This window comes from Bos indicus x Bos taurus, chromosome 16 (assembly GCF_003369695.1).
Source record: "Bos indicus x Bos taurus breed Angus x Brahman F1 hybrid chromosome 16, Bos_hybrid_MaternalHap_v2.0, whole genome shotgun sequence".
Classification (NCBI taxonomy): Eukaryota; Metazoa; Chordata; class Mammalia; order Artiodactyla; family Bovidae; genus Bos; species Bos indicus x Bos taurus.
In genome coordinates, this window is record NC_040091.1 from 532595 (window position 1) to 676359 (window position 143765).

The 143765-nt window shown below is 44.7% G+C and overlaps 2 protein-coding genes and 1 non-coding gene across 22 annotated transcripts; 2 read left to right on the plus strand and 1 right to left on the minus strand.

The window, feature by feature from the left end:
* The first annotated feature begins 1743 nt into the window (after window positions 1–1743).
* Window positions 1744–55056, plus strand: PPFIA4 (PTPRF interacting protein alpha 4). 20 transcript variants are annotated; one of them, XM_027564142.1, is made up of 30 exons: window positions 2546–2634; window positions 17222–17835; window positions 21100–21201; window positions 21585–21749; window positions 22097–22171; window positions 22358–22447; window positions 22998–23189; window positions 23484–23630; window positions 23886–24020; window positions 25857–25940; window positions 26363–26521; window positions 26817–26879; window positions 27756–27847; window positions 29441–29546; window positions 31074–31282; window positions 32725–32965; window positions 33415–33450; window positions 33670–33803; window positions 34104–34270; window positions 36051–36147; window positions 36632–36713; window positions 37261–37461; window positions 38128–38190; window positions 38775–38801; window positions 40566–40741; window positions 45263–45360; window positions 46015–46190; window positions 48329–48397; window positions 52096–52273; window positions 53160–55056. In XM_027564142.1, exons 2-30 carry the CDS (start codon window positions 17602–17604, stop codon window positions 53366–53368), a joined length of 3807 nt encoding a protein of 1268 aa, XP_027419943.1. In that variant the 5' UTR covers window positions 2546–2634; window positions 17222–17601; the 3' UTR covers window positions 53369–55056. The 20 variants fall into 20 exon arrangements, 17 of the variants coding, with proteins under 17 accessions (XP_027419947.1, XP_027419937.1, XP_027419939.1 ...); XM_027564144.1 differs by having other exon boundaries at window positions 2548–2634; window positions 17432–17835; XM_027564141.1 differs by having other exon boundaries at window positions 2561–2648.
* Window positions 55057–61332: 6276 nt separating this feature from the next.
* On the minus strand, window positions 61333–64229 carry MYOG (myogenin). The gene is made up of 3 exons (XM_027564159.1): window positions 63685–64229; window positions 62812–62893; window positions 61333–62213 (listed from the first exon to the last, which is right to left on the minus strand). The coding sequence occupies exons 1-3, from the start codon at window positions 64153–64155 to the stop codon at window positions 62092–62094; spliced, it is 675 nt and encodes a 224-aa protein (XP_027419960.1). The 5' UTR covers window positions 64156–64229; the 3' UTR covers window positions 61333–62091.
* A 61321-nt stretch (window positions 64230–125550) lies between these two features.
* Window positions 125551–125660, plus strand: LOC113907132. The gene has a single exon (XR_003515116.1). It is a non-coding gene; the product is annotated as a U6 spliceosomal RNA (small nuclear RNA).
* The last annotated feature ends 18105 nt before the right edge of the window (window positions 125661–143765 follow it).

Below are 143765 nucleotides of genomic sequence, written 5' to 3' on the forward strand. Positions count from 1 at the left end.
AGGAAGAATAGCGATTAAATTGTTAAAAAGGCATTTATTATGCTGAAGGTCCTTTAAAAAATGCATTCCCATATGGGAACCAGACTTCAGCACTCTAAGAATTTAGTGCCTCCTTTGTTGTGCTCTGCCCTGTGCTACCATCAGAGCCTGGTCTTTTCATCCCTGCAGAAAAACTAATGTCCTCTTGGTGAGAGGACTTGCTATAGCCTGTGTACTCTGAGAAGAAGACCATGTTTTTGTTTTGTTTTTTGCTAACAAGATAACTTTGCTGTTTGTCTCCTGCCCCGCCCCCTACCCAAATCAGCTGGGGGAGGGAATGGATGTTAGCTAGATAGATATTGCCACAAGGTGGGCATTAAGACCATATTCCTTAAACATGAAAATCCCACGGGGGCAGTACAGTCCTGCGCTTGACTGCTAAATGAGTGTTGTTTTTTCCTTACCATTCTCCCTACCCCCTGCTATTTACAGAGTGTTCTTAGGAAGGATCTGCTTAATACTGGTGCTAATAGCTAACCTTACCCCACAGTGAAGTGGGTACTAAAGCTGTTCATGCAGAAAGTGAGCTAGGTCAGTGAGAAACAGAATTTGGGCATTTAAATGATAAAAACCCCAAGGACAATAAGCACCTTAGAGATTTCTACAATCAAAAATTGCCTCTGAGGCAGAAGGAGAGAAACACACAGTTCCTAGTGTCCTTATAAAATGCCATGGAGCAGAAGGGAGATGTCTAGTGAATTTTGTGTCCCCTATTTAGGAGTTACTTTTAAAAGGGGAGTGAAGTAAAATTGGCTTAATAATTGTGTCCTGACTGAACTTCCTGGTTTTTGTATCAAACTCCATGGTATGATAGATACAACATTAAACATTGCCTCAGCTTTTCTCTTAGTAAAACATTAACACTTGGTAAAGTATGTTATACTTTACCTCTGCATTGACTGAGTTGCGTTTTAGTGAAAGGATATAAAGTGTCTCAGGGATTTCCTTTTGATGGGAACCGAAACCATCTGGAGAAGAGTTGGAACTTTCTGGACTGCTTTTATAAAAACTGCTATGTACTTTCCACTTCTTTAAATATGTACCTTGAATTTGCTTGGAGGGTCAGACAAACAAAATATTCAGGTTCATTTCTTACCTCTCAAGTAAGTCAGAATTACTCAGATTTTCCTTCCTTCTACCAATGACATAGAATTAATTAAGCCAAATGGTGAATATATTGGAGGAAAGAAAAAAAATGGTTATACATGCCATTGATGTCAACTACAGCATTTGTTGCTGATATAGAACTTATGTGTTTATAAGTCTGTACACGTTCAGTTCAGTTCAGTCGCTCAGTCGTGTCCAACTCTTTGCGACCCCATGAATCGCAGCATGCCAGGCCTCCCTGTCCATCACCAACTCCCGGAGTTCACTCAGACTCAGGTCCATCGAGTCAGTGATGCCATCCAGCCATCTCATCCTCTGTCGTCATCCCCTTCTCCTCCTGCCCCCAATCCTCCCAGCATCAGAGTCTTTTCCAATGAGTCAGCTTTTCCAATGAGGTGGCCAAAGTACTGGAGTTTCAGCTTCAGCATCATTCTCTCCAAAGAAATCCCAGGGCTGATCTCCTTCAGAATGGACTGGTTGGATCTCCTTGCAGTCCAAGGGACTCTCAAGAGTCTTCTCCAACACCACAGTTCAAAAGCATCAATTCTTCGGCGCTCAGCCTTCTTCACAGTCCAACTCTCACATCCATACATGACCACAGGAAAAACCATAGCCTTGACTAGAAGGACCTTTGTTGGCAAAGTAATGTCTCTGCTTTTGAATATGTAAAATCCTTACATTTCTAGCAGTGCTTACTGGGCAATGTAAAAGACTGAATAGATACTGTGATGAAACTTCACAAACCAGATGGGAAAGATGCATTAATTGTCACAGGGTACAGGGTACGGTGCAATTAAAAGAAAATGGTCAGATTTAACCAAAATTTGGCATGAATTTTGGCATTTAAAACTGTCTTACTATTCTGTACATACTATAGACAAACATTTCATTTTATAGTAACAGTGTTAGCACAGCCAAGCGACACAATTCACTTAAGCTTGCAGTATGGAAATTTATCTTGCTTTCAAGTTTCTCCACTTAAAAAATGGGCGCAACCAAAGGACGAATAATAAATGGGCAACAGAGTGTGAAAGGCAACAAATCATTGGCAAACAATTACAAGGCCAGTACTGAGACCAATTTAGGGAGGAGGTGGTTAGAGACAAACGTAGGTTCAAAGGGTACGTGCTGCACCTCACTGGGATGGAGGCAGGGCTCCCTTGGGCCCTAAAACATGACTGGCGTTGGGTAAAAATCTGGCTCCCCGCCACCTCACGAGATACTCTCCCGGCCGAGCCAAGATGGCGCGCAGCCCCAAGCGGCTCCACGTCACGAGGGAGGGAGCGCCGGGGCAGGGGCGTGGCCTCGAGGGGGCCGGCTAGCCCCGCCCTTGAGGTGGGGCTGGGGGCCGTCCGGAGAAGGCGAGGGCGGGGCGCTTCGGCTCGGGAAGGCTGCGGCTGCCTAGGCGCCTGCTCGGCTCGCGAGGACAAGTCCGGCGCCTCCAGGCCGGGGCGGCTTCCTGCGCAGAACCAAGCTGCCCGGCCTTCGGTGAGTGCAGGCAGGTGAGCCTCCAGAGCCCGGGGTGCGGGAGGGATTTCTGTTTTTCCCACCTCCAGCTCCCCTCACAGTTTGGGAAGGAGGTCTCAGTCTAGCGGTTCTTGGGAAACAGCACCTTTTACTCAAACGTGTCTCTCCGGTAGATACTTTTCCTGCCGCCCCTCACCAGCCTTTGCAGCGCCCTGTGCCCTTGAGGATGAGAATGAGAGGACGATGCCCGATTTGTGGGGAGTGCTTGGAGTTCGCCCTCAGCTCCATCAGCTCGGGGCGGGGAGTCTGAGTTGGCAAGTCTCCCAGGGGGAGCTGGGTGGACCGCGCCCCCGTTTCCCATGCAGAAGAGTCAGAGAAGAAGCGCCGGGGCCAGCTCCGCTGCTTTGGCACGGTCTTCGTTCTTCCAGGGGTTCTTATCCCCTCACACATTGCTCATAACAGCCGTTCTTAATATTGCTCACTCTCCATTCCTCGAACTGCCAGTCTCAGGTTGTGCCAGAGATGCCCACATTTCTGCAGTGCCAGGGGCGGTGGAGTGGAAGGAGCAGCCAATTGGAGGTCTATTGAAGGTGGGGTTCAGGATGGGAGCAACCATAAAATAGGCCTGGGTAGAGATTCCTGAGCGGGGAGAGTAGGAGTGGGGAATTGACTTTCCACTACGCAGTTGAGCTGTTTTCCAGTACAGTTTGGTTGTGAGTGGGAAAAGAGAGGTCTGATTGAAGGACTTGGAAACGTGATGTGGCTGGGTTTTTGTTTTGTTTTGAGAAGGGGGTGCCAATGTCACCTTTAAGGAGAGGTATGCTGGTAGAGGGGTAGGGGTATTGAGACTGCTGTCCTCTGGTGAGCAAGTGGTTAATGAGGCTGTCCTTAGCATGGAGATCCTCTCCTGGTGGGATCTTAAGGGACGCCTCCAGTAGCCCCTTTTGGGTTCTTCCCTCAATCTTCCCAGTTGGAACTGGCATCTAGTACTTTGTTCAACATCCAACAAATATTAATTGGGCATCTACTGTAATGCCAGACACCATGCTAGGTGCTAAGTCTTCTGAAGGCAATTTAGGGCCATGGAGCACCTGAAAGGTACACACAGCAGACACCCTGTTAACAGATCCATTCCTCCTCCCCCACCACCAGCACCAATTTTGTTACACTGCTATTGGATTATGAAAATATCTGGGTCCACATCCTTTTAAATAACTGTCCTACCTGGATTCCAACCTGTCCACTCTCTGCCACTAATAATTAGCCAGGCAGTCCCAAGGAAAGCTACCTTAAAAAAGTGTTTGAATGATTTCCTTTGGCTGTTTTCTAGGACTTTGCCCTGAGATGTGAGGAGGCTGCCTGGATTAAGAGGTACCGGGAGATGAGACAATGAATGGCACAATGGTTATTGAAGGCCAAGAATGCACTAGACACCCTCCACAATGAGAGACACCATCTCTGAAAGATAGAAGAATGGGTGTGGGATGAGGGTGGGGATGTGAAAAGGAAATCTCATCCAGTGGTATCAGGGCATGTGCTGCTGAGCTTGTCATGATGCTAGAACTGTGGCATGTATAAGGAAGGTCTTGCAGCTGGATGATAAGGAGGGATTGGATAGGCAGGGAAGGGCAGGCAGCCAGGACACTGGATCTCCTCTCTAGGTTGATTGCTGAAATCTTAGAGCTGGAAATAGTTGTCAGGGATTGCTTATGGGTCCTTTCAGAGCCACTGAGGACAGCAGGGTGAGAGCTAGGGAAGAGGGAGAGTAGTCAGCTTTGGGGGCAGTGAAGCATGGTGAAAACTCAGCAGGGCCAGGGAGGTGGAGGTCAATGGGGCTTTAGGATATGGGGGAGACAACTGAAGTCTTTCTGTGCCAGGGATACTGTACTCTGTGGCTATATGCCCTTGGATGAGTTGATATAGAAACAAGGTGTGGTTTCTAAGTGGTATGAAGTTATGTGTGGTGTGCGTGTGTGTGTGTGTGTGTGTGTGTGCTGGAGAGGAGGAGTTGGTAGGGAGCAGGGAGCTGCCTCAGAGTTTAGGTTCTGGGTAGGGAATTGGGAGAAATAGAGGAAAGGGAGTGGGGTCAGAGGGAGGGACAAATATATATTGCAGCCGCATGAAGTCACCATGTGTCCCCCTCTGGCTGCTAGCTCACTAAGTATAATTAGCTCTGGGGGACATGCGGTGCTGGCTCCCAGAAGCGTTGCACTTGAGATGGCCACCAGAGTAAAGAGTACTCAGAGGGGTGCTGATGCTGGGTGGACTCTGAGAAGGGGTCCTTCTAGAGGAATTTGCTGAACTGGGAGGGGCCTGTGGAAACTGAGAATGTCATGGGGAAATAGCATTGAGGGAAGGAGCTCTAAGCCAGCTTCGTATGAAACTCCAGGGCTGGCAGAGCCTGAGGATCTGGGCTGCTGGTTCACCACTCACACAAGAAGCATGATGGCTGCCCAGCTTGTGGCTCTGCTTTCAGAGAGCGTTGGGAGCTGTGGCCCCACCTCCCTCAAGCACCTTCTGTTCCCCCAGGTGAAGTCAGTTCTAGTCCAGAGAAGCATCTTGCATGTCAGTCAGGGGTCTAGAGGCCTTGGCTGGGGTTGTCTCCTGCCCAAAGAGCTGAGGGAGAAACCATCACTGGTGAACTCGGTCACTGCAGGTGGTGCTCAGTGCTGAAGCCCAGGATGTGCTGGAGACTGAATACTTGATTACATGCTACTCCATATGTTTTCCTTTCTTCCAAGTAGGCTGTGAATTTCTTAAGGGTTTAGATTGTATCTTATTTGCCTTTTGTATCCATAACAAAAAGTAATCTACTGCAGAATAAGAAATCTACTCATAGTAATCATTGGATTGAATTAAAGAGGTCTATCTGCAGATCCCCTGGGTTCAGTGAAGCCTTGCAACTAGATATTTTTAACCAGGAGCAGAAGATTCTCTGGGCACCCAATACAGTGGTGTTACATTAGTGGAGGAATTAGATTCTATAGTCAGTAAAGGGAAAATTCCTAAATCTCCCATAAAGCATGGTAGGTGGTTTAGGTTTATATCTCTGAATAATAATACTAATATACAGATACAGTATACATTATATAGTAATTATAAAAATGTATAATGTATACAGTGATTTAAAAGAATACTTAGTTACAAGTATAATTTTGTTGCTAAGTCTCTGATGAAAATAGCTGGTTTGCAAAGAGACCTCTGTCACTCACTTGGGCTTCCCTGGTGGCTCAGTAGTCTTTTCTGTGAAATCCCATGGACAAAGGAGCCTAGAAGGCTACAGTCCATGGGGTTGCAAAAGTATGACATGACTTAGCAGCTAAACAACAATTGCTCACTTTGCCCAGCCAGTGTAGTTTTATTTATTCTGATAAATTTATTCTCATAAATGCATGTCTGATGTGACTTCATAGCCACTGTCCTTTGATAGATAACTTTCATTTTAAAGGAGAGATAGGTTTCCATTCAGTTTAAGAAAAAACTTCCTTAAGACAATGAGGGCTTCCTCATTTAGTAGTGAGCTCTGTATTCCTGAAGGATAATCAAAGAAAGACTGACCTGTCAGGGATATTTTGGGAGGAACTCACTTCCAGCATGGGAGATTGACCTGCATGGCCTGAGAGAACCTTTCAAATAAGAACCTACAATTCCAAGTGGGGGCAGGAGTGGAGGTAGGCATGGGCACTGGATGATAGAGAGTCTTCAGTTCGGTTCAGTTCAGTCGCTCAGTTGTGTCCGACTCTTTGCGACCCCATGGACCGAAGCACACCAGGCCTCCCTGTCCATCACCAAATCCCGGAGTTACCCAAACTCATATCCACTGAGTCAGTGATGCCATCCAACCATCTCAACTTCTGTCATCCCCTCCTCCTCCTGCCTTCAGTCAGCATCAGGGTCTTTTCCAATGTGTCAGCTCTTTGCATTAGGTGGCCAAAGTATCGGAGTTTCAGCTTCAACATCAGTCCTTCCAATGAACACTCAGGACTGATCTCCTTTAGGATGGACTGGTTGGATCTCCTTGCAGTCCAAGAGACTCTCAAGAGTCTTCTCCAACACCACAGTTCAAAAGCATCAATTCTTCGGTGCTCAGCTTTCTTCACAGTCCAACTCTCACATCCATACATCCGCTGGAAAAACCATAGCCTTGACTAGACGGACCTTTGTTGGCAAAGTAGTGTCTCTGCTTTTTAATATGCTGTCTAAGTTGGTCATAACTTTCCTTCCAAGGAGCAAGTGTCTTAGTTTCATGGCTGAAGTCACTATCTGCAGTGATTTTGGAGCCCAAGAAAATAAAGTCTCTCATTATTTCCACATCTATTTGATATGAAGTGATGGGACCAGATGCCATAATCTTAGTTCTGAATGTTGAGCTTTAAGCCAACTTCTTCACTCTTCTTTCACCTTCATCAAGAGGCCCTTTAGTTCTTCCTCACTTTCTGCCATAGGGTGTTGTCATCTGCATATCTGAGGTTATTGATATTTCTCCCGGCAATCTTGATTCCAGCTTGTGCTTCATCCAGCGCAACGTTTCTCATGATGTACTCTGCATATAAGTTAAATAAGCAGGGTGACAATATACAGCCTTGACATACTCCATTTCCTATTTGGAACCAATCTGTTGTTCCATGTCCAGTTCTAACTGTTGCTTCCTGATCTGCATACAGATTTCTCAAGAGGCAAGTCAGGTGCCTGGTATTCCCATCTCTTTAAGAATTTTCCACAGTTTGTTGTGATCCACACAGTCAAAGGTTTTGACATAGTCAGTAAAGCAGAAATAGATGTTTTTCTGGAACTCTCTTGCTTTTTTGATGATCCAGTGAATGTTGGCAATTTGATCTCTGGTTCCTCTGCCTTTTCTAAAACCAGCTTGAACATCTGGAAGTTCATGGTTCATGTATTGCTGAAGCCTGGCTTGGAGAATTTTGAGCGTTACTTTACTAGCGTGTGAGATGAGTGCAATTGTGCTGTAGTTTGAGCATTCTTTGGCATTGCCTTTGTTTGGGATTGGAATGAAAACTGACCTTTTCCAGTCCTGTGGCCACTGCTGAGTTTTCCAAATTTGCTGACATATTGAGAGCAGCATTTTCACAGAATCATCTTTAAAGATTTGAAATAACTCAACTGGAATTCCATCACCTCCACTAGCTTTGTTCATAGTGATGCTTCCTAAGGCCCACTTGATATCGTATTCCAGGATGTCTGTCTCTAGGTGAGTGATCACACCATCATGATTATCTGGGTCATGAAGATCTTTTTTGTACAGTTCTTCTGTGTATTCTTGCCACCTCTTCTTAATATCTTCTGCTTCCTTTAGGTCCATACCATTTCTATCCTTTAATGAGCCCGTCTTTGCATGAAATATTCCCTTGGTATCTCTAATTTTCATGAAAAGATCTCTAGTCTTTCTCATTCTATTGTTTTTATCTATTTCTTTGCACTGATCACTGAGGAAGGCTTTCTTGTCTCTTCTTGCAATTCTTTGGAACTCTGCATTCAAATGGGTATCTTTCCTTTTCTCCTTTGCTTTTCACTTCTCTTCTTTTCACAGCTATTTGTAAGGCCTCCTCAGACAGCCATTTTGCTTTTTTGCATTTCTTTTCTATGGGGATGGTCTTGATCCCTGTCTCCTGTACAATGTCACGAACCTCTGTCCATAGTTCATCAGGCACTCTATTAGATCTAGTCCCTTAAATCTATTTCTCACTTCCACTGTATAATTGTAAGGGATTTGATTTAGGTCATATTTGGTTTGGATCATCCTGAATGGTCTAGTGGTTTTCCCTACTTTCTTCAATTTAAGTCTGAATTTGGCAATAAGGAGTTCATGATCTGAGCCACAGTCAGCTCCCGGTCTTGTTTTTGCTGACTTCATCTTTGGCTTCAAAGAATATAATCAGTCTGATTTCAGTGTTGGCCATCTGGTGATGTCCATGTGTAGAGTCTTCTCTTGTGTTGTTAGAAGAGGGTGTTTGCTATGACCAGCGCGTTCTCTTGGCAAAACTCTATTAGCCTTTGCCCTGCTTCATTCTATACTCCAAGGCCAAATATGCCTGTTACTCCAGGTGTTTCTTGACTTCCTACTTTTGCATTCCAGTCCCCTGTAATGAAAAGGACATCTTTTCGGGGTGTTAGTTTTAAAAGGTCTTGTAGGTCTTCATAGAACCATTCGACTTCAGCTCTTTCAGCCTTACTGGTTGGGGCATAGACTTGGATTACCATGATATTGAATGGTTTGCCTTGGAAATGAACAGAGATCATTCTGTCGTTTTTGAGATTGCATCCAAGTACTGCTTTTTGGACTCTTCTGTTGACTATGATGGCTACTCCATTTCTTCTAAGGGAGTCTTGCCCACAGTAGTAGATATAATGATCATCTGAGTTAAATTCAGCCATTCCAGTCCATTTTAGTTCTTTGATTCCTAAAATGTCAACATCCACTCTTGCCATCTCCTGTTTGACCACTTCCAATTTGCTTTGATTCGTGGACCTAGCATTCCAGGTTCCTATGCAATGTTGCTCTTTATAGCATTGGACCTTGCTTCTATCACCAGTCACATCCACAACTGGGTATTGTTTTTGCTTTGGCTCTATCCCTTCATTCTTTCTGGAGTTATTTCACCACTGATCTCCAGTAGCATATTGGGCACCTACCGACCTGGGGAGTTCTTCTTTCAGTATTCTATCATTTTGCCTTTTCATACTGTTCATGGGGTTCTTAAGGCAAGAATCCTGAAGTGGTTTGCAATTCCCTTCTCCAGCGGACCGCATTTTGTCAGAACTCTCCACCATGACCTGCCTGTCTTGGGTGGCCCTATATGGCATGGTTTAGTTTCAGTGAGTTAGACAAGGATGTGGTCCATGTGATTAGATTGGCTAGTTGTCTGTGGTTGTGGTTTCAGTCTGTCTGCCCTCTGATGCCCTCTCTCAGTGTCTACCATCTTACTGGGGTTTCTCATACCTCAGACGTGGGGTATCACCTCTCAGCCGTTTCCCACTCCACCACCACGCAGCCTCGCTCACCACTCTGTGGAAGAGGATTTTCCTATGTTTGGCTTCGAGGATAGCTGCTAAGAGGAAGGTCAGACAAGGAGTCTGGCCTGGGCTCTTCCTTCAGGAGTGAGCATTCTGGAAGACTTAGTGGGTGACTGCTGCCATATCTGATGCCCTGGGCTTGGGAGGCTAGGCAGTGAAGCTCTGATGGTTCGTGGTAAGTAGAAAGATGGGCTGAGCCTAGTTCCTTGCCTTGAACTCACACTAGGCCAGTTGTGGAGTACCCTAAAATTTTGGTCCTTGTTTGGGGCAGAGCACACGAACAAGTACAATTTTTATTCCTTCATTATTATTCTCATCCTTCCCTCCTTTCCCTCTCATACATTCTCACTGAAGTTCAAGACCACATATATACTTATACTCTCTCATGATCAGCGATATGCTTTCACGATCATGCACGCATGCAAAACTCTCACGGCAGCTGTATGCTCTTATGAACATACATACTTTCATGACTCCCAGATGCATTCTCATGATTGCACACACATGTATTTTCATGACCAGTCATGAGCCCTGACATATACTCATGATCACACACATCCACACAGTCTCACCATTTTACATGCCCACTCATCTTCTCTCATACACATGAACTCAGGACCCCATTCTCACGACCATACTCATATACACACACATACACACAAGCACATATCTCTTTCAGTATTATACATGGACACCACAAATTCTCATGACTACACTTACACACTCTGTTGTGTGAATACACATGCCTCCCCCCACCATATTCTATTTTGTATCTGCACATACCCCCAACCCCACACACACTTTCGTGACCACCTGCAATGCATACTTTTTATTGTGCCTACATTTCTCTGGGCAGTTCTGTGTGCTCTGGATCTTTCACACCCCAGCATCTGACAGTACTCCCTTCTGATGTTCCTTGTTACCCCTGGACAGTTGTTTTCTGCTATGTGGTAGCTCCCTACTTCTTTACTGACTGAGCCACCAGGGTGGACTGAGGACATATATGCGTTAATCAGTGGCTCTGATTAGCAGAAGATGGTTGGGGTTGCTGTACTTATGATGTAAATTCAGCCGAAGCCAGGTGCTATGTTCAGTGGTGCAGCCTATCTTAACTTTTGTAAATAAATTATCTCTATTAGACATTTGGGGTTTCCCTGGTGACCCAGTCGGTAAAGAATCCAACTGCAGTGCAAAGAATTGAATGCCAGTTCAATCCCTGGGTCAGGAAGATCCGCTGGAGAAGAAAATGGCAACCCACTCTAGTATTCTTGCATGGGAAATCCCATGGACAGAGAAGTGTGGTGGGCTATTGTCCTTGGGGTCGCAAAGAGTCAGACATGATTGAGCAACTAAAGCACCACCGTTAGACGTTTAGGGTGCGGCCCCCAGTGTGTCCTGTGTAGCCTTCCCAGGTCCTGTTCTATTGCACTGATGTGCTGCCTCTTTGAGAGAATGTGTGTTTTAGCAGAGGTCTCTGTAGACAATACTTACCAGAGATCTTCTAACCTCTCGTTAGACTCGGAACCCTTTGATACAAATGAAACCTTAATCCGAAATCCAGTAAAATTCACAGATTTGGAGTTGATGAGATTAAAAAAAGAAAAGAGAGTTCAGAGCCCTTTGCATTTGTCTTACCTCTTTCCTCTTTTTTTTTTTTTTTTTTTTTCATGCCAGGCTGCCCTGAAGATACTCTATGAAAAAGCCCAGTTTGCAAACACCTGGCTTAATTTAAATGGATAGCTGTGGTGGCTGTAACTGTGGTTACTTTAGAAGTTTGGAGATGTACAGAGACCTGCAGGCCTCCTTTCCGCCCCAGCCTCTGCCGTTAGTCCCCCCTGGGTGGTGACAGTGAGAGTGACCAAGTGGTTCGACATGCCTGGGGCAGTGGCATTTTATATCTGACTCCTGGTGCCTGAATTCACTGTCCTGATTTGGACAGCAAGTTCTTTGCTTACCCAAATGATAGGCCATGTCTTAGTAAGAGGTGGCTTATAATTCATTCCTGTGGAGCAGCTGGAGAGATGGGCTTCACAGGTATGGGCCCAGGGGAACCTGTCAGATAGAGCAGCCTCTTCCTGTGTCAGCTGACTATGCCAGCATTCAGAAGTTGAGTGTCTTAAGCTGGCAGTCAGTGCTAACCTGTGCTTGAGTAGCATTTTATACTTCTCAGAACAGTTTCATGTCTCTTAACTCCTTAGACCCTCATGACAACCTGTGAGATCACTAGATCATGTTACATGTTATGACTTTTATTTCCCAGATTTGGGAACCTGAAGCTCAGAGAGAGGAAGTCTCATTGCTGGCCCTTTAGAGACCCAGAGAACTGGATGCTTTTGAAGGGATTTGTGGCCAGCAGTGAGAAAGTATCAATAAAGCTTTTCCAAAAGTTTTTTCCTCTGGGAACGCTTCCTCTAGCTAATACAGATTTTTAGTTTTCTTACTGTATTTGGAGCGGGCTCAGCCTCAAGATGCTTCAGGAGCCTGAAATGCTAGGAATTAATACTTACTGCGTGTTTGATGGACACTGATGTCAGCACTTTGTGTATGTTATTGAACTCTAGTAATTCTCACATCTGCTATCTGAAGTGAATATTATTATCATCCCCATTTCACAGATGGAGAACCAAGGCTCAGAGAGATTAGGTATCTTTCCAGAGTCACATGAGTGGTTAGTGGAGGAGCCAGTCCATCAACTTGCTCCAGAGTCTGCCTTTTAAGGCAGGAATGGCCCCCATCTTGCTGTAAAGAAGTTTTAATTTTTTAGAGGGCAAGATAAGTTTTTTCTATTTTGAACTCCCCTTCTTTAAAGTGGGTCAGGGATGGACTTCCTAGAATGACTCTGTCACATGTATCCACTCAACTCTGTGTATGTCAGGCCCATGGTAAGTGTTGGAGAGTCCAAAGATAATTAGGTCATGGTTCTCACTCAAGAGTCTTCAGTTGAGTTGGTGTGCCACAAATAGAAGAAAAAGCTGTTCTGGGTCAGTAGAAGGGGCAATCTTATGTGTGGAGGGAATCAGAAAGGTTCCGTGGGGGAAGTGGTGCTTAAGAAGAGCTTAAGGGTGATCAGAAGTTCCTTAGACTAATATGGAAAGGAGACTAAGGCAGGCTGGATAAGGTGCTAGAAGCTCGTGAACAATAGGTGGATTCTGGGAGCTTGATGGTGAGCAGAGACAAGGAGTAGCAGGGAAAGGGGGCTTGGTGGGGCTTTGGAGAGGGGGCTGAGTGGGGGCAAGTCTTCTTGGGGTTTTGAGCTGGATCAGAAGAGGAACAAGGGGAGAGGATTGACTTCTGCATGAGAGGGAAAGAGAGGTGGGGAGCTGGACTACGTTCCACTGAGAGGATGGTGTCTGAAAGCCCCAGAGGGAGGAAGCTGAGGGCTCAGAAGAATGTCTGCTTTTGTAGTTCCTGTAGGAATAGGGAATATGGAGTGGTGCGGGAAACTCAGGCAGTCTCCTTACAGCTCAGTATAGAGCCAGCCAGAGGTAGGGGGAGAGGTTTGCTTAGGTGGTGGGTGAGGCTCTGTAGACAGGTCACTTCCAGTGGGGACGTGGCTGCCTCGTGACCATGGTACCCGCTGTGCAGAGGCCTTCGCTCGGGCTAGAGGAGGGTTGGTGGAGGAGGGCTGAGGCAAGCGAACCCTTAGGCTGCCGTCTCCTGGATAAGGGTGAAAGGGGCTGGGGCCCAAGTGCCTTGGCTTCTTGGAAGAAACAGGATGCCTGAAGGAGTCGTGTCCACTCCCCTCTCCTCCATCCTCTACTCCTCTTTGGAGTCAGACAGACTGGAATTGAATCCTAGCTCTTTTTATTACTAGCCACATAGACTTGATTGCATGACTTGTCTCAATTCTCAAATCTGTGAAATGAGAAGAATTGTGTCTTCTTTGCAAGGAACTGGAGAATTAAAGTTACTATGTGTCAACTGATGCCACAATGTCTAGCACATGGTAAATTCTGAATAAATCATAGCTGCTTTCATAATTGTTACTGTTTTCCTAGATGACTCTCCCCCATTTCCTCAGGTCTTCACTCTTCCTCCAATTGGGTGGTATCTGACCTTCCTTTTTTAGCTCTTTACTCTGAGGTAAAGGGGCTCTCACCTTGAAGCTCCCCTTTTGCCTGGCTCTTGGCCCACTTACACTTGGGCACAGCTCCTGGAAGCTTTGCCCTGGCCCTTGGGTCTCTATGGAAGCCAATAGCTTTGTCCTTGCTGAGCTGTCTCACCATGGTGGGGCCTGCCATCTGGTAGGGCGGTGGGAAGCCAGTCTGTGTATGTGTGTGTGGTCACCCAGAGCATCACATCCAAGCGCCCATCCCTCCTGTTTGTTAGGAAAAGATGGGGGTGATTATTAGGGAGCCAGAGAGGTTTCAGAGTCTGCCTCTCCTGTATTCATAAGCTCAGAGGCCTGGTTTTCATCTGACCCTCCCTCTTCACACACACACATCAGCTTGGTTGGGGGCACTCCTCTGTTGTGTCACAGCCTGCCGACACTCCTCACCGCCACAGCTCCTCATATATGTCTGCTTTAGGGGCTGGTAGCTTTTGATCTGTGAGTGTTACTTAGAAATTGTGCAGGAGTTGAGGCTTCTGCTAGGTTGAGATGATAACTGCACTATTTAAAGGTGGCGATGGAACCAGAAAGAGCCAGTTGTCCTGATAGGGCTGTTCTCGAGCCCCCGTCTGCTCACCACACTAGTGAAGTTTGTGGGGGCAGCCGTAGGAAGTCCTGGACAGTCATCTCAGAGGCATCCACCTGCCATGCACCTCTGGGCGCATCTTCAGCCTGCTCTGTGGGATGCCATTTCACTAGGGGGAGTGGAGTGGCTACCTGGCTCTTGGATTGGAAGGAGCCTGGGGAAGCGATGATGGTACCAAAGTCAGCTTCTCAGTTGCCAGGATGACTGGGAGGATTTCGGTAGGCCAAATCAGACCAAATGTCCAGCACGTCACTGTGGGCAGCCTGAGATCCTATGTTCCCTTCCTGAGAACTTCTCAACCCCTTTCCTAGAAGGAACCATTAAAAACTCCACCCACAGGCCCACCTTTGCCCACTACTAACATAATTCAAATTCCCCTACAATCATGGGATGCTTTCTGCTTTCCCAGGCTCTTTATCTATTGTGTCATCCCCCTGAGATGGACTGAATAAGGGTCGTGGTTCTGTCTTACAGCAGAGGTCTCAGTAAGTCAAGACAAACCCAGGATCACTCAGCTAGTCTGTGACAGAACTGCGGCTCAGGGCTCCAGAGTCCTAGCCCTGGGCTCCTTCCTGTGCGTTATGCTGTGGGCTGCCTGAGCTCTGCTGGACTCAGTCCCTGTGCTCCTGAGCACAGTGCTCTTTTCCAAAGCACAGCCTTTGCCACAGGGGCCCCTTCCCCAGACTGACCTTCTCTTTGGCTTCACACTTCTTCTTCGGGTGGGGGCAGGAGAGTGGGAAGAGATGGGGCTTGGCTGTTGATGAGCTTAGAGAGATATGGTGGGGCCACTAACCACTAGACGCTCAGCCGTGTCCGACTCTTTGTGACCCCATGGACTATAGCCTACCAGGCTTCTCAGTCCATGGGATTTTCCAGGCAAGAGTACTGGAGTGCGTTGCCATTTCCTTCTCCAGGGGATCTTCCCAACCCAGGGATCGAACCCAGGTCTCCTGCATTATACACAGACGCTTTACCCTCTGAGCCACCAGGGAAGCCAGTGGCCTTTAAATCTCAGAGTGGAGTGTTTCAGGTGAGGAGGGTGAGTGAGTCCGAGCAATTGCTGTCATTAGCATTAGTGAGACCACTGCTCTGGCAGGACTGGGGCAGTAGCTCCTCCTGTCTGCTCTGCTCCCAGCTACTCTGTGGAGCAGGGATATTGGGGTAACGTAGGGTGCAGACCAGGGTGCTACTTTTCACCTCGTGGGATCCCACCTTTTACAGTGGCTATCCAGTTTGGAGAAGGGCTCCCTGGGTCAGATTTTGTTTCCATTTTCTGTGTCTGGGAACGTGTATGTCCTAAGGCTCCAAATCCTTTGTCTGCCAGTGTACATACATATGTGGGCATCTGTGTGCATATATGGGCACACCCACATGCTGCCTGAACTATTGGGTCCTCTGGGAATGGCCGTGGCTGTGGACTTGGGAGTTCTCTAGTTAGTGCCCTGACTTTTGTCTCATCCGGGCCCATGTTTCTCCCCTGCATCACTTTTTCTGTCCCCCATTCCTGGGGGCTGGGGAGGGTGAGGGTGAATTCAGGTAGAGGCTTGGCCCTTTTTTGGTTCTCCTGCTAGGTTCAGCCCTGCCACAGGGTGTCTGACTTCCTGTGTCTGCCTTTTCACTTCACACTGGGTCCAGATGCTGCCTGTCCTCTCCCTGACTCTCCCAGTCTGCCACCAGAGGGGTAGACAAGAAGCTGTCTCTGAGTTTCCCAGATGTAGAAGGGGTAAGGAAGGAAGGAAAGCACCATTTATGAGGTTTCTCTGAGTCCTTATCACCGCGCTGGCTGTTTCACATCCCATCTGTCCTAGAACAGGAGCTTTGAAGACAGCTTCCTCTGAAAACTGATTAGGTGGTAGCCTTCCAGCAGTGAGCAGGGAGACCAAAAGCTGATGGCAGGTGGAGATCCCCAGCTGTTGGCCGCCTTCCTCAGTTCCCTTTCCTTTGCTCTGACCGCTGGCCATCCCTGTGCAAAACTCAAGGTGTTCCTGCCAGGCTGTGCACGTGTTAACCACCCTAGCTGGTGGCTTCTGACAGTGCTAGCATTGGTCAATGACTTGGAGGGAAAAGATTCCCAGACATGAGCAGAAGCCCCCCTTGGAAGCCCTGCCCTAGGAGGGTAACCCTCCCCACTCCCCGTCACCGATCCTTCACTTCATTCAGTCCCTGCTCCAGCCCATAGGAGGCAGTTCATGAGTTCAGAGTGGAAGCCTGCTGTCTGCCAGGGTTCAGGAGTAGGGGATGACTTGATCCAGAGACTTCCCTGAATGATGGGCATGGAGCAGATCAGGGTTCTCTGCCTGCCCCAGTGTCCAGCCTGGGCCTTGCCAGGTAGCCATGTTGTACCAGGGGTCAGGGTAAAAGCTACTCTGTCCCTGTTTCCTGTGACCCCAGCAGTCTATTCTGTATGGGACTCATATCCACTAAGAACTCTTTAACCCCTTCTGTACTCACCCTGGCCTGAATGTGGAGAAGAAACCTATGGTGGGGTAGGGACCCTGTTTCTCCCCCTCCCACTTGCACCGCCCCACTTGGGAGGACTCTGGCGGCTTTCTGGCTGCTCCCTTGCCACTTACTGAATCATTTCTATATTTGGCCAGCAAGCCATGTGGGTCGGGGAGCCACTCCACTGCGGCTGCCCTTCTGACAGCTGGGGGTGGAGAAAGCTGGCAGCAGAAGCTGCAGCAGCAGGCATGTGCATTTCTAGGGAGAACTAAGGAAGGCACCATCTGAGTGAGAAAACCCGGAGGAGGGGCCTGCCCAGCTCCTCCCCCACGCCCCCACATTCTGCTCCAGGTTCCTGCGTTCTCTGCCCTCACCCATGCCTCCTCCTCTGCCCTTCTCTGCTCAGCTGCTTCTCACAGTAGTCTCTTCTCCAACAGACCACGGCCCTCCAGAAACGATGGTTGTCAGTGGACCCAGCTGGGACTCTGCCAGGCTGCAGTGCTCAGTCTAAGAGAAGGGTCCTCTCTGAGCCCTACTTGCTCCGCCTGTCATGGCCACACTCGGCTGCTTCCTCCTTGTCTGGGGACACAGGGTACCCAGCCCCAGCCCAGAGAGCTTAAACCAGGCCCTCTCACTCCGTTTCACAGGGGCACTCTGGGCACCAGGCCCCTTTCAGACTGAGACCAACTGATGCCATGGAGAAGCCCCTGCCCACCTCTTCACTCACCTGGTACTGCCCACTGTGAGACCTTTTCACTGAGACCCCCGGAGGTGCCAACCCTGTGAGCCACTCCCCTGTCCCCTGCCCACCCCCACCATGTGTGAAGTGATGCCCACAATCAACGAGGGAGACCCCCTGGGGCCTCCCCATGGAGCCGATGCTGACGCCAACTTTGAGCAGCTGATGGTGAACATGCTGGATGAGCGGGAGAAGTTGCTAGAGTCCCTTCGGGAGAGTCAGGAGACTTTGCTGGCGACACAGAGCCGGCTCCAGGATGCCCTGCATGAGCGAGACCAGCTCCAGCGCCACCTTAACTCTGCCCTCCCCCAGGTAAGGCCTGCCCGTCAGCATCTCTCTCCTCCCCTTCCCCTCACCCAGCCCAGCAGAGCCACACCTTCTGAGCCCTCAGCTCTGCATCTGTGAGCATCTCAACAGATGGAACTCACAGAGCATTTCCTCTCCTTTGCCTTGTTTCATAAAACCTTTCCCTGTTTCTCCCAAGCGCCTCAGGCTGAAACTGGCTTCACCTGGAGAAAAGGATGGCCTTTGATGCAGGAAAGCCCCGCCTTAGTGGCCAGCTGCAGTGAGCCCAGGCAGCCAGCAGGTGGCAGCCGGTACTGGGCAGGACGCTTCCCCTTGGCTGCTCTTCACCAGGGTCTGTTCTTGGAAGCGGTGGGTGGGAACCACAGAGTGCGAAGATGGGAGAAGCTTTAGAGACAACCTAGTTCATCTCTCTTTGCATGGATGAGAGAAACAAGAGGCATCCCATGGACAATTATAGACAGAATTGTGACACCTCTCTTATTCTCCTCCGTCAACACAACTAGTAGCGATTATAGTCACCCCTTATGGCATCTTCTGTATGCTGAGCACTTTGCATGGGGTTTCCCTAACAGAATTCTCACAACTGTGAATTTGGTGCTATTATCACCATCACCTCTATTATACAAAGGATGAAATTCAACCTTGAGGAGACTGGTGAATTGCTTCTGACCGCCCTGCCGGTAGAGGAGCTGCCGGGGTGGAGGAGGAGGCAGCCCTGAGGAGCTGGAGTGCTCCTCTGCCCCTTGCATGTGGGGAGAAGGGCCAGAGCGGGCAAGGTTCCTGCCCAGGCTTCAGAAGTGTCCGCAGGGCAGAGTATTATGATGCTTTCTAGATGAGAATATGGAGCCCTGGTGAGGAACTGGGGTGAGAGATGGGCCCATCCTACGCCCACTGTGTTTGGAGCCCTGAGCAAGCCCTGGGATGAAGGAACCACCTGCCTCTAGGGAGCTCATACACTAAAAAGGAAATAGACAAGAACCCAAACGACAGGAAGAGTGTGGAGGAATAGAAGAGGGGCTCCAGAGGACTGTTAAAATCATATCAATGAGTAAAATAGGGGCCAGATCATTGATCCTCATGGCAGCCCTTGAGGGACGACTGTATCTTTCGGATTAGACGTTTAAAGAGGTTCGGCATTTTGCCCAAGATCACAAATGGGCAGAGCTGAGAATTGATCTTAATTCTGCTCTGGGAGCTTCACAAAGGCAGGGATTATGTCTATCTTGTTACTGTGTCTCCAGTGACCAACCAGGAGCTGGTACATGGTCAGCACTCCCAGAATTTTGTTCCAGTTTTCAGTGGAAGGAAAAAGCCTTCCACTAGGAAGACCCCAAGGAAGTGTGTCCTTTGCGACGGACTTTGAAAAATCAGGTGTTGGCAGAGGATTGGGAGGGAGGGAGAGGGAGCCCACTGAGCAAAGGTGTGGACTTTACTAGTGATTGAGAACAGCAGGTTACTCAGGTTAACTGGGTCTTAGGGTGTTTGGAAAGGAACTGTGAGAGAGAAGCTGGAACCAGCATAAGAAGTTGGTATTTAATGGTGAAGACAACATTGCTTTGGGAGATTACCCTGGCAACAGTGTGTCAGATGGTAAGAGCTGGGGAGGGAAGTAGGAGGCACACTGCGGTGGGAAGACTAGGCAGTGACTGAGCCTGGATAAAGTAGGAGAGCTGATAGTGCCAAGTTAGGGGCTGGGGGCATGCCGTTAAGTGTTCAGGTGTGTGTGTGTGTGGGAGAATGTGTGCATGCACACGTGTGTGAGCTGGATAGCGAAGCTGCATGAGGCCAGGCCTGGCCTCCGGGATGGGAGCTGCTTGACTGCTGTTGCCCGTGGCTTTGAGAGAAAGGCAGGAATCATGAGCAGGGTCCGCGTCCGAGGCTTCTTAGGCTCTGGCATCTCTCTGTGTCCCTTGTCTCTTCCCTGTGTCTCTTGTCCCCTTGGCCTGATATGGAATGATGAAAGGTGATTGCTTTGAATTTCTTCCTTCAGTAGTGATTCTGTGCTGTGTGAGAGAGACTGCAGGTTGGGATGGGACTGTAGCCACTATTCAGTCACTCCCAGACCCTGAGCATCCACAGAGTTTGGACCCCTTAACTAAACACCTTTCTGGAATTAGTTGATGTCTAAGTATAAACAGATATGATAGGCCTGGGTCTTTGGGGCCAGCCTCTCACCCTCTGTTCTTGGCCTCATGGAGGAGAGTGGGCTGGAAATGTCTCTCAGAGTGTCTGGGCCTATCATTGTGGGAAAAGACCCCTCAAAGGGATACTTTATACATGGGCATTCGGCAAAGCCAGGACAAATGCCCTGGCATCAGGCCCCAGGATGGCGTGAGCTGGGATCCTAGAAGCCAGAGCTGAAGCCACATGGCTGATTCAGCAGATCTGTACACTCTTGTTTCTATGCAGGGTGGCCCTTCAGTCATCTCATTTTTTTTGCTACCTGAAACTTGCAAAACTCTGGGAAGGGAGTAGAAAAGAGCTCTCCAGAACACTCACTTCAAAGCCCCCTTCTCTTCCTTCTTTAATATCCATCAATCTCTGTTTGGACCTTACTAACAGCAAACCAGAAGTGAAACTCACCTCCACCCGCTTCTACAGGGAAATGTCACTGGATTGTTGGAGAAACAAATGCAAAATGGGAGGGGGGAGCATAATCAGATTATATTAGTGGCTGCAGGAGGAAGGAATCACAGAGCACACTTGGTGACTTTCTCACTGTCATATCCAACTGTGTTCCCTTGCATGTACGTGGAATGCTTCTCCCCTCTGGAGAAACATATGCTAATAGTATGGATGGGTAGGGCTTCCCTGTGGCTCAGCTGGTGAAGAATTCACTGGCAATGCAGGAGACCCCAGTTCGATTCCTGGGTCAGGAAGATGCCCTGGAGAAGGGCTAGGCTACCCACTCTAGTATTCTTGGGCTTCCCTGGTGGCTCAGGCAGGAAAGAATCCACCTGCAATGTGGGAGACCTGGTTTTGATCCCTGGTTTGGGAAGATCCCCTGGAGGAGGGCATGGCAACCCTCTCCAGTTTTCCTGCCTGGAAAATCCCCATAGACAGAGGAGCCTGGCGGGCTACAGTCCATGGGGTCGCAGAGTCAAACACAACTGAGAGACTAAGCACATGTAGATGGGTAGGGATTTTTCTGGGGACAGTTGGTGGAAGTAAGGGACAAGTGACAGGATCCCACCACTCACGGACTTGGGCATGCAGGATACTGTGTAAGTGGTGGATCCTTAAGCACTGAGGGGCCTTGGGGATTTACAGGAATTTACCACCTTAACCCGGGAGCTGAGTATGTGTCGAGAGCAGCTTCTAGAGAGGGAGGAAGAGATATCAGAGCTGAAAGCAGAGCGGAATAACACGAGGGTAAGTGGGGTGACCTGGTGTGTGTTTGTGCTTTGGGGGGTGGGGAGTATGACCGATGGAGCAGGCATGGCCAGCACATCCAGCCCCATCCTCACCTCCTCTTGCCTTGTCTTCTGGGATGATAGTCAGTGTGTTCAACCATCAGTCCTAGGTGTTTCACCTCTAGCTGGGGGATCATGGGGAAGTCAGGGTCTTGAGAGAGAGGCTGGGACAGGTCTGAAGTTGGGGCAGTGCCCATTTACCCACATGGGAGTATCTCCGCATTCCAACAGTGGTACACACGGCAGGACTTGGGCTTGCTGCGTGTTTGTGTGGACCGTACTTATAGCCCCTGAGGCGTAGGCTCACAATCCTTCCTTGCACCCTCGCCTTCTCTCTGCCAGTTGCTTCTGGAACATCTGGAGTGCCTGGTGTCCCGCCATGAGCGGTCACTGAGGATGACTGTGGTGAAGCGTCAGGCTCAGTCACCATCAGGAGTTTCCAGTGAGGTGGAGGTGCTGAAGGCTCTCAAGTCACTGTTTGAGCACCACAAGGCCCTGGATGAGAAGGTACCTAGGCTAGCCGACAGCCTGCATCCACCCCCAGTGCAACCATGGATACAATACAATACAGTCCAGTCCACCCCCAGTCTCTTCCCTGGAGCCTCCATGCATCCCTTCTCTGAGATTTGTGTATCCTCTGTTTAGGGAAAACTGCCTTCTAGCTTCCTAACTGGCTTACTCCTACCGTTAGTCCAATTTCCAGGTCCTTCAATTAGGTGCCCTCTCAGAAATTTGCCTTTTGGTAGGTCTTTCTCTTTGCCTCATGCTCAGTGATGATAGACCAAGCCCAGGCTTCTCCAGCTCAAGTCCAGAGGATCCCTGTTTCTTTCTCCATCTCCCCTTTCCTTGGGCAGGTGCGAGAGCGGCTCCGGGCGGCCCTCGAGAGAGTGACCACTTTGGAGGAACAGCTGGCGTGTGCCCACCAGCAGGTAAGCTACTTTCCCTCTTTTCATCTGGAAGCCATGGCTGGGTTACACCTGTTCCCAACTCTGGTCCTCATCAGACTTTTCCCTCCTGTCTTAGCTGGAGATTGTTAGCTAACATGAGGCATCTCTCTCTGGGAGGTGGGGGATTTGGAAGGTCTAGAAGGTTCTCTTCTCTTTGACTCCCTGAAGGTGTCTTCCCTACAGCAGGGGTCAGGGGTTCGGGATGGAGTGGCCGAAGAGGAGGGGACTGTGGAGCTGGGACCAAAAGGCCTGTGGAAGGTGGGTCACGGGGAGCTGCACAGAGGGGGCACGTCTTACCCCAGATGGGGTGTGGGCCCTGCCCAGCTTTCATGCAGTAGAGCGACTGCTTGAATTAAATTTGGAGCTTTCTCCAAGGTTATCATCTTTCTTTCCTTCTTCCCCTTACCCCATCTGCAAAGAAATCTGCAGGTTTTTCTTTTAGTGCCCAGTATGTACACTGGTAAGCATGTAACTGAATTGTTAGGAGCCATCTATCTAAGAGATCACTTCTCTTTCTGAGCCTCTGTTCCCCTAGTCATGGCCCTCTCTAGGTTACAAGAGACTGAAATAGTAGGTAAAACTAGAAATGATTGCTTTTCAAGAGAGACACAGGAGAGTGAGGGTGTTTGATTGTTGTTTGGCGTGAGGTCCTAGAGCTCAGAGGACGAAGGGTGTTCCTGGGACATGTGCTCTGGAGCTGGGGCAGAGCTGTGGCCTGCTCTGGATGTGCTGTCCTTCTGCCCCTCTCCCCGGGGCAGGGCAGGGAGGGGGTGCCTGACAGCTAACTGAGAGCTCCATGTCTCTGGAGGAGGACGCAGGCCAGGTTGAGGAGCTACAGGAGCTTCTGGAGAAGCAGAACTTTGAGTTGAGCCAGGCCCGGGAGCGACTGGTCACCCTGACAGCAACTGTGGCTGAACTGGAGGAGGACCTGGGCACAGCCCGCCGGGACCTCATCAAGTCTGAGGAACTGAGCAGCAAACACCAGAGGGACCTCCGGGAAGTGAGCAGGGGCCTGGGCCTGACACTGTCTTTCTGGGTCCGGGCCTTTGGCACTTAGGAAGGCAGCTGTTGGATGTCCTGGGTATTGAGGGAGGGCCAAGTGAGGGCTGAGGAGTGTAAGACTGAATGCTCAGGGGGTCCGGTGTGGGGAGGAGTGGTGGAAGGGATGGGTCAGGGTCAGAAACTGGTAGGGGAGTGTGGCGGAGACACAGCCATTCTAGTGCGTAGGCACAGACAGAGTGGGGGCAGGAAGAAGCTGATGCCCTTCTCTGGCACCCTGTCCTCTCCTGCTCAGGCTCTAGCCCAGAAGGAGGACATGGAGGAGCGGATCACCACCCTGGAGAAGCGCTACCTGGCTGCTCAGCGTGAGGCTACATCAATCCATGACCTCAATGACAAACTGGAGAACGAGCTGGCCAATAGGGAATCCTTGCATCGCCAGGTAACTCCTGCATTTGGGGTTTGGGGGCATTGTACTCGAACCTGGAGGTCCTGATGATCATGCTTGACCCTCCCCTTGGTGGCCCAAGAGCCACTGAAGTACAGCAGGCCACCTTGGGAGAGGGAAGTCAGGTGTCTTTGGGTATCCTGGAATGAAGATGATCCCTGGCCTGTCACCTGCTCTCTCTTGAAGCTAGGGGTAGGGGACGCTTCAGTGCTCCTTCTTGACTCTCCTTCCCACCCCTCACTCTGCTAGTGTGAGGAGAAAGCCCGATATCTGCAGGAGCTACTGGAGGTAGCCGAGCAGAAACTTCAGCAGACGATGCGCAAAGCCGAGACGCTGCCAGAGGTGGAGGCTGAGCTGGCCCAAAGAGTTGCGGCCCTCACTAAGGCAAGTGGACACCGGCCTGGGAATCTGCCTCTGACTGCTGCTGCTTGAGCTCTCCTGGAGCCAGGCAGTGGGTGGAGACAGTGGGAGGTATGATCAGCTGGGGCCAGGAAGCTGCTGCTCATTGCATGGCTCCAAGAAGCACACTTTCTTGTCTCTGTCAGATGGAAGAGTAACCCCTGCCCTTATCACTCCACAGGGATGTGAGCCTCATGAGGGTGAATGTAAGAGTACTTTAAGAAGTAGAAGAAACTGTGTCAATGCAAAGTATTTTTATTATTATTTATACCATTGTGATTAATAGTAATACTTCCTTTTGGGGGAATCTGAAGTGGAAAAAAATAGGACTTTGATTTCTGGAAAAGTGAAATTTGAGAGGAGATATGATCAGAGTTTATACATCTCTGAAGGGGCTGGGAGTTTAGGCTAAGCATTTCATTTTTTGTCAGATTGAAGCATTCTAGATCTTGGGACCACCTCTGGCTGTTTGAGGGCTGCAACTTTTGCACAAATGAAAGGGAATATAATTTTACCCAAAGGATAATTAACTTTATGGAGGTGTATGGCTAAAAACATCCTAGGTCTGGAAGAGCTGTGTAAATGCATGGACATGTGGTGGCTTAATCAGGAGAATTTAGGAGTGTTTACAGTGGGAAAGACTTTTCAGGGGTGCCCCATGTGGGATCACCATAGCTACCCCCTCAAGCAGTGAAGAGAAGGAAACCAATATTTAGTAAGCATCAGACCCTAGACCTCTGGAGGTGAGAGGCTGGCCATTGTGCCAGTGTGGCAGCTTGGGAGCTCTGCAGATGGAGCCTCCAGCCTGGCTGTGCCTCATACACGCAGGACCAGATTTACTTCTGCCACTGACTGGCTCTGTGACCTGGGAAAAGTCACTCCCTCCATAATTGGGTGTCTCTGTCATTATCTCTGTGATGAAGTCATCATCTCTATAATGATGGGGTTGAACTTGGTGATCTCTAAGCTTTTCAGGAAATATCCCCTAGGAATGAAGAACAGAGTTTAAAGTCCAGCAGAAGATATTGTGTGTGCGATGCTGAGCAGTCAGGTTTCATCACTCCAAAAACTGACCACAAGGGCTAGACCGAAGTGATTAATGTGTTCAGGAAGTCATTGTAGAAGGACTTTTAGAAGGGATTTCCTGACTAGAAGATGTGTAATAATATTGAATACCTTGTCAAAAGAGACAGTGAGGTCCCCATCTTTGACGATGCATGAACAGAAGGGGAGACCACTCTACCAGGGCTGGTTTAACAGCAAAAGTAATCACCGTGGCTAGTATTTGTTGAGTGCTCATTGAGTCCTAAGTGTTTACCATGGATTATGACCTTTGGTCCTTGCAAAAGGCATAGATACTGTTATCACAGTGGAGGAGACAAAGGCTCATAGAGGTTCAGTAACTTGCCCAACATCACACAGCTGGGACGGGAGGGAGCCAGGATTTGAACTCTGGCTGGAGTGCGTGCTCCTATCTAGAGGCACAGAGATTTATGGTAGCTCATACTTTCAAGTGGCATTCTTTCTGGAGGCATGAGAATTTACAGTCTCTTGAGCTGCCAGCTCTGAGATAGTGCAAGGTTAGCCCTGAGCAGGAAGGAGGAGGTGTGGGTGGGCGAATCCGGCAGGGGTTGGGGTACGTGGGAAGAATGGCAGTGGTGGGGACACAATGCTCCGCTGTGGTAGGTGGAGAGCTTGGCTTCACTTTTCCCTGAGGCCCTAATTCCCAAAGACTCCTGTGGCACCGGGGAGCATGGGATGCAAGGTCTGAGCAGGAGGAAGGATGATCTACAAGCTACACCGACCCATTCCTACCTCCAGGCTGAAGAGCGACATGGCAACACTGAGGAGCACCTCCGGCAGCTGGAGGGACAGCTGGAGGAGAAGAACCAAGAGCTGGCGCGGGTGAGAACACCAGACAGGACTCTTTGGTGCCCCTCTCTGCCCCAGGGTGGTACCGCAGGATGGTCTGTGAACAGGGAAAGGAGGACACTGGGAGCTGGACAAGGACCTAACTAGGACAGAGAGGGACACATGGAGGAGCTGGGGGCGTGGGCAGGAGCACTGCAGAGAGGGGCCCCAGAGGATGCAAGTGGCCAGGTGGGCGCAGAACCACAGTAGGAACTGTGCTTCCCTGCGGTTGTAGAGGGAGGGCCCAGGGGACCAGTGAGGCTGGGGCTGTAGAGGGAGGGCCGTGGGGCTGTGGAGGGAGGGCCACGGGGGCCTGTGATGCCGGGGATGTGGAGGAAGGGCCGTGGGGGCCTGTGAGGCCGGGGCTGTGGAGGGAGGGCCGTGGGGACCTGCTGTGAGGCAGGCTGCATTTGCAGGTGCGCCAGCGGGAGAGGATGAATGAAGCCCACAACAAGCGCCTGTCAGACACGGTGGACCGGCTGCTTATCGAGGCGAAGGAGCGCCTGCAGCTCCACCTCAGGGAGCGCATGGTGGCCCTGGAGGAGAAGGTGCTGCGGACCGCTGTTGGTGGTCAGGTTACTGGGAGGAACAGAGCTGGTGGAAATGGGGGGGTGGGGAGGGCAAAGGTGTGGGGAGAGCCCCGCGAGCAGGTGGGATGGGGCTGCAGCAGTGGGCTGTGGACCGGAGAGAAGGGAAAGAGCAGCTAGGGGATGGGGGGTGGTGGTTCGGAGGTCAGGTGGGCAAGGAGCGGCTGAACTGGAGAGCAGGCCGAGCGCAGATGGTCCTGGGAGGGGACGGCGTGGCCAGAGCTGGAGTTGGAGTCAGGGCAGGGAGAGGGAGGCTTCTTGGCTCACAGCTGATCTCCCCCAGAACACGTTGATCCAAGAGCTGGAGACCTCCCAGCGGCAGATTGAAGAGCAGCACCATCACAAGGTACCCAGTTGCTGGCCAGCCCTGCCAGCCTGGGAGGGCTGAGCTTGCTGTGTGGAAAGAACACACCTGTGTTTCACGTAGCTGCTCTCAAACCCAGCACTGTGCTAGCCAGTTCGTTAGTCCATGTTCACATGTTACCCCACTAATCCTCACTAAAGCCTGTCACAGTGGATGTATCACCACCCACCTATAAAGAAGAAACTGAGCCATAAGCTTAGGGCAGAGAGTGGGTAGCAGAGAGACAGGGCCCAATGAAGGACTTGACAAAATGATTTGGTGGGGCTTCCCAGGTGGCGCTCGTGGTAAAGAACCCACCTGCCAATGCAGGGGACATAAGACACGGGTTCAGTCCCTGGGTGAAGATCCCCTGGAGGAGGGCATCCCACTCCAGGATTCTTCTCTGGAGAACCCTATGGACAGAGGACCCTGCTAGGCTGCAAAGAGTTGGACATGACTGAAGCAACTGGGCATGCAAGCACACGAACCTGGTGAAGCTCTTGCTTTCTGGAGATCTGGGGAGGATTGCCACTGTGTGTGCCCCGGCAATGTCTGTGAGGCCTGGGAGTTCGTGCGGGCCCCTCTGCTACCCGGCCTTATGTGCCATGCCTTTGTCGGCAGGGAGGGCTCAGCAGACCTGTTCTGCTCGAGTCCTTCCAGACAGAGCCCTCTTCTGGCCCTGCCCTGCCAACTCTTCTACTCACTTTCCAGCTGGACCTCTTCTCTTCTGGTGTCATCTGTGGTCTTGGCCTTGGGCCCCTGGGTTTGGACTTTGCAGTGCATTCTTCTGCTTCTCCCCAACTCTGCTGTTCTCTTGTCCTTTTATCCCCTTTCTTCCTACCCTTGCTGCTGTCCCTACTGGGGGTCTGCCTGGCACAGGGCCGCCTGTCTGAAGAGATTGAGAAACTGCGCCAAGAGGTGGACCAACTGAAGGGTCGAGGAGGACCATTTGTGGATGGCATCCACTCCAGGTATGCTCAGGAGGCAGGCACGCTGGGACGGGGTCCTGGATGGCCCTGGATGGACCCTGGGGGAGGAGACTTCCTCCCAACAAAAGACTGCTCAGGACCTCAGGGCCCTCCTCCTATTCAGGGTGGAACACTGAGGTTTAGAAAACTTGGTAAAGTCATCCAGCTTACTCGGGCAGTTTAAAAGGGAGCACCTGTCCTCTGAAGGATGCTGAGAGCCAATAGACCACAGCATGATCCTTCCCCACTGTCATGAAACACAGGGCATGATTCCTGCTTCCTTGACAGAGGGCATGTTGTTGAGAGGGGTCTACTGAATTACATGCCCACCTGTGTCCCACAGGGCCTGCTCATGGGGAGTATCTGGTTCACTCTAGTTCTTTTGAGATAACTTACTTAGGGCTCTGAACATAATGCTAGAATTAGGCCCATGTTTTAGAGAACTTCTGGGTTTTTCTTCATATTTTCTGAAGCATTTGGTATTGAACTCAGACATCAAGCCTGCACTCAATTCTCTGCCCAGAGAGGCAGGGTGATGATTGAGGAGACTGAAGTGGATGATGCTACTCAAGGTTCATGGCTTCTGGATATATTCTGTACAAACCAAAATGTCTTAGATCAGAACTCATTAGGTTCCCTATAGTCATGCTCTTGTTGTATCAGGGGAATAGGGATCAGTTTTTTTGAAGAGAGATAAAAGTAAATGTGTGTATGTATATGTGCAGAGAGGTAGCATAGGACATAAATTAGGAAAAGAGATGTTGAAGAGAAGTCTGTAGGTTTCTAGAGTGGTAGACACTTGGGTACCAATTTCAAGTTTATTAGGAATTATTGTATAGGAGTGTGGAGGGAAGCATCTTCCCAGGTGGCACAGTGGGTAAAGAATCAGCCTGCCAATGCAGGAGATGCAAGTTCAATTCCTGGGTCTAGAAGATCCCCTGGAGAAAGAAATGGCAACCCAATCCAATGTTCTTGCCTGGAAAATTCTATGGACAGTGGAGCCTGGTAGGCTACAGTCCATGGAGTCACAAAGAGTTGGACACGACTGAGCTACAGAGCACATATGGAGAGAAGCAGAGAATAGAGACAGGAAATTGTAGTTGGAATTCCTCCTACTCCTCGGTTCCTGTAGAATGCTAAGAAGAGACCAACCCCCTACCCCAATCAAAAAGACATAGCCCTGAGCACACCGAGCTATGTGGCATTGCTTTCCTTAGTGACTGAGGATTCTTGGCTTTGACTATAGAAGTACCGACCCCATCATAGAGCTGGAACTGAGTTGCGGAGAAAAGTGGCAGTGAGGATAAGCAGGAACTCCCCTCTCCCTCCAGATACCTTGTGTACTGTTTGAAGGTTCTTCTTGTATTAAATGAAAAGCTACCTGCCTAGAACTTACTCACCTGGATCATTCTCATTCCTGAAGCACCAGAGAATAAACCTAATCTCTTGCTTACATGGAAACCTTTAAATCATTTACAAAAGTCATGTCCTTCTCTTCTCCAAGCTGAAGAGCCCTTAACTCTTTGGGGCCAGTGGGTGTGAGCTGGGGCTGTCAGACCTCAGGGCTCACCTTTTCTCCTCCATCCACCACTCCAGGGCGTACACGAGCAGTGCCGCGGATGTGCGGTTCTCCCTGAGCACTGCCCACGCATCTCAAGGTCTGCGCCGCTGTCACTCAGCGCGGCGGGAACCGCCTGCCGAGGTAAGGGGGTGGAGGGGTGGGTGTGGGTGGGTCTCCCCAGGGGAATTTGGGGTCAGTTCAGCCACGTGTCTGGCTCTGGTTTCACAGACAGCTGGTGTGCGGGGCACATCCTCCCCCTACCCTCCCCCATGTCAGTGACAGCTGCAGCCTCGGGGTTAAGGCCGTCATCAGCTACAACAGCTGTGTTTCGCCTTGACCTCCTGATGGGCAAGAGGTAGGGGCTGGTGGGTGGCCAGCCAGTCCCTGAGGCCCCGCTGAAGCCTGTGCACGTGTGCCTGGGTGTTTTAGTGGTGGGGGTGGGGGAAGTAGGGCCAAGATGGAATTGGCAAGCTCTCTGAAACAAAAGCTGTGGTTTATGGGGGAGGTGAGGGCGGGATAACAGGTTAACTGACCCTTGGGATGGCTCCTGCAGTTTCCTGAGAAGCATGTAGTTTCTGTGGGGTCTGCCTAGGAAGCTGAGAGGAAACAGGAAAGATTAGGGGCAGAAAAGGACTGACTTCAGTCTTTTGGGGAAGTCTGATTCCTTCCTAGGCTCATAATTGTTAACCATGCTCTGTCTTGAACGCAGGTTCCCTACATGCTCTAGGGCGCTAGAAGATAGACCTAGAGAAGGAGGGAACTCCTATCTGATGGGGAAGGATTCATCTCCGCCCTTAGGGGAACCCCTAAGGCGGGGAGTTGACGTCTGAAATCATCTCTTTTTCTCTCTCCCCTCTCTCCTTGTCCTCCTTCTGTTTATAACAACACAGCAGCTGCCCAGGAGCTCAATCTAAAGGCTGCAGGAGTGAGAAAAGAGCCCTGGGGGGTTTGGGACACAGAAGATAGGGTTAGAAATGGGCTCTTCCCTTTTTTTCCCCGATCTCACTCTCCCAGCCCAGTTCTGTGCTCTTTGCACTTCTAGGCCTTTGTCTACCAAAGAGGTTTGTAGGACGATTTCTGAGAAGCTGCCTCCTCTGACGGTTGACCAGAGGGTTCTGTAATGTGCTGAAAGTCTGTGAGACACAAGACAGTTAGGCCTGCTTGGTTTTCTCTTGTTCACTTTACCTTTTGTGTGCATAGAAATGGATAGACTTTACATAATACTTACTTGGTGCCAGACACTGTGCTAAGTGCCTTACATGCATTTCCTAATTTAATCCTCAGAGCTAACTATGAGGTAGATACTGTTACTGTTCCCACTTTACAGATGAAGAAACTAAGGCACAGAGAGGTTAAACAGCTCTTTCATAGCTGGGACTTGGTGGAGCCAGCATTCAAAGCAAGGCAGTTTCTGGAATCTTTTCCTAACTATTCTGCTCTCTGCCTCCTTGAGTTTGGGTAGTGTTTCTTAGACTTTAACATACAAGTAAGTTATCCAGGAATTTTGTTAGAAGGCAGATTCTGAATTACTGGTCTGGGGTGGTACCTGAGATTTAGCGTTTCCAACAACCTCCCGGGAAATGTCAGTGCTGCTGCTGTAGGTGGGGAGGGTCCTGCTCCTCAGCCATCACGTGCGTCTCACCCACCTCTCTATCCTTCCCTGCTAAGGACTGGGAGCCATCTCCACTGCCTGCGCTGCTGGTCCCGACAGCCACCCCTGGCTTTGACAGTGACCGTGAGATCTCTGATGTGGATGAGGATGAACCAGGGGGTCTGGTGGGCTCCATGGACGTTGTCTCCCCCAGCAGCCACTCAGATGCCCAGACCCTGGCCATGATGCTGCAGGAGCAGTTGGATGCTATCAACGAGGAGATCAGGTTAGGGCAGGGGTGGAGGGCCTGGGAGGTTCCTTGAAGGACAGAGGCTCTTTGTGTTTGAACACTGCAGGAGAGATTCTATATGTGTTTGCTTGTCTCTTACAGCTGCACCTTGAGTGCCATCGTCTAGGGACCCTGTGTGGGGATCAGGCAAGGTTCTGGCACAATGCTGATGGAGAGGGGCAGGACTTCAGATTGACTTCTCAGGCTTCATTTTTCCTCCCAGGTCTTCGGAGGCTGTGTTCCTGACCTCCTACAGCTAAACACAATCACTTTTGTGTAGTTCCCACATACTGAGGCCAACTCAGGGTGAGAGCTTTTGTCAGTCTTATCACAGTCACTGGAGGAGACAGCATTATTTCCATTTTACAGACAAGGAAACAAATAAGATAGATTAAATGATTTGCCCAAAGCAGTGCAGTAAGTGGCAGAGCCAGGATTCAAAATTTTCTAAACTCCGTGCACTGTGTCATGCCTTCCATCCTTCATGAAGCATCAGACAGAAACCACTGGCAGGGAATGTTATCAAAATCCACACTTTACTCCATTTTTATAGAAAGTTTATTAACGTTTGTGACAAATGGAAAAGGAAAGTCCAAAGCAAAGAACGTTAGTGCTTTACAGGGCTGTAGGGGTCATCTGGTTCAGTGGTTCCCACACTTTTGGATTTCACAGACAAGCTAAAAAGAAAATACTACACAGACACACACACACACACAGAGAAGGGTACTAACATAGTACTGCCAACTTTCATTCTGCAAAATGAAACAGTAAAGAAATTACCGTCTCCTATCATAACCATTCTATCAAAGAAAGAATATTTTAATATCCCTGAAGTTGGAAAGATATGCTCTGAGAATAAAGATAGGTCCTACTTCTAAAGGATAGTTGACGTCGTTACATTTGTGTGTGTGTGTGTGTGAGTGTGCATACACACATTTCTCTCTGAGTGCCTCCCCCATACACATAACATTATCACTACTACTCTAATTTTTCTGTGGAACAGGGAACATTCCATCAGGGATCAGCATCAATTAAAGGTTCTGTGTTTGAGAACTACTGACTTAGACCACTCCTGACATTGGGTATATTGGGAAACTGAGGCCCTGTAGATAGTGGTAGGTCAAGCATTCTAACTTCCGGGAAGGTTTATATTCCACTGACTGACTTGCCTCCTTTCCTAGCAACTGCTTTTGTTAAACTAGGGAGTTTTGTTACATTAGGCCAGTTAACTAGACAGAAAATTGCTAAGTTGTAGTGGGATAGAACCAGCTGTGCCCACAAGGCCTTGTATGTCCCTGCAATGCCCCCGAACACTGGGATACACCTGAGCATCACCTTGTACCCTGGGTCACTGGGTGGTGACTCAGGCAGTGCCCACACGTGCCTCCTGCCAGTCCTCTCTGGGCTAACAGTGAGGCCCGATTTTGCCTACCTCCCAGGATGATCCAGGAAGAGAAGGAGTCCACAGAGCTCCGTGCTGAGGAGCTGGAAACGCGAGTGACTAGTGGCAGCATGGAGGCCCTAGACCTGACCCAGCTGCACAAACGCGGTTCCATCCCCACCTCTCTGACCGCCCTGTCCCTGGCCAGCGCGTCCCCTCCACTCAGCGGCCGTGCCACACCTAAGCTTACCTCCCGCAGTGCTGCCCAGGACCTGGATCGGATGGGGGTCATGACCTTGGTGAGAGACTTGGGGCAGTTGATGAACAACCTTGTCATCACTAGGCTCTGCTTCAGGGTTGACCGAGGGGAATTGACTGCAGGGCTCACTCTCAGTTGGGTCACAGCATTTTCTTCTTATGATGTGTATAAACCTTGGCACGCCAGGTTACCAGCACATCGTTCTGGGTTTGGAAAGAGCTACGTGGTTACTTTCTTGCCCTGTCCCCTTGGATAATGCTTAAGAAACTCACCCAGCCCCCACACGTCTTTCTCTCTTTCAGAGGAAGCCCTGATTTATTTTTTTTCAAGCCAGTTTTTTGTTGGTTTGTTTTGCTGTGATATTCTCTTCAGGTCTGTATAAGGTGCTGAGTCCTATCTTCTCATCCTAAGACCACTGGGTTCCCCTTAGGGTAGACGTTCAAGCATCCAAAAGGTGAGTCCAAGCTCACCCTCCACTCTCTCTTCCAGCCCAGTGACTTAAGAAAGCATAGGAGGAAGCTGCTGGTGAGTGCTGCCTGATGACCCAGGTACTAACAGGTTAATTTTCCCCCGCCTTTCCCTTTCAATTTCTCCCCCGTGGGCCCTTGAGTCTGAGTCTGAACTCTGAGAAGCCCCGGCAGGGCCTCCCCTCTGCCGCTCTCTATGCCCCTCCGCCTATCTGGGCTGGGTCAGCAAGCCCCCGCTCTCTCCCTCTACCCCCTGACGGCTCCACTGTCTGTTCAGTCACCAGTGTCTTGGGAAGAGAACCGAGAGGATAAAGCCACCATAAAATGTGAGACTTCTCCTCCTTCCTCACCCAGGACACTGCAGCTAGAAAAGCTTGGCCTCCCTGCCCTGAGCCAGGAAGAAGGCAAGAGGTAAATGGAGCAGACCCCATCTCAAGCCTCTCCGTCCCCAAGTTTACCTCGTCCCTCTCTCTGCCTCTGAACAGGCTGAACCTTACCTGGCCCAGGTGTCTGAACATCTCACTTCTCTTTGAAACACCATGAGAGAAGGACATTTCCGTGTCTTTTGGTCCCGTGCTCTGATCATACCCCCCTTATCCTTTCAATCCTGACATTTACTGTAAGTCTTCCTGAAGTCTAGCTCCCATCTCTCATGCTGTAATTTAAGTATATTTCTTTTCATCCCACCCCGTCCTGGCTGTCATCCTGTAGTGCTTTGGAGGATCCAGGGAGCAACCCCAGCAGCAGCAACAGCAGCCAGGACTCCTTGCACAAGGGTGCCAAGCGCAAGGGCATCAAATCATCCATCGGCCGCCTGTTTGGGAAGAAGGAGAAAGGCAGGCTGATCCAGCCGAGCCGGGATGGACCCACAGGCCATGGTCTCTGTCTAACCCTAGTAAATGGGTGTGAGTAGGGGAGAAGCAGGAGGGTGTCCTTGGATCCAGCCTTGTCTGCCAGGGACCAGGGGGCAGAAGCCACAGACACCGAGATTCCGCTCCAGAGAAGCACTTTTCTGTCAGAGCTGTTTCACAGCTGGAAGGGCTGCTTCATGAGGTGGTAGTTCCTGCCGTGAGAAGTGTCAGGCATCAGATGAATGGCTGTTTATTTGGTATGCTGTAGAAGGGCTTCCTGTATCAAGTGTGAGGTTGGACCTCTGAGGTTTCTTCCCATTTGGAGGTTTTCTAGTGTACTGTGCTCAGGACCTTCAGGAGAAATTTCTTGGATGTTTTTTTCTCCTAGGAGAGTCACTTGTTAATTCCTAGTATACCTTGCCTCCAAGACTCAAAATACCCTACTGCCTAATCATAACTTGGTAGACACTGTAGTCAAGTAAGTGCTTGGGCAAGGGTAGCATTACTAACAGCTCTATGATAATACAAAGTGCCAGTGTGTGCTTGGCATGTGGTAGGCACACCGTAAATGTGAGCTGTCTTCCTGTCCTTCCCCTGTTCCTTCTTTCCTTTCTTCCTTTCCCTCCCTTCCTCCTTTCGTTGCCCTCATCTATCCAGTTATTGGCTCAACAGACATTTATTAAGTACTGTAGTAAAGCAAGGCTTCGTAATAGGTATCAGAGCAGTAGTCATTCCTTCAAGGAGTTCAGTTTCTAATGAAAAAGAAAAAGAGATGATTCCAAAACAATATTAAAATAGCAATATGCTCTGGGTGCTTCTGGAACTCAGAGGTCAGTTATGGAGCATTGGGAATGACAGGAGTGACTTTCTCTGCTGGGCAACACCAGGGCAGAAGCTTGAAGGCTAAGTGGGAATTAGCCAAGAAGAAGCATTTGTGTGTGAAAGGGGGACGGGGTGGGTATGAGAGTTTGGTGCATAGGGAAGGGTGTGGGAGAAATGGAAGAGGTGGGTTTAGATCCTAGGCTGGGGTGAGCTCACAGAGGCCTTGCAAAATACGTTGTGGAGCCAGCCACAGACGGGAGGGGCCAGGGCTGAGGAGGTCTGGCAGTGCAAGAGGCATCTTGTGTTGGAGCCTTATGATTTCCTATGTTCCCCACACCATGTTGGCACCTAAACCTAAAACAGCATTGCAGATTGATTTCTGGATTACCCTCTGCCCCCTGTATACTTGTGAGGAGTGACTGGGACTTAAATGAATTCTACAATGCTGCCCCTGCCATGAACTCTGGCATCAGTTCAGGAGATCCTTAAGATGACAGAGCCATGCATGTTCCATTTTGTGATTTGTGCAAATGAGTGGCCCTGAGAAAGGGGCCCAGACACACATCTCTGAGCATGCCTGTTTCCCCACCCCAGCCCAGGCCACGCTAATCCTGGCTGAGCCCAAAGCCCAGTCTGGCTTTCCAAGTTTCCTTCACAGCTTGGTCTGGAAGAGGGACAAGTTCTGCTAGGATTCTGCTGCTGTTAGGGTGGAACAACTTCTAGCCATCTGGCTGGAAAACATTTACAGAGCTGGGGCCCCCAGGGGAAGGCTCTTTGGGCTTGGGGGTGACCCACTTGATGCCACTGTGGGACCGCCGGGTTGTAGGGATGTTGTGTGGAGGCTCCAGGAAGAATGGGTGGTCCCCTCAGGCCTGCAGGCTCTCCTGTGCTGAGGCGCGTCCTGCTGGTCTGCTCTCCAGTCCTGACCCAGGCCTTAGGAGGAGAAGCAGAGGACCTAGCTGATACGCTGTCTCTTCCATTCTAGTTGTACTACTAACAGACTCTGAGCTCGGTCTGCAGGAGCCCATGGTGCCTGGCAAGCTGGGAACCCAGGCAGAAAAGGACCGAAGGCTGAAGAAGAAGTAAGAACCACAGGCTAGGCTCTGCCAAGGTGGGGTCCAGCCCTTCACTCACTGTTGTGCCCCAGGACTGCCATGGGGCTGAGCTCAGGCAGTCAGAGCCCAGCAAGGCCCTTTCTGAACTGAGTTGGCCTGGTCTAAGTGGAGGCTGGGAGATTGTTCTTAGGATGACCTGAGCAAGAAGGAGACAAGGGCGCTTTGGGAGAAGGAGACAAGTGTGCTATGACCCAGCACCTGGGATCTCTGACAGAGCAGACGAAAATGTCTGTGCAAACAAACTGAAAGCCCTCACCTCTGGGAATGGAGAGGTGTTGCTCCCCATGGCTTCGTGTTACACTGTTTCAGGCATAGAGCAAAGGTCGCAGTCCTGTGGTGAGGAGCTGGGGTAGTGGGAGCCCACATCTTGGCAGAGCCCATGGTCCCTGAGAGTAAGCATGGTTGACAAAGAAAAAAGGACTGGTAAATCTGTTGTTGTTCTTCCTGAAAGACACCAGCTGCTTGAAGATGCCCGGAGAAAAGGAATGCCCTTTGCCCAGTGGGACGGCCCTACTGTGGTCTCCTGGCTAGAGGTAAACCTGGGCAAAGGGAGTCCAAGTCTACTCGGGTCTGGTGGGAAGGATGAGTGAGAAAGGATAAGGACTCCTTAGGCACAGGGGTGGCATTTCTAAAATTTTCCCCGCATGTTTCTCCCCTGCGAAGTGCACAGTGCCATATCTAGCACTTAGCCAACACCCCCTTTTCCCAAACATACACACCTGTTACTTTGGGACATAATGGATGTTATATTCTGATGTCTCTCAGGTGGCTAAGTCTGGGAATTAATCATCATTGAGCCATAAGACTTTCACAGGTGGTTTCACTTTTCCTATAGCTATCCCCAGGAGCTGATCACCCATGCTGTGTTGGTAAAATCCCTTCACCTTCCCAGGCCTCAGAGTTTCCTGTTAAATGAGAAAAAGCATTTGGTGATGGTCATTTCCACATGTCTAAATTCCTCTGCTCTGCATTTGCTATTCTGGGACCATGGATGAGGCCTGACCATTGCCTCTCAGTATTGAGTGAAGCCCAGATCTTGGGGAAGGGGCTGAATTTACCCTCTGTGCCTCATATCTGCAGCTCTGGGTGGGGATGCCTGCTTGGTACGTGGCAGCCTGCCGGGCTAACGTCAAGAGTGGCGCCATCATGTCAGCCCTATCGGACACAGAGATCCAGCGAGAAATTGGCATCAGCAATGCCCTGCACCGGCTCAAGCTCCGGCTGGCCATCCAGGAGATGGTGTCGCTGACCAGCCCCTCTGCCCCGCCCACCTCCAGGACTGTGAGTGGCCTCTCCCTCACCTAGAATATTTTCAGAAGCCCCAGAATAGTGTCTGCAAAGTTTCCCATGGGTCATTGGGAAGAGGGTAGCATTGAGTCCTGTCCCTTCCTGTCCCCACAGAGGGTTCCACCTGGCCTCCAAGAGGTGGTAGCACTGATTCAGCAGGATCTCAGCAGGTGTAATTCCCTGCCTCCCACATACTGCCCATGAGCTCCATCTCCCCAGTTCTCCCTCTTCCAGGAATTCTAGATCTTTGGGCAGAGTTTGCAAACAGGGCCTTTGTGGGAAGCAGAGGAAATAGGGCATTTGTAAATTCTGGCCCTCGAACCTCTCCAGAAGAATGTAAACCTGTCCATAGAGGCCCAGAGGAAATCTTTCACTGTAGTCCATCTCTGTGATTGGGTTAGTCCGTATACCAGATTCATGCCATTTATTCATATTCATTCAGAAAAATTTGCTGAGTACTTCTGTGTGCCAGACACCGTGCTAAGCAGTGCAGACACGGTAATAAAAGAGAGCTGCTCAGAGCTAGACTGCAGAATTCTGGGCTGGGCCTGTGATGGGACTTGGGGAAGGCAGCTCTGTCCTTGTCCTGGAGGCTCTCAGCCTGATAGGGAGCCTAGGCACCCCAACACAGGACCAGCTAGGTTTCTTCTCTGCCTGCAGTCTTCTGGGAATGTCTGGGTCACCCACGAAGAGATGGAAACTCTGGCAACGTCCACTAAAACAGTGAGTCAGGCCCTGGGTCCTGGGTCTGGGGTTAGGACTGATGACTTGCATGAGGATGAGGGGAAGGTTATAGGAAGGCAAAGGGGGTTGCAGCTGATACAGTATAAGCTTGGGATCCCTGCTGTTTGATGGAGTTCTGCTCTCAGAGTGGTGGGTTGGTGGGAGAGAAGTGAGAATGGAAACAGTTCGTGGGGGTGGGGGTGCATCCCAGGGGGCTCACAGGCTCACGCTAGGCTCCTAATGTACTGCAGAGAAGAGGAGGGCTTGGGAACATCTTGCCCAGCTACAGACATGAAGCCAGTCTTTGCCCTTGTGCTGGATCCTTGGGGAAGGAACAGGGAGGGTGATGAGGACCTGGGAACTTGGCTGCCTGTGATTCTGCCACACACACATTTGATCCCCGTTTACTGCAAACCCAGGCATGTGCACCACCTTCTGTGCTGAAACCATCCCAGCAAGCTTTCCCTAGTCACCCATCCCGCTGCTGGGGTGTCTGCTCTTTCCTCCTGATGGGGCCTTGGGTGGAGGCTGCCAGGTTTCTTGATTTTGCCTCTTTCCCCCTGACATGCTGCACTTGTTCCCAGGACAGTGAGGAGGGCAGCTGGGCTCAGGTAAGACCCTGTCCCCTTGTTCAGAACCAACTCGCAGCAGTTTGGGGTGGTGTTCTCCCAGCAGGTTTGCTCCTGGAGGACTCTGAGCCCTGGTCTTTTAGGTCCCTCTTCACACGAAGAGCCCTGGGCACAGGTTTCTCCTCTGCTGAAGCCCTGCCTCATTCCTTCCTCAGTCCCCTTTCATTACCTCTGGTTTTTACCATGGCAGGTGAGGACCCTTGGATGGCTGTGCTCCCAGCATGCCTGCCTCTTCCCCTCAGTTTGACACTCTTCCCAGGAGTATTGAGATCATTTGTATGAATCCTCTTCCTCTTCCTCTTCCTGACCCTCACGGGGGTACCCCTGGCGAGCTTAGCAAAGGGCTTTCATTCATTCACTTAACAAGGATTTATTGAGCAGCTACTAGGTATTAGACCTTGCTCTACAGAAGTAAGCAATCTTAGCCCTCCTGAGGTTTATATTCTAGTGGAGAGATAGACAGTAAACAAATAAATGGACAGTATGGCAGATAGATATGAGTGCCATGAATTAAAATGAAGCACAGAGCAGCACTGTTTATACTTACTGGGCAACAGCAGCAATAGTAGAATGGACTGATCAGGTACAGTATATTGTCATAGTAAAATACTATTCAGCAGAGGAAATAAATGACTCGCACATACAATGTAACGTGAAAGCTATAAGTCCCAAAAGATTTTCTATTAAAACTCTCAACCAAGCAAATGTAATTATATTATTTAAAGAAGTACGCATCAGTGACCATAAGAACCAATAAAACATTTTCTCAAGAAGGGGAATGACAGAAAACTCAGGAGAGGTTTTTCCTCTCGAGGGAGCAGGGCACAAGCTGGGGAAGACACAGGGATGGAGGCCACAGTGGATGACATCCAGAGATGTTAACTTCATCTTTATGCTTCACAATGAACATACGCTGCATATATTTTATATGTATGAACTATTTTTTAAAAGATAAGATAAAATATTCAGTTCTAAAAAAATCAGATTAGGTAAAGAAAGAGAGTGATGGAGGGTTGCCATTAAAATTCTTTTTAAGGATAGATGGTCAGAGATGTCCCTGCCTGCAAGATAGGAGGCAGTGATTAACTGGAGCAGGCCTCTCAGAACCAGACTGGGTAGGGGGTTGTGCACATGCTGTGTTGGGGGTGGGGAGACAGCATACAAAGGACCTAGAGGATTTCTGGAGAGACCACCAAGCCTTAGAGAAGAGCACTGGCTATTCAGGCACAGGTCACCTTACTTCATTTTTTTTTTACATCTTTAGTCAAACACAATCCCTTGTGGACCATATGAAGACAGTTTCCCAAGAAAGACTGGCTTTCTTAGCCACTCTGCAGGTCCTCTATAAAGCAGCCTGACCCTTGGACTCAGCAGGCTTGTGGCTGACTGGAAATCAGGAAGGCAAGTCTGCCTTACAGCACCACAAATGCCTTTCAAGTTGATGGGAAGGAGTTCCTATTATCTGCTGCCTAGATAGATGCTTCTTTTCATTACTGTAGATAATTGATAAGTGAGTAGAAATACATCATTACAGGATTTAAAACATTCCATTAAAAATCCCCACCTCCCACTTGACAAACCACTATGTTATACTCAGACATTGTTCCCCAGCCTCTCAGTGAAAGTAAGCTGCGATTTTATTGAATTGCCATGGATGTTGGAGTAAGATTTCTCTCTTCAACAATATGCTAGCTGCAACCTGCTGACACTGCCTTTGCCCCCATCCTCCTCCATCTTGTTCCTCAGACCCTGGTCTATGGGGATATGAACCACGAGTGGATTGGGAACCAGTGGCTCCCCAGCCTGGGGCTCCCCCAGTACCGCAGCTACTTCATGGAGTGCCTCGTGGACGCTCGCATGCTGGATCACCTCACCAAGAAGGACCTGCGGGTCCACCTGAAGATGGTGGACAGCTCCCACCGGTGAGCCAGGCTGGAGCCCACGGCCACCTCCCAGCACAGGTCTGCCCCCGTTCTGGGGGTCTGTCTCCAGGAATAGAGGTGCTTTTTCTTTACCAGTTTGGGATAGTGACAGATCTCCATTTAGGGAAAGTCAAATCTTTGTCTCCACTGCAATTTGAGGGTTTAGTCCTGAAAGGTTGTTGCTGAATGAAAAGACGCTGGGATTCTTGGCCTCCAGAGGAGAATTCAATCCAGGGCCAGAGACGAGGCTTGATCGCTCAGAGCTTTTGTGTAATAAAGTTTTATTAAAGTATAACGGAGATAGAGAAAGCTTCTGACATAGGCATCAGAAGGGGGCAAAAAGAGTACCCCCCTGTTAGTCTTCAGCTGGATGTTATATAGTCACTAGCAGTCTGTTAATGAAAGAAAGGAATGTCTTAAAACTCAGAATGGCACCAGGCCCCTCATCCATAAGATGCATTTTGGGATAATCTTGGCACCAGATGATTCATCCCGGGCCATAAAACGATTGACTTGAATCTTATAGAAGGGCAGATTGCCATACAAATAGTTTCATTTACATAGATTAGGGGAACAATGTCTGAGTATAACATACTGGTTTGTCAAGTCCGTTCTGAGCCATTAGGTGGAACCGACTTGAAGACAGAATCTGGGGTAAATGCATAGTACATTAACATAGTTTAAGACAAATATTTCCATAAGAAAAATGCATTGGTTAACTCAAGGTTTGAGAATAGTTAACTTCAGGTGAAACCAGGTGTCATGATGGCAACACAGTATTTTAAGAGAAACCTCCTTTTAAATTTGTATGGAGAAGGCGATGGCACCCCACTCCAGTACTTTTGCCTGGAAAATCCCATGGATGGAGGAGCCTGGTGGGCTGCAGTCTATGGGGTCGTGAAGAGTCGGACATGACTGAGAGACTTCACTTTCACTTCCCACTTTCATGCACTGGAGAAGGAAATGGCAACCCACTCCAGTGTTCTTGCCTGGAGAATCCCAGGAACGGGGGAGCCTGGTGGGCTGCCATCTATGGGGTTGCACAGAGTCGGACAGGACTGAAGCAACTTAGCAGCAGCAGCAGCAGAGAAGGAAAAAAATCGCTAGTTTGTTTCCTCCTGCCGCTTAAGAGACAGAAAAATGTCTGACACTGGCAACCTATTTCCTCCATTTGGAGACCCCTGGCCTTCCTACCTGTTACCCTCTCAATCCTCTCACCTCCAACTCTTAAGACACAGTCATTTCTTTTTAGCTTCACTTGGAAAAATGTCCTCATAGATATGAATTTTATTTCTTGTCACGGGGCTTGCTGAATTCCCTACATGTATCCGGAGAAGACTCATACTGAACCCAGCATCTATTTTAGGTACCTGATTCCTTACAAGATCAGAGGAAAGTTCTATCTGGATTCTTGCTCTGCTAACATCCTAGATCTGAGCCTCTCAGCTTTAAACATACATCCTTTTTGTACAGAAAGTCATCCAGTGTTCTTCTCTTTGTTGACAGATCTTCTGTGCAAAAGTGTCTGCAGTGGAGGTCACCAACTGGTAGCCTGAGGGTAGAATTTGGCTCACTAATGTATTTTGTTTGGCCTACATTGTATTTTTAAAATTATGACTTTAGTTGCCAACATTTAAACACTAGGAAATATTACACAGAATTCTGGATGTCTGGCTTCTCTTGAAAAACAGGATCATGGAAACAACCAGCTGGAGCTAGGGAGGCAGCCCTCCTAAAACATAGGTATTCCCCAGGTCCTCCTACCCGCTCCAGCCTGCTTCACTCATTTGAAATATGTGCTTGACCCCAGCTGGCGTTTGGGTGGGAGAGTAAAGTGGGTGGTAATAGTTCCAGGAGTTTATAGGTTTTAGGAAGTCCTTTTTAACATTCAGCTTCACATCATACCAACTATCTGAGCCAGCTCTTTTGCCTTGAGTGGTTAATGTGTCAAAGGTTACAACTGAGAGTGTGTGGCTTTTCAAGGTTCTATTTGGAATCTGCAGGTGTCCCTTGGTCTCTCCAACTCATAAAGAGCAAATTGTATTTGGAATAGATTAGTTAGCCTCTATATTTTTATGGCTGAGGAAACTGAGGGATAGGAAGGAGCAGCAGCCCAAGGTCACTCAAGGATACTATCAGAATGCAAGTTTCCTGACACAAACCCAGTTCTCTTACCACCATGCCGGAGAACCTCCTGTGCCGGAACCGTTAGCTGTGTCTGCCCTCCCCCCTCACCGCTAGGGCTGAAAGGCACTCTTTTGTCTCTGTCAGTCTGGGAGGCTGCCAGACCTAGCTGCACCTGTCCTTGCTGAGTGATTGATGGGGCTGGAGAGAGAAGGGCCACTGCCCACCAAGCTGAGATGTGCCTCGGCTGCTTCAGGATCTGGCAGCCCAGCCCTGCCCAGCGTTATAGAAGTCTTCCTCTGACCCTTTGCCCAGGTCCCAGGAGAGAGACTCAGACTATACACATCTGCAGCCCCAAATCGTCAGCACTTCAGTGTTAATGAAGCATTTCTGCATTCCTTATTACCTCAGTTATGTCTATAACTGCTTTCATTCCACTCAGTATTTCATAAGCATATTCTCATCTTTAAAAAATGTTTTTTAAGTTATAATTTTTTAACGATGAGGAGGAGATATTTAAAAACATCTTTCACAGATGGAGAAAACAAGTCCAATAGAGACTGAGTGTCACCAGGTCTCAAGTCAAGTGGCTGCAGAATGGGGCCAACATTCGTTCTTGACACCTCACTGAGAGCTCTTTTCCTTAGACCATAGTATTCTATTGAGCAGGTTTCCATGAGCATCTCCGATTTTGATATGAGAACACACACACACAATAATCAGCAATGTCCTCCTAAGAGTGGCACCATTACTGAGTGCCTCCTATATTTCAGGGGCTGGACTAAACCCTGTCATACAGGATCACCTTTAATGCTCATGGTGATTCTGCAGGAGAGGCACTACCCCCGTTTCACATATGCCGAGTGCCACTCAGCTGGAGAGTGGCACAGCTGGCATTCAGACCCAGACTGATCTGACGTTAAGGGCTTTATATTTCTGCTATACCATACAACAGCTTTTTGAAAGTCATAGGAACTGAACTGAAATTATAGTAGGATCGCAGTTAGAGGCATTTCCAGTTAGGAGGTATGTGTGCATCTGCCCTCCTTCCAGGGACCAAAGGGCTTAAAGGTCGTGAGCCAGAAAACAGTTCCTAGAAATGGTGTCTCTGAGCTATATGGGATTCTTTTCTAGGCAGATGGGCTACCTGGGTAGAACTGAGGTAAGAAAAGTAGGGAGCAATCCAGCATGATTTAATCTCACAAAGCAATGAGCTCAATGGTAGTCAAAAGCAGCTGGAGTTGGGAGAGACCTTCTATTCTATTCCTCCACTTTATATATGATAAAATCCAGAGAGGATGAATGGCACAGTAGTGTTCAAGTTTAAAGAACACTACAAGGAAAGCTGCTCAAGGTGGAATGAGCTGCATTGAGAGGTAGTGAGTTCCCTGTCACCAGAAGTGTTCAGGCAGAGGTGTTCATACTACTCAGAAGGTTGTCAAAGAGGTGACTCTTGCATTAGGTCAGAACTTGGACTGATAGCCTGTGGGGTCCCTTCTGCAGTCCTTGGGTTTTGGCCTGGCTTAGTCATTTTTTACTGAGTACATACTATGTACCTGGTACAGTTTAAAGTACTTTAATAGTTTATGTGAATTATTTCATGTAATCCATTTAGGATTTATGATGTTTACATTTATGGACTGTGTCAAGCACCATTCTAGGGATTTAAGATACATCAGTGAACAAAACAAAGCTTCCAGTTACATTGTAACTGGGAGACATAGCAAGGAATTATAAATATACAGAATGTTAATAGATAAAAGGTGGTAGGAAAAAAATTAGACCAGAGTAAGGTGGATTGGGAGTATGGGCTGGGGGTGATGCTGGTGATGTTGCAGTTTTAAATCAGGTGGACAAGGTAACTACTCAACTTGAAATACATTTGAGCAAAAACTTAAAGGAGACAGGAGGATGAGCCACGTAGCAGTCTAAGGGGGAGGGATGTCACAGTCGGAAGGAGCAGCCACTGCAGAGGCCCCAAGGCACAGAGCCCAAGCATGCCTGCCGTGTCTGAGGAACAGCGGAGCTGTCAGTATAGGGGCAGGTCATACCATAGGCCATTTTAGGGACTCAATGAAATGGGCGCACAAAAGAGTATCTGTACGGGTCTTTGTCATTTCAGACCCTGGAGAGGGAAGGACATGTTGCTATCATTCAAAGAAGTTTCCTTCATCAGTCAAGCCCACACCCTGGCTTAGAGGGAAGATGGGTAGGGTAGTAACCCTTGAATGGATCATATCTAAGCCCTGGGGAAGGTGGAGAAGGAGCAGGCTGGGACGCTCTTTGTACTGGAGGATGTAGGTCTTGATGTGCTGTGACTGGTGCTGGATATGGGGCAGATGAGGTTGAAATGCAACCCCACTGAGGCTCTGGCTCAGGGGGGCTGTGTGCCTGCAGAACCAGTCTTCAGTATGGCATCATGTGCCTGAAGAGGCTGAATTATGACCGGAAGGAGCTGGAGAAGCGGCGGGAGGAGAGCCAGCATGAGATCAAGGGTAAGCCTATCAGGCTCGATGGAGCCTCCTCTGAGGGTTGTGGAAGCAGCCTGGGGGGACGAGGGCCTGCCACACAGACCTGCCTCCGGCTGAGGGAAGACAGGAGAGGTGTCCCGTGCCACAGCAGAGATCCAAATCTGAGAGGGAAGGCAGAGCCTGCAGGGAGACACAGGCTCCGCCCAGAGGATGCTGCCACCTGTTGGAGAAGAAGCAGCCCCCGCCCCACACACAAGACAGGGCCACCAACCAGACAAATGCAAGGGTGTGAGACAGTGCTCAGAGAACTTGGTGCTGTGGGTGGGGTTTGACCAGAAAGAAAGGCAAGTCTTAGGAGAGACCTTGAACGTAGAAAGACTAAGAAAAGGGCCATTCCTGCCTAGGGACAGGGGATCCCTGATACAGGGGGTCTGGGGAGAAAGCCTATTGGCCTGAACCTGCAGGCTGGCAAGAATGGAGTAGTATGGGCTGGTTCTCCAAGAGCTCAGGTCCCAGGGAGGACAGAAAGAAGATGTGGAAAGTTAAGGGGGGTGGGAGTGGGTAGGAGCCAAGACAAACAGGGTAGACTGGAGCTCTGGGTCCAGGGACCTCCATTTCTGTCCCTGGAGAGGCTTTGGCCACACCTGTCTCTGCTGCTTTTCTGCCCCCACCCTCCAGATGTGCTGGTCTGGACCAATGACCAGGTAGTTCATTGGGTCCAATCTATTGGGCTCCGAGACTACGCAGGAAACCTCCATGAGAGTGGTGTGCATGGCGCTTTGCTGGCCCTGGATGAGAACTTTGACCACAACACACTGGCCCTGGTTCTCCAGATACCCACACAAAATACCCAGGTGGGCATACTTGTCATCAGTCTCAATCTCGGTCTCCCTTTCCTCTTGCTTTCTTTCCCTCTGATATGCATAGGTTTATGGATTGGTGGGAGGCCTGTCCTAGAGGGGATCACAAATGTCCTCAAACCTCCAAGTGGTCCTTGTGCATAACCAAGTTCCCTAGGAAACAAGTGTTCCTCACAAACAGAACATGCTCAGCACAGGCCTGGTGCCCCTGCAGTGGGCACCTCCATCTCCTCCCAGCCACATCACTGCAGTTGAGACTTTGCCTCAACTTGCTTTTCTGACCTGACTATTCATTGAGAAAAATGAATAGCCCTAGCCCTAGGGCCCAAAAGGACCAGAGAACCTGTATCTCCTTTGTTTCCCATCTTAGGGATCTGCTCCTGGGTCCCTAGGTTTAAGAAAGCTAAATATACCAAATAACACAGCCCAGAGATGCTCCATGCCAAAGCTTTGTCTCCCTGTCAACAGCTCAAAAGATTAGACATCTCCTTCCATTACATTTCATATTTATTATGGAGCTATCATCTAAGAATATAACTAAATTCTCTTGAACTTATTTATGTTTGACCTTTTTAACTTCCTGTGGATAATGGACTTGAGAATTACTACCTGTTGTATAAAATACTTCCTGATTTTATTTCTCCTAAATGTAATTCACATTGGGCTCCCCCTGGGGAGGACAACTGCCTCATCCTAATTGTCTGTGATTTGGTACAGATGTTTGTTTTTGACTAGTTCTACTTTCTGTCATTTCATAAACCCTGATTGTGCTACCTCTGGGTCTGAGGCTTTGTCTTTCCAGACAGAGTGGTCTTAATTCTTTTAGCCTTTCTCATATAGAGTTGTTTCCATGCCCTGATCATTTTAGCTACCCTTGTCTGGACTGTTTGCAGCTGTCATATATCTTCTGAAATTCAACCACCAGAGCTGCACAAGCTATTCTGGGAACAGACAAGTTTTTGCTTGTGCAAGGTAGTGTTGAATTGTCTCGTAATTTTGGTGGTGTATTGGCCTTTTAGGGGTGATAGCAGCACACAAGCCCAGGGTGTCCTGTAGTGTCTTTACAGTGACCCATCCCCACCAGTCAGAATGGATCGCACAGATTCCCCTTGTTCTCTAGGAAGAGCTGAGATTTCCCCACAAAATGCAATATCTCTATGATTGTCCACCTCCAGCCTCATTGGTCGCCTTCTTGCCCACTTACACAGCTTCATAATCATTTTTCACTACCCAGGGGAACAGTGTCATCTGGATACTTGAAAATTAACTGTGCGTCTCTCTTTTGATCATTTATAAAAATATTACCCATTACCAACAAAGACCGTCCTCACAGAATTCTATGGTTAGTATTTTCTACTCAGAAATGGGCTTGTTTTGTCTTGTTTCCTGTCTCTACATACATCCAGTTTTTGTGGATAGCAATACATCTGTAAACAGTAGCAGGGCTACCCCTCTGTTGCTCTCTAACCATTCTTGTTTTTCTGACCCATTCATTTAGCTTAGCTATTAAGGGAAGTAGGATCTGATCCAATATGGAATCCTTCACTAAAAATGGTTAAAAATATCTGGTGGCAATTTTGAAAATTTCCTTGTTTCTGGCATTTCTCAAATCTAGTGAGTTAAAGTACTAGGAGGCCTACAGAAGGCCTTTATGCCCCACACAGCCTAAGGGCTACCAATATCCATGACTGAGCAGTCTCCTAAGTTAAAATTTTTATTTGGAACCTCATAAAATACATTTATATAATCTAAATAAATCTTTATTATACATGTTCTCCATGCATATTTATCCCTTCAGAGAGGTAGTATGCCATGATATTCCCTTATAGACAAACTGTTGGTTTTTGCCCCCAGTTAGTGAAGCCTGTCCATCCATGTGTTCTATAGTTGTTTTTTTTTAAATTATAGTTTTCTAATTAGCTCCATATGGAAAAATCCTAAGGTTTACAGTTTGACCTGTAGGCGGACACCAAGGTCAGGCCTAAAGGAACAGTATCAAAGGCCAATGGGTTAAATGAACTGAAAACCCCATCTCCACCCTTGTACTCCCTACAAAACAGGTGAAAGATGGTATTAGAAGTCAGTAACCATAGCCTCTCCCTACTCTCCCTGTCTCACCTTGTGCACTCTAGGCACGCCAAGTGTTGGAGAGAGAGTTCAACAACCTGTTGGCTTTGGGCACAGACCGGAAGCTGGATGATGTGAGTACCTAGCTGTTAACTGGGGACCTTGAAGATTTGGTGGTCACTGCTGGTTCATTGAAGTTCATGAGTTCTTCTTTCCTTGGGTTGATGATTGGTGGAGTAACCTAAAAGAGGAGAGCCATAGAGGATGGGGATGATGTCAGGGGGTTGAGGAGGCAGAAACAGGCCTAGCAATAGGCCTAGAGAAATCTCTATGAAGCTTCTTCCTTGAACCTCTAGCATTTTCGAACTCTGTGCCCCAAACCCCCTAACTACAGAAGCTCAGAGGTTTCCCCCAAAGGCAATCTCTTTGGGATCATACCTTTTACTGTATCTCTTGCTGCTGCTGCTGCTAAGTCGCTTCAGTCATGTCTGACTCTGTGTGACCTCATAGATGGCAGCCCACCAGGCTCCTCCGTCCCTGGGAGTCTCCAGGCAAGAACACTGGAGTGGGTTGCAATTTCCTTCTCCAATGCAAGAAAGTGAAAAGTGAAAGTGAAATCACTCAATCGTGTCCGACTCTTAGCAACCCCATGGACTGCAGCCCACCAGGCTCCTCCATCCATGGGATTTTCCAGGCAAGAGTACTGGAGTGGGGTGCCATTGCCTTCTCCGACTGTATCTCTTAGACCTCTTTTCAGTGTTGTCAGCAAAGCACATCTCCAACCTGTTCAAAAGTTTCCATCCCGCCCAGCAGTGTGATTGTTTGGAGGTGGAAGTTACGCTGAGGTCATTCAATGACAGGTTTGCTCACATGTTCCTCAGTTCAGTGTGACATAGTTACACACATGGCTCAGGCTGCTATCATCCCAGCTTCCCCTCTAGTTTTACTCATGTGCCCTGGTCACTGAAGAAACAGTCCCTTCCAACTAGATTTTGTCTGGCCTTCCTCTCAAGTTTAGGCTGGACTGTTTCTGGGAAGACTCCTAAGTTCTGGCCATAATACTTCTGTAAGAGATGCCTACTAACACATGGGTTTCCTGAGGACACAGTCCCCTCAGTGCCTGCCTTCTCTCCCCTTCCACCTCCCTACTCACTTTCCTATCATCAGCCTTGCCTGCCCTCCCTGTCAGGTCCACCTTAGCTGCCTTGGTTCCAAACGAGTTAAAAAAGAGCCCAGACTATTTATTTTTAGTTTCTCCATCTTCAATCAGATCTGCTGATCCCCATTTTCTGTGCAGCTTCCCTTTGTTTGCACCCCCACCCCATCAGTGCCTCTCTTTAGACTTCTGGGCCTCCTTATGGGACACCATTAGTGTTACCTACTTATCAGTTAATCTTTTCTTGGTTGGGTTTAACAGGAATAAAACCTGTTTGTGGAATGACTACTCTGCCTTGGTAGATAGGACACACTCAGAAACACACAGAATTTGTAAAGGGGTGTTTTCTTCACAGAGGTACCTTGAAATTTGGAGTATGTTATTTACCATACACACACACACGTGTGTGTGTGTGTGTGTGTGTGTGTGTGTGTGTGTGTGTATTTCAGTCAAGGAGATAAACTGCCAAACCCCACTAGGTGTCCCCGTTCTGAGATCTGAATCTTCCCAATGCCCCTACAAGGAGGACATTCCTTTATTTCCCATACACTAGGATCTGAGCTTTCTTTGATAGAGCTTTCTCATAAATCTTTGAATGGTGCTTTCTAATTTAGAAAGGTCTTTACTCCTTCAGTCCTGACAAAAATAGTCTTTGAATGCCTATTCTGGGTCAGGCATGGGGCAAGGCATGGTAGTGAAGTGATGGCAGACATCTTATTTTATGCTAGTAATAATCACACGAGACAGGCTATTATCCCATCTTACAGATGAAACTGAAGATCAAAGAGGTAACTTGCTGTCACAGGTAACTTATCTACAGTCATAGGCTGGTATGTGGCAGAGCAAGACTGGAGCAAAAGTGTATCTGATTCCTGTATTCTTTTTCCTACATTCCATTGCCTCCTAAAAGTGGAGATACCAGGCGTCAGACATTGAGGCGGAGTTATTGAGTAGGTGATATTATCTTGGCAATGTAGTGGTCTTTCTGGGATGCAGTTGGGTGCAGGGCTGGAGAGAACTGATTTTTTAAAAGGAAGCTTAAAATAGAAGGCCAGGTCCCATGAATAATATGAGATTTGGGGCTATGGGGCAGTAGCAGGGGGGAGGTTGGAGATCCAAGAGCCTGCCTCCTGTCCAGCCATCAAGCACATCATAAGCAATCTTGGGTTGTCTCTTGGAACTATGTTCTCTGACAGTTCTGGTTCTCGGTCTCCCTTCTCAAGCTTTAAGGCCCTGGAGGGCTAGATCCAGTTCTCCTGTACAGGGATAGCAGGACTCAAGGGAAATGAGGAGATGCTGAACAGAAAGAACACCTGACTTAGAGGACAGGGGAGAAAAACAGAAAGAAGACCTTAGTGTTGGCTGAAGGTGGAAATGGAGAGAAAGCATGCAGAAAAGAAGGGTCTCAGAACTAGGATAAGGATAGGGTCATGGGGAAGACAGAACTGATGAGGAAAGTTCCTCATAAACTCAGGGATGGGATGTGTGCATAGGAGGCCAGCTGCCATTTAACAATTATTTATTGAGTACCTACAGTGTTCCCAGGCACTACTCAGAGGCTGGGGAATATATTGGTTGAAACAAAAAGAACAAAATCTCTGCCCCATGAAGATTAGAATTTGAAAGTGGAGGTGGGGGAGAGAAGGAAGACGAGAAGAGAAATAAATTGATGAGATAATCTCATCAGTACATTAAAAAATGCTATGACAGAGATACATGGTGCTAAGAACTGATGGGAACATTTGCCTACTCGGAGCAGGAGCAGCAAACCCTAATGGGGCTGGTAGAGGTTGTTGAGGTGAGAATTGGTGGGTTGGTGTCTCTCAGTCCCGCTGGTAGCCCTCTACCTGCGACAGTTCTGCCAACACAAGGGTTGAGGGGTTTTAGGCATGGCCGCCAAGGAGGGTGGATGTGGGCTCTGAAGGGTGGGTTGGGAGGCTTGTGCAGAGGGACATCCTGTAGGGTTATGGCTCTGGGTGCCCTTTGGCAGAGATAGTTATTTTGGAGGCCTGGCTGGCAATACAGCAGGCAGATAGCAGGGGGCTGTCCACTGCCTTTGGCGGAGCCTATTCAGATTGGCCATCTGCCTGCCCTGTCACTGCTCTCCCCAGATCCAGCAGATAGGCAGCCTGTACATTTATAGATAATGAAACTGAAGCTCAGAGAGATCACCTTTGAGGGTCACACAGCTAGTAAAATGGAAGCCAGGTCTCCTGGCTCCCGACCCAGCACTCCTCCAGGACACTGGGCCTACAGCCATATTGAGTCTCCAGAAGGGCAGGAAGGAGCGCATGAAGGCTGGCTGGTGACCACTTCCCATGCATGAGGCTGAGAGAAGGGATATTTTAAAGGTCAGTGGGCATCCCAAGCCCACTTTGAGATGATTGAGGCGACAGGGAAACTGAGTTAAACGGCAGGATGTCAGATTCGAACAGAGGGGACCGCACCTCGCCTAGACACAGGGGACTTAAGAGTCGCAAGGGCTCTCCGGAGCCATCCGCTTCGTCCAGTCATTTTCCACAAGGAAAGGCTGAGGGCCGGAAATGGGACGTGACCTTGCTCCGTTGTTTCTGAAGGGAAAAGTTCCCCTAGAACAGGCACTACCTGCCCTCCCAGGCAGGGACGAAGGGCGGCCGTAGCGCCCTAGCCCCGGGCCTCTGCGTGCCCCCCGTGCAGGGGGAAGACAAGGCGCTCCGCCGCGCGCCCTCCTGGAGGAAACGCTTCCGTCCGCGGGACCCCCACGGCCGCGCCTCGCTCAGCACCGCGGCCGACACGCTCCCGGCAACCTTCCGCGCGTCCACCGTGGGACCCGTGCCGCCTCCACCGTCCCCGCGGAAGAAGATCACGCCTGAAGGTGAGCGGCAGGCGAGGCGAGACGAGGCGAGGCGAGGCGGGGCGAGGCGGGGCGGGGTGGGGTGCGCCGCTCCGGGCTGGCTCTGCTAACGCGGCCGCGGGCGGGAGGGCCCCACCTGCGAGCTTCACGCTCACTAACCCGTTGCTCTGTGTTCCCCGGCGGCTGTCGACTCCTAGTCCAGACGGCAGGGGCGCGGAGACTGGAGACCCCAGCAGTGCGGACCTACTCCTGCTGAGCCCGCCTCCCACCCCGGGTCCTTCGCGGCTGTGCCCGCGGCTCGGGGTGAGGGGGCCGGGCCCGGGGCGCAGGCGCTCCGCGCCCGCTGTCCGCCGGCTCAAGGCCTCCCCGCGCCCGTGGTTGGCGGGCCGGCCCTGCTGTTCCAGCGCTGATCGCACCCCCTGTTCCGCTTGCCCTTACTGCTTTCTCAGGCTTTGGGCGCTTCGAGCTTACAGGCACGCCGCAGATACCTTGCAACCCGTCTCTCGGGGGGTCGCTCCCAACTCACTGCGCAAATGCCTTTCTCTCTCTCTCTCTCAGCTCGCTCCCACTATCTCTACGGACACATGCTCTCCGCCTTCCGGGACTAGCCACAGCCCCGCAAGGCCAGCTTCCTCCTGCTTGGTTTCACAGGCTCGGATAGCCCTTACCGTCCTGCTGGTTCCCCTTACTCCCAGGGCTCCTAGTCTCCTCTCTCAGAATATACTCGTCTACCCCTCAGGATCCTGCTACCCCAAGTCCACTGTGTGTCCCTTGTAAGGCTCTCTGGGATGTGTCTGGGTCTCCTTGTGTGAGGCAGCCAGGTCGTCCATGCTTGTGGGTCTGCGGCAGGGAGAGGAAAGCAGACGGAGATACATGGACTCCGCCTTCCGTCTTCTGCATCTAACAGGTCTGGACCGCTCACTCCACCGGAGACCAGGATGCAGAACCAAGGGCTGGGGTGGCCCTTCCAAGGAAAGGGCGCTTCAGACTTCCTTGCTTGGGTTATTTGGCCTTCTGGTTTCTGTCCGTGTCTTGGTTGCACTAGATGGGCTACGTCTGCTTTTGGCATCCCCCCTCCCGCCATTTTCCCTCCCCCGACTCATCCGCACCTTGTAGCTGCTGCCACACCTTCAGGACCTCTTTGAGGGCTGGGAGATGTAGACGGCCCCATTCTTTATCAGGATGATGAACCTGGGAAGAAGGAAGGCTCAGGTGGAGATTCTAGGCCCTGGTTTAAGTTGAATCCCAAACGTCAAGCATAAGCATGGGGAAATTCAGCCCTCCTGCCCAGGAGGTTGCAGGCAGGTCAGCTAGAGGGAGAGCCGATGTCCTGCGGTAGCTCTAAGCCCATGTGGCAGTGGGAATTACCTCCTGCCCCAGCTGTAGGGTAGGGCTGCTGCTGGGCTGGAAGGAGAAGGATCTTGGCTCTGGGGCAGAACAGAGCTAACCATGCACTGCCAGCTGTGCTCCCAGTATTTCTTGCCTTGCTGTCCCCCTTTGTCCCACTTCTTTGATAACCCCAGCCCTACAAAAATGTACCTAATGAGTGGATTGAGTATATATTAACACACTGACCTTCAAATCTGGTTTGGGAAAAAGGTAATCTGAGGCTTCCTTCCCCTGATCTCCTAGCAAGAAAATAAAGCTTCCCCTTTAGTGAATCATGTCCTAGGTCCAGGAAATCCAGTGTTGTTGAAGACTGTCATTCACCTGCTTGTCCCCAAACTGTCATTCTTTGTTCAAGGTGCTTTTGGTGTTTAGGGGCTGCCTCCAGAAATTCCTGAGGCCTTCCCAGTTTCCGTTGCTTTCCCCAACAGCGTGGTTGCATCTAGGCCTGAGGGATATAGATCCTGCTTTGGTAGGAATGTCATTTCCAATAAATTCTCCTTCTTCATCCACATACTTCTCCTGCCAAGGTGCTTGGAAGTGTTTGGAACCCAAGTTTAGGGTGAGTTGATGGAACCCAGAGCTTTTCCTAGTGAAAGGAGAGGAAAAGTACCTGGGGCATGTTACCTGGGGCATATTACCTGGAGAGGGGCCAGTGCAGTGCCAACCTTCAGGTGGCTGAGCAGCTAGTTTGCAAGCTGATTTGGGTCTGAGTAGGGGCTAGGCTAGCAGGTCAGATGAAGGGTCAGAGAATCCTGTCTAGAAGGAGTGATGGAGCCTGGGGCAGTGCCACACTTACAGCCTTCTGCTGCAGAGTGGTGGGGCTGGGTGGGCTTCCATGCATCTGGACAAGATATTCAGCTGCCCTTCCTAGCTGTCAGGCCACTGGCAATGGAGCTGGAGGAGTTCTTGAGCAGAAAATGAGTCGATTGGAGAGAAAGAGCCCCTGTCTCTGGGTAATGGATGTTAAGATTATGGAGGAGCCCCAGATTCCTGTGATTGATGAACTCACAATCAGAGACCATAAGGCCATCTGATTCCTTCAGGGAACTCTGATGGGCTAGCTAAATGGGAAATTCAGTTCCAGCTTCTCCTCTGCAACTTAACCCTATCTTAATTGGTTATGTTATAAGGCAGCAACTAGCAGGATCCAGGTCTGTTCAGGGTTTCTTGGGAGGTATTTGATGGAAGATTCTTGTCTTGGTGTATCTTCTGCCTCACCATCAATATACTTTTTATCTGGAGAGTCACCAGTGACCCATACCCTTCCCGCCCCCACCATCAGCTTTCTGTGTCTTATCAGGTCCCTTCTCAGCACTGTACTGGCTCAGTGCATCAAGAATGGGTGGATGGGTGTGTGTGGGTGTTGAGTGTGGGTGTGTATATACCAATAAATAAACTGGTCTTGAGACAACATACACATGGCTCTGGTCTTTTTTTTTTTTTAAACTTCAAACTTACCTGATGCATCTAGCTTATTCCACAGTCCTAAGGGCTGTTGTATGCTGGAATGTAAATATCAGAGTTTTTCAAACTTGTAGTTAGTAACCTTCTGTTTACTTATATAACCGTGGAATTGATAGGTTAATGTTTGGGTTACTTGTGCCAAGAGAGTATAGGAAAAGGAGTGAGGAGTCCTAACTGCTGAGATTGATTTCTTTCTTTCACTTCCTCTGTACCCACCTGCTTCACTATCCTCATAGCCTTTCACACTGATGCCAGAGGATAAGTAAGTCTATCCTAAACACCCTTCAGTCATATCACTCTGCTGTGCACTTATGTAGCAACTCCCCCGCACCTCTAGATCTGAGATCCAAGTCCTTGGGGCAGGACAAGAGGCTATCGTGACTTTTTCCCATACCCTCTCCCCTTCTCACCAGTCTTGAGTCAGCCTAACTCAGAAATGTGTCTGTCCAGCCCCGTCACCAGAAGGCAGCACAAATACGTTTCTTGCCTTTGCAACTGTGAACGCTCCACACCCACTTCAAGCGTCACCTGGGGGGCACTGCCTGCCTCTCAGCAGAATTAGGTAACCAACAACCCTTTTTGACCCGGGCGCTCTGTGCGCACCACGATGCTGCCTCGTCATTGTCCTCTCTAGTCTTTCCCACAGGGCTGTGAGGAAGCTCCTTTAAGTGAATCCAGTTGATCTCATGTGTCCCTAGATGAATATACTTGAATGAATAAGTGAGCCAACATTATCTCAGAGGGTTTTTATGAGGATTATTATTAAATCTAAAAATTGAGAACTTTTCTGTGCCAGACACTGTTCTAAGCATGATAAATGTATTAGCTCATTAAATCTTCACAACCCTATGATGTATCATCATCACCATTTTATAGAACAGAAAATTGTAAAGCTGAGACCATGTAACCAGTATGATATAGCTATTTGTTAAAAGTTCTGACCCACTACCAGTATTATGCTTTTTTTGAGTGAGCTTGAGCCCCTACCTTGAGGCTAAGCGCCCCCCCCCCACCCCCTTCAGCTGCCTTTCTCAGACTCTCATCTCTGCCACTCCTAAGGCACTCGGTTCCTCTGCTCTTTATGGAGACTTCTTTCTTTGTTCACTGGAATGGTGCAGTCCCTGATGGCAGCATAATACAGCCTTGAATCTTCAAGGGGAACCATTCCACCAATGATATGGGATGGCAGAGTCTGTGGGCACAGATGGCAGGATGAGAGCAAGACAAAGCCTACTACCCTCTTAATGATGAAAGGTAGACTTGACCACGGAGAAGGCAATGGCACCCCACTCCAGTACTCTTGCCTGGAAAATCCCATGGACAGAGGAGCCCGGTAGGCTGCAATCCATGGGGTCGCTCAGAGTCGGACAGGACTGAGCAACTTCACTTTCACTTTTCACCTTCATGCATTGGAGAAGGAAATGGCAACCCACTCCAGTGTTCTTTCCTGGAGAATCCCAAGGACAGGGGAGCCTAGTGGGCTGCCATCTGTGGGGCCGCACAGAGTTGGACACGACTGAAGCAACTTAGCAGCAGCAGCAGCAGACTTGACCAGCTTTGGTGACCAGCTGGCTAAAGGGGTGAGATCTGAAGGATTTCAGGAAAACTGCTGTTTCCCAACATTGCCAGCCACTGGGGTGGGAAATGTAGATGAAATAGGCTTATGTGGAAGTGTGAACTTGACATTGGACAGGCTGCGTTTGAGATGAGACCCTGACATCGTGTTTCTCTCAGCATTTGTGAAAAAGAAGACTCTAGATTTCTTCCCTTGGACACTTTTCTTTGCTCCTCTTAGGAATGTACCCAGCATAGTGAGAGGCAGAGAATCTGGATTTGGTGGTTGCATGTGGCTGAGGGGTGAGGCACAGCCATAATCACTGTGGCATTTGGGATTCCCATCTGGGTCCAGGTGGTACGCCCCTAGCCATGACCCTAGCCCAACCCCTTCAGTTCTTCCTGAGCTTAGCTCACCTCCAGGTGTCTCAGCCTTAGCCTGGAGCCCAGAAGCCAGGAATTCAGACAAGGCCAGGGGAAATGACATGTTAGCTCTTACCCATGAAATAGTAAAACTGAACTGAGGGGGCTTCTCTGCTCTCACACTCCATTGTACCTCCTTTACCTCCCTCTCCAGCTGGTCCAACCACCTGCAGCACTTTAAAGGGTTTCACTGCCAACTAGGTTACTCTAAGAAGTTAGATACCCAAGGATGTTTATTAAAGTGCAGCAAATAGTACTCTAAGTGTTTCGCAGTTCACACCAATTATCTAAACACTCCAAGAAGTTCCTCTCTACACACTGTCAATTGGTATATCGACTTCAAATAATTCTTATCTTTATATTCTAGCAGATTCCCTAAAGTTCATTATTAGGCAGCATTTGATTAAGCCTGTTTGATTTATTGCAGGTGCTTCCACTGAAGACCAAATTTAAGCTAATTTCCCTAAAGAACTATCATTCATTACTCATTAATTGGAGTTTTATCTGTAATTCAGTGTGAAAGTTAAGTGTTTGTTAATTTAAGAAAGTCTCTATGCTTTGATGACAAATGTTTATCCTGTGAAAATAATAAATGAGTCTAGGCTCCAGTTTGACAAAACTTTGCCATTCACACGTGTCCAGTTCAGTTCAGTCGCTCAGTCGTGTCCAACTCTTTGCGACCCCATGAATTGCAGCACATCAGGCCTCCCTGTTCATCACCAACTCCCAGAGTTCACCCAAACTCATGTCCATCGAGTCAGTGATGCCATCCAGCCATCTCATCCTCTGTCATCCCCTTCTCCTCCTGCCCCCAATCCCTCCAAGCATCAGAGTCTTTTCCAATGAGTCAACTCTTCGCATGAGGTGGCCAAAGTAGTGGAGTTTCAGCTTTAGCATCAGTCCTTCCAAAGAACACCCAGGACTGATCTCCTTTAGAATGGACTGGTTGGATCTCCTTGCAGTCCAAGGGACTCTCAAGAGTCTTCTCCAACACCACAGTTCAAAAGCATCAATTCTTCGGTGCTCAGCTTTCTTCACAGTCCAACTTTCACATCCATACATGACCACTGGAAACACCACAGCCTTGACTAGACAGACCTTTGTTGGCAAAGTAATGTCTCTGCTTTTTAATATGCCATCTAGGTTGGTCATAACTTTCCTTCTGAGGAGTAAGCATATTTTAATTTCATGGCTGCAATCACCATCTGCAGTGATTTTATAGTGGAAGTAGAGTGCCTGATGAACTATGGAAGGAGGTTTGTGACATTGTACAGGAGACAGGGATCAAGACCATCCCCATGGAAAAGAAATGCAAAAAAGTAAAATGGCTGTCTGGGGAGGCTTTACAAAGCCTGTGAAAAGGAGAGAAGTGAAAAGCAAAGGAGAAAGGAAAGATATAAACATCTGAATACAGAATTCCAAAGAATAGCAAGGAGAGATAAGAAAGCCTTCCTCAGCAATCACTGCAAAGAAATAGAGGAAAACAACAGAATGAGAAAGAGTAGAGATCTCTTCGAGAAAATTAGAGATACCAAGGGAACATTTCATGCAAAGATGGGCTCGATAAAGGACAGAAATGGTATGGACCTAACAGAAGCAGAAGATATTAAGAAGAGATGGCAAGAATACACAGAAGAACTGTACAAAAAAGATCTTCACGACCCAGATAATCACGATGGTGTGATCACTCACCTAGAGCCAGACATCCTGGAATGTGAAGTCAAGTGGGCCTTAGGAAGCATCACTATGAACAAAGCTAGTGGAGGTGATGGAATTCCAGCTGAGCTCTTTCAAATCCTGAAAGATGATGCTGTGAAAGTGCTGCACTCAATATGCCAGCAAATTTGGAAAACTCCGCAGAGGCCATAGGACTGGAAAAGGTCAGTTTTCATTCCAACCCCAAAGAAAGGAAATGCCAAAGAATGCTCAAAGTAAAGTTATGCTCACACATGTGAAATTCCAGCAAATTGTTTCTTCCAAGTGGGAGGCTTAAGGACTTAAAGACTGAAGAAGAAATAAATATACAATGACCATACTTGACAATCAACCCTAATAGCTGTTGCTGAGAACTGTTCATTTGTAAGATTATGAATATCAACCTCAAATTCCAATTGAAATGATAATTGAGAAGAAATTAACTTATCCAGCAACCCGAGAACCTATCAGTTCCTTAGTAGCGATGAGTGCCTTTCTCTTGGTCAGACCATTACCACTTACTGGGCAACTGAAGGCGGTGGGATTGTATCCCCCTAGGAGCTTCGAAGGTGCCAGGGCCAGAGGAAATGTATCTGATGGGAGAAGATACTCCTTGAATGGGTAGTTTGATATTTGCAGTGGATAATAAGAGAATGAATATTGACTCAATACCCACACGTGTTACCCTCCTCATCTCCAAGGGCAGTGAGCCACGGAGAGCTAAGAGTTGTGGCAGTGACCTAAGTATTCCTCTCCAGTCTTTCCAAGGAGGTAAGACTGTCCAACTGAAGAAAATTGCACAACCTAACAATTCAAAAGTATGTTTTACTTGGGGGAACTTACTGAGGACTATAGCCCAGGGGAGAACCTCTCAAATAGCTCTGAGGAACTGTTCTGCCAGGACATATGCTAAAAATAAAAATGTAGTCAAATGTCAAAGACTACTGATAATCACAAAAAACAGGCATATCAAATTAATGATTTTAGTGCCTTTCTATATATGGGAATATGCAAAAGTCCGGGCTTATTGGCATTACTCTTTACATAAGCATTTTATCAGTCTAGGGCCAGTATCTGAACCACATAATGCTTTCTGTTATTTTCTCCATCCAGGAAATGGGTGCACCTTGCCACTGCAGTGTCTGATGACTTGATGGCAGGCAGCATTTTTTGTTTACTGGAATGGCAAACATTCCAGTGAATGGAACAGCAAACGGAACAACACCCCTGTCCACAGCATAAACGCAGTGACATAAACCCAAAAAGAAAATCTCACAAATGGGGAAAGATTAGGCCAGTTTATGCTTTCCAGTAGACCCAGCCCTGCCTGGTGGTTTGGGATGAGCGAGCTCTGGGGGAACCCGCCTACCCTCCCCCCAACCTTCTGTGCCCTCACCTGGGTTCTGTGAGCCTGCTCTGAGACTTGCTTCTGTTGCTTACACAGGAGAAACCTGGAGAAACCTCCAGGAGCAGCATGTTGTCTTCCCTCTCCAGGAACAAGTCAGGAAGATAGGTGTGGTAGAGATGGTGCAGCTGGGCCCAGAGCTAGTGCAGAAGGGGCATCGGGGCCTGGACCTGGCTGATAAAACTGGGTCAAGCCTGTTGTGAAGGGCCCGGAAGAACTGAGGCCAGAATGTACTGCACTCTGAATCCCCTGACTTCTGTAATGATTCTGAAACTTACCATTTGCAATAAACCAGACACAGCCTGAAGCAGTCAGAATTAATAAGGTTTCTAGTCTGAATGGACTAAATTCTAGCTCCTGATGCTTTATCAGTTAACGTTATGTGATCTCTATCCAAATCCTTCATCTCAATTCTCCACTCACCTTCTTCCCTTCAGGAAGCTAGTCTTTGGAAAATGGCATCCCATATGAAGAGAGTCCTAGCTTCATTTCCTTTGATTCTTCTTTATAAACCCCTTGCCCCCCACCCCCAATGAAATTGGCTTCATCCTCTGAGCTGTAGACAGGGACCAGAATCTCCTGCAGCCTGGAGTATCAGAAGAGTGTGGTGAGGGGGCATGCTATTTGGCTTGGAATAAAGGGATAGTGTCTGACCCCAATCACCCTGATTTGATCACCTCCCACTTCCTCACAGGACTCCTAATGTTGCACTAGAGGAGAGGCAGGAATTAGAGAGGGGAAACCCACAGATTCCAGCTCTATACCCCTGTCTGCTGGCTGTGTTCTGAGTGCTAGGAAAATGAGCATTCTCAGTTAATTGAAAGGGAATGAACCTATTGGGATGGAGTGCAGGAGACTGTGAATAGCACCTATGAACTAGAGCGCAACAGAATGTTGAATGAAATTTCCTGCGTGTCCCCCAAGGATTTCCATAAAATCTTGTCTTTGCCCAGCCAATGAACCAGACATGGCTTCCTTTGTAATGGTGAAATAGGGGTTCAGGCACCTCGTGACCACCAGCAGTGTGGTGCGTCGGATGCTTTGGGAGCCCCATCTGCTTCACAAGCCCTGGCCCTGCAACATGTCTGGACCACCGAGGTGGAAGAGGCTAGAGCATCAGTCATCTCCTCCCTCTATATCACAGACACTCTTCTAGCATCCAGTCTTTATTTATTTTTTAAAAAAAGAAATCCAAATAAGTTAGCAAAAAAATATACAAAACAATGGCAAAACCACACAATGCTTAGTTAACAAAATTAATCACCCCAGGAGCCCCTGCCCCCCGCCCCGCACCTATCCCTGGCAACTTCAGCACAGAGACCTTGGTCAGATGGCAGCTTTACAAACAACACACAAAACAAAACAAAACATAAAACTACTGGAAGGTTCCCAGGATTCACTGTAAAAGCTTGGCCCCCCCAGTGACTTGGGAACTGGATTATTCCTCTCCCTCATCTCAATTCAGGGCAGGCCCAGCCCAGCCACTGGCATAGGAAGAGATGAACAGGAGATGTGCATGGTTTGTCCAGGTCAAGACACTGTCTTCATATCTCAAGCTATCTTTTCAGGGAGTGGATTTGGAGGCTGCATAATGATCAAAGGGCAGCTCCTGAGTTGCCCCCTGACCAGAGGGCTTACACAAGGGGGCACTCTGGTCCCTTGCTTTATCTCCCTGGAAACAGAACTGCCCTCTTGCTCTAAGGAGTCAGCTAAGTGAGAGCATTCTTTCCCTCTCTGGGTGGCAGGTTAACCTTAAGTGGATGAGGAGGGGATAGTCTGGCATTTGTCAGCCCCAGAGCTGGTTTCCTGGCATCAGGAAAGCCTGGCTTAGAAGAGCCCTGCTGCAGAAGTGGTGGCATCTGTGGCCAGCTTGGGGGGCTCTCATGGATGCCCATCCCGGCAGACAATCTCAGTTTGGTATGGTTTCATCTGGGAAGGCCGCAGCGACATCCTCCACTGTGATGCTGTCCACGATGGAGGTGAGGGAGTGCAGATTGTGGGCGTCTGTAGGGTCCGCTGGGAGCAGATGATCTATAAGGAGAAGGTAAGAAGATGTTACCTGGTTGATGAAAGGATCGTATGACCAGAGTCAGGGGCTGAACTCTTTGGAGTAGCACAGGTTTTCCAGGACAGATGGGTGAGAAAAGCTTGGGGTTCTACTCCACAGTCCATGCCTTTCCTAATGCTAGGTGCGCACATGTGTGTATGTGTGTTTGAACACCAGTGTGTCCTCTGAAATCCCCGATGTAGTTAGAATTTGGAAGCAACTATTCTGAGGTGGAGCCAGAATAGTGTATCCTGGGAGACTGGAACTGCCCTTTGCTGGCCCAGTTTTGCAGCGTTGACTCAGCAATTCCCAGAGCAGGGACACTGTCCTCTCTGTGGGGAAGGTCAGCCACCAGGCCCCAGCTGGGCTGTTGCAGGAGGCCTAGAAAACTCCTTAGCAGGTCAAAGCTTCAGAGAGGCACAGGGCATTCTAGCCCACTATTTGGGGCCCTAGTTTCAAAAAACTCCTAGAGAGGCTGAGGGAAAAGTACTGGAGCAGGGAATAAGGGAAGAGGGAAGAACTGCACCTAGAGACAGACTGTGTGATTTGAGTCAAAGTAAGCAGAGTCCTGGTCTCACTTACCCCCTGGGTTGGGGCCAAACTCCAGTGCGCTGCCCCACTGTGGACTGCAGGAGGCGCTATGGGAGCTGCATTCACTGGGCACCTGCAAGACAGAATGGAGGCCCAGGGTTAGGGCACCACCATTCTTGGTAGTGTCTCTTTTGTCCAGTCCCAGTGGACAGAAGAAGTGCCTGTGGTGGGGTTGGAGGGAGGGTCACAAGCTGCAGCCCTCCAGCCTAGCCCACCCCCTATTTCAGAATCTTCAAAATTACCTCTTTTAATTTGGCCACAGAACCCCTGATTCAAGGCCTTTCCCAGCACCCATCCTGGGGTGGGGGGTGATTCTGCCCCTATAGGGCACCCAGGTTAAGGAGGGCTCTGTGGTTTCCTGACTCTGGGATCGGGGTGAAGGAGGCAGAGTGTCTGGCTCAACTAGACCGACTTCTGCGCAGGCCTGTTGGGGTTCCGTGAGGGAGGCCGAGTGGGTTTCCTCTCTACTGGCCATACCCAGAATGGGGTTGGCTAAGGGGCGAAGCAGTCTTCTGAGGTACACTTGACCTTGCCTTTGAGGCCCTAACACCAGACGCTGGGGTTAACCTTCCTCCCCATCCAGCTGACTCTGGACTTGCTTCTGGACCCCTCCTAAAGGCCTGTGCCACCCCCTCCACATGCCTCTCCTCCCGGTTGCCTTTGTCTTATCTGGAAAGGACACGGGGACACCGGAGGTCAGCTGGGCGGTCCAGCTGTAACAAAGGAAAGGCATCCTGCAGCCTCCTAAGACCCTGCCTGGCTCCTGCTCCAGCCATCTGACTGAGCCCACGATGGGGTCCCCCGAGGCTGTCCAGATGCCCCCTGTGCCCCCTGCCCGGGCAGGCGGGTGAGGTGGCCACTTACCGCCGGCTGGGGTCCGCCCCCGCCTCGGTAGCGCAGGTCGCGCTCCTCCTGGTTGAGGGAGCTGAGCAGGGCCTGCAGGCGCTCTATGTACTGGATGGCGCTGCGCAGGATCTCCACTTTGGGCAGCCTCTGGTTGGGGTTGAGCAGGGTGCTCCTCTTGAGGGCCTCGAAGGCTTCATTCACCTTCTTGAGTCTGCGCTTCTCTCTCAGCGTGGCGGCGCGCCGCCGGTCCACAGACACCGACTTCCTCTTACACACCTTACACGCCCACGGCAGGCACTGGCCCGGGCAGTGCTCCGCAGGCCCCAGACCCTTGTCTTCAAGGGGCACTCGAGCCTCAGGGCTCAGGCTGAGCTCAGCCCGCTCGTAGCCTGGCGGCTCAAAGCCCTGGAGGTGGACAGGCAGGTAGTTCTCCCCGTCATAGAAGTGAGGTTCCTGATAGAAGTAGGGAGAGGTCTCATACAGCTCCATGGGGTCAGAAGAGACTTGTTCCTGCCACCAGCCCCCAAGCTCCTGCGGCCCCTCACGCCAACTGCTGGGTGCCATTTAAACCCTCCCCGCTGGCATGGAACCAGAGATAAATATAGCCAACGCCACAGAAACCTGAGCCCCCCTCTAAGCTGTTGCTGCACATCAAGACGTTTACAGTGGATTAGACGTGATTCCCCTTCCCTCTCCCCCTGCACACACCACCCCGGCCCCCGCCCCAGCCGGCCTACCCCTAGCTGGCTCCCGTGCACTGGGAGGGAGGCCACGGGTGTAATCTGACTAGTTTTCATTTCTCGACAGCCCCCGTGGGGGCCGGGAAGCTGGGGGAGGACACACATTCTCCCCTCATCTGCTCCTTTCAATTACTCCTAGCTGGGCGGCCTGCCTGCTGCTAGCCTCAAAGAAGAGGGGTGGGGTGGGGGAAGGCCAAGGAAGGAGCAGGTTTAGGCTGGAAGGGGCCGTGGGAAGTCAGTCTATTCATCTCCCTGCTTCCTCATAGCGCCTTACCCAGACTGTATTGGTGAGATCAAAATCTTCAAAAGATTCCCTTTCCAGAGGGTGACAGCACTTCAGTTTATGAAAATGTATGGATACTCAGTGTCCAGGGTAAGAAGGATTGGTAGATGGATTCAACTTTTAGGTTTTCAAAGCAATTTTGACATCATATATTTCTTACGTCTCATGTGATTGTGGATAAAATGAGGCAAAGGGAATTTTTCGGTCTTGTTTTCTCCTTTTTGGTAGGAGTCAGTGGAAGTTTTCTTTTTAATACAGCTGACCAGCGTCAGAGCAGAGATTGGAATTTACAGTCTACACATCACCATCTTCCCCACTGTGGCAAGGTCAAGATCAGTCCTCTGTCTCCTCCCTTTCTGACTCTGAATCATTTATCTGTCTTCCCATGTCATCTTTTCAACTTGTTTCCTACCCAATTTAGACACCAGGATTTTCCTGGCTCCTTAATGTGGGTGAGGAGGGAAGGAGAGAAAGCAGAGACCTTCAAATGCAGTTTAAATATACCCTCTCCTTGACCACTTGGCTGGGTTGCTCTGGTCTTCCCATCTGAGCCATCAGCTTTATATATACCACACAGATCTCAAATGTCAGGTGGAGGAGGGACTGCTTAATCTTTGGGCTTCTCAGTCTGTGATCACCTCTCAGCTGAGGCTTTGGGGTCTGAGGGAACAATGATCCCAGTACAGTAGGCAGGCCTCAGAGATCAGCAGCGAACAAGTCTCAGTCTTAGGACTGAAGAATCACAGGGATGCCCAAGGCAGTGTCTCTACCCTTGAGGACCTTCCCATCTAGTAGACCCTGTTGGCCACCTAGTTCTGCTCAACCCCTGATGCCTGAATCCCCTTCCCAGGTAGCCATTGTCCAACATCTGCTGACTTCTTAAGGCAGCCCATTCCACTGATGAGCAGGAAGCCCTTCTGGGTTTTAAACTGCAGCCTGCACCCTGAATCTTCTATCCTTTGATCCCAGTTTTTTTGTCCCCTAAAACACTCTGGACTTAGCCCCATTTCTTCTCAAATGACAGATGAGACTGATATTACAAGTTCCAGCTGGTGGCAAGGATAATAAGAGGAAGAGGAACTGTGCTGGAGTCTTGGGGAAGACTTCACAGGGGAGGTGAGATCTGAATAGAGCTTGAAAAATGCAGCATTCCACCCTCTCTTTGTCTATGGTGAGGAGTAGAAAAATTTTGCTATCCCAAAAATGTGTCCTTTGAGATAAGGAACAGAGATGAGGAGGGTACATAGCTAGACATTTTTTTTTTAACCCAAGCATGTTGAGGGGAAGCAACAAGGCCTTAATTTGGGTTTTGGTTTTACTAGTGTGATAAAAAGTGGCAGTATAGGAGCTATGGGTTGTAAACTTTGCTTTGATCCTGACCAGATAGGCTGATAGCTGAGGGGTTCCTGATAGCTCAGTTGGTAAAGAATCCGCCTGCAATGCAGGAGGCCCTGGTTTGATTGCTAGATCTAGAAGATCCACTGGAAAAGAGAGAATCTACCCTCTTCAGTATTCTTGGGCTTCCCTCATGGCTCAGTTGGTAAAGAATCCATCTCCAGTGTGGGAGACCTAAGTTCGATCCCTGTATTGGGAAGATCCCCTGAAAAAGGGAATGGCTACCCACTCCAGTATTCTGGCCTGAAGAATTCCATAGACTCTATAGTCCATGGGATCACATAGAGTCAGACACGACTGAGCGACTTTCACTTTCAGATAGGCTGAAGAAGAATCTATTAATATTTCTAACACCCCACCAAGAAAAGAAAAAAGAAAACCCTTGCCTCAGTTTACACTCAAATTCTGAGTGCTGAGAAAAAGAGTGATGTTGAAGTTACTATAGAAACCCAGAAATTGCACTGTTTTGTCCTTTTTGGATCCGGTCTGCCACACTCTTAAACAATGTGACCTCATCCTCTAAAAATGGAAGCAGGAGAATTGAGCTTGTTCTGTGATTATTTCTAGGATCTTAATAGACTGGTTCCAACTGGGAAAAGGAGTACATCAAGGCTGTATATCATCACCCTGCTTATATAACTTATATGAAGAGTACCTCATGAAAATGCAGGGCTGGATGAAGCATAAGCTGGAATCAAGATTGCCGGGAGAAATATCAATAACTTCAGATCTGCTGTTGACACCACCCTTATGGCAGAAAGTGAAGAAGGACTAAAGAGCCTCTTAACAAAAGTTAAAGCGGAGAGTGAAAAAGTTGGCTTAAAGCTCAACATTCAGAAAACTAAGATCATGGCACCTGGTCCCATCACTTCATGGCAAATAAATGGGGAAACAGTGGAAACAGTGGCAGACTTTATTTTGGGGGGCTGCAAAATCACTGCAGATGGTGACTGCAGCCATGAAATTAAAAGATGCTTGCTCCTTGGAAGAAAAGCTATGACCAACCTAGACAGCATATTAAAAAGCAGAGACATTACATTGCCAACAAAAGTCCATCTAGTCAAGGCTGTGGTCATGTATGGATGTGAGAGTTGGACTATAAAGAAAGCTGAGTGCCGAAGAATTGATGTCTTTGAACTGTGGTGCTGGAGAAGACTCTTGAGAGTCCCGTGGACTGCAAGGAGATCCAGCCAGTCCATCCTAAAGGAGATCAGTCTTGAGTTTTCATTGGAAGGACTAATGTTGAAGCTGAAACTCCAATACTTTGGCCACCTGATTCGAAGAGCTGACTCAATGGAAAAGATGATCCTGGGAAAGATTGAGGGCAGGAGAAGGGGATGACAGAGGATGAGATGGTTGGATGGTATCACCGACTCAATGGACATGAGCTTGGGTAAACTCTGGGAGTTGGTGATGGACAGGGAGGTCTGGCATGCTGCAGTCCGTGGGGTTGCAAAGGGTTGGACACGACTGAGCAATTGAACTGAACTATCTAGTTGGTGAGTGTGGATACTGTGCAAATGTTAAATTACAGTGCAAGAGAGAGAGATGTTTTAATTCAGCAGTAAACATGGGGTTATGACCTATTGCAAATGAGTGGGTTCATCAAATGAATATTTCAGTTTATAGAAAATCAAAACCACCAAAGGCTGGAGTCTCTGTGGAAGGGGAGGAGATCCCTGGATTGGATCTTGGAGAAATGGTAGGATTTGGATGAGGAGAAGAAGGCAGGGAGATCACTGGGTAGATGAGCGTATATGGAGCTCAGGGTTCAGGTAAGTGGATGACTGGACAAGGCTGCAAAGATGAGAGGAGGCCCACCTGGCAGCAGGGAAGGACTTGAGGCAAGGCGACCACATAGAAGACCATGACAATGACGCAGTGCCAAGTGCTGAAGACCTGCAGAAGCCACTCAGAGATAAGAGGGTGGGTTCGACTGGGAGAGGATGCAAGTTTCAGCTGGTAAAGAGATGGTACGTGTGCATGCTAGAGGAATCGTTGCTGTATTAATGAAAGGGCACCTGGCACGTGGAAACACCCCTAAGATGTTCATTCCCTTCCTTGTTGTATCCCCTCCTCCACTCCTGGCCTCTCTCTCAGGCTATTTCCTGGTTGTCTTCGTTGTCCCCAGAGGACCAGAACAACAGGAATGAGAGAGGGAAAACATGACCCCACGCCATGTGTGTATACAGTTATTCATTCACTTTTTCATTCAAAGATTACATAACGTGTACCTTGTGCTGGGTGTCAGAGTCACTAATGTGAATAAGACGTGGTCTTTCTGCCATCTTCACTTCACCCATGGGAAGATGATTATACAAAGTCGGTGATGATAGAGTAGGCTAGAAACAGTGCTTAATATAATCCAGAGAAGGAATTTATTCAGTTATCCCTTTCTCTGCTCAACTCAGTTTCCTGAGAGCCTACTCTCTATCATTCCCTGGGCAAGACTGGACATTGGCAAGAGTGGGAAATAAAGTCAGTTCCTGCCCTCAGTCTGGGTGTGAGTTTAGGCTTATGTCTGTGTATCACTCGCTTCTGACCAAATGTGAGGACAGGACTGGGAGATGAGGGTGACCTTGTGTCTGGGTTTCAATGAATCCCTGTCTGTGGACGTATTTGTGTATGTCTGTCCAAGTAAGTGGCTTGTGGACTATGTTAAATCCCAGCTGTGAGGCACAGACCCTTCCAGGACTGAGAGATTAGGGTGGCCCAAGTGTCTCTGACCTCAGAACCCTAATGGAGAGACTGGCCCTTTTCTCACCTTGTTCCTCTCTCAGAGCTGAACTGTGGAAAAGTTGCCCCTAGAGGCCCCCCCGTGCATATTCCTCTGCTCCATGCTGACCGCCCTCTGATGGATGGGAACACATTGGTGCCAAGCACAGAACAGCCTTTGTGCTCTGCCACCAGTGGTGATCCATCAGCTCTAACCTGACAGCAGGGCGTCAGGTCTTAATCCCTACCCCTGCTGGCGTGGGCACTCTGGGCCCCCTGCTCTGACTGTAGCCTCCTCCTCTAGCAGTCCTGCTTTGTCCAGAGGAAGTCCTTGTCCCTGTCCAAGGCTCCAGAGCCAGGCTGTTTGTGCCTCTACCCTGACTGTCTCAACTTGATTCTGTCTATTTGCATGCTGGGCTCATCTCATTTGCATGGTACTGGTTGAATTTCAAAATGCTCAGAGATCCCTTTCACCTGCTCCTGACTCTTTGTTTCTGCATCTGCTGCATACCCAGTCCCAGCTGTCTGATACCCAGGATCTTCCAGTCCCTACTGACCTCGCAGCGGGGCTGACCTAGGTTGCTAATTTGCTTGACTTACATCAAAGCAAGTTTCCTATCCCAGAGTCTCACATGCGTAGGTATAAAGGATCAAGGAGGAGGTTCTGGAAGGGTGGGAGCCTCTGGTTTCTCCAGACAGGCCCCACATTTTGTTTGCCTAGGCTAGTTCTGTGGTATTATGAATGAGGACCAGGTGGGAGCTGGGCGGCAGAATACATGTGCATTTCAATAGGACTTAGATGCAAGAACATGGCATGCAAATCAGCATTATTTTTAGGACTTTGTAGCAGGGTGAGAAGAGATCACAGAATCATAGAATGTCCAAACGGTGAGGTAGTCTAAAAATCAGCTAGTGCACCTTATTTATTCTTTTTATATATCGGGTGCACAGAGCACTAGTGTCAGAAGTGTGAAAGGTGTTGGCTGTTAGCCTGAGTTTAGTTAGGCCTCGGAGCTGAATGAAGGTGCCTCCTCTCCCTCTCTGAGGCTGACAGGTGAAGAAGTGTGCTGTGAATACATGTTTTCCAGGTAAGCCTGAGGCTATAGGTGGGAGGCAGCCAGGGAATGGGAGGTGCTCTAGGTTTCAAATCGAGTGTTTAGAGAGCTATTGGGAGAGGTAGTGATGGAGAAATGAATAGAAGACACAAGAGAAGGGTGAGACAATTGGCTGGAGAGACCAGAGGGAATCCTGAAGTCTTGAGAAAGAAGGAGAGGTTTGGACGCAGATGGGAGTCATGGTGGAGAAATGAGGGGGAGGGGAGGGCTACAGGCCTCCGGAGACAGCACATTGTTTCCACTGAGAACAGAGCATCAAATTACCACTGGGAAATCTGTCCCTGCCTGGAATCTGGAGCTCAGGGTCAGGCTCATTCATCAAGAATCTCTGGGGTTGGGGTGGGGAAGTGCAGGTCTGGAGGTGGTAGGGTCCTCAGGAAGTGAGGGTCATGGAGAGGTGGTTGGTAGATACAAAGTGCAGAGCCACTTTTTAAAATAAGCAGAACAGGGCTTAGCAGAGTATGTGGCAGTGTAAACCTGAGGAACTTGGGGAAAATATAGGTGAGGATTTCTTAGGAGTAGTTCATGCTTCTGTGAGGGCTTGACCTTCAGCTCCCAGTTGAGACAGTTCAGGGAAAAAGGAAGAGGGAACCCTAGATACGGAGTCAGGGCACGTTACTGTCCCCATTTCCAAACTCTCCTGTTTGTAAATCAAGATGCTGGATTGAATGATTCCAGTGGCCCTTTGAGAGGTGACATTCTTTTTCTGACACAGCATGTGGGGCTGGAGGAAATACTCCTGGGGTCGGGGTAGAAGGACTGTTTTGAGTGTTTAAATCAGATGCAGCTCTAAAGATCGATCCATAGGGTCAGAGCAGGCAGGTTTCCTTGGCTAGTCTGTCCTGTTCCCGTCTCCGCTCTGCTCCCATACTCAAGCTCACTGAAGGACAACTGGGATGTTCTGTGGACCCACTTCAGCCTACCTAACTGCCTAGCATGTGTGTGTCATACTCATCTCTAACAGCACACCCCACCTGTCCCCCTTCTCTTCCAGCCACTCAATTCTCTCCTCCCTGTGGGCTAAGAGTCCTAGCATGCCACCCCACCCCCTCCTACTCCCTGGACAGCTTCTATTTCTGCCTCTTTGACGAGTTGTGACATATTTGGGAGCAGCTGCTGCCTGGGTGGAAGTGCTTTTGCTTTTCTCTCAGCTCTATCTTCTCCTCCCCAATATCTCTTTCAATAGCCACCACTTCCCAGAATTTGCTATAAGACCCTCCCTGCATTCCTCTCCCTGGAACTCAGTCCGCCAGCTTTTCCTAGGTTCCTGCAGGCATGGCCAGGGCTGTAGGCTGATATGGAGGGAGCTTTGTAGGATAGGAAGTCAGGTGGCCAGGTGTAGGGATCTCTTACAGAACAGGATCTCTTCTGCCAAGTCCCAGGCTGTTATGGTTTGAGGCAAATTTTTTCCTCCTTTGGGATTCACTTTTCTATCTTTAAAATGGGGAAGATGAGTAATGTCTTCCCCACCAGCTGTAAATAGTTTGCCATCTATTAACTGTAGGTGACTGACACCACATTCAGTAGTTCCTCTCTACCTCTTATCCTTCCAAACCCAATTCATCAAAAACCCCTCAATCTCTGCTCCCCTCTGTATCTTAACAATTCCTAGCTTCACACAAAGCCAGAAATTATTTAAATTTCCACTAGTTATAGCAAGAGCCTCACAAAACAGTCACACTTTAGCAGTAAAATAAAGAGTACTCTAAATATGCTTTTTAAAAGTTTAAAAACAAGCCTCAAGCAAAGAGTCAAACTAACTTCCTACCAGAACAAAGTCTAACACTCATCAAAGGAATATGATAAAATTCAACACTCAATTATATAAAATTTATGTCAGTTATTCAATTAAAAGTTAGTAGGCAGCAAAGAAGCAGAAAAAAAAAAAAAAAGTGACCTAAAATCAGGAGAAAAATTTCTCCTATAATCAGGAGAAAAATCAGTCAATTGGAATAGACCCAGAAATGATAGAGGTGATATAATTAACAGACAAGACCATTAAAAGGGCTTTTAAATATGCTCAATATGCTTAAGGATTTAAAGGAAAATGTGAGCATAATGAAGAAAAAAATAGAAGCTATAAAAATAAATCAAAATTTCACTTGTAGAATTATGTATTAGTCTGCTTTGGCTGCCATAACAAGATACCATAGGCTGGATGGCTTAAACAACAGCATTTTATTTTCTCACCGTTCTGGAGGCTAGAAGTCTGAAATCAGAGTACCAGCATGGTTGGATTCTAGTGGGAGCCCTCTTTCTGGCTTACAGGTTGCTGCCCTCATGCTGGGTGCTCACATGGCTTTTCCTTGAAAGAGAGATCACTCTCTCTTGTATTTCTTCTTATAAGGGTAATAATCCCATCAGACCAGGCCCCCACCCTTAATACCTACCAACTCCACAGCCCCATCTTCAAATACAGTTACATTGATTACATTGAGGGATTAGGGTTTCAACATATGAAGATGGGGATACATTCAGTTCATAACAGATTAGACATTGCAGAGAAAAATTTCATTGAATCTGAATACAAAGTAATAGGAAAAATGAAACAAAAAAAATTTTTTAAAAGAGCTTCAGTGACATGTGGGACAGTATCAAGTGGATTAATATGCATGTAATTAAAGTTCCAGAGAGGGGCAGAAAAATATTAGAAGAAATAATGGCTAAATTTCTACAAGTTGGGTAGAAACTTTGAACTCACAAATCTAAGTCACTTAATGAAGGATAAACACAAAGAGAACCACACCAAGAGCATCATAATCAAAGTTCTGAAAATCAGTGATAACAACATTTTAAAGCAGTCAGAGTAAAAGAGGCCTATTGTGTATAGAGGAATGAAGATTGTTAAAAGCTGCTAAGTATTATGAGGGATACTATGAAGGACAGCAGAGAAGGTAGTGGCACCCCACTCCAGTACTTTTGCCTAGAAAATCCCATGGACAGAGGAGCCTGGTAGGCTGCAGTCCATGGGGTCGCTAGAGTCGGACATGACTGAGCGACTTCCCTTTCACTTTTCACTTTCATGCATTGGAGAAGGAAATGGCAACCCACTCCAGTGTTCTTGCCTGGAGAATCCCAGGGACGGGAAAGCCTGGTGGGCTGCCGTCTATGGGATGGCACAGAGTAGGACACGACTGAAGCGACTTAGCAGCAGCAGCAGCAGCATGAAGGACAGAAAACAGTAGAACCTCTTGAAAGTGCTGAAAGAAAAAAAAAAAACCTATCAAACAAGATTCTGTACTCAACAAAACATATCTTTTAAGAATTAAGTAAAATAAAGACATTTTTCAAACAAAAATAAGCTGGCAGAATTTATCACCAGGACATATTTACTATAAAAATGGTAAAGGAAGTTCTTCAGGCAGATGGAAAATGATACAAAATTGAAACTCGGATTTGCATAAAGGAATGAAGAGCATCAGAAGTGGTAAACGTGGGTAAATATAAAAAGACCCCTCACTGTAAAATTTCTTTAAACGATAATTATCTATTTAAAACAAAAATAATAAGAATGTATTTTAGAGTTTATAACACAAAGATGAAATGTAAGATGCCAATAGCACAGAGAATGGGAGGTGAGAAAAGAAGTATACTGTTGCAGGGTTCTTACTTATACATAAGCGCGGTACAGTATTATCTGAAAGTATACTGTGGTAAGTTAAAGATGAATACTGTTAAATCTAGAGCAACTACTAAAACATAAAACATAGAACTATAGCTAATGCATCATCACTGGAGATAAATTAGAATATTAAAAAATACTCAGTTAATCTAGAAGATAGGAAAAGAAACAAAAAAGAATAAAGAGTAATAGGATAAATTGAAAACAACTACCAAGATGGGAGACTTATATCCAACCATATCTATAACGTCATTAAATATAAGTAGACTTTGGCACAAATACGCAGATAAGTTGAGAGTAAAATGATGGGAAAATATATACAATGAGAACACTAATCATAAGAAACCTGGAGTGGCTATATTCATATCAGAAAAGTAGATTTGAACAAAAACTGTTACTTGGGATAAAGAGATACATTATACAATGATAAAGGGCTCAATTTATCAAAAAGTAATCATCTTAAATATATATGTACCTAATAACAACCCCTTTAAATTACATAAAGTAAAAAAAAAAAAAATACATAAAGCAACATACACAAAAATCAAACTGAAGGGAGAAATAGACAAATGCAAAATTTTAGCTAGAGATTTTAAAAATCATCTTTCAGTAATTCATAGAACAGTAGGTAAAATCAACTTGGAAATAGAAGACTTAAATTTATCAATCATCCTGGTGCCCGTGGCAGATGCATGTTGATGTATGGCAAAACCAATACAATATTGTAAAGTAAAAAAAAAAAATCACGGAAAAATTTATCAATCAATTTTGCCTATGGACATTTGTAGTATATTCCACCCAACAGTAGCTGCACACGGTTAAGATATGCTGTACCACAAAACAAGTCTAAATACATTTAAAAATACTGATAATACAGAGCATGTGCTCTGAAAGCAATGAGATTAAATTAGAAATCAATAACAAATTTCTAGAAAATCCCAAAATACTTTGAAATTAAGCTTTTAAATGACTCAGTTCAGTTCAGTCACTCAGTCATGTCCACCTCTTTGCAACCGCATGGACGCCAGGCTTCCCTGTCCATCACCAACTCCTGGAGCTTGCTCAAACTCATGTCCATTGAGCCAGTGATGACATCCAACCATCTCATCCTCTGTCATCCCTTTCTCCTCCTGCTTTCAATCTTTCCCAGCATCAGGGTCTTTTCTAATGAATCAGTTCTCATCAGGTGCCCAAAGTATTGGCGCCTCAGCTTCAGCATCAGTCCTTCCAATGAATATTCAGGACTGATTTCCTTTATGGTTGACTGGTTTGATGTCCTTGCTGTCCAAGGGTCATTATTTATTGAACCCTTTCTTCTAGGCCCTATGCTAAGTGCTGGATAACCTGTAATTCATTTAATCCTTACAATAATTCCATAAGGTAACTACTATTATCACCATTTTACAGATGAGGACCCGGAATTCAGAGAGGGTAGGACTTCCCTGGTGGCTCAGATGGTAAAGCGTCTGTCTACAATGTGGGAGACCTGGGTTCGATCCCTGGGTTGGGAATATTCCCTGGAAAAGGAAATGGCAACCCACTCTAGTACTCTTGCCTAGAAAATCCCATGGACAGAGGAGCCTGGTGTCCATGCAGTCGCAAAGAGTCGGACACGACTGAGCGACTTCACTTTCACTTTCAGAAAGCTGGTGAGTTGTAAAGCTAGGACCAGAAACTCTTATCTATCTAAAGCCAAAGCCCAGGTCATGATCAGTATGTTATTTAATAATCAACTAGTTAGCACATTTGAGACAGGTGTCCCAAAGAGAGCCCTGTTGGGTGTATGGGTAGGGGAGTGTGTGCCTCGGTTGTTGAGTTCCCACTTGCCTCCTTACCAACTCCCCACCCTCAGTATTACCCTCATACTTGGTGCTCAAGCCCCTTCCCTATGGAAAGTCTCCCATTGGATGTTTCCTTGTGTTTTTCCCCACCCCAATTCCTCTCTGTTTTAGGGCTCCTCTGTGCCTAGCCAGCTTTCTCCATGGCAGGCTCACAGGCCTTTCTCATGTGGTCTATCTAGACTCAGCTTCCCTGGTGGTCTAGTGGTTAAGACTCTGCACTTCCAATGCAGGAGGTATGATCCCTTGTCACAGAACTAAGATACCACATTCCATATACTGTGATGGTAAACAAATAGATAAATAAACTCTTCACAAGTCTTCCTGGTCTTCCTCCTCTAGGAGTCCACCTTCTCTGCTCTCACTTATGACTTCCTAATCTTAGCAGGCCTGCTTTCTGCCCCAGGGCTTTCTGGATCCTTTTCTCTAGGCCCTGAGCTCCAAACAAGCCTTGAGACTACCCATGTTCCTGAGACAGCCTTCTCAGACCAGACCCACCATTTCTGGTCACCTAGACCCTTGAGGAGTTAGAGTATCCCCAAACTAGCCAGACTAGCCAGACTGCCTGGATTTTAATGTTAGCATCGTCACTTTCTAGCTGTGTAAGTGGCTTGACCTCACTGTGCCTCCATTTCTTCATCTGTTTAACAAGGATAAAAATAAGACCTGTCTCATAAAGTTATTTTTTGGATTAAATGAGTTCATATTTATATGAATGCTTCTTATGTAGTATGTACTCAATAAGCTTTATCTACATGATTATTACTGAGCCAAGCCATGACACATAGGGCCACCCAAGACGGATGGGTCAATGGTGGAGAGTTTTGACAAAACGTGGTCCACTGGAGAAGGGAATGGTAAACCACTTCAGCATTCTTACCTTGAGAACCCCATGAACAATATGAAAAGGCAAAAATATATGGCACTGAAAGATGAACTCCCTAGGTCAGTAGGTGCCCAATATGCTGCTGGAGAAGAGCAGAGAAATACCTCAAGAAGGAATGAAGAGCCTGAGTCAAAGCAGAAACAGTGCCAAGTTATGGATGTGTCTGGTGGTGAAAGTAAAGTCCAACGCTGTTAGAACAATGTTGCATAGGATGGAATGTTAGGTCCATGAATCAAGGTAAATTGGAAGTGGTCAACAGGAGATGGCAAGAGTGAACATCAACGTTTTAGGAATCAGTGAACTAAAATGGAAGGGAATGGGTGAATTTAATTCAGTTAACCATTGTATCTACTACTGTGGGCAGGAATCTCTTAGATGAAATGGAGTAGCCCTCATACTACTCATACAAGAGTCCAAAATGCAGTACTTGGGTGTAATCTCAAAAATGACAGAATGATCTTGGTTCGTTTTCAAGGCAAATCATTCAATATCACAGTAATCCATGTCTACGCCCCAACCACTAATGCCAAAGAACGTGAAGTTGAATGGTTCTATGAAGACCTAAAGACCTTCTAGAACTAGCACCAAGAAAAGACATCCTTTTCATCATAGGTGTCTGGAATGTGAAAGTAGGAAGTCAAGAGATACCTGAAGTAAAAGGCAAGTTTGGCTTTGGAGTACAAAATGAAGCAGGACAAAGCCTAACAGAATTTTTCCAAGAGAACACATTGGTCATAGCAAACGCCCTCTACCAACAACACAAGAGATGACTCTACACATGGACATCAACAGATGGTCAATAGTGAAATCTGATTGATTATATTATTTGCAGTTGAAGATGGAGAAACTTTATACAGTCAGCAGAAACAAGACTTGGAGCTGACTGTGGCTCAGATTATGGACTCCTTATTGCCAAATTCAGACTTAAATTGAAGAAAGTAGGGAAAACCACTAGGCCATTCAGGTATGACCTAAATTAAATTCCTTATGATTATACAGTAGAAGTGACAAATAGATTTAAGGGGTTAGATCTGATAGATGAGTGCCTGAAGAACTATGGAAGGAGGTTTGTAACGTTGTATAGCAGGCAGTGATCAAAAGCATTCCCAACAAAAAGAAATGCAAAAAGGTAAAATGGTTGTCTGAAGGCCCTTACAAATAGCTGAGAGGGACTTCCAGTTCAAGATGGCAGAGTAGAAGGACCTGCGCTCATCTCCTTCTGCAACAGCACCAAAATCATAACTAGCTATTAAACAACCATTGACAGGATGCTGCTGCTGCTGCTGCTGCGTGGCCTCAGTCGTGTCCAACTCTGTGTGACCCCATGGAACCTACCAAAAAAAGATACCCCATGCCCCAAGACAAAGAAGAAGCCTCAGTGAGATGGTAGCAGGGGCACAATTATGATAAAGGCAAATCCCACACCTGCCAGGTGGGTGACCCACAAACTGGAGAACAATAATACCAAAAAAGATCTCCCACTGTTGTGAAGGTTTGGAACCCCACTTTGGCTTCCCAAGCTGAGGACCCAACAAAAGGACTAGGAATCCCAGGAAATGTGACCTTGAAGCCCAGTGGGATTTGATTACAAGACTTCCACAGGACTGGGGGAAAGAGAGACTTCAGGCCACAAAGGCACAAACAAAACCTTGCATGCACCAAGCCTCAGAGGAAAGGAGCAGTGACTCCATAGGAAACTGAAGCAAAGCTACCTGTTAGTGTTGGAGGGGTCCTGTGGAGGTGTGGGTCAGCAGGGGTTCACCACAGGGATGGGCAGATGGGCAGCAGTTGTCTGGGAAGGTCCCCTTTGGCATAAACACTCTTGGAGGTCACCATTAACCTGACCATAGAGCCTGTAGCCCCAGGGCTACAGGCCAAAAAAAAACTACCAGGGAGGGAGTGCAACCCCACCCATCAGCAGATAATTGGATTAAAGCCTTACTGAGCAAGACCCTGTCCACCAGAGCAAGACCCACTTTTCCCCACCACCAGTCCCTCCCTTTATACTGTTTACGGGGTTCTCAAGGCAAGAATACTGAAGTGGCTTGCCATTCCCTTCTCCAGTGGACCACGTTGTGTCAGGACTCTCCACCATGACCCATCCATCTTGGGTGACCGTACACGGGACATGGCTCACAGTTTCATCGAGTTAGATAAGGCTGTGGTCCAAAGCACAGGTGGCTGCAACGGCGCGCTAAGCGCAGCTGAGAGGAGCTACCCCACGTCAGAGCTCAGGGGCAGAAGCCGGGAGGACCCCATGCCCGAAGGGCGGCGGCCAAGAGGAGTCACCCCACGTCCGAGGTCAGGGGCAGTGGCTGAGAGTGCCAGAGTGCAAGGGCGCAGGAACACCCGAGAGGAGCTACCCCGCGTCCGAGGTCAGGGGGGGCGGCCGAGAGGAGATACCCAGCGTCCGAGGTCAGGGTAGTGACGAGAGGAATTACCCTGCATCCGAGGCCAGGGGCGGCGGGCAGGAGGAGCAACCCCGGAGGACCAACCCCACGGGCACAGGAGGGCCTAGAGGAACTATCCCATGTTGAAGGTCAGGAAGGGCGGTGGTGAGGAGATACCCCTCGTCCAAGGTAAGGAGCATTGGCTGCACTTTGCTGGAGCAGCCATGAAGAGAGACCCCACACCCAAGGTAAGAGAAACCCAAGTAAGACGGTAGGTCTTGCAAGAGGGCATCAGAGGGCAGACACACTGAAACCATACTCACAGAAAACTAGTCAGTCTAATCACACTAGGACCACAGCCTTGTCTAACTCAATGAAACTAAGCCATGCCTGTGGGGCAACCCAAGATGGGCGGGTCATGGTGGCAAGATCTGACAGAATGTGGTCCACTGGAGAACGGAATGGCAAACCATTTTAGTATTTTTGCCTTGAGAACCTCATGAACAGTGTGAAAAGGCAAAATGATAGGATACTGAAAGAGAAACTCCCCAGGTCAGTAGGTGCCCAATATGCTACTGGAGATCAGTGGAGAAATAACTCCAGAAAGAATGAAGGGATGGAGCCAAAGCAAAAAAATACCCAGTTGTGGATGTAACTTGTGATAGAAGCAAGGTCCGATGCTGTAAAGAGCAATATTGCATAGGAACCTGGAATGTCAGGTCCATGAATCAAGGCAAATTGGAAGTGGTCAAACAGGAGATGGCAAGAGTGAATGTCGACATTCTAGGAATCAGTGAACTGAAATGGACTGGAATGGGTGAATTTAAGTCAGATGACCATTATATCTACTACCGCGGGCAGGAATCCCTCAGAAGAAATGGAGTGGCCATCATGGTCAACAAAAGAATCCGAAATGCAGTACTTGGATGCAATCTCAAAAACGACAGAATGATCTCTGTTCGTTTCCAAGGCAAACCATTCAATACCACAGTAATCCAAGTCTATGCCCCAACCAGTAACGCTCATGAAGCTGAAGTTGAACGGTTCTATGCAGACCTACAAGACCTTTTAGAACTAACACCCAAAAAAAGATGTCCTTTTCATTATAGGGGACTGGAATGCAAAAGTAGGAAGTCAAGAAACACCTGGAGTAACAGGCAAATTTGGCCTTGGAATACAGAATGAAGCAGGGCAAAGACTAATAGCGTTTTGCCAAGAAAATGCACTGGTCATAACAAACACCCTTTTCCAACAACACAAGAGAAGACTCTATACATGGACATCACCAGATGATCAACACCGAAATCAGATTGATTATATTCTTTGCAGCCAAAGATGGAGAAGCTCTATACAGTCAGCAAAAACAAGACCAGGAGCTGACTGTGGCTCAGACCATGAACTCCTTATTGCCAAATTCAGACTGAAATTGAAGAAAGTAGGGAAAACCACTAGACCATTCAGGTATGACCTAAATCAAATCCCTTATGATTATACAATGGAAGTGAGAACTAGATTTAAGGGCCTAGATCTGATAGATAGAGTGCCTGATGAACTATGGAAGGAGGTTTGTGACATTGTACAGGAGACAGGGATCAAGACCATCCCCATGGAAAAGAAATGCAAAAAAGCAAAATGGCTGTCTGTGGAGGCCTTACAAATAGCTGTGAAAAGAAGAGAAGAGAAAAGCAAAGGAAAAAAGGAAAGATATAAACTTCTGAAAGCAGAGTTCCAAAGAATAGCAAGAAGAGATAAGAAAGCCTTCTTCAGTGATCAATGCAAAGAAATAGAGGAAAACAACTGAATGGGAAAGACTAGAGATCTCTTCAAGAAAATTAGAGATACTAAAGGAACATTTCATGCAAAGATGAGCTCAATAAAGGACAGAAATGGTATGGACTTAACAGAAGCAGAAGATATTAAGAAGAGATGGCAAGAATACACAGAAGAACTGTACAAAAAAGATGTTCATGACCCAGATAATCCTGATGGTGTGATCACTGACCTAGAGCCAGACATCATGGAATGTGAAGTCAAGTGGGCCTTAGAAAGCATCACTATGAACAAAGCTAGTGGAGGTGATAGAATTCTAGTTGAGCTATTCCAAACCTGAAAGTTGATGCTGTGGAAGTGCTGCACTCAATATGCCAGCAAATTTGGGAAACTCAGCAGTGGCCACAGGACTGGAAAAGGTCAGTTTGCATTCCAATCCCAAACAAAGGCAATGCCAAAGAATGCTCAAACTACCACACAATTGCACTCATCTCACACGCTAGTAAAGTAATTCTTAAAATTCTCCAAGCCAGGCTTCAGCAATATGTAACCATGAACTTCCAGATGTTCAAGCTGGTTTTAGAAAAGGCAGAGGAACCAGGGATCAAATTGCCAACATCCGCTGGATCATGGAAAAGGCAAGAGAGTTCCAGAAAAACATCTATTTCTACTTTATTGACTATGCCAAAGCCTTTGACTGTGTGGATCACAATAAACTGTGGAAAATTCTGAAAGAGATGGGAATACCAGACCACCTGATCTGCCTCTTGAGAAATTTGTATGCAGGTCAGGAAGCAACAGTTAGAACTGGACATGGAACAACAGACTGGTTCCAAATAGGAAAAGGAGTACGTCAAGGCTGTATATGGTCACCCTGTTTATTTAACTTCTATGCAGAGTACATCATGAGAAACGCTGGACTGGAAGAAACACAAGCTGGAATCAAGATTGCTGGGAGAAATATCAATAACCTCAGATATGCAGATGACACCACCCTTATGGCAGAAAGTGAAGAGGAACTAAAAAGCCTCTTGATGAAGGTGAAAGTGGAGGGTGAAAAAGTTGGCTTAAAACTCAACATTCAGAAAATGAAGATCATGGCATGTGGTCCCATCACTTCATGGGAAATAGATGGAGAAACAGTGGGAACAGTGTCAGACTTTATTTTTCTAGGCTCCAAAATCACTACAGATGGTGACTGCAGCCATGAAATTAAAAGACGCTTACTCCTTGGAAGGAAAGTTATGACCAACCTAGATAGCATAGTCAAAAGCAGAGACATTATTTTGCCAACAAAGGTTCATCTAGTCAAGGCTATGGGTTTTCCTGTGGTCATGTGAGATCATGAGAAGGTTGATATTACTATGAATAATTCTCTGATCAGGTTCATTGTTGGGGGTAGGGCTAAGTTAGTTAGGCTTGCTAATAGTCATCAGGTGGCTATTAGTGGGAGGAGCTATGGCTAGGATTATAGTTCGGCTATGAATTCGCTCACAGTTGGAGTTTGCTAGACAGAAAAGTATAGAGGATGTAAGGCCATGAGCGATTATCAGGGCGGTGGCCCCTATGTAGCTTCAAGGAGTTTGGATAAGGATAGCTGCGATGACAAGTGCTATATGGCTTCCAGAAGAGTATGCAATAAGTGACTTTAGGTCCGCTTGACAGAGGCAGATTGAGCTGGTCATAATTATACCTCATAAGGATAGTATGATAAATGGATATGCTATAAAGTCGGTTACTGAGTTTAGAAGTAATGTGATTCGTAGCATGCTGTACCCTCCTAGTTTTAGCAGGATTGCTGCAAGGACTATGGAACCCGTGATGGGGGCTTCTACGTGGGCTTTAGGTAGTCAGAGGTGGAGGCCGTATAGTGGTATTTTTACTATGAAAGCTATCATACATGCTAGTCATATGAAGATGTTAGATCAAGAGTTAGACATAGGTTGTACTCATAATTGGAGTATTAGGAAGTTTAGGGATCCTACTGTGTTTTGGATGTAAACTAGTGCAACCAATAGGGGTAGGGAACCCACTAGTGTGTAAAATAGGAAATAAAGTCTGGCGTTTGGGCGCTCTGTTTGGTTCCCTCATCGGGTGATAATGATAAGTGTTGGGACTAGTGTTGCTTCGAATAGGATATAAAAGATTAGTTCTATGGCAGTGAAGGTCATAATTAGGAATGATTGTAGTAGAATTAGTATGGTAATAAATAGTTTTTTTCGGGTCAGGTTTTTTTTTGATAGGTGGTGCTGGCTAGCTATTAGTATTAGGGGAAGGAGTCATATGGTTAAAATTAATAGTGGGGTGGATAGAGAATCAGAGAAAACTGCTAATGAAAAGTTAAGGCTGTTGTCACCAAACTGGTTTATAAGGAGCAGGCTTGTAAGGCTAATTAGTAGGCTATGTATTGTGGAGTTAATCCAGATTATGTTGTTTTTTGATAATCAGGTTAGGGGTATAAGTATTATTGTTGGGATAATATATTTTAGCATTGAAATAGGTTAAGATTTTGTACGTAATCAGTACCGTATGTATTTGATACCATTACTAGTAGAGATAGACCTAGTGCTGCTTCACAGGCTGCAAAGACTAGTAAGATAATGGGTATTATACTAGCTAGTGTCAAGTGCGAATTGAGAATTGTTAGGGCAGCTATAACGAATAGGGATAGTATTATTCCTTCTAGGCATAAGAGAGAGGACATTAGGTGGAACCGGTATATTAGTAGTCCTGCAAGAGATACTATAAATGCTATCATGATATTTATATATACTAGGGACATTTGGTAATTATGAGTTTAATCATAATCTAGTGAGTCAAAATCATTTATTTTCTTTTAAACTAAGTACCATATTCAGTTCATTCTAGTCCTTTTTGAGTTCATTCGTAGGCTAGGCTTACAGCTAGTAGAAGAATTAGGAAGAGAGCTATGGTAAGTATTGTGTTTAGGTTAGTTGTTTGTAAGGCTCATGGTAGTGGTAGGAGGAGTGCAATTTCTAGGTCAAATAGAAGAAATGTGATGGCTACTAGAAAAAATTTTATGGAGAACAGAAGGCGGGCTGATCCTATAGGATCAAATCCGCACTCATATGGGCTTGTTTTTTCTGAGTATGCGTTTAGTTGGGGGAGTCAGAATGCAATGATAACAAGTAGGGTGGCTAATGTAAAATTAGTCAGGAGGGCTAATATTAGGTTTATTATTCTTTTCCGGGTTAGACCGAAACTAACTGATTGGAAGTCAGTTGTACTGATTGATACTAAAAGAATATGAGCCTCATCAATAGATAGATACATAGAGGAAGAGTCATACTACATCTACAAAGTGTCAATATCAGGCAGGGGCCTCAAAGCCGAAGTGGTGATTAGAAGTAAAATGGAATTTTAGTTGGCGGAAGAAGCAGACAATTAGGAAGGTAGATCCAATGATGACGTGGAGGCCGTGGAAGCCTGTGGCTATGAAGAAAGTTGAGCCATACACTCCGTCTGAAATAGTGAAGGGTGCTTCATAGTACTCTGAGGCTTGTAGTAGTGTAAAGTATACTCCTAATGCGATGGTAATGAACAGGGCTTGTAACATGTGATTTCGGTTTCCTTTTATGAGGCTATGGTGGGCTCAGGTAATAGAGACTCCTGAAGCTAGTAGGACGGAGGTATTGAGTAGTGGAACTTGCAAGGGGTTGAGTGGATGAATGCCTGTTGGAGGTCAGCAGCCGCCTAGTTCCGGTGTGGGGGCAAGGCTTGAGTGGTAGAATGCTCAGAAAAACCCGGGAAAGAATAGGACTTCAGAGATAATGAAAAGGATCATTCCGTAGCAGAGGCCTTTTTGGACAGTTGGGTGTGGTGTCCTTGGAAAGTACTCTCTCAGATGATATCTCGTCATCATTGATATATCGTAAGTATGTTAGTTGTTAAGCCAAGTATTATCAGGGTCGTTGAGTTGAAATGGAATCATATAATTAAACCGGATGTTATTAATAGGGCGGATAGGGCTCCTGTAAGGGGTCAAGGGCTTGGATTTACTATGTGGTAAGCATGGGTTTGGTGTGTCATTATGTGTTGTTGTGCAGGTATAGGCTAACTAAGAGGGTAAATACATAGGCTTGAATTATAGCCACTGCAAATTCGAGAATTGTTAGTAGGATTAAAATGATAAATGTAATGAGAGCTGTTGTAGTGCTAATGCTTATTAGTGCAAGTGTAGCTCCTCCGATTAGGTGAATTAGCAGGTGCCCTGCAGTAATATTAGCTGTTAGTCGCACGGCAAGGGCTACTGGTTGAATGAAAAGGCTGATAGTTTCAATAATAACTAGTATTGGGATTAATGGGGTTGGTGTTCCTTGTGGCAAGAAATGGGCAAGTGATGCTTTAGTTTTATTGCAGAAACCTGTAATTACTGCCCCTGCTCATAGGGGGATGGCTATGCCTAGGTTTATTGATAGTTGTGTGGTTGGTGTGAATGAGTGGGGTAACAGGCCTAGTAGGTTTGTTGACCCAATAAATAGGATTAAGGATATTAGTATTAATGTTCATGTTTGTTCTTTGGTGTTGTGGATACCCATTATTTGTTTTGATACAAGTTGAAGTATTCATCGTTGGAGGGAGACAAAACGATTGCTTACTAGTCGATTTGATGTTGGGTATAGTAAGCTAGGAAATAATACGATAAGGGTTATGAGGGGGAGGCCTAGGATTATAGGGGTAATGAAAGAGGCAAATAAATTTTCGTTCATTTTGTTTCTCAAGGGGCGTTTTGTTTTGGTGTTTTTGCTGGTGTTAATTCTGGGTTGTGATAGAAGTTGTGTTTTGAAATTTTTAGTTGAAAAATAATAAAGAGAACTAAGAATATTGATAAGATTATTGTTAGTCATGTTGACGTGTCTAGTTGTGGCATATCACCAAGGAGAGTATGATGCTCTCAATCTCTAACTTAAAAGGTTAGTGCTGGTATAGCTTCTTGGTGATTTTATAGTATTGATGCAGATCATTTTTCAAAGTACTTTAGTGGAACTAATTCAAGGACAATAGGTATAAAGCTATGATTTGATCTGCAGATCTCTGAGCATTGGCCATAGTACAGACCCGGTCGGGTTGACATAAGGGTTGTTTGATTCAGACGGCCTGGAATTGCATCTGTTTTCAATCCCAGGGAAGGCACGGCCCATGAGTGTAGTACATCTTCGGAAGAAACTAGTATTCGGATTGTTATTTCTATGGGCAATACAACTCGGTTGTCAACTTCTAATAGTCGTAATTCTCCTGGCTTTAATTCTGATGTTGGAATTATATAGGAGTCAAAGCTTAGGTCTTCATAATCCGTATATTCATAGCTTCAGTATCACTGATATCCTATGGTTTTTACTGTAAGAAATGGGTTGTTGATTTCATCTATTATGTATAGAATTTGTAGGGATGGGAGGGCAATTAAAATTAAAATGATAGCGGGTAAAATAGTTCAGATTGTCTCCACTTCTTGTGCATCTATTGTACTGGTATGGGTTAACTTTGTTGTTAGTATTAGTGAGATAATATAAAGCACTAATGAGCTAATTAAGAAGACGATTATTAGCATGTGGTCATGAAAGTGAAGTAGTTCTTCTATGATTGGTGATGTTGCATCTTGAAAACCTAGTTGTATAGGGTATGCCATATGAGATGTACAGGGTTTTCACTTGTAACTTAACTTCGACAAAGTTATATAATATTTTACTAACATCTCATAAATTGAGAGAGACATAGTGGTTATGATGTTGGCTTGAAACCAATAGTAGGGGGTTCAATTCCTTCCTTTCTTATTTTAGGTTAACATATATGGGTTCTTCAAATGTATGGTATGGCGGAGGGCACCCGTTTAATCATTCTAGGTTTGTTGTGGTTAAATCCACGGTTAAGACTTCTTGCTTAGATGCGAATGCCTCTCAGATAATGAAAACCATTAGCATGACTGCTGTTAGAGAGATAAATGAGCCTATTAATGAGACGGTATTTCATATTGTGTATGCGTCTGGGTAATCGGAGTATCATCGTGGCATGCCAGATAGTCCTAAGAAGTGTTGTGGAAAGAAAGTCATATTAACACCCACGAATATAATTGCAAAGTGAATTTTGGCTCATGGATTGTTAGAGTATAGCCTTAGAATAGTGGGAATCAATGCACAAACCCTCCTATAATAGCAAATACAGCTCCTATTGACAGAACATAGTGGAAGTGTGTGACAACATAATATGTGTCGTGGAGAACAATGTCAAGGGAAGAGTTGGCTAGGACAATTCTGGTTAAGCCTCCTACTGTAAAGAGGAAGATGAAGCCCAGGGCTCACATTATAGCGGGAGATCATTTGATATTACCTCCGTGAAGTGTTGCTAGTCAACTAAAGACTTTCTCTCCAGTTGGGATAGCAATAATCATAGTGGCTGGTGTGAAGTAGGCTCGTGTATCAACGTCTATTCCGACTGTGAATATGTGGTGAGCTCATACGATGAACCCTAAAAATCCGATTGATATCATAGCTCAAACTATTCCTATATATCCAAATGGTTCTTTTTTCCCTGAGAGGTAAGTTACAATATGAGAGATTATTCCAAACCCAGGTAGAATAAGAATATAGACTTTGGGGTGTCCAAAGAATCAAAATAAGTGTTGGTATAGGATAGGGTCCCCTCCTCCTGCCAGGTCAAAGAAGGTTGTATTTAGATTTCGATCTGTTAGTAGCATTGTAATGCCAGCTGCTAGTACAGGAAGTGAAAGGAGTAGTAGTACGGCAGTGATTATTACGGATCACACGAATAGAGGGGTTTGATATTGTGACATTGCAGGGGGGTTTATATTAATAATTGTTGTAATAAAATTAATAGCTCCTAAAATTGAGGAGACACCTGCCAAGTGTAAAGAGAGAATGGTTAGGTCTACTGAGGCTCCTGCGTGGGCCAGGTTACCTGCTAAAGGGGGATACACGGTTCAACCTGTTCCTGCCCCAGCCTCAACTACAGATGATGCTAGAAGTAGTAGTAGGAAGGAGGGGGGAAGGAGTCAGAAGCTTATATTATTTATCCGGGGGAATGCTATGTCGGGGGCGCCAATTATTAGAGGGACAAGTCAATTACCGAACCCTCCAATTATAATTGGCATTACTATAAAGAAGATTATTACAAATGCGTGTGCAGTTACAACTATGTTGTAGATTTGGTCATCTCCGAGTAGGGTTCCGGGTATTGACCCAATTCAGCGCGAATTAGCAGGCTTAGGGCTGTTCCTACTATGCCGGCTCAGGCACCAAATAGGAAGTATAGGGTACTGATATCTCTATGATTGGTTGAGAATAATCAGCGGTTGATGAACATGGGTAAAATGGCTGAGTAAAGCATTAGACTGTAAATCTAAAGACAGAGGTTCGATTCCTCTTTTTACCAGGCCCTGTGGTGAATTTACACGTTGAATTGCAAATTCAGAGAAGCAGCTTCAATTCTGCCGGGGCTTCTCCCGCCTTTTTTTTCTCGCGGCGGGAGAAGTAGATTGAAGCCAGTTGATTAGGGTATTTAGCTGTTAACTAAAATTTCGTGGGGGTAGAGCCCACCAGTCTAGTGAGGATTTAGCTTAATTAAAGTGGTTGATTTGCATTCAATTGATGTAAGATATACTCTTGCAATCCTCATCAGGAATTAAATTATACTTGCTTAGGGCTTTAAAGGCTCTTGGTCTGTTTAACCTAAATTCCTACTCTAGCACTGATAGTATTGGTGTGAGTGGTAGTAGTATGGTGGATAGTACAACTGTTGTTGGTAGGAGGGTTATTTGTTTTGTGGGGGAAAATTGTCATTTTATTTTTATGTTGTTTGTGGAGGGGAATATTGTTAGTGTAGTGGAGTATGTGAGTCGTATATAGAAGTATAAGTTTAATAGTGCTGTAATTGCTATGAGGGTAGGTAGAATAACCTTGTCGTTTTTTGTTATCTCTTGGATGATTATTCATTTTGATAGGGGAGGGAGTCCTCCTATTGATAAGATGGTGACAAGAACTAGAACAGTTATAACAGGTGTTTTATTTCATGTGTGTGATAGTGATAAGGTGGTGGTGGCAGAGTTGGCTATGAATAGTGTAAATATGGTAGAAGTTATGATAATGTAGATGGTTAAGTTTAGTAATGTTATAGTGGGGTTGTATGGTAGTACTGCTGTTGTTCAGCCTATGTGAGCGATTGATGAGTAGGCTATAATTTTTAGAAGTTGGGTCTGATTTAGTCCTCCTCAGCCTCCGATTATAATTGATAGGATTGATAAGATTAGGATTAGATTTAGGTTGATTGATGGGGAGATTTGGTAGAGTACAGATATGGGTGATAATTTTTGTCATGTCAGTAAGATTAGGCCAGAGGATAGGGGAATACCTTGTGTTACTTCTGGGACTCAAAAGTGGAATGGGGCTATTCCCAGTTTTATGGTGAGGGCTATTGTTATGAGTATTGAGGCTACTGGGTTGAATAGTTTTATTACAGTTCATTGGCCTGAGAATATCAGGTTGATGATGACAGCTATTATTAATAGTATTGAGGCTGTTGATTGGGTTAAGAAGTATTTAGTTGATGCTTCTGTGGCTCGTGGGTTATGGTTTTTTATTATAACAGGAATAATGGCAAGTATGTTTATTTCAAACCCGATTCAGATGAGTAGTCAGTGGGAACTCATTATAACGATAATGGTTCCTAATATGATAGTTGATAGAATAATAATAAAGATGATTGGGTTTATTAGTACGGGAAGAATATGAACCACATTTTTGGGGTATGGGCCCGATAGCTTAATTAGCTGACCTTACTGTTAGAATTTGGTGTAATTGGGAGCACGAAGAATTTTGGGTTCTTAGGAGTAGGTTCAATTCCTATAGTTCTAGAAATACGAGGTTTTAAACCTCTATTATTTACTCTATCAAAGTAACTCTTTTGTCAGACATATTTCTTATGTTTGTGGGGGGATGCTTGATAGAAGAATAGGTAGTGATATGTGTCATATGCATAAAGCTAGTGTCAGGGGTAAGAAGTTTTTTCATAATAAATGTATTAATTGGTCATAATGGAATCGAGGATAGGATGCACGGATTCATAGGAGATTGTGAGTAGTAGGGATTTAATGGTAAAATTGATTGTGTAAAGTTCTGGTATATATGGATTGTGAGATGTTCCTAGGAATAAAATTGCTGTAAAAATGTTTACTATGATGATATTTGAGTATTCTGCTATGAAGAATAGGGCGAATGGTCCTGCTGCATATTCTGCGTTAAAGCCTGAGACTAGTTCTGATTCTCCTTCGGTAAGATCAAATGGAGCTCGGTTTGTTTCTGCTAATGTTGAGACGAATCATATTATTGCTAGGGGTCATGCTGGAAGGATTAGTCATACTTGTTCTTGTGTGATAATTAATGTAGAGAGGGTGAAGGACCCACTTATTAGGAGCACTGATAGTAGGATAATTGCTAGTGTTACTTCATATGAAATTGTTTGTGCTACTGCTCGTAGGGCTCCAATTAGTGGGTATTTTGAGTTGGAGGCTCAGCCTGATCAGAGGACGGAGTATACGGCTAAGCTTGATATGGCTAGTGTAAATAGGACTCCTAGGTTTATGTTAATGAGGGGATAGGGTAGGGGTAGGGGAATTCACATGGTCAGGGCTAGGCTTAGGGCTAGAATAGGTGCTAGGATAAATATTGAGACTGAGGATGTGGCGGGTCATAGTGGTTCTTTAATGAAAAGTTTGATCGCATCGGCGATGGATTGGAGTAGACCGTATGAGCCTACAACATTTGGGCCTTTTCGGAATTGTATGTAGCCTAATACCTTTCGTTTCACTAATGTGAGAAATGCTACGGCTAATAGGATGGGAATAATTAGTATTAGGATATTAATTATGAACATTTTGTTAAGGAGAGGATTTGAATCTCTGGATATAAAAGCTTAAGTTTTACACAATTACCGGGCTCTGCCACCTTAACTAGGCCCTTTTCTAGGGCGGGGTTTCGTGTTGTTAATTGAGATGCGGTCATTAATTGTCTTAAGGCGCTTATTTTAAGTTGGCCTTATTTCTCTTGTCCTTTCGTACTGGGAGAAATACCTAATAGATAGAAACCGACCTGGATTACTCCGGTCTGAACTCAGATCACGTAGGACTTTAATCGTTGAACAAACGAACCTTTGATAGCGGTTGCACCATCAGGATGTCCCGATCCAACATCGAGGTCGTAAACCCTATTGTCGATATGGACTCTTGAATAGGATTGCGCTATTATCCCTGGGGTAACTTGTTCCGTTGATCAAATTTTTGGATCAATAAGCGATAGAGTGGTTTGACTTGTAGGTCTAGTCTTTAAAATCGTTCGGAGGATTTTTTATTCTCCGAGGTCACCCCAACCGAAACTGCCAGCTCATGGAGAGTGTTGTTGTTCCTTGGTGGTTTGATTTGTCTTCTTTGGGCTGGTTAGTTAAAGCTCCATAGGGTCTTCTCGTCTTATTGGTATATTCCTGCCTCTTCACGGGAAGGTCAATTTCACTGATTGGAAGTAAGAGACAGTAAAACCCTCGTGTGGCCATTTATACAAGTCCTTATTTAGAAAACAAATGATTATGCTACTTTTGCACGGTCAGGATACCGCGGCCGTTTAACGATTGTCACTGGGCAGGCAGTGCCTCCAATACTAGAGATGCTGGAGGTGATGTTTTTGGTAAACAGGCGGGGTTTATGTTTGCTGAGTTCCTTTTACTCCTTTTAATCTTTCCTTAAGTGCACTCCTGTCTTGGATTAACAGTGTAATTAATAAATTATTTATTGTTGGGTTATTTTTATTAACTGTTAATAGTCAGAATATTATCAGATACTGACTTAAAGTCATGCAGGGAGAAAATGTTTCTTGTTACTCATATTAACATTATTACTTCTATTTTATAATAGATTAGTCCAGTATTAGGGCTAGGAGTTGGTTGTTTGTTTTTGGGATTTGTACAATCTTTGTTGTTGAGCTTTAACGCTTTCTTAATTGGTGGCTGCTTTTAGGCCTACTATGGTACTGTTAGATCTAACTCTCTAGTCAAGGTTGTATCCGTTTCTAAAAGGCTGTACCCTTTTAGATTAACTTTTAAAGATACAGTGAGATTTATTTGAATTTTTGGTATCTTTAAAGCTGAACTAAGATTCATTTTCTGGACAACCAGCTATCACCAGGCTCGTTAGGCGTGTCACCTCTACTTACAAATCTTCTCACTATTTTGCCACATAGATGAGTTAGTTCTTGGTAAACTGTTTGTGAGTAGCTCGTCTGGTTTCGGGTTGCTTAGCTAAAACTCATTTTGTTAAGTTTTGTACTAGTTAATTCATTATGCAAAAGGTACAAGGGGTAATCTTTGCTTTTTTGTACTTTGATTTTTTCTTTCATCGTTCCCTTGCGGTACTTTCTCTATAGCGCCATATCTAAGATTTCTATCTCCTATACTTTAAATTGGGAGTAAATGTTTTGTTTTATTTTACTTTGGTTATTTAGTTGGAGTAGGGTCTTTGGGCTAGGTTTAGTTCAAGATATTCATGATGTATGAAATCTTCTAGGTGTAAACTGGATGCTTTATTTAAGCTATATCTTGATTTATCCAAGCACACTTTCCAGTATGCTTACCTTGTTACGACTTGTCTCCTCTCATATGGTTAGTGCATTTAAATAAGATTGGGTGCATTATGCTTATTTGAAGAGAGGTGACGGGCGATGTGTGCGTGCTTCATGGCCTAGTTCAACTAAGCACTCTATTCTTAGTTTACTGCTAAATCCTCCTTTGGTTATTAGTTTCATAATAACTTTTGTACTGGGTTTTCTTAATGTAGAAAATGTAGCCCATTTCTTCCCATTTCATAGGTTACACCTTGACCTAACGTTTTTATGTATTATGGTTGTGCTTACTTTTGTTCCTTTTTAGGGTTTGCTGAAGATGGCGGTATATAGACTGTATTAGCAAGACTTGGTGAGGTTTATCGGGGTTTATGGATTATAGAACAGGCTCCTCTAAAGGGACATAAAGCACCACCAAGTCCTTTGAGTTTTAAGCTGTTGCCGGTAGTACTCTGGCGAATAATTTTGTTTTTATAATTATCTGTGTTTAGGGCTAAGCATAGTGGGGTATCTAATCCCAGTTTGGGTCTTAGCTATAGTGTGTCAGCTACTATAGAGTCACATTTGTCATTTATTTTTATTGTAATTATGGCTTTTTACAGCTTAATTAGAGTTTAACCCTATTTGGTATGGTGCTTTAACACATTTTACGCCGTATTCCTGTTAGCTTGGGTTAATCGTATGACCGCGGTGGCTGGCACGAGATTTACCAACCCTAATTAATATAACTTAGTCAAACTTTCGTTTATGGCTTAATTTTTGTCACTGCTGTTTCCCGTGGGGGTGTGGTTAAGCAAGGCGTGGTGAGCTACGGGCGTGTGCTTGATGCCAGCTCCTTAGTTTTGTTAACCTAGAGGGCATTCTCACCGGGATGTGGATGCTTGCATATGTAAGTTTATTAAGAGTTAACAGGAAGGCTGGGACCAAACCTGTGTGTTTAAGGAGTTAGGGAACTCATCTAGGCATTTTCAGTGCCTTGCTTTGATTTTAAGCTACATCAACTATGGTAATGGGGAGAAGGACTAGGTGCTTATATACTTACTTTAGTCGGAGTGCTAATTTGAGTACTGGAAGCGTGATAAATTTAAATAAGTAACTAGGGGGAAGCATGTTGAAAATGGTGGTAAATATTTAAGGGGAAGGTTGATAGGAGGGGGGAACGTGTAATATAATTTATGTCCTGTGACCATTGACTGTAATGCCCATGCCTACCATTATGGTGGTGCTCAAGATGCAGTTAAGTCCAGCTACAATAGATGCTCTGGGTCAGGGCCTCAGACGGCCATAGCTGAGTCCAAGCATCCCCAAAATAAAAAAATACCAAATGTATGACACCACAGTTATGTGTGAGCATGGGCTGATTAGTCATTAGTCCATCGAGATGTCTTATTTAAGAGGGAAGAGTGGGTGATTTTAGGTGAGATGGCCCTGAAGAAAGAACCAGATGTCTGATAAAGTTCATTAAATAGCAACCCCCATGGTTCATGGGCCTGGAGCGAGAAGAGGGGTAAGAGTTGGACTGTGAAGAAGGCTGAGCACCAAAGAATTGATGCTTTTGAACTGTGGTGTTGGAGAAGACTCTTGAGAGTCCCTTGGACTGCAAGGAGATCCAACCAGTCCATTCTAAAGGAGATCAGCCCTGGGATTTCTTTGGAAGGACTGATGCTAAAGCTGAAACTCCAGTACTTTGGCCACCTCATGCAAAGAGTTGACTCATTGGAAAAGACTCTGATGCTGGGAGGGATTGAGGGCAGGAGGAGAAGGGGATGACAGAGGATGAGATGGCTGGATGGCACCACTGACTCGATGGACGTGAGTCTGAGTGAACTCCGGGAGTTGGTGATTGACAGGGAGGCCTGGTGTGCTGTGATTCATGGGGTCGCAAAGAGTTGGACACAACTGAGCGACTGATCTGGTCTGTGGCCCATGTGATCAGTTTGATTAGTTTTCTGTGATTGAGGTTTTAGTTCTGTCTGCCCTCTGATGGATAAGGATAAGAAGCTTATGGAAACTTCCTGATGGGAGAAACTGACTGGAGGAAACTGGGTCTTGTTCTGATGGGCAGGGCCATGCTCAGTAAATCTTTAATCCAATTTTCTGTTGATGGGTGGGGCTGTGTTCCCTCCCTTTTCTTTGACCTGAGACCAAACCATGGTGGAAATAATGAAGATAATGGCAACCTCCTTCAAAAGGTCCCATGGGGTCACTCAGTGCCCCCAACCCTGCAGCAGGCCACCATTGACCCATGCCTCTGCCAGAGACTCCTGGACACTCACAAGGAAGTCTGGGTCTGTCTCTTGTGGGGTCACTGCTCCTTTCTCCTGGGTCCTGGTGCACACAAGGTTTTGTTTGTGCCCTCCAAAAGTCTGTTTCCCTAGTCCTGTGTAAGTTCTGTAATCAAATTCCACTGGCCTCCAAAGTCAAATTCCTTGGGGGTTCTCCCTTTGCCAGATCTCCAGGCTGGGAAATCTGTTGTGAGTCCTAGAAAAGGCAAAAAGATAGGACACTGAAAGATGAATTCCCCAGGTCAGTAGGTGCCCAATATACTGGAGAAGAGTGGAGAAATAACTCCATAAAGGATGAAGAGATGAAGCCAAAGCGAAAACAGTGCCCAGTTGTGGATGTGACTGGTGATGGAAGTAAAGTCTGATAGTGTATAGAACAATATTGCATAGGAACCTGGAATGTTAGGCCCATGAATCTCAAGGTAAATTAGAAGTGGTCAAACAGGAGATGGCAAGAGTGAACATTGAAATTTTAGGAATCAGTGAACTAAAATGTACTGGAATGGGTGAATTTAATTCAGATGACCATTATATCTACTACTGTGGGCAAGAATCCCTTAGAAGAAATGGAGTAGCCCTCATAGTAAACAAAAGAGTCTGAAATGCAGTACTTGGGTGCAATCTCAAAAATGACAGAATGATCTTGATTCATTTTCAAGGCAAATCATTCAATATCACAGTAATCCATGTCTAAACCCCACTTACTAATGCCAAAGAAGCTGAAGTTGAATGGCTCTATGATGACCTACAAGACTTTTTAGAACACCCAAAAAAGATGTCCTTTTCATTATAGGGGACTGGAATGCAAAAGTAGGAAGTCAAGAAATACCTAGAGTAAAAGGCAAGTCTGGTCCTGGAGTACAAAATGAAGCAGGGCAAAGCATAACAGTTTTACCAAGAGAATGCATTGGTCATAGCAAACACCCTCATCCAACAACCCGAGACAATTCTGCACAGAGACGTCACCAGATGGTCAATACCAAAGTCAGATTGATTATATTCTTTGCAGCCAAAGATGGAGAAACTCTATACTATCAGCAAAAACAAGACTGGGAGCTGACTGTGGCTCAGATCATGAACTCCTTATTGCCAAATGCAGACTTAAATTGAAGAAAGTAGGGAAAACCACTAGACCATACAGGTATGACCTAAATCAAATCACTTACAATTATACATTGGAAGTGACAAATAGATTCAGGGGATTAGATCTGATAGGCAGAGTGCCTGAAGAACTATGGATGGAGGTTCATGAGGAGGGAGTGATTAACATCATCCCCAAGAAAAATAAATGCAAAAAGGTAAAATGGTTGTCTGAGGAGGCCTCACAAATAGCTGAGAAAAGAAGAGAAGATAAAGCAAAGGAGAAAAGCAAAGATACACCCATTTGAATGCAGGATTTCAAAGAATAGCAAGGAGAGATAAGAAAGCCTTCCTCAGTGATCAGTGCAAAGAAATAGATGAAAACAATAGAATGGGAAAGACTAGAAATCTCTTTAAGAAAATTAGAGATACCAAGGGAACATTTCATGCAAAGATGAACACAATAAAGGACAGAAATGGTATGGACTTTAAAAAAGTAGAAGATATTAAGAAGAGGAGGCAAGAATACACAGAAGAACTATACAAAAAAAGATCTTCATGACCAAAATAATCATGATGGTGTGATCACTTACCTAGAGCCAGACATGCTGGAATGTAAAGTCAAGTGGGCCTTAAGAAGCATCACCATGAACAAAGCTAGTGGAGGTGATGGAATTCCAGTTGAGCTATTTCAAATCCTAAAAGATCCTTCTGTGAAAGTACTGCATTCAGTTACCCAGCAAATATGGAATACTCAGCAGTGGCCACAGGACTGGAAAGGTGTTTTCATTCCAGTCCCAAAGAAGGGCAATACCAAAGAATATTCAAACTACCATACAACTGTGCTTATTTCACATAGTTGGTTAAGAATCTGCCTTCAGTGCAGGAGACCCGGGTTTGATCCCTGGGTCAGGAAGATCCCCTGAAGAAGCAAATGGAAAACCACTCCGGGATCCTTGCCTGGAAAATCACATGGACAGAGGAGTCTGGTAGGCTGCAATCCATCGGTCGTAAAGTGTCAGGCAGGACTGAGCGACAAACACTGGTCACATTTTAGCAAAATTATGCTCAAAATCCCTAAAGCTAGGCTTCAACAGTACATGGACCAAGAACTTCCAGATGTACAAGCTGGATTTAGAAAAGGCAGAGGAACCAGAGATCAAATTGCCAATATCTGATTGATCATCAAAAAAGCAAGAGAATTCCAGAAAAGTAACCTCTTCTGCTTCATTGACTACACTAAAGCCTTTGACTGTATGGATCACAACAAACTGTGGAAAACTCTTAAAGAGATGGGAATACCAGACCACCTGACCTGCCTCCTGAGAAATCTGTATGCAGGTCAAGAAGCAAGTTAGAACCAGATATGGAACAACAGACTGGTTCAAAATTGGGAAAGGAGTAGGTCAAGGCCATAACTAAAAAGCCTCTTGATGAAAGTGAAAGAGGAGAGTGAAAAAGTTGGCTTAAAGCTCAACATTCAGAAAATGAAGATCATGGCATCTGGTCCCATCACTTCATGGAAAATAGATGGGGAAACAGTGGAAACAGTGTCAGACTTTATTTTGGGGGGCTCCAAAATCACTGCAGATGGTGACTGCAGCCATGAAATTAAAAGACGCTTACTCCTTGGAAGGAAAGTTATGACCAACCTAGATAGCATATTCAAAAGCAGAAACATTACCTTGCCAACAAAGGTCCATCTAGTCAAGGCTATGGTTTTTCCAGTGGTCATGTATGGATGTGAGAGTTGGACCGTGAAGAAAGCTGAGCGCTGAAGAATTGATGCTTTTGAAATGTGATGTTGGAGAAGACTCTTGAGAGTTCCTTGGACTGCAAGGAGATCCAACTAGTCCATTCTGAAGGAGATCAGCCCTGGGATTTCTTTGGAAGGACTGATGCCAAAGCTGAAACTCCAGTACTTTGGCCACCTCATGCAAAGAGTTGACTCATTGGAAAAGACTCTGATGCTGGGAGGGATTGAGGGCAGGAGGAAAAGGGGAGGATGAGATGGCTGGATGGCATCACCAACTCGATGGACATGAGTTTGAGTAAACTCCGGGAGTTGGTGATGGACAGGGAGGCCTGGCGTGCTGTGATTCATGGGGTCGCAAAGAGTCAGACACAACTGAGCAACTGAACTGAACTGAAGGCTGTATATTGTCACCCTGCTTATTTAACTTCTGTGCAGAGTACATCATGTGAAATGCCAGGCTGGATGAAGCATAAGTTGGAATCAAGATTGCTGGGAGAAATATCAATAACCTCAGATATGCAGATGACACCACCCTTATGGCAGAAAGTGAAGAGGAAGTAAAGAAACTCTTGATGAAAGTGAAAGAGGAGAGTGAACTTAAAACTCAACTTTCAAAAAACTAAGGTCATGGCATCTGGTCCCATCACTTCATGGCAAATAGATGGGAAAACAGTGGAAACAGTGACAGATTTTATATTTTGGGGCTGCAAAATCACTACGGATGGTGACTGCAGCCATGAAATTAAAAGATGCTTACTCCTTGAGTAAGCTATGACAAACCTAGGCAGCATATTAAAAAGCAGAGACATCACTTTGGTGACAAAGGTCTGTATAGTCAAAGCAATGGTTTTTCCAGTAGACAGGTATGGATGAGTATGTTTGAGCATAAAGAAGGCTGAGAGCTATAGAATTGATGCTTTTGAACTGTGGTATGGAGAAGTTGAGAGTCCCTTGGACTGCTAGGAGACCAAACCAGTCCATCCCAAAGGAAATGAGTCCTGAATATTCATTGGAAGGACTGATGCTGAAGCTGAAGCTCCAATACTTGGACCACCTGATAGAAAGAGGCGACTCATTGGAAAAGATCCTGAGGCTGGGAAAGATTGAAGGCAGGAGCAGGAGGGGATGACACAGGATGAGATGGTTGGATGACATCACCGACTCAATGGACATGAGTTTGAGCAAGCTCTGGGAGATGGTAAAGGACAGGGAAGTCTGTCATGCTGCAATCCATGGATTTGCAAAGGGTCGGACATCACTGAGTGACTGAAAAACAATAGCAATCTTTGTCTACATGTCCCCCATCAGGCTGGAAGCTCTTTAAGAGCAAAAGTGGTATTTGTTCTATCACTTTATCATCCTGGGAACTCTCTGGGGAAGGGGCTGCATCTCCCATAAAGAGTCAGGGCTCCCTCATGTCTCCCCCATCACACAGGAAATGTGTCTGTGCCTGAATACTTCTGCCTCTAATTACTCAGGATGTGAATATGATAGTCCCTGTGAAGCTTCTGGGCAGTGAGACTATTTTGGGGAGTGATCCTGGGAGATTGTCTGGTCCTGGTGAGACAGCCATGGGATCCTAGATAGAGATTCCTACCAGGGGCAGAGTGCCCCCCAGAACAAGCTGGGAAACTCCAGGGGCAATGTAAAAGGCAGCCTCCAAGGACTACTTCTACTCTTAGTAAAGGGCAAGCCAAATATCCTCCTTAGACCTTCTTTCCATGCACACCATTCTGAGGGTATCAGCCCTAGAGCCAATTTTACTCCTTTCTCTCTATCAGAAAACAGGAAATGCAGTGTGGTGCAGGACAAAGATAAATCAAGATGGCATCAAATCCTAGCTGTGACACTTGCTAGTTGTATGACATTTTTTTCATTTAATATCTTGGAACGTTCATCTCCTCATAAGCAAAATGGTAATTAGAAACCCTATTTCTTTGGGCATATCATGTACCTAATAAATGTTTGTTGAATAAATGATTGCATGTTTATTTTCTTTCTTTTGGGAGGTTTAGAGAATGGTATAACCAACCCTGCCTCTGGTAAATTGAATTCCTGCATCGGTGAGCCTAACAGTTCATCGAGATGACATTTAGTTCACTCCCAGCCTTTAATCCATTCCAAGCACACAATTAAATAAGTTCCCAAAATGGAACCTTTGGTAATACATTCCCGTTCTTTGGTCATGAGAAAATCCCTTCTAACATTGCTTCAACCCCTCCCTACCCCACGTCTAATGGCACATCATAGGCATGTTTTGTCTTTGACACTTTTCTGTAGCTGGGTGGTAGAATGTCCGACTCATTGGCTTAAAAGTCAGGGCACCTGGTCTCTAGTCCTAGGTCTATTGTTAACCCCTGTGTGACCCTGAGAAATCGAAGCTAATATTTACTGAGTCTCTTCTGTCTACTGGCCACTATAATAAGTGGTCTACATAAATTACCTCACTCACTTCTTAAAAGTGATATAATCCCTTTACAAAGAAGTCTAAGGCTCAGAGAAGTTAAGAAACTTGCACTAAATCACACAGCTATTAAGTGGTGATTTCATGTCTCCCTGACTCCACAGCCTCTTTCTATTGTGCTATGCCAACTTCTCCAAGGGCCTTAGGTTCCTGAGCTATAAAATAAAAGAATTGGATTCTGTGTTGTGGAAGGTCTCATTCAGTTTGACCTTTTGTCACCACCTGTTCAAGGCCTCTGGAAGGATCTTAGGAAACTTATGGACAGCTTCCTGGCTTTCCCTTTCCTGACCTTTTCTTTTGTTTCTCTGTCTCCAGGCCCTCCTCACAATCCTCTCCAGTGAGTCGATGTGAGACAGAAACCAAATGTTCCCCTGAATCAGGGCATCTGCTGCGTTCCCTGCGTAGTGAGCTGTGGGAACACTGCATTCCACTCTCCAGATCCTGTTGCCTGGAATATTTTCCCTGAGCCATATTGCCTCTCTGCATTCCCTTCTTTGTGTGAGCTGTTCTGCCTCTGAAAGCAGGTAGTCTCCTGGTGATTAATGTGTAACTGAGTGAACTTGCTTCCTGGGTCCAGAGACTTCTCCTCAGTAGGCTGTTTCCATCCCCAGAGTTCCAGTCCTCACACTCCCAGACCACCCATGGAGTTCACACACCCAAACATTCACCAAATCATATGTTCCATGTCCTTACCTCATTTCAGCTCCTTAACAGTGGAGACATAGCCCTGATTTCAAATTTCTAGCCATAGTTCACCTCAGCCTATAGTTTGCTTTTCTGCATTTATGTCTGGGGAAGTTAAGGCCTTGGGTCAGGGGGCCAGAGCAGGATAGGATCTCAGGCACCTGCCCTTCACCTAACCCGTTCCTTCCTCCCTGGTCTCTTCATAAGGCTACTTTCACAACCCTATGTCTGGTTTCCCAAGTCTCCAGTTGCTTGTTTTTCATCTTTCTTGACTGAATCCAGATTTCTGAAAGTAACAGTTTCTTTTGTTTGCTAGTGAGGCTCTCATGCTTCCTGGTCCAGGAGTGAAGGGCAATGTTTTCTTGGATTCCTGAATCCATAACCAGCTGCATTCTCTATCTAATATCAGCCAGTGGGTGTTAGATAGGGAAGTACTCTAGGCCTAAAGTAGGATTGACTCAGGGAAGGGCAATTATCACCATGTCATCATCAACAGCTACATCAGCATTTAGGACTTTCCTGTCTTCCAGACAGTATTTTGTCTCTACAATGTCTCATTAACTATTTTGTCTCTACAATGAGGTCTTAGGATGGTTACCTGCCCTCAATAATTGGAGGTATGCATCATTACTACAATTTTCAGACTGGGAGTTCTGGTTAAGAAATTTTCTAATGGTACTAATTGAAGACAGATGCAAGATTAGAACCCAGCCTGACCAACCTCAATGTCAGTGGACAATCATCTTCATTTAAGTCTACTATCTCAGACTCAGGCCTTGGATGACTTTGGTAACCAGCTCCTCTTCAGATTAGGTATATTGTAGGTACCCAGCAAGTGCACATAATAGCTGTTAACTAAATGCTTACTAATTAGCTGAGCTAAACAATGGAGCCCATATCATCAATGCAAGTCGCTTCTATGGCACAGAGTGTAAGAGTTCAGAGTCATTTCTTCCCTAGGTTGACCTGAACATCATAGCCTATATGCTTTGTGACCTGGGGTCAATGCTTGATCTTTGGATGATAATGATGCCCACTGGGAAAAAATGAAGTTGTGCTTCAGAGGGACATAGAATTGTAGACTAATAGAGGTAGGAAGTCGAACATTTGGCCTTCAAAAGGATTGTTGCAGCCTGAAAAGTAAATAAACTGCATCAAGTTGCCTGAAAGTGAAAGTCGCTCAGTCGTGTCTGCCTCTTTGTGACCTCATAGACTATACAGTCCATGGAATTCTCCAGGCCAGAATACTGGAGTGGGTAGCCTTTCCCCTCTCCAGGGGATCTTCCCAACCCAGGGATTGGACCCAGGTCTCCCACATTGCAGGGGGATTCTTTATCAGCTGAGCCACAAGGGAAGTCCTCTAGTTCCCAGAAGGGAATTCCTCAAGAAGGCATCAAGTTGCCTAGGGCTTTACTTATTCTGAGATAGACAACCTTGCTCCTGGAAGCATTCTATCCACCCATTGGCAGGCATGGCTGGCACCAGCACCTAGCCCTGGGAGTGGGTGTTGGCATGATCAGTGGTGCTTATAGCATCTCACTCCCTGCCACATGGCACAGATGGCACCTCCTGACTTTTCTTCCTTTTGCTTTGCCTCGCTGACTGTTCTTGCCAAGGTTTGGCTCTTGGCCTTGGAGTTGATAGCCAAGAGCTTGACTTTTGACATCCCCAACCATCCTCTTCTCCACGTTTGCTAACTACAGTGAAATCATAGATGCATAGATGATCAGAGCTGTGAAGAATCTTAGAACAACTGTCTTGTTTTAAAGAGGAGAGACTGAGAACTAGAGAAGAGGAAGTGGCTTGCCTTCCTTCCTAAAAGGTGTGTAGAATAAGCCCTCTGGCAGAGTAGAATCAGCCAGATCGGACTTCAGTGCCTGCCTGCCTGCCTTGTCCTCTAGAGCCAGATTTATTAAATAAGCATTTAATAAATAACTAATCTCTTCTACATATAATCACACTGCCTTTATCTGGGTGATCACCTGAATATTCACACACACATGTGCTGCTCAGAGCTGCCCTTCAGCACTCCTCCTTAATGTGCCAGTTCCCTGTCCCCTTCCCCACCCCTATCAAAGTTTCTGGTCCATATTTCAAGCCCTGTGATCTTGCTTCTTTAAGTCACTTAGGGCTGAAGTGATAGGGGAAGTTGTCTAGACACTTGGCACTCTTCCCACTCCCACACAGGCCAGGGTGCCATGCAGAGAGCTTCACATAGCTATGGGGTCTTAGGATGGTTACCTGCCTTCACCAAGACTCAGCTTTTTCATTTTACAAATATATAATTAGCTTAGTGCCCGACATCTAGTCAGCTAATAACATGTTAACTATGATTATTAGTGAAACTGTTATTATTCCTAAGAGCAGAGATTCTCTGGAGGGTTTCTCACCTAGCCTGGAGGATGGAGATCAGCTCCATATCCTTTCTATGGCAGAACCATCCCTCCCCGCAAATACCCACATTCTAGGAGTCCATGTGGAGGTCTCAGTACTTACCCTGGCCTTATTCATTTTCAGCCAAGCCACCTGGCATTTCACAGATCTCAGTTCTGCCTGTTATAAGTTATAAATAACCCCCAGCCATCTGTTCTCTGAAACTCCCATACTGAGACCAAAAACAAAACTTCCCTGTGCTTCCCCGTTATTCTGCTTCTGGCAGGATTTTAATTTTCTCTGTTTTAGAATTTAAATCTTTTCCCTTTAGTGCCTTCTTCCCCAACCCCAATCCTTGTGTAGAATCTCTGTCATTGCACATGTTGAGGAAATCTCTGGGGAAAAGTTCTCTTAAGAGGGAAGTGCTCATTTAAGGACATTGCATAGACATAATGTGCTCCCCCCTCAACCCTTGGGCAAGCAGATGCAAGGCAGATGGAATGTGCACAGAAAATGCGAGGGGACTGTGAGATAGGTACCATCCATGGCAAAGGGGTTCTGAAGCAGTGGCTAAGTCCCCAGAGCTAAGCAAGCCCTCACCTTGATGTAGGGAATAAAGTGAAAGTCCTTGGGTTCTTTTTTCACACTCATTCTCAACCCCTAAAACCATATATTCTGTATAAGACTTGTGTGCCTCAGTCTCTCTCAACCTGCCAAAGTGGTAATTAGCTAATCTGGGTGACTATATGTTATAGACTGAATGTTTGTCTCGCACCCCCCAAGTTCATATGTGAATATGATAATGTGATGATATTTGGAGAGGAAATAAGCATTAGATGAGGTCATGAGGGTGGGGCCCTCATGACTGGATTAGTGCCCCTTCTAGGAAGAGGCATCAGAGGGCTTACTCTTTATTTACATGCATCAAAGAAAGGCCATATAAACAGAGCAAAAAGGCAGCTGTCTGCAAGCCAGGAAGTGTCTTCACCAGAATCTGACCATGCTGGCACCTAATCTTGGACTTCCAGCTTTCACAACTGCAAGAAAGTAAATTTCTGCTATTTGAGCCACCCAGTCCAATGTATTTTCTTATGGCAGCCTAAGTCATTGTTATACTCTATATAAACAGAATGGTTAGGACATTCCCTCTGCTCAGGAAGAGCATTTCAACAGGGTAATTCCTGGAGACAAGGTCAATGACTGTGGTCTACTCTTTAGTGAAACCTAGTACAGAGGCAGCAATGTTTTTTCCATCATAAGCAATATGACCATAAATCTTTATTTAAGATTTATATTTTACATATATTTACATGTAAATATATTTATGTAAAAGATACAAAATTTTAATTGTACCAAATTTTATTGATTATAAAGTAATATTTATTTATAAGTCATGCAGTATAAAAATAACAATTTAACAAACACTTGTATTCCCGCCATCCAATTTAACAAAGAGAATATGGTAGCATTACCTTTGTATGCCTTCCTGATCTCATCCATTCCCTCCTCAACCTAAGCTAATCCTCATCATTAATTTTGTGCTTACAATTCCTTGGCTTTTCTTTACAGTTTTATCACATTTTAAATCTCTAAATGGCATAATGTTTGATTTTATGTGTTTTTGAATATTTTATCAATGGAGTCAAAGTAAATATCTTATTTTGTGACTAGCTTCTTTCATCTGTGTTATGTGTATTGCAAATCATTTTCTTTTGTTTGTAGTACAGAATTCTATTGTGTGAGTATATCACAACTTACTTCTCAATTCTATTGCTGATGAAAAGTATTTCTTTCCCAGTTTGAGAGTACTGAATACCATGCTACAATGAATATTCTTCTTCATGTCTCTTGATGTATGTGCTGAAGAGTTGCTCTAGGCTATATATATAGAGGGATTGGGGGCAGGAGGAGAAGGGGACGACAGAGGATGAGATGGCTGGATGGCATCACTGACTCGATGGACGTGAGTCTCAGTGAACTCTGGGAGTTGGTGATGGACAGGGAGGCCTGGCGTGCTGCGATTTATGGGGTCGCAAAGAGTCGGACACGACTGAGCAACTGATCTGATCTGATATATATAGAAATGAAATTGGTGGGTTACAGAGTATATGCATCTTAAACCTTGCTAGATAACATAAAAACTGTTTTCCAAGGTAATTATACCAATTTATACTTCCATTAATGATGATTTGTCAGACTTAATTTTTCTTTGTTTATCTGGAGGGAACAAACTGATATCTTTTGTGTTTCAAATTTACATATCCCTGATGGCTATTTTTTAAGATATTTTTTGGCCATTCAGATTTATTTTTGAAGTTCCTCTTAAAGTATTTTGCCAATGTTTCTATTGGATTGTTTGTCATTTTCTTATTGATTGTAAAGGCTTCTCATATATTATCAATAGGAGTCCTTTGTCAGATATAAGTATTACGAGTCTCTTCCCATTCCAGTATGCCTTTTCACTCTCTTAAGATGTCTTTCCACCTCTTTTGCTTTAGAGCTGAAGCTTTTAGTTCCTATTAAAGAAATATTGCCTGCTTCAAGGTCATTAAGGTACTCTTTTATATTTTCTTCCAGAAATTTTCTTGTTTTATCTCTACATTAGTTCTCTTTGTCTGGAACTGAGTTTTGTATGTAATGGGAAGCTGTTGGTTACCTCAGTGGTGAAAGCTGTCCAGGTCTTCTGTGGAACAGACCTCAGAAGACCTGTGGATGTCTGTGCCAAGGAACACTATAGGGTCCTCTGCTGTGAAAGTTGTGGGGAGCCCATAGTTGTCATGGAAGCTATCGAGGTCCTTAGTGGCAAAGTCTTCCAGAGATCTCCATGGAGAGGGCCACTGGGAACTGTGATGATATTGATACTGACAGCTCCTTCCCTCCTTCTTCATCTCTATCTATCTCTAGACATCTCAGCTAAGCCAATCTCCCTAATAATCTTCCTGTGGTTCTTCTTTGTTTTCTCTTCCACTATGTTGCTGAAGTTCTAAACTCTTGGGCATACCAGAGCTATTTTTTGTTTGTAGATAGCCATCTGTTGTTCATTGACAGAAAAGTACTCCTACCTCTTACTCTACCATCTTGCTAATGTCACTCCAAGGCTATTTTTGCTGTTTATAAAATGCTACATGTGGTTGTTTTCCACACTTTAAAAACATTATTCCATTTGTCTTCTGGCTTTCATTGTTTCTGTTCAAAAGTTCACTAGTTGCAACAAAGTTTGTTTTTACCTTGCCTCCTTTTGTAACAGGAGGGAAGGGGGCAGGGCACAACTTTTCAAAGAATGACATAGCCCTGGACACAACATAAACCAATTAGAATCAAATGAGACCAAGGTGGCAGACAAGGCTAGATCTTGATCTTCAATCAGCAAGTGAAATGACATACTCAGAGGTGCCATGACAGTTTCAAGGCACTGTCAAAAGACCAAGGAGTGGGTGGTGGCCCAAATCCTGGAAATCTCCACCCCTTCCCCAAAATAGTTGGAATAATCCTCCCACTCATTAACATATGAAATTACCCAGTCAGTAACAGCTAACTGTGCCACATTTTGTGGCACACTGACATCTGTGATGGCCCACACTCTGTCTGTGGAGTGTGCTTCTCTCTGAATCTGAGTAAGTCCACTTCTCACCTATCGCTTTGTCTCTCACTGAGTTCTTTCTGTGAATAGACATCAAGAACCTGAGCTTCATTAGGTTCTTAAACCAGGTACCATGGGTTTTGGCTCAGTTTGAGTCCCAGCCATGTGGGTTCGAGTCCCACACAAGATTTTGGCTGGGTTTGAGTCCCAGCTACATGGGTTCAAGTACCAAATAGGGTTTTGGCTGAATTCGAGTCCCAGCCACATGGGTTTGAGTCCCAAACTGGGTTTTGGCTGGGTTCGAGTCCCAGCACAAGGATTCAAGTCCCAATCTGAGGTAAATGATTTCACTTGTAAGATATTCTCTTTGTCTTTATTTTCTCTAGATTACTGTGATGTATTTAGATTTGGGGGAAGAGGGTTGTTTTGTGGATATTCCTCAGTCTGTGGCTTCATTTTGAAATACTCTGATTTAGAATATTTCTATGTGAAGTATTTCTTCAAATACTGAATCTGTCTTATTCGTCTCCCTCTCCTCTGGCACTACAATTACGTGTACGTTGGGATTTTAACTATGTACTATATGTCTCACACATTTTCCACTCTTTTGGGGGGCATGTGGGAGCTTCTAAGGTGGTGCAAGCGGTAAGGAATCTGCCTGCCAATGCAGGAGACTCTGGTTCAATCCCTGTGTTGGGAAGATCCCCTGGAGTAGGAAATGGCAACCCGCTCCAGTATTCTTGCCTGCAAAATTCCATACTCTGCACTGAGTTCACACTCATTGGAGAAGGAAATGGCAACCTACTCCAGTATTCCTGCTTGGAAAATTCCATGGACAGAGGAGCCTGGAAGGCTACAGTCCATGGGGTTACAAAGTTGGACATGACTGAGCACACAGGACAGGAGGGGTACATATTTTAGCCTGAATATTTTCTATTGTTTCCTTTTTCCGATTTACCAATACTCTCCTTTGCTTTGTCTAATCTACTGTTAAACTCATCAAATGAATTCTTAATTTATGCTATTGTATTTTTCAGTCCTAGGATTTCCATTCAATTCCAATTATTTTAAAATACATTAATCATTGTTATTTTAAAGTGTGTATCTGGTAAATAAAAAAAAAATCTGAATCACCTATGGTTCTGGGGTTTCCTTCTGAGGGGAGGAGCCTTTTTTCTTGGCTTTTAATCTTTCTTCTGTTGTTAATTTTCAATTACTTGCTGGATATTTTTTTTTCTCAGAAATTTTAGAAGCTCTTGATGGCAACTTCCTCCAAATAAGGCTTTAATTGTCTTGTGGTAGGCAGATAGGTTATGAACAGAATGAAAAGTGAAAGTGAAGTCGCTCAGTCGTGTCCAACTCTCTGCGACCCAATGAACTGTAGCCTACCAGGCTCCGCAGTCCATGGGATTTTCCAGGCAAGATTACTGGAGTGGGCTGCCACTTCCTTCTCCAGGGGATCTTTCCAACCCAGGGATCAAACCCGGGTCTCCTGCATTGCAGACAGATGCTTTACCGTCTGAGCCACTAGGGAAGCCCCATGAACAGAATAACTTGGTCCAATTGAGACCTGTTTCTGTTACCCTTATTTCTAGAATATCTGGTGGCTAAACTGGGGCCCACTCTAATTTTGTCTCTCCTAATCCATAAACATTGCCAAAATTTCTACTTGTTTTCTTTTATTTTCACTTTTTAAACTTTTCATTTTGTATTGGGATATGGCTGATTAACAATGTTGTAATAGTTTCAGGTGAAGGGACTGAAAGGGACTCAGCCGTATATATATGTGTGTACCCATTCTTCCCCAAATTCCCCTCCCATCCAGGGGGCCACATAACGTTGATCAGAGTTCCATGTCACCTACTTTCTTTCTTGAAGCATTGCCTCACACGTGCAAAATTTAAACAAAGGTCGTCATTGGAAATTGGCTTTAGGATGTTGCACTTATCAGAGCACATTTCCCTTTTCTTTGGATCTTGGCCCATTGAGTCCTTGCTACCAGCTTTGTGCCTTCAAATACTTTTACCCAGAATTTAAAATTCTCAGTGTGAGGAGTAATCTGATGCCAATTATTTTTTTCAGAAGTAGAAATAAAAGCACCTCTTAGATTAAAAACTTGATGAGAGCAAGAACCTTGTCTATCTTGTTCATTACTGTACCCTAGTTTCTAGAGCAGTGACTGGAATATGTGTGTGTGTGTATGTGTTAGTCACTCACTTGTGTCTGACTTTTTGAAACCCTCATATAGCCCACCAGACTCCTCTGTCCATGGGATTCTCCAGGCAAGAATACTGGAGTGGGTTGCCATGCTCTCCTCCAGGGATCATCCCAACCCAGGTCTCTGGCATTGCAGGTAGATTCTTTACCATCTGAGCTACCAGGGAAGCCCAACTGGAACATAGTAGGTGCTTAATAAATGGATGGCCCAGTCCTTGGCTTCTACATGGGTCACAGCAGTTATCTGATTTGTCCTCTACATTTCTAGTGAGCTTTAAAACCCAGATGGATGCTGCACCATCCATGCTGAACCACAATGGCATCTCTTGTAATTTTGATGGGAATTGCATTGCAACTATAGTTTAATTTGGGGGAGAAATTGATACCTTTATAATTTTAAGAACTGACATTTTTATAATTCTGTGTATTCTAAATGGTAAATAGAATGTCTCTCTCCATTTATTTTATTCATCAAGAAAGGCAACATAATACGAGATTCCATAGCCAAGTTGCTTTGGTTCAAATCTCTGCTCTGTCACTCAGTAGATTTCCAACTTTGTGATAGTTTCTAGTTTCCTTAACTGTGACTGCGATTATTTTAATAATAAAAGTACCTTTCTCAGAAATGGTTATGAGGATTTATCAGGTTAACAACTGTAAAACATTAGAGTTACATAACAAGTAGTAGCTTCTGCATAAGTATTTGTTAAACGAAATAATAATTTTCCTTTAATGTTTTATAATAAAGTTTTAAATATTTCTTCATAAAAATCTTGCAATCTTTTGTTAGATTTATTCCTAGTTACTTTATATTTTTATGTTATTTCAAATGACTGTAGCTTTAGTTTTAAAAGGAACTAAAGAGCTTCTTGATGAGAGTGAAAGAGGAGAGTGAAAAAGCTGGCTTAAAACATAACATTCAAAGAACTAAGATTGTGGCATCCAGTCCCATCAGTTCAGTTCAGTTCAGTTCAGTTCAGTTCAGTTGCTCAATCGTGTCCGACTCTTTGTGACCCCATAGACTGCAGTACTAGGCCTCACTGTCCATTACCAACTCTCAGAGTTTACTCAAACTCATGTCCACTGAGTCAGTGATGCCATCCAACCATCTCATCCTCTTGTTATCCCCTTCTCCTCCTGCCTTCAATCTTTCCCAGCATCAGGGTCTGTTTCAGTGAGTCAGTTCTTTGCATCAGGTGGCCAAAATATTGGAGTTTCAGCTTCAGCATCAGTCCTTCCAATGAATATTTAAGACTGATCTCCTTTAGGATGGACTGGTTGGATCTCCTTGCAGTCCAAGGGACTCTCAAGAGTCGTCTCCATCACCACAGTTCAAAAGCATCAATTCTTCGGCACTCTGCTTTCTTTATAGTCCAACTCTCACATCCATACATGACTACTGGAAAAACCATAGCTTTGACTAGATGGACCTTTGTTGGCAAAGTAATGTCTCTGCTTTTTAATTTGCTGCCTAACTTTTCTTCCAAAGAGTAAGCATCTTTTAATTTCATGGCTGCAGTCACTATCCACAGTGATTTTGCAGCCCAAAAATATAAAGTCTGCTACCGTTTCCACTGTTCCCCCATCTATTTGCCATGAAATGATGGAACCAGATGTCATGATCTTAGTTTTCTGAATGTTGAGTTTTAAGCCAGCTTTTTCATTCTCCTCTCTCATTTTCATCAAGAAGCTCTTTAGTTCTTCTTCACTTTCTTCCATAAGGGCAGTATCACCTGCATATCTGAGGTTATTGATAGTTCTCCTGGCAATCTTGATTTCACCTTGTGCTTCATCCAGCCCAGTGTTTCTCATGATTTACACTATAGAAGTTAAATGAGCAGGGTGGCAATATACAGCCTTAATATATTCCTTTCCCTGTTTGGAACCAGTCTGTTGTTCTATGTCCAGTTCTAACTGTTGCTTCCTGATCTGCATATAGGTTTCTCAAGAGGCAGGTCAGGTGGTCTGGTATTCACACCTCTTTAAGAATTTTCCATAGTTTGCTGTGATCCACACAGTCAAAGGCTTTGGCATAGTCAATAAAGCAGAAATAGATGTTTTTCTGGAACTTTTTGCTTACTTCATGGAAAATAGATGGGGAAAGAGTGGCAACAGTGTCAGACTTTATTTTCTTGGGCTCCAAAATCACTGTGGACAATGACTGCAGCCATAAAATTAAAAGACATTTGCTCCTTGGAAGAAAAGCTATGACAAGACTAGACAGAGTATTAAAAAGCAGAGACATCACTTTGCTGACAACAGTCCATAAAGTCAAAGCTTGTTTTTTCCAGTAGTCATGTATGGATGTGAGAGTTGGACCATAAAGAAGACTGAGTGCTGGAGAATTGATGCTTTTGAATTGCATTGGAAAAGACTCTTGAGAGTCCCTTGGACAGCAAGGAAATCAAACTAGTGAATCCTAAAGGAAATCAACCCTGAATATTTGTTGGGATGACTGATGCTAAAGCTGAAGCTCCAATACTTTGGCCACCTGATGCAAAGAGCCGATTCATTGGAAAAGATCCTAATGCTGGGAAAGATGAGGGCAGGAGGTTACAGAAGATGAGATGGCTGAATGGCATCACTGACTCAATGGACATAAGTTTAAGCAAGCTCCGAGAGATAGTGAAGGACAGGGAAGCCTGGCATTCTGCAATTCATGTGGTCACAAAGAGTTGAAAACAACTTATTGACTGAACAACAAGCTTTAAAGGTTAGATTCTTCATCCATTTTTGTTGGTTCATGAAAATAAAGCTGATTAAGTGAAAGTGGAGAGTGAAAAAGTTGGCTTAAAGCTCAACATTCAGAAAACGAAGATCATGGCATCTGGTCCCATCACTTCATGGAAAATAGATGGGGAAACAGTGGAAACAGTGTCAGGCTTTATTTTGGGGGGGCTCCAAAATCACTGAAGATGGTGACTGCAGTCATGAAATTAAAAGACGCTTACTCCTTGGAAGAAAAGTTATGACCAACCTAGACAGCATATTGAAAAACAGAGACATTACTTTGCCAACAAAGGTCCATCTAGTCAAGGCTATGGTTTTTCCAGTGGTCATGTATGGATGTGAGAGTTGGACTGTGAAGAAAGCTGAGCACCGAACAATTGATGCTTTTGAACTGTGGTGTTGGAGAAGACTCTTGAGAGTCCCTTGGACTGCAAGGAGATCCAACCAGTCCATTCTGAAGGAGATCAGCCTGGGATTTCTTTGGAAGGACTGATGCTAAAGCTGAAACTCCACTACTTTGGCCACCTCATGCAAAGTGTTGACTCATTGGAAAAGACTCTGATGCTGGGAGGGATTGAGGGCAAGAGGAGAAGGGGACGACAGAGGATGAGATGGCTGGATGGCATGACTGACTTGATGGACATGAGTCAGAGCGAACTCTGGGAGTTGGTGATGGACAGGGAGGCCTGGCGTGCTGCGATTCATGTGGTCTCAAAGAGTCAGACTTAGCAGCAGCAGCAAAGAGTCAGACACGACTGAGCAACTGAACTGAAACTGAATTCTGTTTACTAGAATTTTCTTTAGGATTTTTGAATATGTTCATCAGTGATATTGGCCCATAATTTTCTTTTTTTGCGTTGCCTTTGCCTGATTTTCATGTCAGGGTGATTGTGGCCTTGTAGAATGAGTTTGGAAATGTTCCTTCCTCTGCAACTTTTTGGAAGAGTTTCCAAAAAATAGGCATTAGCTCTTCTCTAAATGTTTGGTAGAATTCCCCTGTGAAGTCTTCTGGCCCTGGACTTTTGTTTTTGGGGGGAGATTTTTTATCACAGTTTCAGTTTCGGTATTTGTAATTGGTTTGTTCATGATTTTTTTCTTCCTGGTTCAGTCTTGGGAGGGTTGAACTTTTCTCAGAACCTGTCCATTTCCCTAGGTTGTCCATTTTGTTAGAACATAGTTTTTCATAATAGTCTCTTATGATCCTTTGTGTTTCTTGTTGTCTTCTGTAACATCTTCTTTTTCATTTCTAATTTTGTTGATTTGATTTTTCTTCCTTTTTTTCTTGATGAGTCTGGCTAGTGGTTAGTTAATTTTATCTTCTCAAAGAATCAGCTTTTAATTTTATTAACATTGCTATTGTTTTCCTCATTTCTTTTTTGTTCATTTCTGCTCTGATTTTTATGATTTCTTTCCTTCTGTTGGCTTTTGATTTTTTGTTGTTGTTCTTCTTTTTACAACTGCTTTAGATGCAGAGTTAGGTTGTCGATTTGATGCTTTTCTTGTTTCTTGATGTAGGATTGCATTGTTATAAACTTCCCTCCTAGAACTGCTTTTGCTGAATCCCATAGGTTTTGGGTCGTCATGTTTTCACTGTCAATTGTTTCTAGAAATCCTTTGATTTCCTTTTTTATTTCTTCAGTAACCTTTTCATTATTTAGTAATGTATTGTTTAATCTCCATGAGGTTGTGTTTTTTGCAGTCTCTTTCCTCTAGTTGATATCAAGTCTCATAGTGCTGTGGTCGGAGAAGATACTTAATACAATTTCAATTTCTTAAATTTACTGAGGCTTGATGTGGCCCAAGATGAGGTCTATCCTAGAGAATGTACCATGTTCACTAGAGAAGAAGTGTATTCTACATTTGGATGGAAAGTCCTGAAGATATCAATTAGGTCTGTTTGGTCTCGTGTTTCACTTAAGGTTTCTGTTTCCTGATTGAGTCTCTGTTTTGATGATTTGTGCACTGGTGTAAGTGGGGTGTTAAAGTCCCCTACTATTATTGTGATACTGTAGATTTCCCCTCTTATGCCTGTTAGTGTTTGCCTTATGTACTGAGGTGCTCCAATGTTGGGTGCATAAATATTTAAAATTGTTATGTCTTCTTGGATTCATGCTTTGATCAGTATGTAGTGTCCTTCTTTGTCTCTTATAATATTCTTTATTTTAAAGTCTATTTTGTCTGAAATAGGATTGCCATTCCAGCTTTCTTTTGGTTTCCATTTGCACAAAACATCGTTTTCCATCCTTTTACTTTCAATCTCTATGTGTCTCTAGGTCTGAATTGGGTCTCTTGTAGGCAGCATATATGTGGGTTTTGTTTTTGTATCCATTCAATCGGTCTTTTAGTTGGTATATTTTATCATTTAAATTTAAGGTAATTATTGATAATGTTCTTATTGGCATTTTCTTAATTGTTTTGGCTTTGTGTTTTAGGTCTTTCGTTTCTCTTGTGTTTACTGGCTATCTAATTCCTTTTAGTATTTGTTGTAAGACCAGTTTGATGGCGCTAAATTCTCTTAACTTCTGCTTGTCTGTGAAGTTCTTGATTTTTCCATCAATTTTGAATGAGATCTTTGCTGGGTATACTAATCTTGGTTGTAGATTTTTTTTTTTTTTCTTTCAGCATTTTAAATATATCCTGCCATTCCTTTCTGACCTGCAGAGTTTCTGCTGAAAGATCCTCTTTTAATTGTATGGATTTTCCTTTGTATGTTACTCGTTGCTTTTCCCTTGGTTTGTTAGCTTTCTTTCTGTTAGCTTGATTAACATCTGTTTCGTGTTTCTCCTTGGGTTTATCCTGTAAGGGACTCTGCATTTCTTGAAATTGATTGACTATTGTTGGAAAAGTTTTCAACTATAATTTCTTCAAAAATTTTCTCAGTGCATTTCTTTTTTCTTCTTCTTCCTCTGTGATCCCTATAACTCAAATGTTGGTGCATTTAATATTGTCCCCAAAGTCTCTGAGGCTGTCCTCAATTCTTTTCATTCTTATTCCTTTATTCTGCTCTTCAGCAGTTATTTCTACCATTTTATCTTCCTGCACACTTATCTGTTCTTCTGCCTCAGCTATGCTGCTATTTGTCCCTTCTAGAGTACTTTTAATTTCAGTAATCGTGATATTCATCTGTTTGCTTTTTCTATATATCTTCTATGTCCTTGGTGATTGTATTAACTGTGTTAATTGTTTCTTGCATTATCTCCATTCTATTTTCAAGTCTTCAGAATATCTTTATCATTATTCTGAATTCTGTTTCAGATAGACTGTTTATTTCCTCTCCGTATTTATTTGGTCTTGTGAGTTTATACCTTGTTCTTTCATTTGTGCTGTATTCTCTGTCTTTTAATTTTTTTTTTTCTACTTTACTCTGCTTGAGGTCCTCTTTACCCAAACTTTAGGGTTGTAGTCCTTATTCCTTTTGTTTTTGCCCTCGGAGGGAAAGGTTGGTTGAGTAGTTTGTGTTTATTTCTTGTTAGGGATGACTTGTGCCTATGTACTAGTGGGAGGAGATCAAGCAGATAATCACAGAAATAATTAGACATATACCAACACTTCCACACACACAGTTATAACCAAAGTATAGAGTACAAAAAATTGACTTGGTGAACAAGGGAAACCAAAAGTAATATTGACCAATTAAAAACAGAGCTAACTAAGGCTCAATCTGGAAAACTGAGCCTCAGCAGATTGCCAATTGGGGAATATAAGAAAGAGAGCACAACAATTTAACTTACATGGTGAAAAAAGAAAGAGTGAAGGGAAAAGGAGGAAGGAAGAGAGAAGAAGAGAAAAAATAGGAGAAGGGAGAGAAAATGGAAAAGGAAGGGGTGGAAGAAAGGGAAAAAAGAGGAAAGGAAAAACTAGAACAGCAAGGATAAATATACATATGTGAAAAAGATTTATATATATTCAAGAATAACTATAATATAAGAAATATATCAAAAGTAAAATTAGAAAAATAACAAAAAAGGTGAAAAAATCTTTAAAAGAGGGTAGTTTTTAAACAAGAAAAACAAAAATGAAAACTCCACAATACCACAAAAGGATAATGTAAAGGTAGAAATATGTAGAGGGAATCAATAATGTGATTTATAAGAAAAAAATAATGTTCTCAAGGTCATACTTCTTCTTGGTTGTGGAGTCTTCTCCCGTCGATGGGGTTGGATAGTGTCCTGTGATAATTTCCTGGTTGGGGGAACTTGTGCCTGTGTTCTGGTTGATGGAACTGGATCTCGTTTCTCTGAAGGGCAGTGCAGTGTCCAGTAGTAGGACACAGTGTCCTCTAGTAGGACAAGACACTGCCTTTCAGATGGACAAGATCCAGCTCTATCAATGAGAAAAAAGGCACAAATTCCCCCAACCAGGAGAATATCACAGGGATGTCTATGGGTTCAGCATGTCTTTGGGCAGTTCTTCTGGCTATGGCAGTGTTCAGTACAGTTTAGTTGCTCAGTTGTGTCTGACTCTTTGTGACCCCATGAACCACAGCACGCCAGGCCTCCCTGTCCATCACCAAATCCCGGAGTTTACCCAAACTCATGTCCATTGAGTTGGAGATGCCATCCAATCAACTCATCTCAGTCGTCCCCTTCTCCTCCCACCCTCAATCTTTCCCAGCATTACGATCTTTTCAAATGAGTCAGCTCTTCACATCGGGTGGATAAAGTATTGAAGTTTCAGCTTCAACATCAGTCCTTCCAATGAACACTCAGGACCGATCTCCTTTAGGATGGACTGGTTGGATCTCCTTGCACTGCAAGGGACTCTCAAGAGTCTTCTCCAACACCACAGTTCAAAAGCATCAATTCTTCAATGCTTAGCTTTCTTTATAGTCCAGCTCTCACATCCTTACATGACCACTGGAAAAACTGTAGCCTTAACTAGATGGACCTTTGTTGGCAAAGTAATGTCTCTGCTTTTCAATATGCTATCTAGGTTGGTTATAACTTTCCTTCCAAGGGGTAAGTGTCTTTTAATTTCATGGCTGCAGTCACCATCCACAGTGATTTTGGAGCCCCCCCCCCCCCCCCAAATAAAATCTGCCACTGTTTTTCCATCTATTTGCCACGAACTGATAGGACTGGATGCCATGATCATAGTTTTCTGAATGTTGAGCTTTAAGCCAACTTTTTCACTCTCCTCTTTCACTTTGATCAAGAGTCTCTTTAGCTGTTCTTCATTTTTTGCCATAAGGCTGGTGTCATCTGCATATCTGAGGTTACTGATACTTCTCCTGGCAATCTTGATTCCAGCTTGTGCTTCATCCAGCCCACTGTTTCTCATGATGTACACTACATATAAGTTAAATAAGCAGGGTGATAATATACAGCCTTAATGTTCTCCTTTCCCTATTTGGAACCAATCTGTTGTTCCATGTCCAGTTCTAACTGTTGCTTCCTGACCTGCATATAGGTTTCTCAAGAGGCAGGTCAGGTGGTCTGGTATTGCCATCTCTTTCAGAATTTTCCACAGTTTATTGTGATCCACACAGTCAAAGTCTTTGGCATAGTCAATAAAGCAGAAATAGATGTTTTTCTGGAACTCTCTTGCTTTTTTAATGGTTCAGCAGATGTTGGCAATTTGATCTCTTGTTCCTCTGCCTTTTCTAAAACCAGCTTGAACATCGGGAAGTTCATGGTTCACATATTGCTGAAGCCTGGCTTGGAGAATTTTGAGCATTACTTTACTAGCATGTGAGATGAATGCAATTGTGCAGTAGTTTGAACATTCTTTGGCATTGCCTTTCTTTGGGATTGGAATGAAAGCTGACATTTTCCAGTCCTGTGGCCATTGCTAAGTTTTCCAAATTTGCTGGCATATTGACTGCAACACTTTCACAGCATCATCTTTTAGGATTTGAAATAGCTCAACTGCTAGTTAGCTCCACTAGCTTTGTTTATAGTGATGCTTCCTAAGGCCCACTTGACTTCACATTCCAGGATGTCTGGCTCTAGATGAGTGATCATACCATCGTGATTAACTGGGTCATCAAGATCTTTTTTGTACAGTTCTGTGTATTCTTGCAACCTTTCTTAATATCTTCTGCTTCTGTCGGGTCCATACCATTTCTGTCCTTTATCGAGCCCATCTTTGTATGAAATGTTCCCTTGGTATCTCTAATTTTCTTGAAGAGATCTCTAGTCTTTCCCATTCTATTGTTTTCCTCTATTTCTTTGCACTGATCACCGAGGAAGGCTTTCTTATCTCTCCTTGCTATTCTTTGGAACTCTGTATTCAGATGCTTATATATTTCCTTTTCTCTTTTGCTTTTCACTTCTCTTCTTTTCATAGCTATTTGTAAGGCCTCCTCAGACAGTCACCTTGCTTTTTTGCATTTGTTTTTCTTGGCTATGGTCTTGATCCCGGTCTCCTGTACAATGTCATGAACGTCTGTCCATAGTTCATCAGGCACTCTGTCTATCAGATCTAGTCCTTTAAGTCTATTTCTCACTTCCACTGTATAATCATAAGGGATTTGATCTAGGTCATACCTGAATGGTCTAGTGGTTTTCCCCACTTTCTTCAATTTAACTCTGAATTTGGCCATAAGGAGTTTATGATCTGAGCCACAAACAGCTCCTGGTCATGTTTTTGCTGACTGTATAGAGCTTCTCCATCTTTGGCTGCAAAGAATACAAGCAATCTGATTTTGGTGTTGGCCATCTGGTGATATCCATGTATAGAGTCTTCTATTGTGTTCTTGGAAGAAGGTGTTTGCTATGACCAGTGCGTTCTCTTGGCAAAACTCTATTAGCCTTTGCCCTGCTTCATTCTGTACTCCAAGGCCAAATTTGCCTGTTACTCCAGGTGTTCCTTGACTTCCTACTTTTGATTCCAGTCCCCTATAATGAAAAGGACATCTTTTTGGGGTGTTAGTTCTAAAATGACAAGCTGGAATCAAGATTTCTGGGATAACCTCAGATACGCAGATGACACCACCCTTATGGCAGAAAGTGAAGAGGAACTAAAAAACCTCTTGATGAAAGTGTAAGTGGAGAGTGAAAATTTGGCTTAAAGCTCAACATTCAGAAAATGAAGATCATAGCATCTGGTCCCATCACTTCATGGGAAATGGTTGGGGAAACAGTGGAAACAGTGTCAAACTTTATTTTTGTGGGCTCCAAAATCGCTGCAGATAGTGACTGCAGCCATGAAATTAAAAGACGCTTACTCCTTGGAAGAAAAGTTACGACCAACATAGATAGCATATTGAAAAGCAGAGACATTACTTTGCCAACAAAGGTCTGTCTAGTCAAGGCTATGGTTTTTCCAGTGGTCATGTATGGATGTGAGAGTTGGACTGTGAAGAAAGCTGAGCACCAAAGAATTGATGCTTCTGAACTGTGGTGTTGGAGAAGACTCTTGAGAGTCCCTTGGACTGCAAGGAGATCCAACCAGTCCATTCTGAAGGAGATCAGCCCTGGGATTTCTTTGGAAGGACTGATGCTAAAACTGAAACTCCAGTACTTTGGCCACCTCATGCAAAGTGTTGACTCATTGGAAAAGACTCTGATGCTGGGAGGGATTGGAGGCAGGAGGAGAAGGGGACGACAGAGGATAAGATGGCTGGATGGCATGACTGACTCGATGGACGTGAGTCTGAGTGAACTCTGGGAGTTGGTGATGGACAGGGAGGCCTGGTGTGCTGTGATTCATGGGGTTGCAAAGAGTTGGACACGACTGAGCGACTGAACTGAACTGAACTGAGGTCGTCATAGAACCATTCAACTTCAGCTTCTTCAGCGTTACTGGTCAGGGCATAGACTTGGATTGCCGTGGTATTGAATGTCTTGGGCTTATGTGCACATGTTTTGGCTCACCAGGCCATCCTGCTATGCCGCGGGGCTTGTGCACATTTGTCTCAGCTCTCTGGGCCTGTTCCCTATGTCACACATTTCTGTGCACTTGTTTTGGCTCACTGGCCCGCCTTCTATGTCACAGGGCTATGTACACTTGTCTCATCTCCCTGTTCTTGCTCTCTGCATCGCGGCACTTGTGTGCACTTGTCTTGGCTCTGCAGGCCTGCCCTCTACATCGCAGGGCTTGTGTGCACTTGCTTCGTCTCACCAGACCCACCCTCTATGTTGTGGGGCTTCTTTTGGCTTCCTAGGCCCACCCTCTGTGCCACAAGGGTTTTGTGTACTGGAGAGGTTTGTATGATGCGCCTTGGCAAGCTGGGCCTATCCTCTCTGCTGTGGGCCTTCTGTAGGCTTCTCTCTGTACCCCAAGCTTACTGTGTGGTCGAGGTCATGGTCCATGAGCTGTTTATAGGCTGAGAAGTGCAGCTTTCTCTGTTTTCTGCCCTTTAAGTCTCTGCTTTGCCTGTCTTTCTGAGATTCCATGGCTCCCCCTTGAGCCTCCCTGTGAGGGATCTTCCAGTGCATGGGAACTCTTCTTGCTTTACAACTTCCTCCCTCCCTCCCTCCCTCCCTCCCTCAGGGCAAAATCTCCCACCCAGAAATTTTCTGTCTTTTCCCTTTTTATGTCTCTATCCTCTCTCCTACCTCATTCCAGGGAGCTTAGCCTGCCCCGCACCCACCCCCGGAGGCCTGGGTTCTTCTACTGTCACCTAGAGGTTGCTTTGTAGGAGTTGTTCTGTATCTTGATGAGTTCTTGATGTATTTGTGGGGAGGCTGGAGATCTCTCTGTCTTAATCCTCCACTATCTTCTTCCACCTTCCCATTCATAGTTTTTTAAGGACTCTCCATACTGTTCTCCATAGTGTTTGTATCTGTTTGCATTCCTACCAATAGTGTAAGAGGGTTCCCTATTTTCCACAGCCTCTCCAGAATTTATTGTTTGTAGTCTTTTTGATGATGGCCATTCTGACTGGTGAGATGATGCCTCATTGTGGTTTTGATTTGCATTTCTCTAATAATGAGTGATGTTGAGCATCTTTTCATGTGTTTATTAGCCATCTGTATGTCTTCCTTGGGGAAACATCTGTTTAGGTGTTTCTGCCCACATTTTGATTGGGTTGTTTGCTTTTCTGGTATTGAGCTATATGAGTTGCTCATATATTTGGGAGATTAATTCTTTGCCAGTTGTTTCATTTGCTATTATTTTCTCCCATTCTGAGGTTTGTGTGTTCACCTAGCTTATAGTTCCCTTTATTCTGCTAAAGGTTTTACATTTAATTACATCTCATTTGTTTATTTTTGTTTTCCATTATTCTAGGAGGTAAATCATAGAGGATCTTGCAGTGATTTATGTCAGAGAGTGTGTCCTGCCTATGTTTTTCTCTAAGAGTTTTAATTTCTGGTCTTATGTTTAAGTCTTTAATCCATTTTTACTTTATTTTTGTGTATGGTGTTAGAAAGTTTCCTAATTTCATACTTTTATACATAGTTGACAACCAAACAGTCCTCTTCAGTCTAATAGACACTGAGTTCAAAAGGAGGTAATGAAAATATTGAGGAATTAAGAATGGCTATCGACAGAAATGAACAGTATGAAAAAGCAAAATGATAGGATACTGAAAGAGAAACTCCCCAGATGAGTAGGTGCCCAATATGCTACTGGAGATCAGTGGAGAAATAACTCCAGAAAGAATGAAGGGATGGAGCCAAAGCAAAAAAATACCCAGTTGTGGATGTAACTGGTGATAGAAGCAAGGTCCAATGCTGTAAAGAGCAATATTGCATAGGAACCTGGAATGTCAGGTCCATGAATCAAGGCAAATTGGAAGTGGTCAAACAAGAGATGGCAAGAGTGAATGTCGACATTCTAGGAATCAGCGAACTCAAATGGACTGGAATGGGTGAATTTAACTCAGATGACCATTACATCTACTACTGTGGGCAGGAATCCCTCAGAAGAAATGGAGTAGCCATCATGGTCAACAAAAGAGTCCGAAATGCGGTACTTGGATGTAATCTCAAAAACGACAGAATGATCTCTGTTCGTTTCCAAGGCAAACCATTCAATATCACAGTAACCCAAGTCTATGCCCCAACCAGTAACGCTGAAGAAGCTGAAGTTGGACGGTTCTATGAAGACCTACAAGACCTTTGAGAATTAACACCCCAAAAAGATGTCCTTTTCATTATAGGTGACTGGAATGCGAAAGTAGGAAGTCAAGAAACACCTGGAGTAACAGGCAAATTTGGCCTTGGAATACAGAATGAAGCAAGGCAAAGACTAATAGCGTTTTGCCAAGAAAATGCATTGGTCATAACAAACACCCCCTTCCAACAACACAAGAGAGGACTCTATACATGGATATCACCAGATGGTCAACACCAAAATCAGATTGATTATATTCTTTGCAGCCAAGGATGGAGAAGCTCTATACTGTCAGCAAAAACAAGACCAGGAGCTGACTGTGGCTCAGACCATGAACTCCTTATTGCCAAATTCAGACTGAAATTGAAGAAAGTAGGGGAAAACCACTAGACCATTCAGGTATGACCTAAATCAAATCCCTTATGATTATACAGCTGAAGTGAGAACTAGATTTAAGGGCCTAGATCTGATAGATAGAGTGCCTGATGAACTATGGAAGGAGGTTCATGACATTGTACAGGAGACAGGGATCAAGACCATCCCCGTGGAAAAGAAATGCAAAAAAGCAAAATGGCTGTCTAGGAGGCCTTACAAATAGCTGTGAAAAGAAGAGAAGCGAAAAGCAAAGGAGAAAAGGAAAGATATAAACATCTGAATGCAGAGTTCCAAAGAATAGCAAGAAGAGATAAGAAAGCCTTCTTCAGCGATCAATGCAAAGAAATAGAGGGGAAAAAAAACAGAATGGGAAAGACTAGAGATCTCTTCAAGAAAATCAGAGATACCAAAGGAACATTTCATGCAAAGATGGGCTCGATAAAGGACAGAAATAGTATGGATCTAACTAAAGCAGAAGATATTAAGAAGAGATGGCAAGAATACACAGAAGAACTGTACAAAAAAGATCTTCACGACCCAGATAATCACGATGGTGTGATCACTGACCTAGAGCCAGACACCCTGGAATGTGAAGTCAAGTGGGCCTTAGAAAGCATCACTATGAACACAGGTAGTGGAGGTGATAGAATTCCAGTTGAGCTATTCCAAATCCTGAAAGATGATGCTGTGAAAGTGATGCACTCAATATGCCAGCAAATTTGGAAAACTCAGCAGTGGCCACAGGACTGGAAAAGGTCAGTTTTCATTCCAATCCCAAAGAAAAGCAGTGCCAAAGAATGCTCAAACTACCGCACAATTGCACTCATCTCACACGCTAGTAAAGTAATGCTCAAAATTCTCCAAGCCAGGCTTCAGCAATATGTGAACTGTGAACTTGCTGATGTTCAAGCTGGTTTTAGAAAAGGCAGAGGAACCAGAGATCAAATTGCCAACGTCCGCTAGATCATGGAAAAAGCAAGAGAATTCCAGAAAAGCATCTATTTCTACTTTATTCACTATGCCAAAGACTTTGACTGTGTGGATCACAATAAACTGTGGAAAATTGTGAAAGAGATCGGAATACCAGACCACCTGATCTGCCTCTTTAGAAATTTGTATGCAGGTCAGGAAGCAACAGTTAGAACTGGACATGGAACAACAGACTGGTTCCAAATAGGAAAAGGAGTACGTCAAGGCTGTATATGGTCACCCTGTTTATTTAACTTATATGCCGAGTACATCATGAGAAACACTGGGCTGGAAGAAGCACAAGCTGGAATCAAGATTGCCAGGAGAAATATCAATAACCTCAGATATGCAGATGACACCATACTTAGGGCAGAAAGCGAAGAGGAACTAAAAAGCCTCTTGATGAAGTGAAAGAGGAGAGTGAAAGTTGGCTTAAAGCTCAACATTCAGAAAACAAAGATCATGGCATCCGGTCCCACCACTTCATGGGAAATAGATGGGGAAACAGTGGAAACAGTGTCAGACTTTATTTTTCTGGGCTCCAAAATCACTGCAGATGGTGACTGCAGCCATGAAATTAAAAGACGCTTACTCCTTGGAAGGAAAGTTATGACCAACCTAGATAGCATATTCAAAAGCAGAGACATTACTTTGCCAACAAAGGTTCATCTAGTCAAGGCTATGGTTTTTCCAGTGGTCATGTATGGATGTGAGAGTTGGACTGTGAAGAAGGCCGAGTGCCGAAGAATTGATGCTTTTGAACTGTGGTGTTGGAGAAGACTCTTGAGAGTCCCTTGGACTGCAAGGAGATCCAACCAGTCCATTCTGAAGGAGATCAGCCCTGGGATTTCTTTGGAAGGAATGATGCTAAAGCTGAAACTCCAGTACTTTGGCCACCTCATGCAAAGTGTTGACTCATTGGAAAAGACTCTGATGCTGGGAGGGATTGGATGCAAGAGGAGAAGGGGATGACAGAGGATGAGACGGCTGGATGGCATCACTGACTCAATATACGTTAGTCTGAGTGAACTCCGGGAGTTGGTGATGGACAGGGAGGCCTGGTGTGCTACAATTCATGGAGTCGCAAAGAGTCAGACACAACTGAGCGACTGATCTGATCTGATCGTATCTGATCGACAGAAATGCACATCACTGTTAAAATAATGAGACACTATAATAAAGAGGCAAGAAAATTTAGAAAGTTCATTTTCCAAGATTAAAGCTGAGCTAAAAGCAATGAATACTGGAGAGAATAATGCAGAAGAATGAAGAAGTAGTCTGGAAGATAGAATAATGGAGATTAACTAGTCAGCATGGCAACCAGAAAGACAAATGAAGAAAAATGAAAGCTGTATACAAGGCCTATGGGGTAACATAAAGCATGCCAATCTACACATAATAGTGATTCCAGAAGAAGAAAAAGAAAAGGGGATTGAAAATGTATTTGAAAAAATTATGTCTGGAAACTTCCCAAACCTAAAGATATAGGAAGCACAAAGGTTCCCAAGAAGATGAACACAAACAGACCTAAACCAAGACATGTTATACATAAAATGACAAAAGTTAAAGAGACAATTCAAAAGCAGAAAGAGGAAAATAAAGAGTTAATTAAAAGGAAATCTCCATAAGGTGATAGCTGATTTCTCTACAGAAACATTGCAGGGCAAAAGGGAGAGGAAAATACATTCAAAGTCTTGAAAGGGAGTAGTCTGCAACATAGAATATTCTACCCAGCATGATTATCATTTAGCATGTAAGGTGAGATAAAGGATTTATCAGACAAGCAAAAATGAAAAGAATATAGCAATATGAAACCTATCCTATAAGAAATATTGAAAGGTCTTCCCAAAACTGGAGAAGGAAATGGCAATCCACTTCAGTATTCTTGCCTGGAAAATCCCACGGATGATGGAACCTGGTAGGCTACAGTCCATGGGGTCGCAATGAGTCAGACATGACTGAGTGACTTCAGTGACTTCCCTAAATAGAAAAGAAGAAGACATAGGAAAAAAGAAATCACAATTAGAAAATAAATCACTTAGCCATTATATAAATCAAAAAAGAAAAAAAAAACTATTTGTGAAAGCAATGATACACATATGGAACAGCAAAGGGATAAACATGAAGATGTAAAAGAGGGCATCAAAACCATAAAATGTGGGGGAAGAGAGTAAGAAAATGTAAATTTTTTTTTTTTTTTTTAGAATGCCTTTGAACTTACATGACTATCAGTCTAAAGCAAGCAGATATAGGAAGGGGCTGCTGCTGCTGCTAAGTCGCTTTAGTCATGTCCGACTCTGTGCAACCCCATAGATGGCAGCCCACCAGGCTCCTCTGTCCCTGGGATTCCCCAGGCAAGAACACTGGAGTGGGTTGCCATTTCCTTCTCCAATGCATGAAAGTGAAAAGTGAAAGTGAAGCCGGTCAGTCGTGTCCGACTCTAAGTGATAACATGGACTGCAGCCTACCAGGCTCCTCCCATGGGATTTTCCAGGCAAGAGTACTGGAGTGGGTTGCCATTGCCTTCTCCAATGAAGGGGTTAATATACTTGAGAAACAGGGTAACCAGAAATCAAAAACATAAAATAGATTCACACACACACACATATACAAACACAGAAGAAGAGAATACAAGCATACAATAAAACCATCATCAAATCATAAAAAGTAAAACAAAAGGATGAAAGAGTGGAGAAATATAGAATCAACTGGAAAAAAAGGTTTAAAATGGCAGTAAATACATATTTATCAATATTTAACTTACATGTCAATAGACTGCTCCAATCAAAAGACATAGAGTGGCAGATTGCAAAGAAAAACAAGGGTCTACAATAGGTTGCCTCTAAGAGACCCACTTTAGGGCAAAGGAAACACATAGATTGAAAGAGAGGGGATGGGAAAAGATATTTCATGCAAATGGAAATGACAAAAAAGCAGAGGTCACAATATTCAGACAAAATTAACTTGAAAACAAAATGGGTGCTTGCTTCAGCATCACATATACTAAAATTGGAATGAATTCGAAAATTAGCATGGCCTCTGCACAAGATGACAATGAATTATGAGTTTCTGAAGAGCTCTGTGTTTTTGGTTCAAGAGGACCTATACCTATACCTATAGCTGATTCATGTTGATGTATTGCAGAAGTTCAGTTCAGTTCAGTCGCTCAGTTGTGTCCAACTCTTTGTGACCCCATGAATTGCAGCACGCCAGGTCTCCCTGTCCATCACCAACTCCCGGAGTTCACCCAAACTCTTGTCCATCAAATCGGTGATGTCATCCAGCCATCTCATCCTCTGTCATCCCCTTCTCCTCCTGCCCTCAATCCCTCCCAGCATCAAAGTCTTTTCCAATGAGTCAACTCTTCTCATGAGGTGGCCAAAGTACTAGAGTTTCAGCTTTAGCATCATTACTTCCAGAGAAATCCCAGGGCTGGTCTTCAGAATGGACTGGTTGGATCTCCTTGCAGTCCAAGGGACTCTCAAGAGTCTTCTGCAACACCACAGCTCAAAAGCATCAATTCTTCGGTGCCCAACTTTCTTCACAGTCCAACTCTCACATCCATACATGACCATTGGATAAACCATAGCCTTGACTAGACAGACTTTGTTGGCAAAATAACATCTCTGCTTTTGAATATGCTATCTAAGTTGGTCATAACTTTCCTTCCAAGGAGTAAGCATCTTTTAACTTCATGGCTGCAATCACCATCTGCAGTGATTTTGGAGCCCCTAAAAGTAAAGTCTGACACTGTTTTCCCTGTTTCCCCATCTATTTTCCATGAAGTGATGGGACCAGATGCCATGATCTTCGTTTTCTGAATGTTGAGCTTTAAGCCAACTTTTTCACTCTCCTCTTTCACTTCAAGAGGCTTTTTAGTTCCTCTTCACTTTCTGCCATAAGGGTGGTGTCATCTGCATATCTGAGGTTATTGATATTTCTCCTGGCAATCTTGATTCCAGCTTGAGCTTCTTCCAGCCCAGCGTTTCTCTCTGCATATAAGTTAAATAAGCAGGGTGACAATATACAGCCTTGACGTACTCCTTTTCCTATTTGGAACCAGTCTGTTGTTCTATGTCCAGTTCTAACTGTTGCTTCCTGACCTGCATATAGGTTTCTCAAGAGGCAGGTCAGGTGGAAACCAACTCAATATTCTAAACCAATTATCCTTCAATTATTGATATTTGGCAAAACTAATACAATTATGTAAAGTTTAAAAATAAAATAAAATTAGAGAGAAAAAAAAAAACTAAAAAAAAGTTGAAAAAAAAAATAAATAAATAAATAAATAAATAAATAAATAAAACCAAAGTGAGATATCAGATCCCACATGTCACACAGAAACCAAGGCTGTGGGTGAAACTCCTGGGCCTGTGTGCCACAACTACTGAAGCCCACACAGTCTGGAGCCCATGTGACACAACTACTGAGCCTGCATGCCACAGCTAGACACTCTAAGTGTGAAAACAAATGATTCCTGCATGACATAATGAAGATTGCACATGGTGTAACTAAGACCTGAGGCCGGTGAATAATTAATTTTAAAAAGGCATAAAGAAAGGTACTATATAATGATAAAAGATCAATACAAAAGGAGGATTTTACACTTGCCAGCAAGAATGAAAACTGACATTTTCCTGCCCTTGTGGCCACTGCTGAGTTGTCAACATATATGCAACTATTATAGGAGCACCCAAATACATAAACAACACTAACAGACAGAAAGGGAGAATTGACAAAAATACAATTATAGTAGGAGACTTTAACATACCACTCACATCAATGGACAAATTTTTGAGGCAGAAAATAAATAAGGCAACAGAGATCATAAATGATACTATAAAACAGACAGTTGGTATTGGCAGCACTTTACATTAAAATAACAGAACACACATACTTTTCAGGTGTACGTGGAATGTTTACTAGTATTAACCACATTCTAGGGTACAAAACAAATCTCAAAAATTTTGTTGTTCAGTTGCTAAATCCTGTCCAACTCTTTGGAACCCCGTGGACTGCAATGTGCCAGGCTTCCTTGTCCATCACTATCTCCCTGAGATTGCTCAAACACATGTCCATTGATTTGGTGATGCCATCCAACTATCTCATTCTCTGTTGACCCCTTCTCCTCCTGCCCACAATCTTTCCCAGCATCAGATTCTTTTCCAATGAGTTGGCTTGTCTCATCATGTGCCCAAAGTACTGGGGCTTCAGTTTCAGCATCAGTCCTTCCAATGAATATTCAGGGTTGATTTCTTTTAGGATTGACTGATTTGGTCTCCTTGCTGTCCAAGGGACTATCAAGAGTCTTCTCCAGCATCACAGTTTGAAAGCATCAATTCTTCAGCACTCAGCCTTCTTTATGTTTTCACTTTTTCCTCTTCTATTTGCTATGAAGTGATGGGGCCAGATGCCATGATCTTTGTTCTTTGATTGTTGAGTTTTGAGCCAGCTTTTCCACTCTCCTCTTTCACTTTCATCAAGAAGCTCAAGAAGTTCCTCAAGAAGTTCCTCTTCACTTGCTGCCATTAGGGTGGTATCATCTGCATTTCTGAGGTTGCTGATATTTCTCCCAGCAATCTTGATTCCAGCTTGTGATCCATCCAGCCCAGCATTTCACATGATGTGTTCTGCATAGAATTTAATAGGGTGACAATATGCAACCTTGATGTATTCCTTTCCCAATTTTGAACCAGTCCATTTTTCCATGTCTGATTCTAACTGCTGCTTCTTGACCTGCATACAGGTTTTTCAGGAGGCAGGTAAGGTGGTCTGGTATTCTCATCTCTTTAAGAATTTCACAGTTCCAGAGTGTGGAAAGCCTTTAATGTAGCCTTTGATGTAGTCAATGGAGTAGATGTGGTCAGTGTAGTAGATGTTTTTCTGGAATTCCCTTGCTTTCTGTATGATCCAGTAAATGTTGGCAACTTGATCTCTGGTTCTTCTGCCTTTTCTAAATGTTCACATACTGTTGAAGCTAAGTTTGAAGGATTTTGAAAATGACCTTGCTGGCATGTGAAATGAGAGCAATTGTATAGTAGTTTGAACAGTCTTTTTGCCCTTCTTTGGGATTGGAATGAAAACTGACATTTTCCTGCCCTTGTGGCCACTGCTGAGTTTTCCAAATTTGCTGGCATGTTGAGTGCAGTACTTTAACAGCAGCATCTTTTAGGCTTCAAAATGGCTCAGGTGGAATTCCAGCAACTCCACTAGCTTTGTTCATAGTAATGCTTCTTAAGGCCCATTTGACTTCACACTCCAGGATGTCTGGCTCTAGGTAAGTGACCACACCACTGTGGTTAACTGCATCATTAAGATCTTTTTAATACAGTTCTTCTGTGTATTCTTGCCAACTATTCTTAATCTCTTCTGCTTTTGTTAGGTTTTTGCCATTTCTGCCTTTTATTGTGCCCATTTTGCATGAAATGTTCCCTTGGTATTTCCAATTTTATTGAAAAGATACCTAGTCTTTCCCATTCTATTTTTTTCCCTCTATTTCTTTGCTTTGTTCACTTAGGAAGTCTTTATTATGTCTCCTTGCTTTTCTCTGGAACTCTGCATTCAGTTGGGTATATCTTTCCATTTCTCCTTTGCTTTTCACTTCTCTTCTCAGCTATTTATAAGGCCTCTTCAATCATTTTGCCTTCTTACATTTCTTTTTCTTTGTGATGCTTTTGTCACTACCTCCTGTACAATGTTACGAACCTCTGTCCATAGGTCTTCAGGCACTCTATCTATCAGATCTAAACCCTTGAATCTATTTTTCACTTCCACTGTATCATCATAAGGGATTTGATTTAGGTCATACCTGAATGTCGTAGTGGTTTTTTCTTACTTTCTTCAATTTTAGTCTGAATTTTGCAATAAGGAGGTAGTGCAATAAGTGCAATCTCATCTTGCAATAAGATATGAGCCACAGTCAATTCCAGGTCTTGTTTTTGCTGACTGTATGGAGCTTCTCTCTCTTTGGCTTCAAAGAATGTAATCAATATAATTTCAGTATTCAAAAAATTCAAGAGTTTGGAATTATTTTAAGCATTTGCTCTGAGCACAATGGCATGAAACTTAAAATCAACTACAAAAAAAGAAATAAGGGTGGGGAAGAAATTACATGGCTGTTATTTCATTTTAATAATGCAACTAAAAAACTAATGGGACAGCAAAGAAAATCAATAATGAGATTTAAAAATTCCCTAAGACAAATGACAATGAAAGCACAACCATACAAAACCTATGGGGTACAACAAAGCAGTTATTAGAGGGACGTTCATAGCAATACAAGCTGTCTTCCAAAACAAGAACAATTTCAAACAAACAACCAAAACAACCACCTGAAAATACTAGAAAAAGAGTTAAAACCTAAAGTTAGCAAAAGGATGTAAATAATAAAGATCAGAGTGGAGATAAGTAAAATAGGTTTTAAAAAATAGAAAAAATCAATAAAATCAAGAACTGGTTCTTTGAATGAGTAGACAAAATTGATAATCCCATCAATGGAATCACCAATGAGAAAAGAGAGAGAATCCAAATAAATAAAATAAGACGTGAAAAATATCAACCAGTACTGCAGAAAAGCAAACAAACAAAAAAACATGAGAATATTATGAACAGTTATATGCTAACAAATTCAACTACCTAGAAGAAATGGACAATGGAAACGTACACTTATCCAAGTTGAGTCAAGACGTAGATAATTTGAACAGACTGATCACTAGAAATGAACTAAAACCTGTAATTTTAAAAACTCTGTATAAACAAAAGTCCAGGACCAGATGACTTTACAGATGAATTATTGGAGACATACAGAAAAGAACTTGTACTAATCATTCTCTAACTCTTCCAAAAGATTGAAGAGAAGGTAACACTTTCAAAGACATTCTATGAAGCCATCATCATTTTGACACCAAAACCAAAGATCTGATCGAAAAAAGAAAATTATAGGCCAATATCTTGATTAATATAAATGCAAAAATTCTCACTAAAATATTAGCAAAATGAATCCAACAACACATAAAAAAGATCATACAGCATGATTAAGTGGGATTCATCCCAAGTTCACAAGGATGGTTCAACATGCATAAATCAATCTATGTGATAAGCCACATCAACAAAAGAAGACAAAAACCACATGATCATCTCAATAAATGCAGAAAAAGCACTTGAAGAAGTTAAACATCCATTCATGGTAAAGTCTCTTAAAGTGCATATAGGGAGAATATGTCTCAACACAATACAATCTATTTATAACACAAACACTTGGAAGATAAACAATATGTTACTAATTAATCAATGGATCAGTGAAGAAATCAAAGAGAAAATAAAAAATACCTAGAGACAAATGACAACAAAATACAGCAATCCAAAACCTATTGGATAAGGAGAAGCAGTTCTAAGAGGAAATTTTATAGCAATACAACACTACTTCAAGAAACAATAAAAATCTCAAACAACCTATCCTTACACCTAAAGCAACTAAAGACAAAAGAACAAATAAAACACAAAATAGTAGCAGGAGAGAAATCATAAAGATCAGAGCAGAAATAAATGGGATGAAAATACCAGACCACCTTATCTGCCTCCTGAGAAACCTGTGTGCAGGTCAAGAAAAAACAGTTAGAACCAGACATGGAACAACAGATGGGTTCAAAATTGGGAAAGTAGTACATTAAAGCTGTACATTGTCACCCTGATTATTTAACTTATATGCAGAGTATATCATGTGAAATGGCAGGCTGGATGAAGCACAAGCTGGGATCAAGATTGCCAGGAGAAATATCAATAACCTCAGATATGCAGATGACACCACCCTTATGGCAGAAAGTGAAGAGGAACTAGAAAGCCTCTTGATCAAAGTGAAAGAGGAGAGTGAAAAAGCTGACTTAAAACTCAATATTCAAAAAGCTAAGATCATGGCATCTGGTCTCATCACTTCATAGAAATTGATGGAATATAATGGAAACAGTGACAGACTTTATTTTCTTGGGCTCCAAAATCACTGCAGATGGTGACTGCGGCCATGAAATTAAAAGATGCTTGCTCCTTCAAAGAAAAGCTATGGCAAACCTGGACAGCATATTAAAAGCAGAGATATCACTTTGCTGGCAAAGGTCTGTATAGTCAAAGCTATGGTTTTTTCGATGGTCATGTATGGATGTGAGAGTTGGACCATAAAGAAGGCTGAGCACTGAAGAATTGATGCTTTTGAACTGTGGTGTTGGGAAAGACTCTTGAGAGTCACTTGGACTGCAAGGAGATCAAATCAATTAATCCTAAAGGAAATCAAACCTGAATATTCACTAGGACTGATGCTGAAGCTGAAACTCCAATACTCTGGCCACCTGATATGAAGAGCCAGTTCACTGGAAAAGATGCTGATGCAGGTTAGAAGGTAGGAGGAGAAGGAGATGACAGAGGATGAGATGGTTGGATGGCATTACCAGCTCAATGAACATGAGTTTGAGCAAGCTCTGTGAGATGGTAAAGGACAGAGAAGCTTGACATGCTGCAGTCCATGGGGTCCCAAAGAGTTGGACATGACTGAGCAACTGAACAACAGCAAGAAGAAGAAATGGCAAAGTCTTAGAAAGATACATCCTTCCAAGGCTGAACCAGGAAGAAATAGAAAACATGAAAAAACTAATCACAAGTACTGAAATTGAAACTGTGATTAAAATTCTTCCAACAAAAAGGGACAGGTGGCTTCATAGCTGAATTCTATCAAACATTTAGAGAAGAGTTAACACCTAGCCTACTGAAACTCTTCCAAAAATTTGCAGAGGAAAGAATACTCTCAAGCTTCTTCTACAAGGCCACCATCATGAGATACCAAAATTAGACAAAGATATCACACAAAACAAGAGAACATTACAGACCAGTATCACTTGTGGGCATAGATGTAAAAATCCTCACAAAAATACTAACAGACAGACTCCAATAACACATTAAAAAAAGCACATACCCTGATCAAGTGAAATTTATCCCAGGGATGCAAAAATTCTTCAATATATGCAAATCAATCAGTGTGATACACTACATTAACAAATTGAAGAATAAAAATCATATGATCATCTCAATAGATGCAAAAAAAGCTTTTAACAAAGCTCAACAGTTATTTATGATAAATTTAAAAGAAAACAAAAACGTTCAGAAAGTGGGCTTAGAAGAAACCTGAAAGTGTTAGTCACTTAGTCATGCCTGACTCTTTGCAACCCCAAGGACTCTAGCCCACTAGGCTCCTCTGTCCATGGAATTCTTCAGGCAAGAATGACCTAGGGATAGAACCTGGGTCTCCTGCCTTGCAGGCAGATTCTTTACCATTTGAGCCATGAGGACACCTACCTCAACATAATAAAGGCCATATACAACAAACCTACAGCTAACATCATACTCAATGGTGAAAAGCTGAAAGCATTTCCTCTAAGACCAAGAATGAGACAAAAATGTCCATTCTTGCCAATTTTATGCAACATAATTTTGGAATTCCTAGCCACATATATCAGAGAAGGAAAAGAAGTTAAAGAAAAAAATTCAAGTTGGAAACAAACAAGTAAAACACTCACTATTTACAGATGACATGGTACTGTACATAGAAAATCCTAAAGATGCTATCAGAAAACTTCTGCAGCTCATCAATGGTTTTGGTAAAGTTGCAGGATATAAAATTAATATACAGAAATCTCTTGTATTTATATACACTAACAATGAAAGGGCAGAAAGAGAGATTAAGGAAACAATCTCATTTAACATTGCAACAACAACAACAAAAAATATCTAGAAATAAACCTACCTAAGCAGGCAAAAAGCCTATAGTCAGAAAACTATAAGACTCTGATGAAAGAAATCAAAGATGACACAAACAGAAGAAGCAATATATATCACATACCTGGATGAGAAGAATCAATATTGTGAAAATGACTATACTATCCAAAGCAATCTAAAAATTCAATGCAATCCCTATCAAAATACCAATGACATTTTTCAAAGAATCAGAATAAAAATGTTTGCAATTTGTATGGAAGCAAAAGGCTTCGAATAGCCAAAGCAGTCTTGAGAAAGAACAGAGCTGGAAGAAGCAGGATCCCTGACTTCAAACTCTTCTACAAAGCCACAGTAATCAAACCAACATGCCACTGGCACAAATACAGAAATAAATATCAATGGAACAGGATGGAAAACCCAGAGAAAAACCCATGCACATATGGTGACTTAATCTTTGACAGAGGCAAGACTATACAATGGAGAAATGACAGTCTTTTCAATAAGTGGTGCTGGGGAAACTGGACACATGAAAAAATAAAACTAGGACACTCCAACACCGTATACAAAATAATCTCAAAGTGGATTAATGACCTAAATGTAAGGCCAGATACTATAAAACTCTTAGACAAAAATATAGGTAGAACACTCTGTGATGTAAATCATAGCAAGATCTTTTTCAATCCACTGCTTTAGAGTAATGAAAATAAAAATAAACAAATAAGACCTAAGTGAAAGTAAAGTTGCTCAGTCGTGTCTGACTCTTTGCGACCCCATGGACTGTAGCCTACCAGGTTCCATCATCCATGGGATTTTCCAGGCAAGAATACTGAAGTGGATTGCCATTTCCTTCTCCAGGAGATCTTCCTGACCCAGGGATTGAACCCAGGTCTCCCTCATTGTAGGCAGGTGCTTTACCATCTGAGCCACCAGGGAAGTCCCTAAATAGGACCTAATTAAATGTAAAACTTTGTACACAGCAAAGGAGACCATAAACAAAAGGAAAAGACAACCCTAAGAATGGGATAAAACATTTGCAAATGAAGCAACTGACAAGGGATTAATCTCCAAAATATACAAAAATAACATGCAGCTCAACTAAAAAAAAAAAACAAAAACAAAAAACAAAGCAATTAGTGGAAATCCTAAATAGACATTTCAACAAAGAAGACATATGGGTGACCAACAAACACATGAAAAGGTGCTCAACATCACTAATTATAAAAGAAATGCAAAGCAAAACTACAATGAAGTATCACTTCACACTGGTTAGAATGGGTATCATCAAAAAATCCACAAATGATAAATGCTGGAGAGTGTGGAGAAAAGGGAACACTTCTACATTGTTGGTGGGACTGTAACTTGGTACAGCCACTATGGAGAACAGTATGGAACTGCCTTAAAAAGAAATTATAACTAGAGCTACCATATGACCCAGCGAATCCACTCATAGGCATATATTCAGAAAAAACAATCATTCAAAAGGATGCATGCACCTGATGTTCCTGTGGCACCATTTAAAAATAGCCAAGAAAAGGAGGTGGCCTAAATGTCCATCAATGGAGAAATGGATAAAGAAGATGTAGTACACATATACAACGAAATATTATTCAGCTATGAAAGGAAATAAATTGAGCCAGTTGTAGTGATGTCAATGGACCTAGAGACTGTCATACAGAGTAAAGTTAAGTCAGAAAGAGAAAAACAAATATTGTTTAATATCGCTTACATGTGAAATCTAGAAAAATGGTACAGTTCAATTCAGTCACTCAGTCGTGTCCAACTCTGCGACCCCATGGACTGCGGTACACCAGGCTGCCCTGTCCATCACCAGCTCCCAGGGTTTACTCAATCTTATGTCCATCGAGTCGGCGATGCCATCTAGCCATCTCATCCTTTGCTGTCCCCTTCTCCCACCTTCAATCTTTCCCAGCATCAGGGTCTTTTCCAATGAGTCAGTCCTTCCCATCAGGTGGACAAAGTACTGGAGTTTTAGCTTCAGCATCAGTCCCTCCATTGAATATTCAGGACTGATATCTCTTAGGATGGACTGGCTGGATCTCTTCACAGTCCAAGGGACTCTCAAGAGTCCTCTCCATCACCACAGTTCAAAAGCATCAATTCTTCTGCACTCAGCTTTCTTTATAGTCCAACTCTCACATCCACACGTGACTACTGGGAAAACCATAGTTTGGACTAGACTGACTTTTGTTGGCAAAGTAATGTCTCTGCTTTTTAATATGCTATCTAGCTTTTCTTCCAAGGAGCAAGTGTCTTTTAATTTTATGGCTGCGGTCACCATCTGCAGTGATTTGGGGGCCCCCCAAAATAAAGTCTGCCACTGTTTCCACTGTTTCCCCATCTATTTGCCATGAACTGATGGGACCAGATACCATGATCATAGTTTTCTGAATGTTGAGCTTTAAGCCAACTTTTCACTCTCCTCTTTCACTTTCATCAAGATGCTCTTTAGTTCTTCACTTTCTGCCATAAGGGTGGTGTCTTCTGCATATCTGAGGTTATTGGAATTTCTCCCCACAGTCTTGATTCTAGCTTGTGCTTCATCCACTCCAGCATTTCTCATGATATACTCTGCATATAAGTTAAATAAGCAGGGTGACAATATACAGCCTTAATGTACTCCTTTCCCTATTTGGAACCAATCTGTTGTTCCATGTCCAGTTCTAACTATTGCTTCCTGACCTGCATACGTATTTCTCAAGAAGCAGGTCAGGTGGCCTGGTATTCCCATCTCTTTTAGAATTTTCCACAGTTTGTTGTGATCCACACAGTCAAAGGCTTTATTGTAGTCAATAAACCAGAAGTAGATGTTTTTCTGGAATTCTCTTGCTTTTTCAGTGATCCAATGTATGTTAGCAATTTGATCTCTGTTTTCTCTGCCTTTTCTAAATCCAGCTTGAACATCTGCAAGTTCTCAATTCACATACTGTTGAAGCCTTGCTTGGAGAATTTTGAGCATTACTTTACTAGTGTGTGTGGCAACTGTGTAGTAGTTTGAGCAGTCTTTGGGTTTTCAATGAAAACTGACCTTTTCCAGGCCTGTGGCCACTTCTGAGTTTTCCAAATTTGCTGGCATATTGAATGAAACACTTTCACAGCATCATCTTCTAGGATTTGAAATAGCTCAACTGGGATTCCATCACCTTCCCTAGCTTTGTTCGTAATGATGTTTCCTAAGGCCCACTTGATTTCACATTCTAGGATGTCTGACTCTAGGTGAGTGATCACACCTTTGTGATTATCCTGGTGGTGAAGATCTTTTTTGTGTAGTTCTGTGTATTCTTGCCACCTCTTCTTAATATTGTCTGCTTCTGTTAGGTCTATACCATTTCTGTCCTTTATTGTGCCCATCTTGGCATGAAATGTTCCCTTGGCATCTCTAATTTTCTTGAAGAGATATCTAGTTTTTCCCATTCTATTGTTTTCCTCTATTTTTTTTTTTTTTTTTGCATTGATCACTGAGGAAGGCATTCTTATCTCTCTATTGCTATTCTTTGGAACTCTGCATTCAAATGGGAATATCTTTCCTTTTCTACTTTGCCTTTTGCTTCTATTCTTTTCACAGCCATTTGTAAGGCCTCCTCAGACAACCATTTTGCCTTTTTGAATTTCTTTTTCTTGGAGGTGGTCTTGATCCCTGCCTCCTGTACAATGTCACGACCCTCCATCCATAGTTCTTCAGGCACTCTAACAGATCTGATCCCTTGAATCTATTTGTCATTTCCAATGTATAATCATAAGGGGTTTGATTTAGGTCATACCTGAATGGTCTAGAGGTTTTCCCTACTTTCTTCAACTTAAGTCTGAATTTGGCAATAAGGAGTTCATGATCTGAGCCACAGTCAGCTCCTGATCTTGTTTTTGCTGACTGTATAGAGCTTCTCCATCTTTGGCTGCAAATAATATAATTAATCTGATTTCAGTATTGACCACCTGGTGATGTCTGTGTGTAGTCTTCTCTTGTGTTGTTGGATGAGGGTATTTGCTATGACCAATGCGTTCTCTTGGCAAAACTCTATTAGACTTTGCCCTGCTTTATTCTGTACTCCAAGGCCAAATTTGCCTGTTACTCCAGGTGTTTCTTGACTTCTTACTGTTGCATTCTAGTCCACTAGGATAAAAAGGACATCTTTTTTGGGTGTTAGTTCTAGAAGGTCTTGTATGTTGTCTTAGAACCAACCATTCACCATCAGCTTCTTCAGCATTACTGGTCAAGGCATAGACTTGAATTACTGTGATATTGAATGGTTTGCCTTGGAAATGAACAGGGATCATTCTGTCATTTTTGAGATTGCATCCAAGTACTGCATTTTGGACTCTTTTGTTGACTACTCCATTTCTTCTGAGGGATTCTTACCCACCATAGTAGATATAATGGTCATCTGAGTTAAATTCACACATTCTAGTTCATTTAGTTCACTGATTCCTAAAATTTCAATGTTCACTCTTGCTATCTCCTGTTTGACCATTTCCAATTTGCCTTGATTCGTGGACCTAACATTCCAGGTTGCTGTGCAATATAACTTTTTATGGCATTGGACTTTACTTCCATCACCAGTCACATCCACAACTGGGTGTTGCTTTTGCTTTGGCTCTGTCTCTTCATTCGTTCTGGAGTTATTTCTCCACTGATCTCCAGAAGCATATTGGGCACTTACCGACCTGGGGAGTTCATTTTTCAGTGTCCTATCTTTTTGCTTTTTCATACTGTTCATGGGGTTCTCAAGCCAGGAATCCTGAAGTGGTTTGCCATTCCCTTCTCCAGTGGACCACGTTTTGCAGAACTCTCCACCATGACCCTTCCATAGTCCATGTGATTAGATTGGTTAGTTTTCTGTGACTGTGGTTTTCAGTCTATCTGACCTCTGATGGAGAAGAATAAAAGGCTTATGGAAATCACTGATGAATATAGATGCAAAAATCCTTAACAAAATTCTAGCAAACATAATCCAACAACATATTAAAAAGATCATACATAATGACTAAGTGGGCTTTATTCCAGGGATGCAAGGATTCTTTAATATCCACAAATCAATCAATGTGATACATCACATTAACAAATTGAAAGATAAAAACCATATAATTATCTCAATAGATGCAGAGAAAGCCTTTGACAAAATTCAACATCTATTTATGATAAAAACCCTCCATAAAGCCAGCATAGAAGGAACATACCTCAACATAATAAAAGCCATATATGATAAACCCACAGCAAACATTATCTTCAATGGTGAAAAATTGAAAGCATTTCCCCTCAAGTCAGAAACAAAACAAGGGTGCCCACTCTCACCACTACTATTCAACATAGTTTTGGAAGTTTTAGCCTCAGCAATTGGAGAAGAAAAAGAAATAAAAGGAATCCAGATTAGAAAAGAAGAAGTAAAACTCTCACTGTTTGCAGATAACATGATCCTCTACAAAGAAAACCCTAAAGACTCCGCCAGAAAATTACTAGAGATAATCAACACCAAAATCAGATGGATTATATTCTTTGAAGCCAAAGATGGAGAAGCTCTATACAGTCAGCAAAAACAAGACCGGGAGCTGACTGTGGCTCAGATCATGAACTCCTCATTGCCAAATTCAGACTTAAATTGAATAAAGTGGGGAAAACCACTTGACCATTCAGGTATGACCTAAATCAAATCCTTTATGATTATACAGTGGAAGTGAGAAACAGACTTAAGGGACTAGATCTGAAAGACAGAATGCCTGATGAACTATGGACTGTAGTTCATGACATTGTACAGGAGACAGGGATCAGGACCATTCCCATGGAAAAGAAATGCAAAAAAGCAAAATGGCTGTCTGGGGAGGCCTTACAAATAGCCGTGAAAGGAAGAGAAGTGAAAAGCAAATAAGAAAAGGAAAGATATACACATCTGAATTCAGAGTTCCTAAGAATAGCAAGGAAAGATAAGAAAGGCTTCCTCAGCGATCAATGCAAAGAAATAGGGGGAAACAACAGAATGGGAAAAACTAGAGATCTCTTCAAGAAAATTAGAGATACCAAGGTAACATTTCATGCAAAGATGGGCTTGATAAAGGACAGAAATGGTATGGACCTAACAGAAGCAGAAGATACTAAGAAGAGGTGGCAACAATACACAGAAGAACTGTACAAAAACGATCTTCACGACCCAGATAATCACGATGGTGTGATCACTCACCTAGAGCCAGACATCCTGGAATGTGAAATCAAGTGGACCTTAGAAAGCATCACTACAAACAAAGCTGGTTGAGGTGATGGAATTGCAGTTGAGTTATTTCAAATCCTGAAAGATGATGCTGTGAAAGTGCTGCACTCAATACGCCAGCAAATTTGGAAAACTCAGCAGTGGCCACAGGACTGGAAAAGGTCAGTTTTTATTCCAATCCCAAAGAAAGGCAATGCCAAAGAATACTCAAACTATTGCACAGTTGCACTCATCTCACATGCTAGTAAAGTAATGCTCAAAATTCTCCAAGCCAGGCTTCAGCAATACATACACTGTGAACTTCCAGATGTTCAAGCTGGTTTTAGAAAAGGCAGAGGAACCAGAGATCAAATTGCCAACATCCCCTGGATCATGGAAAAAGCAAGAGAGTTCCAGAAAAACATCTATTTCTGCTTTATTGACTATGCCAAAGCCTTTGACTGTGTGGATCACAATAAACTGTGGAAAATTCTGAAAGATGGGAATACCAGACCACATGACCTGCCTCTTGAGAAACCTATATGCAGGTCAGGAAGCAACAGTTAGAACTGGACATGGAACAACAGATGTTCCAAATAGGAAAAGGAGTACGTCAAGGCTGTATATTGTCACCCTGCTTATTTAACTTATATGCAGAGTACATCATGAGAAACGCTGGGCTTGAAGAAGCACAAGCTGGAATCAAGATTGCCGGGAGAAATATCAATAATCTCCCATGTCTCCTGCATTGTACGCAGATTCTTTCCCACTGAGCCATTCTTTTTTATATTACTTTTCCATTAAGGTTTATCTCAGGACATTGATATAATTCCTTGTGCTATACAGTAGGACTTTGTTGTCTATCTATTCTATATGTAATAGTTTACATATACTAACCCCAAACTCCCAGTCCAATCCTCTCCCATCCCTCTCCCTTGGAAACCACAGATCTGTTCTCTCTTTCTGTGATTTTGTTTCTGCTTTGTATACAGGTTCGTATTTTAGATTCCACATGCAAGTTATATCATATGGTATTTGTTTTTCCCTTTCTGACTTACTTACTTTACTTAGTATGATAATCTCTACTTGCACCCATGTTAATGCAAAAGGCATTACTCCATCCTTTCCTATGGCTAGTATTATTCCCTCATTTATATCTTCCTTATCCATTCATCTGTCAATGGACATTTAGGTTGTCTCCATGTCTTGGCTATTGTGAATAGAGCTGTTATGAACATAGGGGTATGTGTATCTCTTTAAATTATAGTTTCATTCAGATATATATCCAGGAGTGGGATTGCAGATCATATGGTAAATCTATTTTTAGTTTTCTGAGAAACCTCCATACTGTTTTCCATAGTGGCTGCACCAACTTACATTCCCACCAACAGTGTAGGAGTGTTCCATTTCTCTACATCTTCTCTAACATTTGTTACTTTCAGACTTTTTAATCATGCTGCTTGGAGTGGTATAAGGTGGTACCTCATTGTAGTTTTGATTTGCATTTCTCTAATCTTTAGCAATGTTGAGCATCTTTTCATGTGTTTATTGGCCATCTGTATATCTTCTGCCCATTTTTCAACTGGATTGCTTGTTTTTCTGTTGTTCAGTTGCATGAGCTTTGTATATTTGGAAATTAAGTCCTTGTTAATCACATTGTTTGCAAATATTTTCTCCCATTCCATAGACTGTCTTTTTGTTTTGTTTATGGGTTCCTTTGCTATGAAAAAGCTTGTAAGTTTGATTAAGTGCTTTTTGTTTATTTTTGGTTTTAGTTCTATTACCTTGGGAGACTAGCCTAAAAAAACTTAATTTCCATATGGAACAATCTTATGGACTCTGTGGGAGAGGGAGAGGGTGGGAAGATTTGGGAGAATGGCATTGAAACATGTAAAATATCATGTATGAAACGAGACGCCAGTCCAGGTTCAATGCACGATACTGGATGCTTGGGGCTAGTGCACGGGGACGACCCAGAGGGATGGTATGGGGAGGGAGGAGGGAGGAGGGTTCAGGATGGGGAGCACATGTATACCTGTGATGGATTCATTTTGATATTTGGCAAAACTAATACAATTATGTAAAGTTTAAAAATAAAATAAAATTAAAAAAACTTAATTTCCTATGTTAAACATAATTAACATAATTGCCTATGTTCTCTCCTAGGAATCTTATGGTGTCTTGTCTTGTTTTCTTTTTTTTTAATCTCATGACTTTTTTTTTCTTCTCTCTTTTTTTAAAATTTTGTTTTATTTTTTAACTTTACAATATTGTATTGGTTTTGCCATATATCAAAATGAATCCGCCAAAGGTATACATGTGTCCCCCATCCTGAACCCTCCTCCCTCTTCCCTCCCCATACCATCCCTCTGGGTTGTCCCAGTGCACCAGCCCCAAGCATCCAGTATCGTGAATCGAACCTGGACTGATGACTCATTTCATATATGATATTATACATGTTTTAATGCCATTCTCCCAAATCATCCCACCCTCTCCCTCTCCCACTTATGTTTAAGTCTTTAAGCCATTGTTAGTTTATTTTTGTGCATGGTGTGAGGATGTGTTCTAACTACATTGATTTACATGCAGTTGTGCAACTTTCCCAGCCCAACTTGCTGAAAAGACTGTCTTTCCCCCATTGAATATTCTTGCCTCCTTTGTCAAATATTAATTATCCATGTGTGTGGGTTTTTTCCTGGGCTCTCTATTATGTTCCATTAATCTTTATGGTTGATTTTGTGCCAATACCACACTGTTTTGATTATTGTAGCCTTGTGGTATTGTCTGAAATCTGGGTGAATTATTTCTCCTGGCTTGTTCTTTTTCCTGAGAATTGGTTTGGCAATTCTGGGGTTTTTTTATTTATTTATTTTTATGATTCCATACAAATTTTAGGATTATTTGTTCCAGTCTGTGAAAAATGTCATGGGTAATTCAATGGCTGCTGCTGCTGCTAAGTTGCTTCAGTCGTGTCTGACTCTGTGAGACCCTATGGATGGCAGCCCACCAGGCTCCCCCATCCCTGGGATTCTCCAGGCAAGAACACTGGAGTGGCTTGCCATTTCCTCCTCCAATGCATGAAAGTGAAAAGTGAAAGTGAAGTCCTCAGTCATGTCCGACTCTTCGCGACCCCATGAACTGCAGCCTACCAGGCTCCTCCGTCCATGGGATTTTCCAGGCAAGAGTACTGGAGTGGGTTGCCATTGCCTTCTCCGGAAAGAGATGCTGGCCCACGTTTCTTCTGCATATACCCTTGGTTGTAACCGCACCCCTCTCCTGTCCATTCAGGCTGTCTCTATGCAGTCAATCCCAGTTGTATCCCCATGTCTGACCTCCAAAGCCCCAGCTTTGGCACTCAGTCCCTGCCTGCCTTGGCAGACAAGTATCTCAGACTGGGGAGTGCATGGTGATGGTACTGAACATCTGGGCAAGTCTCTCTCTGTTTTGCCTTACACAAACCAGTTGTGCTGTCCTCCAAGTCTCTGAAGCTCCCCTTCCATCCTGGCTGGGGACTTCCCAGGGTATGGCAACGTTTTTCTTTCACAGCTCCCGCCCAAGAACACAGGTCCTATCCTGATTCCTTTCTCTCTCTCTCTCTCCTTTTTTCCTTTTGTCATACCTAGTTCCATGGAGATTTTCTTGCTCTTTCAGAAGTCTGAGGTCATCTACCAGTGTTCAGTAGATGTTTTATGAGAATTGTTCCACGCATAGATGTATTTTTGATGTATTTGTGGGAGGTAAGCTCCACGTCCTACACCTCTACCCATATTGATCCTCCTTCTGATTTATTTTCTAATATAGGCATTTAAGACTATAATTTTTCTTTAAAGTACCACTTTAATTGTATTTCACAAGTTTGACATGTAATGTTTTGTCTGTAACCCTTTCTAAATATTTTAAATTTCAATTAAAAATGTCTTTATTCCATGAGTTATTTAATGTTTTTATATCTGTCATTGATGTTATTTTCATACATATGATAATATAACGGAGAAGGCAATGGCACCCCACTCCAGTACTCTTGCCTGGAAAATCCCATGGACAGAGGAGCCTGGTAAGCTGCAGTCCATGGGGTCGCTAGGAGTCAGACACAACTGAGCGACTTGACTTTCACTTTTCACTTTCATGCATTGGAGAAGGAAATGGCAAGCCACTCCAGTGTTCTTGCCTGGAGAATCCCAGGAATGGGGGAGCCTGGTGGGCTGCAATCTCTGGGGTCACACAGAGTCAGACATGACTGAA

What these genes read in the sequence shown, in the direction of transcription:
- MYOG (XM_027564159.1), bottom strand. Translation starts at nt 64,155, where the DNA reads ATGGAGCTGTATGAGACCTCTCCCTACTTCTATCAGGAACCTCACTTC. An exon ending in GGGGCGGACCCCAGCCGGCG is followed by an intron (nt 62,894 to 63,684) that starts GTAAGTGGCCAC and finishes TCTGTCTTGCAG; the next exon opens with GTGCCCAGTGAATGCAGCTC. An exon ending in GTTTGGCCCCAACCCAGGGG is followed by an intron (nt 62,214 to 62,811) that starts GTAAGTGAGACC and finishes TTCTCCTTATAG; the next exon opens with ATCATCTGCTCCCAGCGGAC.
- PPFIA4 (XM_027564136.1), top strand. Translation starts at nt 2,290, where the DNA reads ATGGAGGCAGGGCTCCCTTGGGCCCTAAAACATGACTGGCGTTGGGTA. An exon ending in GACCAAAAGGCCTGTGGAAG is followed by an intron (nt 22,448 to 22,997) that starts GTGGGTCACGGG and finishes ATGTCTCTGGAG; the next exon opens with GAGGACGCAGGCCAGGTTGA. An exon ending in CAGACCGGAAGCTGGATGAT is followed by an intron (nt 48,398 to 52,095) that starts GTGAGTACCTAG and finishes CCCCCCGTGCAG; the next exon opens with GGGGAAGACAAGGCGCTCCG.